Here is a 144,179-nt window from a genome sequence, read left to right as displayed (position 1 = left end):
TGGCGGAGAGGACAGACACAGGTGCCTAATGCACTAAGCCGCGCATTCGGGGTACACTACTCAGTACTACTGACTAAGACAACAGGCCAAGAGACGTCAAACGCGCACATGGGAGATGCTGGACCTTCAATGGCTGTACTTGTCACCCTACAGAGGTGGGGGCCGGGGGCACAGGGCCATGCCTAAGTGAGGGGACTACACTACAGAAAGCGCCCTGGCCTAATGTCACCAACAGCCCTCCTCCCCCACCCAGACGCCTCCACTGCGCAGAAAGATAGGAGAATGTGCTGATACTCACCCCCTTGTGTCTGCTGTGATGTCTTAAAGCGCCCATCCAATTCAGGGTAGGCCACCGCCAGGATCCGGGACATCAGGGGGGTCATGGTGCGACTGGCACCCCTCCTAGGTTGGGAGGCCATCCCCAGCAGTGTTTCTGCGGTCTTCCTTGTTCCGCGGCGGATGTCCTCCCACCTCTTGCGGCAGTGGGTGCCCCGTCTGTTGTGGACCCCCAAGGTCCGGACTTCCTTGGCGATGGCACGCCAAATCTCGATCTTCTGATGGGCGCTGACCTATTAGACATGTACAGGGTGGAAAGGAGGAAATCATCAATGGCCTGCATGTTAGATGTAATTGGCCCCCCCCCACCCACTTTGCCATATGGCACATGCTCTCATCTGTCGGGCGTTGCACTCCTCATTCGCCCCCCACCCCACCAACTTACATCCACCCCAATCCACACAGGCATAGCCCATTCCATTAGCACCCGGGGTACTCACTTGTTGGTCTGGAGGACCGTAGAGTAGCGCATACTGGGGGAGGACCCCATCCACGAGCTTGTCCAATTCTTCAGACGTGAAGGCAGGGGCCCTTTCCCCAGTCACAGCAGCCATTGTATCTTCCAGACCGAGGTCACAGCAGCACTTGCAGTATAGGTCCTCTCCTGTGGATGATCAGGTCTCGAGTGATTAAGCAGATAGAAAATGGCGGTCACGTCCGCGGCGGTGCGTACTGCGGCGGTGCGTACCGCGACCGCCGGCGCACTTCGTTATTGGCTCCTGAAACCCATAGGCTTCAATGTTAACCAATGCGGCTTTGCGCCGCGGTCTTCGACCGCCTACCGCCACGGTGTGCCCCGCCAGCGCAGTGACCTCACATCCCATTGTTCCACTTCACAGGTCAGGCAGCCGCCATTTCAAGGGCCCACATGGCTTAATTTTGACTGCGACACACAGGCCTAGGCCTTGCATTGCCACACATACACGCCTTTCAACCCATTGCCATTCTTTAACTGTGCAAGCTGTCTGTACGTACCTGTGGTTTGGCTGACTCTGTGCTCCATGTTGTCCTTCCTAGGCACCGTCCGCTGGGACTTGGGATGAGAAGGAGGAATCCTCGCGTGTACCGACCGCTGGTGGACCTGTCGACAATGGAAGAACGCCATATAATCCTTCGATACCGACTTGACCGTGCCACTATCCATGAACTGTGTGCCCAGCTGGAGCCAGCCCTGATGTCCCCCATCCGCCAACCCACAGGGATTCCCCCTCTGGTGCAGGTTTTGTCAGTCCTCCATTTTTTGGCCAGTGGGTCATTCCAGACCACAGTGGCCATGTCATCTGGAATGTCTCAGCCTATGTTTTCAAAGATTTTGAGCAGAGTGTTGTCTGCCCTGATGAAACTCATGCGGAGCTACATCATTTTCCCCGAGGAGGGTGACTTGCCCACAGTGAAGGGTGATTTCTATGCCCTTGGACATATCCCCAACATCATTGGTGCCCTTGATGGGACCCATGTGGCTTTGGTACCCCCAAAAGACGATGAGCAGGTGTACCGAAACAGAAAGAATTATCATTCGATGAATGTCCAGGTGGTCTGTTTGGCTGACCAGTACATCTCCCATGTAAATGCCAAGTTCCCAGGGTCAGTGCATGACGCGTATGTGATGCGAAATAGCAGCATCCCCTATGTGATGGAGCAGCTACAGAGACAACGTGTGTGGCTAATAGGTGACTCTGGTTACCCCAACCTGCCGTGGCTATTGACCCCAGTAAGGAATCCCCGGACAAGGGCAGAGGAACGCTACAATGAGGCCCATGGGCGTACAAGGAGGGTGATTGAGCGAACCTTTGGCCTCCTGAAGGCCAGGTTTAGGTGCCTGCATATGACTGGTGGATCCCTAATGTACTCACCAAAGAAGGTGTGCCATATCATCGTGGCGTGCTGTATGCTTCACAACCTGGCTTTGCGACGCCAGGTGCCTTTCCTGCAGGAGGATGGTCCAGATGGTGGTGTTGTAGAAGCCGTGGAGCCTGTGGAGAGTGAAGAGGAGGAAGACTCTGAGGACGACACAGACAATAGGGACAGAGTGATACAACAGTATTTCCAGTAACACCCAGGTAAGAATCACCCACGCCAATTCACAATTGCTTCTAGCCTCCTGCATCTGTACTTTCTGTAGTTCCCCACAGATGTTTTTTATTAATTTATGCCTTTCCCTTCCCTTCTCAGTGCTGTCTGACTCAGTACCTGACTTCTGCTTGGTTCGCCCATGAAATACAGCGTATTGACATTGGTATGTTGTCATGACTAATTGACAGAACAGAAATTGAACAGTAATATGTTATCCCTTTGTTAATAATACAGCATGACTCAAAACAGGTTTGTGTGCAAAATGTGATTTATTTACAGTGCTAGATACCGGTACATGTGATTCTAAGGGTGATGGGTGGGGGTGGAGGAATATCCATGGCAGAGTCCAGTTCTCAGTCTCACAGGTGCATTGTTCTTTTGCCTGTGGAAGGATGGAGCATAGGCAGTTCATGGTTGGACAGGGTGGCAATGTGGGACAGTGGGAAGACTTGAGGGGGTATGTCCTGCTGGCGGGGGTCTTGACATCCTACTCTGTCTTTTTCTTTGGTCTCAGGCTCCTCTTACGGGGTGGTTGTTCTTCAGCAGGAGGTGGGGTTCTGGGGGGCTGTCGAGGTGTTGGGACCTCCTGTCCACTAGCGCCGGCGGAGGTGGTAGGCTGTTCCTGGTCCGGCCTAGTGACAGGGGCCCTGTGTGGTGCACCATGGTCCCGCAACGCGTCCTCTATCCTGTGGAGGGCCAGGACGATGGTCCCCATTGCGGTCCCGATGATTCTCAGCTCCTCCCTGAACCCCATGTAGCGTTCCTCCTGCTGTGCCTGGATCTCAGTGAACCTGGCCAGTACCGTCGCCATCGTTTCTTGGGAGTGGTGGTAGGCCCCCATGAGGGTGGTGAGGGCCTCTTGGAGAGTGGGTTCCCTGGGCCTCTCCTCCCCCCCCTGTCGCACAGCAGCCCTCCGAGCTGCCCGGTTTCCCCCGGCCTCTGTCCCCTGGCCGGTGTGCCCGCTCCCACTGCCCCCAGGTCCCTGTTGTTGTTGGGGTGTCGGGTTAGCCTGGGTGCCCTGTAGTGGCAGACACACCGCTGATTGAGCTGTCCTAGAGACAGAGGCATGGGCCCGCTGGGTGGGAGCTGTGCTGGTGTCGGCAGAGGGGGTCGGGTCTGGTGTGGCCTGTGTCTGGGTGAGGGGAACCGACTGCCCAGAGGTCCCCGATGGTCCGGGCTGGTCATCAGGTTCACTGTCGACAGAGCTGCTATCCTCAGTGTGGGCCTGTTCCGGTGGTGGGATGGACACTTCTGGACCCTCCTGGCTGGTGTGTTGTCGTTCGGGTCCTGCATGGGGTAAGAGAGTTTGGTTATTGTTTCTGTGTGTGCAATAGCATGCGTGTTGTGGGTGCCCTTGTCCCCCAGTGCAGGCATTCCCTGGAGGGAGGTGTTGTGAGGGTATTTAGTGGGGGGGAGGGGTTAGTGCAGTGGTCATGCTTAGGTGATGGGTGCCCATGGTTTGTGTTGGCATGCAGGAGTTGGTGTTGGGATGGGTGGGTTGTGCTGGTGAGACATTGTCAGGAAGGATGTGTGCTGGGGGGTTGGGGGTGAGGGTGGGGGTGTGGGTTGGCATGCTGGTGGGGTGTGGGGGATATAGTAGTTGAGATGGGACTTACCAGAGTCCATTCCTCCGGCTACTCCTGCGAGGCCCTGAGGATGCAGGATGGTCAAGACCTCTTGCTCCCACGATGTAAATTCGGGAGGTGTGGGTGGGGGTCCGCCGCCAGTCTTCTGGACCGCGATGTTGTGCCTGGAGACCATCGACCGGACCTTCCCCCGTAGGTCGTTCCATCTTTTGCGGATGTCCTCCCTATTCCTGGGATGCTGTCCCACCGCGTTGACCCTGTCCACGATCCGCTGCCATAGCTCCGCCTTCCTGGCTATACTGGTGTGCTGCACCTGCGAGCCGAAGAGCTGGGGTTCCACTCTTAGGATTTCCTCCACCATGACCCGGAGTTCTTGGTCCGAAAATCGTGGATGCCTTTGGGGTGCCATGGGGTGGTGTGGGGTGGTGTATGTGATGAGGAGTGTGTTGGTGAGTGGTGGTTTGTGCTACTATGTGGTGTGTGTGATGGTGTAGTGTGCCTCAGTGTGTCTTGCTTTGGATTGTCTGCTGTGTCTCTCTCTCCTTCTCTCAGTAATTGGGGTCGCAGGGGTTTGTGGGTGATGTGGGTGTGTGTTTTATAGTTGGTTGATTGTGTGGGAGTGGTGTGTGTATGTGTATCAGGTGTGTGTTTTTCAAATTGTCCAATGTGGCTGTGTTTTGGTGATGTGTGTGTATTCTGACCGCGGCGGTGTGTAGCGCCAATGGAATACCGCGTTTGAATGACCGCCGTGTGGATTCGTGGGTCGTAATGGCATGGGCGTATTTCTGTTGGCGTGACGGTGGAGGTTTGGTCATCTCCAGTTTATCGCTGCCCGCAGATGTGGCGGGCTGCAGTGGAGGACGGATTTTTGGAGGTTTGGCCGTTGTGGGTCAGAATGACCGTGGCGGTTGACCGCGGCCGCGGCGGTGTTATGGCGGTCTTCTGACCGGCGGTAAGGGCATTTTACCGCCGAGGTCAGAATCACCCCCTTGGTCCTAGAATCCGTGAAACAAACCTGGAGAGCGACTGTGGCCCGGATTTACGGCTGGGGTGACAAAAACGGTAAACTCCTACACTGGCTGGCCACGTGGCCACTTGCAACCAGAGTCATTTCGGAGGTCACTGGCAAATCTGGAGAGCTCGCTACAGCACCAGTTGACATTGCCCAAAGCTTCGCCTCCTACTATGCGCAGTTATATGCGAGACGCCCCAGACCTCTCGCCAAAAGAGAGTCCCCGCTTCTGGATGACATTGTGCTTCCCAAGATCTCGCAGGCAACCAGGGATAGCCTGGATGTACAAGTGACCCTAGTGGAAATTGCGGGATCAATAACGAACCTGTTGTCAGGTAAAACCCCCCGGCCCAGATGGTTTTCCGGCCAAACTCTATCACAAATGTGGCGATATCCTTGGACCCCACCTTCTCAACATGTACGAGGAGGTGGAGAGGAAGGGTCGTTTCGCCCCCACCGAGATCAACCAAGCCACTATCGTGTTAATCCCCAAGACCCAGCCCCTGTCGCGCAGCTGCTCAGCATACAGGCCCATTTCCCTCTTGAACATTGAAATCAAGGTGTTGTCGACTATACTCGCCACCAGACAAAGAGACGCACTCCCCATCTTGGTGCACCCAGATCAATACGGGTTTATGCCCACGCGCAGCACCAGGCACTGCATAAGACGACTGCACGTAGCTTTAGCACACCACAAGATCCTGACTCGGTCACCTCTAGCTCTTCTCCTCCTCGACTTCGAGAAGGCCTTCGACATGGTGGACTGGACCTACTTGGAACAAGTCTTCCAGAACAACGGGATTGAGCCCAAAATTCGTAGCTTTGTAAAATTACTCTACTCTAATCCAACTGCCTGTGTTCAGGTGAAGGGTGTGGTCTCGGACCCGTTCCCCATATGCAGCGGTACACGTCAGTGATGCCCATTATCCCCTTTACTGTTCGCACTTGCGATAGAATCCTTGGAAAAACTATTGAGAGAGGACCCCCTGATAGAGGGCTGGGCGTGGCCGATGGGCTCCGAGGATCGAGTGGCATTGTAGGCGGACGATGTCCTTATCTATTTCTGTAATCCAGCTACGAGTGGCCCAAGGATCCTACAAAGTTTGGACCTCTTCTCCCAGGCTTCAGGCGTGATCTTGAATCCTAGCAAGTCCCTCCTGGTCCCTCTACACCCCTCCAGAGAGTGCATCGATTGGCAGCAGAACATTCCAATCTGACACAACAACTTTAAATACCTAGGCATGCATATAGCCCTGCTGCCTGATCTAGCATGGGAGTTAAATGTCTCAGCACTCACCAAGAAAATTAAAGAAGACCTCAAAAAATGGAGGAAGCTGCTCCTTAACTTGCTGGGCAGAATAGCTCTCTACAAAAGGATGATACTCCTTAGATTTTTATACCTTTTGCAAAATTTCCCATACCTGGTCCCCCGAAAATGGTTCACGACGATGGATACGATGACACGTCAATTTTTATGGCATGGCTCACGCCCTAAATTGGCTTTTACCACTTGCCAAAGAGACACCTATGATGGAGGATTAGGGACATCTACCTCTATTACCTCGCAATGCATTTATTAGTAATCAATGATTGGCTGGGAGGAGGCTGGGCGTACACTGCCTACAGACTCGAGCTCCACATACTGGGCTGGCCTGGGGTCTTGGATGCGCTGTATGGTGGCCCCATTTCATGAGACATCCCGGACGTCACCGGAGTGGTTCTGCTCATTTGGCGTGCGGCCCAGAAAGCAACTGGCTGGTGGGACCATCTCACACAGCAGACCCCCCTGTGGCAGGTAAGACAACTGTTGGAGGTCTCAACATTAGAGGGATTCCGGAAGTGGGATAACATAGGGATATCTACCCTTGGGGATGTCTGGGGAGTGACACACATGCGGTCCTTCAGGGAGATCCAGGAGACCTACGCATGAAACCAAACCCAATTCCACATATATTTACAGCTCAGACACGCACTGCTGTTGCACGTCTGGCCAGGAACTAGTCTCCCTGAATATAGTCCCATGGAGGCAAAGGTCTTGATGGGACTTGGGCGGGAAGGGAGTCTCCCAAATTTACCGCTCCCTAAAGACCAACTCCACCACTTCTCTTGATGGTTTACGCAGGAAATGGGAGGGATGGGTGGGCCCCATAGATGAAGAAGACTGGAGGGATGTATTGATGGCCCCCAGGACCCTGACCATGGCATCCAAATTTAGAGTGCTGCAGACTCTTTACCTGCACGCGGCATACCTGACCCCTGAAAGACTTTTTAAAGCAGGCCTCTGACCATCCTCCGACTGCCCCTGATGCCCCTGTCCTAAAGCCGACTTTTTTCACATGATCTGGGCTTGCATGGAGGAGGTGTCGAGGGTCCTGCAATCGAGGTTGGAGGTGGCTCCCCTACCACTCCTCTTGGGGGCTATGGGGGAGACGGGGCTGAGAAGGGCGGACCATATCTTCTTGGGTGTGGTCTGCCTGGTGGCTAAAAGAGACATTATGGGGGAGTGGAAAACCAGGGCAGCTCCCACAATTGCCAGATGGAAACGGGGCGTGGACTGGTGCATGCAATGTGAAAAGCCTGTATATGAAGCCAGGGGATGCCTAAACAAGTATAATAAGATGTGGGGGAGGTGGGGCGATGTGTAGATTGGGTGGCCTATCATGGGGTGGGGCCCTTCACGGGTGCCTGTGTACTCGAGGGCGAGGCAGTTGGTCGTGGCCGTAGACCACCCAGTTTACCTGCCACAAAGACCCAGAGCCCGTTAGACATGATATTAATGTTAATATTAATTAGATGTTGCTCAATTGGTCAAATCCATGTTATAGCGCATATGTACTCAATGATTGTAGAGCCCCCTGGGGCCAATGGTATGTTACAGCCATCCCAAGACTCGTTTTGGTGTCCCGTTATTTACTTTGTGTTCATTATCAGTATTCCTTGATCTCAGTTTTTCTTTTATCTTTTACAAAATCAAAAAAAATCTTTATAAAAAAAAAATGGTGACACAGAATGACAGAACAACAAAGATTAGCAGAATAACTGTACCTGCTCCAGTCTGTTTGAGAGAGACATCAAAGACCTTCTCCACCTTTACATTTCATATACACCATTTACCACTAACTCAGTTCCCAAAGGCTTCTTAAGCATTCCCCAAATATCATTTATTGAAAGACCAATGTCAAACCAACCCATAGGATGGCTAACAGTATCATTTATGTTCTTAATTGTTTCCTTTATAACTGCATAACTGCAGGCCTGCAGTTATAACCTCCCTTGACCTCAACCTATTTATCTATGTGGAACCATGTCTGAATGACACATCCAAACCTATGTTAGATATATGTAGCCCCACAAATATGAATGCTTTCATCCCGTGACCAACCTACCCTTGCTACCTAAAGTTGTTGTCACTGCACTGTCAGAATTAATTGAGAGGAATTAGCCTCTTGTTAACCTATATCAGGATGTAAGGAAAGCTCTGCTGAAACTGTAATACTCCAAATCATGGAAGATGTTCTCTGTAATTTTAGTTGAAAAGAAATCCTTCCTTCTGCTCCTGAATCTGTCAGCAGCATTTGACGCAGCAAACCACTCTGCCCACCTGGACAACACAAGGTGAGAAAATGGGTCTCAGACATCGAGTTCTCTCCTGCTTTTACATGTACCCCTCTACACTCTTAAACCTTTACTTGGAACCACTTCCAATTTCTATATCATTCCATTTAAATGCAGATAGCAGACAGCTCTATTGAAAAGTTTCTCTATAGAAGACACTGGTGATCATTACAACCCTGGCGGACGGTGTTAAAGCGGCAGTAAGACCGGCAACAGGCCGGCGGTAAAAAAAATTGCAATTACGACTGTTGCGGAAACCGCCAACAAAGACAGCCACTTTAACACTTCGACCGCCACGGCGGTACAAACAACCAGCTTGGCGGTCACCGCCAACAGACAGGCGGGAGACAATGTACCGCCCACACTATTATGACAGGCCAATCCGCCACCTTTTCTGGGGCGGATTCACCGTGGATAAAAACACGGCGGAAACAGGAATTTCGAAGGGAAAACGCTCACCTCTACACACTCCACGAGGAACGAAGCCACCATGGAACCGGAACTCCAAATCCTACCTGCGATAGTCTTCCTGCTCCTCTACCAGGAGCATGAACGCCGGCGGCGAAGACCACGGTGAGTACTGCACCTACGACACAGGGGAGGGAAAAAACAGAGACACACACACGCAACACCCCCACCCTCACCCCCACCCTCACCCACCCTCACCCACTACAACACACACACTAATGCATATCAATACATCACAGTTACACCCCCCAATCCCCCCTGGAAGAATGCAAAGACCAAAGAAAATGAGTGTAACCATCGGAATATATTACAAACAAGTAGGCAGAAATATATATATTTACACCATGTACAAAATATATACCAGGCATAGTAGTCCAGGTACTGCACAAGAAAGTCAGTGGAACACTGGGACCACACGGTATGGGCGAGGCCCACACAAGATCCCCGACCATGACGGAGAGAAAACTGCAGGGGCATCAGATAGCAAGAAAACAGGCACCTCACGGGGAGGGAAAGGGGGGGCACCTCAGCCGCTTGAGTGCACGACACCAAATCCACGAGGGGGCCACATGCCCACTGTTACATCCTGGGGAGTGCAAAGCCACAGTCTCTCAAGTCTCTACAGTGGGTGGGTTGCCCACTGTTCCATCCTGGGGAGTGCAAAGCCACAGTCTCTCAAGTCTCTACAGTGGGTGGGCTGCCCACTGTTCCATCCTGGGGAGTGCAAAGCCACAGTCTCTTAAGTCTCCCAAGTGGGTGGTTTGCCCACTGTTTAATCCTGGGGAGTGCAAAGCCACAGTCTCACAAGTCTCCTAAGTGGGTGGTTTGCCCACTGTTCAATCCTGTTCAATCCTGGGGAGTGCAAAGCCACAGTCTCACAAGTCTCACAAGTGGGTGGTTTGCCCACTGTTCAATCCTGGGGAGTGCAAAGCCACAGTGTCTCAAGTGGATAACAGTCTCCACTGGTTCTGGAGGGGGCATGGTGCGCAGAGTGCTTTATCCTGTTTAGGACAGAGGTAGTGGATGGATCTCTCCACTGGTTCTGGAGGGGGACTGGTGCCCAGAGTGCTTCATCCTGTGAAGGACAGAGGTAGTGGATGACAGTCTCCACTGGTTCTGGAGGGGGACTGGTGCCCAGAGTGCTTCATCCTGTGAAGGACAGAGGTAGTGGATGGATCTCTCCACTGGTTCTGGAGGGGGACTGGTGCCCACAGTGCATCACTCACCCGTGACGGACCCAGTTTCGTCAGTGCCCCTGCCGCTCATGGGCTAGCGGTGCTTGAGTTGGCCGTGCCCTGTTCAGCGGTGCTTGAGTTGGCGGTGCCCTGTTCAGCTGTGCTTGAGTTGGCGGTGCCCTGTTCATCGGTGCTTGAGTTGGCGGTGCCCTGTTCAGCGGGGCTTGTGCTGGCGGTCCTTCATAGCCCAGCGGGGCTTGTGCTGGCGGTCCTTCATGGCCCAGCGGGGCTTTTGCTGGCAGTCCTTCATGGCCCAGCGGGGCTTGTGCTGGCGGTCCTTCATGGCCCAGCGGGGCTTGTGCTGGCGGTCTTTCATGGCCCAGCGGGGCTTCTGCTGGCGGTCCTTCATGGCCCAGCGGGGCTTTTGCTGGTGGTCCTTCATGGCCCAGCGGGGCTTGTGCTGGCGGTCCTTCATGGCCCAGCGGGGCTTTTGCTGGCGGTCCTTCATGGCCCAGCGGGGCTTTTGCTGGCGGTCCTTCATGGCCCAGCGGGGCTTGTGCTGGCGGTCCTTCATGGCCCAGTGGGGCTTGTGCTGGCGGTCCTTCATGGCCCAGCGGGGCTTTTGCTGGCGGTCCTTCATGGCCCAGCGGGGCTGGTGCTGGCAGTGGCCTCCTGGGGCTGGCGGTGGCCTCCTGGGCAGCTGTGCTGGGGCTGGCGGTGGCCTCCTGGGCAGCTGGGCTGGGGATGGCAGTGGCCTCCTGGGCAGCTGGGCTGGGACTGGCGGTGGCCTCCTGGGCAGCTGTGCTGGGGCTGGGGGTGGCCTCCTGGGCAGCTTGGCTGGGGCTGGTGGTGGCCTCCTGGGCAGCTGAGCTGGGGCTGGCAGTGGCATCCTGGGCAGCTGGGCTAGGTCTGGGGTTGGCCTCCTGGGCAGTGGGGATGATGGAGGTCTTCCCCGCCGTGAAGCTCTTCCCAGACTTGTCGGGTTTCTTATGGCCCTTCCCCACCTTGGAAGGTGTCACAGCTGACTCCACACTCCCAACGGGACCCCTGGAAGTGGCTTTGATGGCTGGAGTCTTCCCCCTCTCCCGCCGGGCACTAGCCAACTTCTGATGCTTCACAGGTGGGGGACTGTCTGTGCTGTGGCTCCGTGCCACACTGGCTGTACTGGTGGCCGGTGCACTCCACATACCGGTGACTACAGGCACCACTGGTCCCGGAGATGTTTTGGCTGAGGTGCTACTTCGGGACCTATGAGATGGACGGGGTGGGGGAGGTGTGGGAAAAAGGTCAAGGGTGGACAGGAAATGTTTTTTGGACACACTGGGACGGGTAGCTGGAGGGGGTTTGGCAGTGGAGGAAGAGGTCGTGGTTGTAGGAGGTGTTCGTTTGGTGACTTTGGGTGAAGGTGCATGCGCTGGAGGCTGTCGTGAGGTGGATGGCTGTTAGGTGGGTGTGTGCCTGCGTTTGTGTATCTTGGGAGGGGGCGTTACAGACACACTGGGAGAGGACATAGGAGACGTGTGAATAGTAGTGGGGGTGGTGACTGCACGTGAGCGGGGTGTGGTGGTGGGTGTGCTGGAGAGAGAAGTAGTGGATGTAGAGGTAGTGCATGCAGGTGTGAGTGTAGACGAGACTGGGAGGGATGAGGGAGACGACGAGGAGGGGGACACAGTGGAGGCAGTGGATGTTGCTTGCATGAGTGCCTGTGGGATGTGTGGTGCTTATGTTTGCCTGAGCTTCCCTTGTGTGTTGAGGTGTGTGCAGGCTGGTCTGATGGTGTGCTTGGGATAGGCTGAGGTAGAGGGGATTGGGTCTGGGTGGAGGAAGTTGGAGGGGGGAGGCTAGAGACCGGGACAATGGCTGCCATCAGTGCTGAGGCCAGAGTTTGAAAAGCTCGGTGAAGGGCCGTCTGACCAGAATGAATGCCCTCCAGGAATGCATTAGTTTGTTGCAACTGCCTTTCTACACCCTGGATGGCATTCAAAATGGTAGACTGCCCAACAGTGAGGGACCTGAGGAGGTCAATGGCCTCGTAACTGAGGGCAGCAGGGGTGAATGGGGCAGGGCCTGAGGTGCCTGGGGCGAAGGTGATGCCCACGCTCCTGGGTGAGCGGGCACGGGCGAAGGCTGAGGGGCTGCTGGGAGGGTGGTGCTGGTAGGGGGGGTGGCGGCTGTACCTGTAGATGCGGGGGGCACAGATGTTGCCACCACCACAAGGGAGCTCCCATCAGAGGACGAGTTGTGTCGCTGGTGTCAGCTCCTGTCCCCGCCGTGGAGCTCCCCTCGCCCTCCGTCCCACTGGTGAATTCCGAATCCGTAGTCTCGTCCTCCAGGGCCATGTGGGATGCAGCTCCCTCCTGCTCTGGTGCCACTGCTCCTCCGCCTGATGATGCTAATGCACACAAGAACAGGGAGACCACAAAAAGGGGGGGGTGACAGAAGAAAGACATGTTGAGTGCATGGATTACCGCTACCGTTGGCAGACACGACAGACACAGAAGCCCCCTGCACTACGCCGCGCTCTTGGGCTCCACTGTTCAATTCCTGGGAAATAGCCTACAAGGCTATGGACGACATCTGCACACATAGATGACACAGGGGCATGAATAGCTGTACTTGGCACTCTACAGAGGTGGGCTGGGGTGCCACATGGCCTGCCTTACGGAGGGGCCTTGCCTACAGAACTCGCCCTGGCCTAGGGAAACCCACAGCCCTCCTCCCCCACCCAGACACCTCCACTGCGCGCAAAGTCAGCAGAATGAGAGTGTATTCACCACCTTGTGTCTGCTGTGATGCCCTCAAGTGCCCATCCAACTCTGGGTAGGCCAGCGCCAGGATCCTGAACATCAGGGGGGTCATGGTGCGACGGGCACCCCTCCCATGTTGGGAGGCCCTCCCCAGTTGAGCCTCCGCCGTCTTCTTGCTCCAGCGGTGAATGTCCTCCCATCTTTTCCAGCAGTGGGTGCTCCGTCTTGGTAGACCCCCAGGGTCCGGACTTCCTTGGCGATGGCACGCCAAATATCTTTCTTCTGGTGGGCGCTGACCTACATGAAATATACAGGGGAAGAATAGAAGTCATTACCAACTGCACCGTCAAAGTGATTGGCCCCCATCCCTACCCTTGCCATGTGGCACATGCATTCACCGTCTTTCATGCACGCAGCACTCTGCCCCCTTCCTTCTTACATCCAGCCCTCTCCACACAGGCATAGCCCATAAAACATGCTCCCTGTGTACTTACCTGTTTGTCTGGAGGACCTTAGAGTAGTGTGTACTGGGGGAGGACCCCATCCACGAGCTTCTCCAACTCCTCCGATGTGAAGGCAGGGGCCCTTTCCCCAGACGCACAAGCCATTGTCTCTTCCAGACCGAGGTCACAGCAGCACTTGCAGTGTAGGTCCTCTCCTGTCGAAGATCAGGTATCGAGTGATTGAACAGATAGAAAATGGCGGTCACGTCCGCGGCGGTGTGTACCGTCACCGCCGGCGTACATCGTCATTGGCTCCTGGGACCCATAGGGTCCAATGTTAACCAATGCAGCATTGCGCCGCGGTCTTCTACCGCCTACCGCGACGGTGTACAACGCCAGCGCAGTTACCTCACATCCCATTGTCCCACTTTACAGGTCAGGCAGCCGCCATTTCAGGGGCCCACATGGCTTCATTTTCAACTGTGTCACACATACCTAGGCCTAGACTCAACACACATACAGGCCACCTTTTGTGTATGATTGGTGTTCTGGGTAAACTGTGGGAACGTACCTCTGAGTTGTTTGACTCTGTGCTCGCTGTTGTCCTTCATAGGCACCGTCCGCTGGGATATGTGAGGAGATGGCGGCATCCTCCGGTGTACCGACCGTTGGTGGACCTGTCGACAATGGAGGAGCAACATTTGATAATCACCTACAGGCTTGACCGTGCCACAATCCAGGAACTTTGTACCCAGTTGGAGCCAGACCTGATGTCAGCAATCCGCCATCCCACAGGAATCCCCCCTCAAGTGCAGGTGCTGTCAGTGCTCCATTCCTTTGCAAGTGGGTCATTTCAAACAACTGTTGCCATGGCATAAGGGATGTCCCAGCCTATTTTTTCCAACGTATTGTCCAGAGTGTTGTCTGCCCTTCTGAAACACATGCGGAGCTACATCGTTTTCCCTCAGGTGGAGGATTTGCCTACAGTGAAAGGGGATTACTATGGCCAGGGACATATCCCCAGCATCATAGGTGCCTTTGATGGGACCCATGTGGCTTTGGTCCCCCCCCACAGGAGTGAACAGGTGTACAGAAACCGGATGAGTTATCATTCTATGAATGTAGAGATGGTATGTTTGGCAGACCAGTACATCTCCCATGTGAATGCCAAGTTCCCTGGCTCAGTGCATGACGCCTACATCCTGCGGAATAGCAGCATCCCTTTTGTGATGGGTCAACTCCAGAAGCACTGTGTGTTGATATTTGGTGAGCACCTATAAGCAAGTCAGTGGGAATGGTGGTCTGGTTCTGGGGTTATCCCTCCAGGTTAGTGTGTGTCTAACAGTTGACCCTCGCCATTTGCAGGTGACTCTGGTTACTCCAACCTGTCATGGCTACTGACCCCAGTGAGGAATCCCAGGACAAGGGCGGAGGAATGCTACACTGAGGCCCATGGGCGAACTAGGAGGGTGATCGAGCGGACCTTCGGCCTCCTGAAGGCCAGGTTCAGGTGCCTCCATATGACAGGTGGTGTCACGGTTTCGGGCAGGGCTGATCAGGACTTTGGTTGGGACACCCCTTGAGGTCACCGAATATCCTACAGAGGTAGTGTACTGGGGCAGAAGAGCAGCTAAAGGCATACACGGAAAGGACAGCTATGGATAGGCACAGGAAACAGGAAAGTAAAAGCAGAGCAACCCTTGTGTGAACAAACAGGAAACGGATTACCAGTGGACAAACACGCTGGGGTTGTACACAGAGTAAGGCGCAGAACCTCCCACAGTGACAGGGAATCTCAATGCCTCTGTGCAGTTTGCTCTTACAGATAGTCACCCTGCCAGCCCCATAGAAAGGAGGCAGCAGAAGTGATTCTGTCTCTGGACCCTAGAGCACAAACAAGGATAGTACTTACATACACAGGACACGCTCTTGTGGGTCCAGCTGGAAACACAGTGGCGATTCCTGAGAAAACAGCAATAGCACACTGTCACTGTTAGGCACGAAATACAACGTATAACACTGGACAAGGATGGGGGCTGGAATTGCCTCCTGGAAACCAGGAGCCAACCCCAGTACACAGGAGGACACGTATACACTGGTGAAGACTGATAGAACACTTACCAGACACAAAGAACCAAGAAGAAACAGAAACAGAAGGGAACAAACAAAGAGGCAGAGGCAAGAACTAGGAACAGGCTCAGGCTGAAGCAAAGGCGGGACTAGGACTTGAAAACAGGGCGCAAACTTCTGGCTGGGACAGACAGAGACAGGACTGGGAAACTGAGAACAGGCTCTGGCTGGAACAGGCAAGGACAGGAATACAGGGAGTAGGAAATGAGCAGTAAACAGGACTGGGAAACAGAGAGAAGGTTCAGGCTGAAACAAGGCAGGAGCAGGGCAGAGAAACAGGGAGCAGGCTTTGGAAGAAACAAACAGGTACAAGGCTAAGAAGTAGGGAGCAGACTCTGGCTGGAACAATCAGGAGCAGGGCAGAGAAAAAGGAAACAGGATCAGGCTGGAACAGAACAGGAACAAAACTGGAACACCATCCGACAAGGGGTCTGTAACACAAAGGAATCGAAGTCCGATGCACGACGGGGAGCTTGAGGAAATGGCTGCTTATAAGCAGTTCCAAGCTGGGCTGCACAGGAGAGGTTTCAGGTGTGTGTGGTTTCGGACACTTGCAAGTCCTGGAGGAGAGGATCCAGTGAAAAGGAGCAACTGGACTTCTCCCATTGAAAACAATGGGAAACAGAATCCGGGTTTTCCGGACTACCAAGCTGTGCATTATGGGATTTGCAGTCCCAAGAAGCAAATGTAGTCCTACACAAGTGTACCATGGAGAAAAGAGAAACAAACAGGAGTCAGCAAGGGACTCTAGATAGGTGTTCAAGGTGATTCCCAGGCTTCTGACAGTCCCCTTACAGCGCCCCCTGGAAATGGGACGACCGAGTCGTAACAGTATACCCCCTCCCACCAGTCTGCTCAAGAAGAGAAGGCGATCCTTTGGCTGAAAAAAGTTGAAGAGGAAAAGCCACAACAAGAAAATCCAACACCAACCTTGGTTGATAAGTTTACAGTCCTGCCACAGATGAATCATCCAATGAGCAAAGCATGTATTAATACCCATATGGGCTCCGATGTCTTTCCTCTTTATTGTTCGATTGATATGGGAGAAGTGCATGGAGTTGGTTTCTGGTGAAGTAGATTCAGGAGCAAGGAGATCTGGAATGGCATTACGGGCAGTTATCTTTATGACATTAGTTTCCTGTTCAATACTTTCCTCTTTGGAGGAGCTGATTGGTGTATTAGTAACTGTCAGGTCTGTAACACCTTCTGACAAGCAGGATTTGTCTGTTTCTGCAGCAGTATTTGCATCGATTGTGGTCTGAGGCTTGCAAAGCATAGAGACTTGGGAGGCATGGGTAACTGGTGTTCTCAAGGTAAACATGAAAAAGTCAGAATTTTCTTTCATCTTGGATGACTTCGGAGTATCAAATTCAGGAGGAACAAGAGTTTTCATGTCTTTAGAAACTGGATTAACATCTGAAAATGTAGAAGTTTCACAAGCTAATTCTTTAGGGTGATCTTCAGACAAGACTGAGATTTCATCATTGCAAGTGCTCTGTGGTGTATTCATGGTATCAGAAATGGTTTCTTTGCAAGGTGTTTCTACTACAGGTAGTTGATCTTCAACTCTGTTAACATTGAAAGGTTGTTCTTTGGAAAGAAATAGAACTGGAGTCTCTTCAGAAATCACCTTTACACTGTTACCTACATTTTCAGCTCTAGCCTTTGAATTGATGATGGTTTCTTGCAATAAAACACTAAGAACAGTACTTATCATCAGATCTTCGAATACAAGATTCAAATTCAAGTCTTTAGTTTCAGTGGGAAATATTACATCTTTCAGTACTTGAGCTTCGTTTTCAGTTTGCTGGTTTTTAGGAGTCTTTAGTTTCAGGGACACAGCAGGTGACATTGGTGTGGCTGGTTTCACATCAAGATCAGATACCGGTAGCTCAGAGATCTTGTCTTCACTAATCGTGGAGCTGGAAACAGGATACACATTGGCAGGGATCAGCAGGTCAGGATCAGTGGTTGAGGCTGCAACTGTGTCCAGTTCTAGGAGAAGGCTCTCATTTCTTATGACAGGCTGTTTAGTTTCAGATTGCTGGCTTTCTTCCTTGTCTGAATTCTCCACAGTTTGCTTTGACACAGAAGAGATTTTTAAACTTTCTGAGAAGTCCATTACATTCTTAGTAATTGCGGGTATTTCTTCACGGTTAGAAAAATCCATTAGTTCACTTGAAACAGGAACTGTCTCTTCATTATCTGAAAATTCTATGATATTGTTTGAAAGGGCAGGAGTCTCCCCACAATCTGAAAATTTTGGTATGTGCGCCATTTGAACAGCACTATCTGCAGGCTTGTTCACGGCAAGGCAGGAACCACTGTCATCACTAGATTCAGATTCTTCAACACTGTTACACAACTTGCCATAAATCTCCAGTAAAGTCATATCTTGGTTTCTTAAGGTGCAGCTATTGGAGTCTGCATCAGAACTCTCTTCTTCCTTTGGCTTTATTTGTTCTGATAGAGGGGCTGAGACACTTCCTTCTGAAGACTCTGATCTATCCTTTGAATCAAGAGGTGTCAAATCTCTCAGAGATGTCAGAGATTCAGTCAACTGCACAGGGATATTCTCTGGAAAACTACAAGCTGAGAGAGAGTCTGAAGAAGAGGCTGATATATTTATAACTGGAGCAGTCTCTTGACATTCATTCATAGCAGGGAAAATCTGCTTTATAGAAGTCTTTGGAGAGGCGCACAAAGTAGCATACTGTTCTTTAAGCCAAAGCTGGTGATCATTTTCTTTTTTCAGGTTTTCAAATTGCCTTGCAGTAGTTTCCATCAGCTGCTCTGTTACTTCTTCTACCTTACAGATAAACAGAATGTCTGGTTCTGGCAACAGTGAAATATGCATTGATGAAAAGAGCCCACAGGCAAGATTTCTAGTGTATGTTATAACATATTCATCATAGAAGTCCAATATCTGCCTTTTAATCTGCCAAAACTGCTCTTTTAGTGTGTGTATGTCCATATTGTTATCAAACCCACTCAGAATAGAAAAGGGTTTAGCAGAGCTTTTAGGGATTGAGACTGGTGTATTATCATCTAGTTTGGGAAGAGCACAAGCCTTATGAGTGGAACTAAGGAATCCCACAGTCTTTACTGATCCATTTGATACAGGGTCTAGCCTGCTAACTTGAAAGCTCTGAGGGACTGAAAGGTCTTTATAAGAGTCAGCACTGCACTTTGAATTCTGAGAAACTGGCCTAGATGGGCTGAAGCACTCAACAGAAAACAAGGGAATCCCTAGTGTGGCTTCTTGAACAGTGTCAGGGTTCTTTGTTTTGGCAGAGTGCTGGAAGTGAATTTGGGATGCGCTAGCATGAGGCAAGGAATTAACCAGTTTTTCTTGAGTGTGAGTGTCTTGTGCAGAGGTAGCAAAAGCACTTCCACGGTTACGAACATTCTTACTGGCTTCAGCTAATAGATATTGCAAAAACTCATTACGTCCTTGTAATTCTTCTACAGACAGGGACTGGGGGTCATAGCCACAAATAACATAATAGTCTATCATTGAAAGATTAGCAAGCCACTCAGTATAGTACTGAACTTGCAAGTTATGGTTTTCTTTAACAAGTCTATCCTTTAAACTAAGGTCTTTTTTAGAGGATTTCAGAGAATGTTTAGGCTTAGAAAGGGGTGTCTTAACATGATAGGAAAGCCCTTTAGGTTTGTGTGTGCCTTTACTGCCAGGGGAGCTTGAAATGTTTGGGTCGTGCATTCTGTCACGGTTTCGGGCAGGGCTGATCAGGACTTTGGTTGGGACACCCCTTGAGGTCACCGAATATCCTACAGAGGTAGTGTACTGGGGCAGAAGAGCAGCTAAAGGCATACACGGAAAGGACAGCTATGGATAGGCACAGGAAACAGGAAAGTAAAAGCAGAGCAACCCTTGTGTGAACAAACAGGAAACGGATTACCAGTGGACAAACACGCTGGGGTTGTACACAGAGTAAGGCGCAGAACCTCCCACAGTGACAGGGAATCTCAATGCCTCTGTGCAGTTTGCTCTTACAGATAGTCACCCTGCCAGCCCCATAGAAAGGAGGCAGCAGAAGTGATTCTGTCTCTGGACCCTAGAGCACAAACAAGGATAGTACTTACATACACAGGACACGCTCTTGTGGGTCCAGCTGGAAACACAGTGGCGATTCCTGAGAAAACAGCAATAGCACACTGTCACTGTTAGGCACGAAATACAACGTATAACACTGGACAAGGATGGGGGCTGGAATTGCCTCCTGGAAACCAGGAGCCAACCCCAGTACACAGGAGGACACGTATACACTGGTGAAGACTGATAGAACACTTACCAGACACAAAGAACCAAGAAGAAACAGAAACAGAAGGGAACAAACAAAGAGGCAGAGGCAAGAACTAGGAACAGGCTCAGGCTGAAGCAAAGGCGGGACTAGGACTTGAAAACAGGGCGCAAACTTCTGGCTGGGACAGACAGAGACAGGACTGGGAAACTGAGAACAGGCTCTGGCTGGAACAGGCAAGGACAGGACTGGAATACAGGGAGTAGGAAATGAGCAGTAAACAGGACTGGGAAACAGAGAGAAGGTTCAGGCTGAAACAAGGCAGGAGCAGGGCAGAGAAACAGGGAGCAGGCTTTGGAAGAAACAAACAGGTACAAGGCTAAGAAGTAGGGAGCAGACTCTGGCTGGAACAATCAGGAGCAGGGCAGAGAAAAAGGAAACAGGATCAGGCTGGAACAGAACAGGAACAAAACTGGAACACCATCCGACAAGGGGTCTGTAACACAAAGGAATCGAAGTCCGATGCACAACGGGGAGCTTGAGGAAATGGCTGCTTATAAGCAGTTCCAAGCTGGGCTGCACAGGAGAGGTTTCAGGTGTGTGTGGTTTCGGACACTTGCAAGTCCTGGAGGAGAGGATCCAGTGAAAAGGAGCAACTGGACTTCTCCCATTGAAAACAATGGGAAACAGAATCCGGGTTTTCCGGACTACCAAGCTGTGCATTATGGGATTTGCAGTCCCAAGAAGCAAATGTAGTCCTACACAAGTGTACCATGGAGAAAAGAGAAACAAACAGGAGTCAGCAAGGGACTCTAGATAGGTGTTCAAGGTGATTCCCAGGCTTCTGACAGTCCCCTTACAGCGCCCCCTGGAAATGGGACGACCGAGTCGTAACAGGTGGATCCCTATTCTACTCACCAAAGAAGGTATGCCAGATAATCGTCGTGGCCTGCTGTATGCTTCACAACTTAGCTTTGCGACGCCAGGTGCCTTTTCTGCAGGAGGATGGTCCAGATGGCGGTGTTGTTGCAGCTGTGGAGCCTGTGGACAGTGATGAGGAGGGAGCAGAGGAAGAAGACATGCACAACAGGGACTCAGTGATCCTGCAATATTTCCAGTGAGACACAGGTAGGAATAGAAACCTGCCTACTACATGTACTTTGACACTACTACCTCTCTCCTGTCTGTCGTTTTCACCCAGTGTATGGTCACTGAGTTGTCACTTTCCCTTACGATTTCACAGATGTGGGTCCCACTGTGTGACATCTGCTTAGATTCCTCATGGACTAGAGCTGTGTGACATAGGTATGTTGACATTACTCTTTAAAAAACATTTTGTCACTGTAATTGCTAATACACTATTTCGAAATCACAGACAGACTCCAGATCATTTTGTGCTTTAGGTGTGTTTATTTAAATGCTCAATATTGGAGGGGGTAGTGAAATGGTAAGGGGTGATGGCGGAGGAGTGTCCATGGCAGAGTCCAGTCTATTAGTCTCACAGGTGCATTGCCCATATGGACATAGGAAGTGGAGCTGGGGCAGTTTAATTATGGACAGGGTGACAAAGTGGGACAGTAGGATGACAATCAGGGTGGTCTCATTTCTTGGCGGGGGTCTTTGCATCGTGCTCTGTCTTTGTTCTGGATCTCAGGGACCGTTTGTGGGGTGGTTCTCCCTCTGCAGGGGGTGGGGTGCTGGTGTGGTGGTCCTGTGGTGGTGCCTCCTGTCCACTAGCGCCGGCAGAGGTGGTGGGCAGTTCATCGTCCATGCTAGTGTCATGGGCCCCTTGTAGTGCCACAGTGCCCCTCCTGGTGTTCAGTAGTTCCTTCAGCACCCCTACGATGGTGCCCAGGGTGGAGCTGATGGTTCTGAGTTCCTCCCTGAAGCCCATATACTGTTTCTCGCGGGGCCTCTATCAAGAGGTGCCTTAGAGATCTACACTGGCTTCCGGTAATCCAGCGGCTCTCTTTTAAGGCTCTCTGCATCACCCACAAGGCTGTCCATGGGATTGGGCCTAAGGCTTTAACCACCAAGCTGCAATGGTACAGGCCTAATCGGTTGTTGCGATCGGCCTTTTCCTATCGAATTCAAACATCCCGCACTAAGAAAGTGAAGTGGGGAGATAGAGCATTTACCATCGCGGCTGCTAAAATCTGGAACTCTTTACCATTGGACATGAGGCAAGAACATAACTATCTAATATTCAGGAGACTGGTCAAGACTTGGCTTTCTCCGCAATAAGTCTGGTAGTCCCCTTGTTAAGACGACTCACCTCACCCAGTTAGCGCTTCGATGCCCTCGGGCCGGAATGCGCTTTATAAATACTCTATACAATACATATACTGTTCCTCCTGCATGCGCTGGGTATCCTGAAACTTGGCCAGTACCGTTGCCATCGTCTCCTGGGAGTGGTGGCAGGCTCCCATAATGGAGGAGAGGGCCTCGTGGAGAGTGGGTTCCCTTGGCCTGTCCGCCCCCTGTCGCACAGCAGCCCTCCCAGTTCCCCTGTGTTCCTGGGCCTCCATCCCCTGGACCGTGTACCCACTACCACTGACTTCAGGTCCCTGTTGTTGTTGGGGTGGTGGGTTAGCCTGGGTTCCCTGTAGTGGTGGACACACAGCTGATTGACGTGTCCTGGGGACGGAGGTATGGGCCCGCTGGGTGGGTGCTGTGCTGGTGTTTCCAGAGGGGGGAAGGTCTGTGGTGGCCTGTGCCTGTGTGAGGGGAACCGACTGTCCAGAGGTCCCCAATGGTCCGGGCTGGTCATCTAGATCCAGTTGGACAGAGCTGCTGTTATCTCCGTGGGCCTCTTCTGTTGGTGGTGTGGACTCTCCTGTCTGGTGACGTTGGGTAGGCATCCTGCAGGGGTATAAAAGGATGTTTATTAAATCTGTGTGTGTAATGGTGTGCAATGGGTGGGTGACCGTGTACCCCAATGCTAGCATTCCCGTGTGGGACCTTGTGTGATGATAGTTTAGGGGGGGTGTATGGGTATGTGCAGTGGGCATGCTTTGGTGATGGGTGTCCATGCTTTGTTGTTGCATGCAGGGCTTGGTGTTGGGATATGTGGTTTGTGATGTTGGGACATATGTGAGGAGTTGGGGTGCTGGGGGTGAGGGTGGGGGGTTTGTGATAGCATGCCGGCAGGGTGGGGATCTAATAGTAAAGCTTTGTCTTACCAGAGTCCATTTCTCCAGCTACTTCTGCGAGGCCCTCAGGATGCAGAATCGCCAAGACCTGCTCCTCCCATGTTGTTAGTTGTGGGGGAGGAGGAGGGGGTCCGCCGCCAGTCCGCTGAACCGCCAGGTGGTGTCTTGAGACCACAGAACGCACCTTCCCCCGTAGGTCGTTTCACCTCTTCCTGATGTCCTCCCGATTTCTTGGATGCTGTCCCACTGCGTTGACCCTGTCCACTATTCTTCGCCATAGCTCCATCTTCCTAACTATGGAGGTGTGCTGCACCTGTTATCCGAATAGCTGTGGCTCTACCCGGACGATTTCCTCCACCATGACCCTGAGCTCCTCCTCCGAGAACCTGGGGTGTCTTTGCCGTGCCATGGGGTGGTGTAGGTGATGTGTGGGGTGGAGTGTGTGGTGATAAATGTGGTGATATGTATTGGTGTGTTGTGTGAGGTGCGTGGAAGTTGTGTGGATGATGGTGTTGTGTGCCTGTGGATGCTGTTGTTCTTGCTGGTGGTGTCTCTCTCTGGCCTTCTTTCTGAATTTTTGGTAGTAGGGGTTTGTGGGTGATGTGGGTGTGTGTTTTATATTGTAATGAGTGTGTGAGAGTGGGGTGTGTATGTGTATCAGGTGTGTGTATTTCAAATTGTCCAATGTGGATGTGTTTTGTAAGTGTGTGTGTATTTTGAGCGTGGCGGTATGTACAGCCAATGGAATACCGTGGTTGAAAGACCGCCACGTGGATTCGTGTGTCGTGATAGTGTGGGCGTATTTCTGTTGGTGTGACGGTGGAGGATTTGTTTTCGCCAGTTTATCACTGACCTTTGGTGTGGCAGACTTATGTGGGTGTCTGACTTTTGGCGGATTCCGAGATGTGGGTCATAATAGCTGTGGCGGAATTACGCGGCTGCGGCGGTGTGTTGGCAGTCTTCTGCACGGCGGTAAGCGCTTTTACCGCCAATGTTGTAATGACCGCCACTGTCTCCCTGTTCTTTATCCTGGGCTATATAGTCATTTTCAGATTCCCATGCACCATATGAAACCCAATCCTCAGCAAAACAGAATTCTTTCCTATAAAGCCACCAAGATGTAACATTACCATCCAATCCTGTCTGACCTTTCAGAAAAACAGGGCTGCGTCCTACATGTAATTAATAGATCAAAATCTCTCTGCTTCATGCTGGGCAAAAACCCCAAACTGCAAGTCGATCATTGACAGATTCCAGGGAGCACTTGTGATACTTCCCACCTGGGTATTTAGAATTACAAATAACATTTGGTCAGTTGGCTACTTCTTTAGGATATAGTTGTGTCCATTTGTACCGATAAATGAGGCCCAGGTCTTAGGCTGTAGGATATCTTTGGTGTTAATGTTTAATTTAGGGAGATAGTATCCTAGATAGGAACTCCTGGAAGTAATCTTTGGCTCTATTATGTAACTTGGCCAAATAAACATGTTGTAAATAGGAGTTTAAATATGAATATTCTGGCTCACATTGGTAACCACCCAAGCTTGCTTTGTCTCTGGTGCATCACTGATGTATAATAAAACTATCCACTATTCACCATTGCTTAATAGAACATTGCACTAGTGCAAATAACTCTGCCACCAGTTTGATTTATGCTCACACTTTATAAAACCATCAATAATATAAATAAATGAAAACAGCATAAAGTAAAATAAAAACAACAACTGGATGCTTGATTACCAAGGCTACCTTTGGGGGTGTTCTGTGCCTGATAATAAAATTAGACCTCAGCCTAAGGGGCTGAATCCAACAACATTTTGCAGCATCTCCAAGTAAATGAAAGAGTGGATCTTCTGAGGAGGGATGTTTTCATATCTGTTGTTTGAAACTAATACTGAGATCCTCCAATAGGAGGATTCTTGTCAAGAGGAAGATTACATGTTTAATTCTAAGCGGCATAGATGAGGTGAGTGCTGTAAAATACATGAATCCTCTTAAGACATAAGGGTAAAGCAGACCCGGCCATAGACCTATGGCAGTATTTCATTTATCACACTGATGTCCAGCGAGGGGCCCATTGGAACCGAACCATGCCAGAGTGTCAAGCAATCTACATAAGGTTCTTTTGCGATACAGTGAGTATAAATGGAGCCCGTTTATATACTCAGCGATTATCCTGAAGGTCTGGCATCCAGCCCTCCTGGCCTAAATTGGTTACCTTTACTCTGCATGTATGAAGGCCCACAAAAGACTAAAGAAGGCCTTAAGTAAACCACTTTGAAGCAATAATGAGGTCTTTGCACTTAGGCAAGAGAAAAAGAGGGCAGTGAAAAAAAAGAAAAAGAATGCTTAAAAGAAGAGACTTGGGAACTATTGCATGAAGCGAGTCTCAAAAACAACAATACACCATTTTGGAAGGTAGTCAATACACTACCGCTGGGGGAGATGGAATTCCCCAGAATGGAGATTGCCATAACGCAGGGAGAGTGGATTGACCACTTCTCCGACATATATACTTCTTCCCCTACCAAATCAGAAACAGATCGGCAGGCTCCCCTAGCGGTTGTACCCAACCACATAGATAATTTTCCTATTATCACACCCCCTTTCAGATTGGAGAAAGTTGTTGGGGCCAATAATGCAAGTAAAAGTGGGAAAGCCCCAGGCCCGAATGGAGTCCCAGTAGATGTATATAAGACCAACATCGCACTATGGGGCCTTTTCCTGACCTTGGTCTTGAGGGCATGTTGCACCTAAGGGATTATATCAATTTGGACAGAATCCATCATCGTTCCCACACTTCAAAAGGGTGACCGGCTTTTCCCCGCTTGCTACAAACCCATTTCGCCCTTTGACTCATTACCTTAAATAGCCGGATGGATTATCCTGAATAGACTACAGGTTTGGGTGGAAACGAACGACATCCTACCGGACCTGCAATACAGCTTTCGCCTTGGGGTAGGGACGATGGAACAGGGTCTGAACCTGAGAATCCTTATTGGAAAGTATACTAAGATTAGGAAAGGGAATTTATATCTAGCCTTTGTAGACTTGTCATCAGCATTCGATTGTGTTGTTCATGACAAATGACTATGAAGTATCTTGGAAGATCTGGGGGTAGACCTGACATCAATTCATTTCATAAGGGGGTTGTATTCTGGATGTAGAGGTAAGGTTAGATATGGGGCAAGTGGGGATTGTACTAGATGATTTAGTGTGGAGAGAGAGTGGTACGACAAGGCTGTGTATTAGCACCCTTCCTATTCTCACTATGCATAAATGGTCTAGAGACAGATTTAGCAAACAGGTGTAAGGATCTCCACCAAATTGGCACCACGCAATCCCAGCTCTCCTCTACGCAGACAATGCCGTTCTTATGGCACAGACTCCAATGGCCCTCCAGCAACCTCCTACAGGCTTTGTTAGCCACATGCTGAATCTAGGTCTTAGAGTTAACCCATCCAAAACTTATATAATGAAATGTGGTAGCAAGACAGCTAAGTGCTGTGATATAACAATAAGCAGTGAAAAAATTGAACCACAGCAACTTCCTCATACTTGGGAATTTCGTTTGATAGAGAAGACACTTGGTCACAGTGTGTTAATGCCAGAAAATTACAGTTTACAAAGGCTAACATGGCTGTAAATAATTTTTCTAAGTGGTTGGGGACAAATTCCCCCAAAGATATGCTAAAAATCTATGAAGCCACATTGCCACATACAGGGCGGGAGTCTGGGGATACACCATGGGCAATGCACTGCAAATAGTGGAAAATGACTTTCTGAAATGTCTTTTATCTGTACCAAAAAGCATCTCATCACTTGTTTGTCACACAGAAACCGGGGTTACCTTTTTAACTGGCTTAATAATGGTACAGCCAGTTCTTTTATGGCAGAAAGTTTGGATATCGGAGCACACAGGTTTAAACCGTGCCATTTTGAGGCACTGTTTAGATTCAAGACTTTCTTTGAGAATCCCCTGGCTGATGTACAATAAGAATTTCTTTAATGACTTGGGTCACTCAGATTACTATGAGATGCCAGAATCACTGGCTGCAATCAGTAGAAAAGATCTGAAAACTGAGTGTCTCACTCATCTAGCAATTCTTCGGTGGTCTGTAGAAGTACAGAAACCCAGTGTCTTAAAGAATCAACTTATGTTGACTATGGATGGCATGCAGCCCTACTTACAGCATGTAATGAATACTAAGCACTGGTTCGTTCTTACTCGCCTAAGAGTGGACATCGCTTGATTAGCTTCAATGTTATGAATGACTGGAGTGCGACATAAATAAACTGTCCCTGTGATACTGTTTCACCACAAAGTACAATGCATGTTGCCTTATTTTGCAAACTGTATGTCAGTCAGAGGAAGCGATTTGTTATGCCATTATTAAGATCCTTCCACTTAAACCAATGCTGACCAGCTTATTTATACTTACAAACTCTCTTTACAATCGAAGTATGCGGTGGTCTCTCAAATTTCCTATGTACTGTACTCAACGCTAGAAAGAGATTAAAATAATAGAAGGTGGACATGATTGGAAAAGATTAAACTGTAAGATGAAGAATGGATAATCTGTAAACAATATGTGTTTGTTCTGTTTTTTTATGACTTATTTTATTGGCATATATAACCAGTTTTATGTAACTCTCTTAACAACTGTGGTTTTATGATTTTTATCTGAAAGAATCAAATAAAACTTTGCACTACTAACATTGCTTTAACATGAGATCTTGATTCAAAAACAATACTTTTGTGACCTCACAAATGCAGCAGTACTTTAGAACCAAGATGTATGTGAATTGCCAAAAATATAGACCGGGTAGCTTATTTTTCAAAACCTAAGAAACAGTATAGGGTCAATGTGCCAACGACCATTTCTCCAACCTAAAACAGCTTTTTTGTGTTTCCAGTTCAAACCTTATCAGTATTATAAAATCAGGATTTTAAGGTCACAAGCAGGACCTGGGTGTACAGATGAATTAAGCATTCCAATCATGCCTCATGTTTCCCTGAGTAATCAATTCACTTCTGAGGTAGGATTCATCAGTGGAACTGACAACACCTCCCTTTCAAATGCAAGCATTGTCGTCGCTCTTCTGTACCCTTGTTTGGAGGTTCTTGTTCCATCCTGTTCGAAGGTTCTAACAGGGAACTTGCCCTTAAGAATGATAAACCTGTCCATGGTCCTCTAATTCAAGACTTGCTGGGTAATTCTAGGCCTTCTCTCACAGATTTCCTCTTCCAACTGAAGACCAGAGCTATTGTCACACAGATAATACACTTGAGCATTGCAGAGCAAAACACTAAGGGGCATATTTTGATGCCCCTAGTGCCACCTTGAGCCAAATTTGATTAATTTTTTTAGGCAAATGTGGCGTTAAGGTGGCATTTCCTATGTCCCATGTTCACAAAGAAGTGCAAGGCAGGCATTGTCACCTTGCATATATTATATCTGCCTGCATCAGCCATAATTATGCAAGGGGGGCGTTCCAATGTAGGGAGGCCCAGAAAAACGATGCAGTGAAATTTACCAGATTTCACTGTGCCATTTTTAGCGTCATTATTAACGCCTTTCTAAGGCAGGCATTAAGATGACCCTCCCATTGAAAACAATAGGCCTCGCTCTTCTTTGGTGCATTAGCACCATAATGTATGGCACTAATCCAGCAAAGCTCCACATTAGTGCCATAAATTATGACACTAATGTGGACACAACTGCCATGGTGTGCTGTATTGTACAAATGGTGTCATTAGGGGGACGCAATGGGGCACTAGAAAAGTAGCAAATATGCCCCTAAGGGCCAGATATACAAGGCACTATTGCCACTGGACTGTCACTTTTTGTGACCCCCCGCTGTGCAGTGTGCCACATTTACAAGGCAGCGATAAGCCACTTTTGTGGCTTAATGTCACCTTGTAAATATGGGCCCCTCCGATGCAGTTTTCTGTGTCAGAGGGGCGTGCAATTGGTGCTGTGGGCATTCCACTAAAACACCAATTGCTTTTGACACTGCTCCAGATTTACAAGAAGGTGGGGTGGCATTAGCATGGCACAATGAGGAGGAATACTTTTATTCCTCCTTGTTTTTGCTTTTTCCATGTATGCTGCATTTTGCAGCACACATAGAAAGAGCAAAAGTCCATGAATGATTGTTTATGTGCAGGAAGGTGTCCCTCATGCCTGATGCATTGCTGATCGATGATGACCTGAAGACGAAGAGTGACTTTGTTGCTGATCCATTCCGTGGATAGGTAGCTATGACAAAGTGACTGATTAACTTTGTGCCTTTCTTTCTAGGTACCAACTGCGCTGTCTAATTAGGTTTTTCTCTAAGCTAGATTTTTCCAAATTCATGTTCCAAATTGTTTTCGCATGAAGTCCCACATGCTAGCTAATGCTAATCTGGCTTAGGTAAGGTTCCTTTGGGTGACGCTGACAGTGATGAAAGATTGACGGACTGATTTGATGAACTCTGCTATTGATGTTGAAATATACTTCTTTGTTCGCTTATGTGGAAGCGTTAGAGCATATGTCCAAGTTCTGATAAGATTATGTTTTTGGTGGTCACTAATGAACTAAATTCTAAGCTGATTGAATAAAGTTTGAATTGATTACATGATTTAGGCCCTCATTACAACCCTGGCGGTAAATGCCGCCTACCGCCGTGCTGACGGCCGCCAATATACAGTGACAGTGGCAGTATTCTGCTATGGGTATTATGACCCACACAGATACCCACACAAGTCCGCCAGACCAAAGGTCAGTGATAAATTGGCAGTAGTAAAACCCACACTGTTCTGCCAACAGGAATACACCCACAGTATCAGGACCCACGAATCATTGCGGCGGTCGTAAACCATTGGCGGTACACACTGACGCACTAAAAATACACACACTAACAAAACTACACCACATTGGACAATTCAAATTACACACACCTGACACACATACACACACCACACCCACACACCCAATTCAATATAAAACACACACCCACATTACCCACAACCCTTTCTCCAAAAAAAGAGAGCAAACACAGAGACAAGCCAGGAGCACCCACTCAATCAGAGTCACAAAACACCATCACCCATCCACCATCCACGCACCTCACACCACACATCCCAACACATCACCTCACACACCCTCACCCCAGGTTTTCAGAGGAGGAGCTAAGTGTCATGGTGGAGGAAATCATCCGGGTAGAGCCACAGCTATTCGGATCACAGGTGCAGCAGACGTCCATTACAAGGAAGATGGAGCTATGGAGGAGAATCGTGGACAGGGTCAATGCTGAGGGACAGCACCCCAGAACAAGGAATGACATCAGGAACAGAACAGGTGGAACAACGTACGGGGAAAGGTACGTTCCATGGTTGCAAGACATCAGGTAGCAGTACAGAGGACTGGCGGTGGACCCCTACCTCCTCCCCCACAACGAACAACATGGGAAGAGCAAGTCTTGACGATCATGCATCCTGAGGGCCTTGCAAGAATAGCAGGAGCACTGGAATCTGGTAAGTCAAATCTTTACTACTATCACCCCCCAACCTGCATGCCATCACATACCACCACCCTCACTCCCATCACTCCACCACCTCACACATACCCCACTATCACAACCCACCCATCCCAATACCAAGCCCGGCATGCCACAACAGTCCATGGACCCCCATCACAGACCTGCATGGACACCCATCTCCACAGCATGCCTAGTAGAGAGAATCAACTAGCCCACAAAATCACCACGCACACAAGGCAAAGCTGACAGGGAAATCACAACCATACAGGACAACACACCCATGCACAAGATGACACAATAACACTGCCTTTGCATCCCCTCAGGACCCCTACTCAACGTCACTGGACAGGACATGCCAGCAACATCCAGTCCCCCCAGAAGAGGCCCACACTGACGACAGCTGCTCTGCATGCCTGGACCACAATGACCAACATGGCCCATCAGGGACCTCTGGACAGTCGGTTCCCTGCCACAGTTCCAACCCACCACAGAGCCTCCCCCCTCAGGAAACACCACCACAGCACCCACCCAGGGGCCCCATGCCACTGTCCCCTGGACACGTCAATCAACAGTGTGTCCACCACTACAGGGACCCCAGGCAACCCCACAAACCCAGGACGATCAGGGAACTGGGGTCAGTGGCAGTGGGTACAAGGTTCACGGGACAGAGGCACAGGACAACACGGAAGCTGGGAGGACTACTGTGCCACAGGGGGAGGACAGGCCAAGGGAACCCACCAACATCCTGGGAGCATACCACCTTTACCAGGCGACCATGGGCTAGATACTGGCCAAGTTGTAGGAGACCCAGCGGCTGCAGGAGGGACAGTACCTGGGGATCAGGGAGGACCTCAGACACATCTACACCATCCTGGTCACCATTGCAGGGGTGCTGGCAGACATGGCCAACACCATGAGGGACGCAGTGGCACACCAACGGGCCCCTGACACTAGCCACACTGATGAACAGCCCTCCACCTCCGCCGGCGCTAGTGGACAGGAGGCCCCGCCACTGGAACAACAGTCCACCAGCACCCACCCCCACCCCCTGCAGAAGGAGAACCACCCCACAAACGGTCCCTGCAATCCAGGCAGAAGCCAGAGAATATTGCCAAGACCCCTGCCAGGAAATAAGACTCCCCTGATTGTCACCCTTCTGTCCCACTCTGTCACCCTGTCCACCTTGAACTGCCATTTCCCCCCTTCCTATGTCCCCTTGGACAATGCACCTGTGATACCAAAAGACTGGACTCTAACTGGACATTCCTCCACTATCACCCCAGCCCATTGCACATCCCCCTCTACTTATGAGCACTTAAATAAACACCCTTTGAACAAATACAAATCTAGAGTCTGTGAAATATGTATTAGTACAACATTATCAAAGCAATGCAAGTCAAATGTACAGTTAAATGTACATTGGAATGACCTTTATTGGGCAGCAGCAAACATACCAGGAGCCAGAGTGGACCACGGAAATCTGAAAATAGAGATGCCAAAGGGTACAGTAAGTGGCCATACACATAGGGAAATCAGGCTGCCATGTACAATGTCCAACAGAAAACTGAAATGTAAAGTGAAATTACAGTGTCTTACCTGTGCGTCAGTGGAAGTACTGCTGTATTATATTACTTCTGTTGTCCACATCTTCTTCCTCTGCCTCCTCCTCCTCACTGTCCACAGGCTCCACCGCTGCCACAAGACCATCTCCAGGCTCATCCTCCTGCAGAAAAGGGACCTGGTGTCTCAAAACCAGGTTGTGCAACATGCAACATGCAACGATGATCTGGCACACCTTCTTGGGTGAGTAGTACAGGGATCCACCTGTCAGATGGAGGCACCGGAACCTGGCCTTCAGGAGGCCAAAGGTTCTTTCAATTATCCTCCTTGTTCACCCATGTGCCTCATTGTAACGTTCCTCTGCCCTTGCCCTAGGATTCCTCGCTGGGGTCAGTAGCCATGAGAGGTTGTGATAACCAGAGTCACCTGCAAATATCGAGTGATACCTGTTAGACACACACTAACCCTTAAGGACAACCCCATACCCAGACACCAACGTATACTGGCTGGGGACCTTGGGCTCACCTATTAGCCAGATCCGGTGCCTCTGGAGTTGGCTCATCACATATGGGATGCTGCTATTCCTCACAATAAATGCGTCATGCACAGAGCCAGGATACTTGGCATTCACATGGGAGATGTACTGGTCCGCCAAACACACCATCTACAGATTCATAGAGTGATAGCTTTTTCTATTACTGAACACCTGTTCATTTCTCCGGGGGGTGGGGCAAATGCCACATATCTACCATCAATGGCACCAATGATGTTTGGGATATGTCGCAGGGCATAAAGGTCAGCTCATAATTATCCTCAGCGGTTGAAGCCTGCAGAGGAAAACGGCAAATGATTGTGCATCTTTTCCTTTACAGAACCTGTATGTGAATCCGAGAGTCAGTTGCTGTGCCAATGTCTGCTGTGACGCAGTTAGGTGCCAAGGCATCACAGCAGACACAAGGGGGTGAGTACAGATTCAGAATCATGACTGTGCGTGCGTTAAAGTTTACCTGGGTGGGGGATGTGGACTGTGGGTGCCCTGGGCCAGGGCAAACATGGCAGGGTAGGTCCCTTGTTGGGCAGGCTCTGAAGCAATCCAACCCCAATAGTGTTAGTGGGCACCTACTACTGGGCAGGGTCCTGTGGGTTTCAGGTGTGCAGCTAATGGCGTTAGGCATTGTACCCCATGGGCTGGTGACCATCTTAGTAACTGGTAGTGCATCGCCTAGTGTATAGGGCTGCTCCCTGTGTGTTGTGTACGCCAACGGTAGTGGTGTTGCTGGCATTGACCCAGTGTATCCTCTGTCTCTCCCCCCCTTTTTATTTTGTCACCCTGTCCATGCGTGCATTAGCATCATCTGGCGGAGGAGCAGAGGCACCGGCGACTAAGGGAGCTGCATACCACATGGGCCTGGAGGCCGAATCCACCGACGGTGAGGGCACCGGTGGGATGGAGGGTGAGGGGAGCACCACGATGGGGACAGGAGGGGAGACCACAGACAGCGACTCCTCCTCCGATGGAAGCTCCCTTGTGGTGGCGGACACCTCTGTGCCCGCCCCAACAGCAGGTACAGTCGCCACTCCCCCTACCAGCACCGCCCTCCCAGCAGCCCCTCAGCGTGTTTCCCATACCCGCTCACCCAGGAGGGTGGGCATCTCCTTCGCCCCAGGCACCTCAGGCCCTGCCCCAGTCAGCCCTGCTGCCCTCAGTGAGGAGGCTATTGACCTCCTGAGATCCCTCACTGTTGGGCAGTCAACCATTCTGAATGCCATCCAGGGTGTCGAGAGGCATTTGCAACAAACAAATGCATACCTGGAGGGCATTCACTCTGGCGTGGCGGCCCAACAGAGAGCATTTCAGGGTCTGGTCTGGCCTCCGCACTGACACTGATGGCAGTCATTGTCCCTGTATCCAGCCTCCCCCCTCCAACTTCCTCTACCCACTCTCAATCCCCTCAACCCCAGCCTATCCCAAGCACACCTTCAGACCAGCATTAACCCAAATCACCACACAAAAGTGGCTCAGGTAAACACAAGCACCACACTTCATCTCACAGGCACTCACACAAGCACCATCCCCATGCAGACACAACAACATCCACTGCCTCCACTCTGTCCCCCTCTTCCTCCTCATCCACCTCCCTCCCAGTAGCATCTCCACTCACACCTGCATGTACTACATCCTCATCCACTACCTCCATCACCAGTACGTCCATCACAACACACCCCTCACTGGCAGACACCATCCTCATATCCATACACATGTCCCCTGTGTCCTCTCCCACTGTGTCTGTGACCCCTCCTCCCAAAGTACACAAACGCAAGCACCTACCCACCCAACAGCCATCCACCTCACAGCAGCTTCCAGCCCATGCACCTGTACCCAAACTCAGCAGACAGACACCTCCTACAACCACTCCCTCTTCCTCCACTCCCAAACCCTCTCTCTCTTCCCACCCCAGTGTCCATAAGAAGCTTTTCCTGGCAAACATTGACCTCTTCCCTACACCTCTCCCCCGTCCTTCCCCTCGGGTCACCCTAGCCAGAACCCAGCCCAGCACTTCAGCCACCAAGCCGACGTCCGCTATCAAAGGCTCAAAGGGGGCACCCGTCAGCCCAGCCAGTGTGCCACCAATCCCTGCCAAGGCAAAAACCATTCCGCCACCTGGCAAGGTGAAGAGGGGGACAGCATCCAGCAAGGGAAGGAGCCACAGCCACCCAGCAAGGCCACCTCAAAGACTGCATCTGCCAGACCCAAGGTCACACCACCATCTGCCAAGGTGAGGAAGGGGCACAAATCACCAGCCAAGGCACTTCAGCCGTCCGAGGCTGCAGTTAAAGGGCTGGTGGCTACCAGCACAACTGCCAGCACCGCCACCTGCACCTCGGCTAGCACCGCCAGTAGCCCCGCCGCTAGCACCGCCACAAGCACCACCACCTGCACCACCGCAAGCACCACTACTGTCAGCAGCAACAGCTCCAATGGGAAGCCGTCCAAGGCTGCAGGAGAAGGCCTGGATCCTCCTTCCACCACTGGCAGCACCGGCACCTGCACAACAGGCAGCACCGCCACCTGCACCTTCGCTAGCACGGCCGCATCACCACCGCAAGCACCGCCACCTGCACCGCTGACAGTAGCACCACTACCAGCAGCAGCAGCCCCAGTGGGCAGCTGTTCGAGGCTGCAGGAGAAGGGCTAGAGCCTCCCTCCACCAATGGCAGCACCTCCACCAGCACCGGCACTACCACTAGTTTGCAGCCGTAGCCGCCGCTGGATGGAGCCTAGCCCTGCCTCCATGGACTATCATGCAACCTGGTCCCTGCAAATCACGTGCCTCAAACACCCAAGTGACGGACTATGTGAACTGCCACACCCCAAGTGTTGCATCACTGGGCACAAAGTCCCCACCAGAACCAGTGGAGCTATGCATCCACTCATCCTATCCTTAGCAGGATGAAGCACACTGGGCACCAAGCCCCCTCCAGAACCAGTGGAGATATGCATCCACTCACCCTATCCTTGGCAGGATGAAGCACACTGAGCACAAAGCCCCCTCCAGAACCAGTGGAGATATGCATCCACTTAGGAGACTGTGGCCTTCACTCCCCAGGACGACTCAGTGGGCAAACCACCCACTTGAGAGACTGTGGCTTTGCACTCCCCAGGACCAAGCTGTGGGCAAGCCACCAGCTAGAGAGACTGTGGCCTTGCTTTTCCCATGGAGCAAGCAGTGGGCAAACCACCCACTTGAGAGACTGTGGCCTTGCACTCCCCAGGACCAAGCAGTGGGCAAACCCCCCACTTGAGAGACTGTGGCCTTGCACTCCCCAAGACCAAGCAGTGAGCAAACCACCCACTAGAGAGACTCTGGCCTTGCACTCCCTAGGACATCGCTGTGGGCATGGAGCCCCCTCCAGGAGCAGTGGCGTTATTGCATCTTCCAGCTGAGGTGCCGCCCCTTCCCCATCCCCCTGAGGTGCCTGTGTGTTTTTGACCTGATGCCCCTGCAGTGTTCTCTCCGTCTTGAGGCAGGAGTCAAGTGTGGGCTTGGCCTATGACTTTTGGCCAGTGGCCCACAGACATTTTGAGTGGACAATGTACAGCCTTATGTACATATTGTATATTTTTGTAAATACTGTTTTTAAAATTATTACGTATATCTATTTCTAAAATATCACTGATTTCACTCTATTCCTTTTGTCCTTGCGTTCTTCCAGGGGGTTACGAGGTGTAAATGTAAAGTTGTTGGATCTGTTTGTATGTATGGTGTTGTGGGTGACAGTGGGGGTGTTGCATGTGTGTGTGTCACTCTCTTTTTCCTCCCCCCCTTCCCTGTGTACTAGGTGCAGTACTCACCGTGGCCGCCGCCGTTCGTACTCCTTGTAGATGAGGAGGTAGACCAGCATGGACAGGACGTGCAGCTCGGGCTCCATGGCGTCCTTGTTCTTCGTTGAGTGTCGAGAAGTAAGTGGTTCCCCTTCTGGGTACTGTTTCCACGGTGCTTTTGATGGCATTGGTACCGCCCCAGAAAAGCTGGCGGATGGGCGGGTTGTGATGGGGTGGGCGTTACACTGACTTCCACTTGTCTGTTGATGGTTACCGCTGCGGTGTTTGTTGCTACCGCTGTGGCGCTCAGAGTGTTAAAGTGGCTGTATGTGTTGCCGGTTTCCGCCGTGGTCGTGATCCCATTTGTATTACTGCCGGCCTGTTGGCAGTATTACCTCAGCTTTAACACCAACCGCCACGGTTTTAATGAGGGCCTTAGTATTGTAACTAATAGGGAATTAAAATTGTTAAAACATGTAGGCCCTCATTATAACCGTGGCGGTCAAGGACCGCCAGGGCTGTTTCGACGGAAGCACCGCCAACAAGCTGGCGGTGCTTCCCATGGGATTAGGACCCCGGCGGAAGCGCTGCGGTCGAACAGCCGGGACCAGAGGTTTCCCGCCACTTTGGTCCCGGCGGTTGTAATCCCCCAGGGCAGCGCTGCTTGCTGCGCTGCCCAGGGGATTACGAGTCCCCCTCCCGCCAGCCTTTTCATGGTGGTATGAACCGCCATGAAAAGGCTGGGGGAAAGGGGAGTCACGGAGACCCTGGGAGCCCCTGCACTGCCCATGCTTCTGGCATGGGCAGTGCAGGGGCCCCCTGCCACGGCCCCATGGAGCTTTTTGAAAAGCACGATGGGTGCAACTGCACCTGTCGCACCGCCGCAACACCGCCAGCTCCATTTGGAGCCGGCTCCCGTGTTGCGGCCCAGCGGGGATCTCCAAATGGCCACCGAGAGGGCAGGGCCGCATTGGCGCCCGTGCGGCGGATTCATCTTGGCGGGTGGCAGTTGAAATGAGGGCCATATTGAGTTGTGGTAATTCATTAAATGTTGATATAATTGTCTAATGATCAATGATTCTCTTGGTAGTTATTGATTGGTTATACTGAATATTGATAACATTGGTGACTACATGGCTAGGATACTCCATGCGATCCAAAAGGTTCATCGGCCTATAAGCGTCCCCTTGTAAGTTTAATTACTAAGGACCAGGCGCGCTAGCAAGACTATTTGGCTTCTGTCCCAGCACTAGGACTGCCAGTCTAGGTGAACTCTTTCATTATTTTTGACAAGATAAAATGATTGTTGGTTTCAGACGCAAGATGGCAAGAAAAGCCAATTCTTATTAATTATCTGCTGTAGATCATGTGGCATGAGATTGTCATCATCTTTAGCTTAAGTGTCTGGAAACAATTGTTTTCTGTTTACCTCTCACTGTGATTGTGCCCACATCTGTGAATGGATTCTTGCTTTCCACCATGACATAGCTTCGCTTCCTATTTACTTCACATATCTCCATTTCAAGGTGCCCTACACTGAATGCTGTTTCATTTTTCATACTTCATAAAAACATTAACTTTATGAAGAAAACATTATTGCTGACTACTGCACTAAACCATGCATGAAGTAAAACATGTTCCCTTAGTAATCTAATATGCTGATGGGTTTGAACACTGGGGGATGACACATCTGTCCATCCTTCCGAGGCTGATAAATGGAGCGCAACTTAACAGGCTAATGGTGCGATCTGCCATTTAAAGTGCTTAGAAATGGCACAAGTATGCTATAAAGCAATATGTGAAAGCTTCCCAAAGAGAATATTTGCTGCACTGTAATATGCTACTCATCAGGTTTCCAGAAATTTAAGGCCAGATGTACAAAATTCTCATTTTGCATTTCCTAAATAGCGACTCCTTAGAATTTGCTATTTAAAAAATGCTAAACGATATGTTTGAAATTATCAATTTCCTAATAGCGATTCCTAAGGAGTAGGAATCACTATTAGGAAATAGTAATTATGAAATCCCATGGCATTTCTTCCAATGGGCCAGTTTGGCATTTCCAAAATAGAATTTCGTATTTTTGATATGCTAAACCAAGGATGGCTATGGGCATAAGGCTCCCCATGATGCCCTCCAAAAATAGTGGTGCATATGCAGAGTACACATATGCCCTAGGGCAATTTGTGTGCTCTATTTTACATCGTTACAATAGACTTGAAGTTGATGGTAATAGCATTTTCTAAATGCCCAATTTGCATTTAGGAAATGCTTTGTACAAGTGAAAAGAAACACAAATGTGCTATTTGCGATTTCCTATTTAGGGGATCGCAATTGCGATTTCTACCCAGCTTACAGGACTTTGTACATCTGAAAAGCCCATTTAGCATTTTTTAATGGTCCAAAATAGCGATTCGGACTGTTAAGAAATGAAATGCTAAATTACTTTTTACATCTGGCCCTTAATTCGTTCAGCAAACGCTGAAACTTTGTTCCCATTTCTAGTGTCATCTTTGTTTTTGTGTGCTCTGAGTTCTTCATGCCTACCTTGCAGGATTTCAATGTGTTTCAGGAACAGGCCTCAAGAAGGAAAGGCTGATCTGATGAAGAAAAGCGGTGCCAAATGTATCAAGACAAACTAAGAGTAACTGGGATAGGAGGTTGATTGCTCTTAAATATGTCTTCTGCCTTGACTAACTCTTTCAGGTTTTATAAGTTATTTGCAAAGGCGGGATGAGCAAAGCTATTTAAAAACTATGGTTTGCACCATATGTAGGAAGCTGGCTTGTTGCATTCCTGTGTTCTCACCCATTTAGTACTATGTAACATATGCCGCTATTACGACTGTCCAACTCAAGCCACTCGGTTTCTTTAACCCCTTCTGTGCCGAGGACGTAATGGTTACGTCCTGCGGCACAGTGCTGCTGTGCCCAGGACGTAACCATTACGTCCTGGGCACCCAGCCCAGAGGGAGCGCTAGCGCTCCCTCTGTGGGGTTACCCCCCACCCCCCCAAGTCAGGGATGGAAGGGGAAGCCCTTCCCCTTCCACCCCCGAACCCCCCTGTGACATCAGCGCGCGAGTGCGCGCTGACAATCACAATGCCTCCTCCTTCGCGCTGGAAGCTGATCGGAAGATTTGCATTTCTCTTCCGATCATGGGGAGGAGACAGAGAGGCTTCAAAGGGAAGGAAATGTATTTCCTTCCCTTTGAAGTCTCTCTCTGCGTTTTGGCAGCCGGATTATAAAGCAATCCGGCTGTCAAAACGCCCACTAGACACCATGGATGTCTTTTTTATTTATGAAACTGACAAAAGGGAGCGACCCCTTGGGCAAGGGTCGGTCCCAGGGGGGGCATTTTGTTTGAAGGCCTTTTCTGCCCCCCCTGGGGGCAGATCGGCCTATTATTAAACCTCTAGGCACCAGGGATAAAAAAAAAAATAGTTTTTGTTTTTTGAGGTGGGGAGCGACCCCTTAGGCAAGGGTCGCTCCCCTAGGGGGCAAATTATATTTAGGCCATTTCTGCCCCCCTTGGGGGCAGATTGGCCTGTTTTTATGAGGCCAATCTGCCCCCAAGGGGGGCAGAAACCACTAGACACCAGGGAGTTTTTTTTGTTTGTTTGTTGTTCACGTAAGGGGAGCGACCCCTTAGGCAAGGTTCGTTCCTCTGGGGGGCAAATTAATTTTAGGCCATTTCTGCCCCCCATGGGAGCAGATCAGCCTATTTTTATTAGGCAGATCTGCCCCCACGGGCGGCAGAAACCACTAGGCACCAGGGATTTTTGTTGTTGTTGTTGTGTTTTACAGATGGGGAGCATCCCCTTAGGCAAGGGTCGCTCCCCTGGAGGGGCAAATTGTATTTGGGCCATTTCTGCCCGCTTTGGGGGCAGATCGGCCGATTTTAGGTCAATCTGCCCCCAATGGGGGTGTTGGACTTTTGCTTATGCAGGGTCATCCTGAATCTTTTTGCCTCCTGCCTCCTATTTTTTTCTGACCTGTCGCTGTTGTCTTTTGAACTCTGAGCACTTTCCCACTGCTAACCAGTGCTAAAGTGCATATGCTCTCCGTGTAAATTGTATGTAATTGGTTTATCGATGATTGGCATATTTGATTTACTAGTAAGTCCCTAGTATGGTGCACTAGAGGTGCCAGGGCCTGTAAATGAAATGCTACTAGTGGGCCTGCAGCACTGGTTGTGCCACCCACATAAGTAGCTCTGTAATCATGTCCCAGACCTGCCACTGCAGTGTCTGTAAGTGTATTTTTACACAGTAAATTCGACTTGGCAAGTGTACCCACTTGCCAGGCCTAAACCTTCCCTTTTCTTACATGTAAGGCACCCCTAAGGTAGGCCCTAGGTAGCCCCAAGGGCAGGGTGCACTGTATGGATAAGGTAGGACATATAGGGGGTCATTCCGACCCCGGCGGTCAAGGACCGCCGGGGCCGGGGTCGGCGGGAGCACTGCCAACAGGCTGGCGGTGCCCCGCAGGGCATTCTGACCGCGGCGGTTTGGCCGCGGTCAGAAGAGGAAAACCGGCGGTGTCCCGCCGGTTTTCCGCTGCCCTGGGAATCCCCCATGGCGGCGCAGCTTGCTGCGCCGCCATGGGGGATTCCGACCCCCTCACCGCCATCCTGTTCCTGGCGGTTCCGACCGCCAGGAACAGGATGGCGGTGAGGGGTGTCGTGGGGCCCCTGGGGGCCCCTGCAGTGCCCATGCCAATGGCATGGGCACTGCAGGGGCCCCCGTAAGAGGGCCCCACTTTGTATTTCAGTGTCTGCTTTGCAGACACTGAAATACGCGACGGGTGCCACTGCACCCGTCGCACATCCTCCACTCCGCCGGCTCCATTCGGAGCCGGCATCCTCATGGAGGGGTGTTTCCCACTGGGCTGGCGGGCGGCCTTTTGGCGGTCGCCCGCCAGCCCAGTGGGAAACCCAGAATACCCGCAGCGGTCTTTTGACTGCGCAGCGGTATTCTGGCGGTTCCCTCCAGGCGGGCGGCTCCCGCCGCCCGCCGGGGTCAGAATGACCCCCATAGTAATGTGGTTTATGTGTCCTGACAGTGAAATACTGCCAATTTCGTTTTTCACTGTTGCAAGGCCTGTCTCTCTCATAGGATAATATGGGGGCTACCTTTATATATGATTAAAGTGTAGATTCCCCTAGAGAGTAGATGTACATGTGGAGTTTGGGATCCCTGAAATCACAATTAAAAAATACATCTTTTAGTAAAGTTGATTTCAAGATTGTGCGTTTGAAAATGCCACTTTTAGAAAGTGAGCATTTTCTTGCTTAAACCATTCTGTGACTCTGCCTTGTTTGTGGATTCCCTGTCTGGGTCAGTTTGACAGTTGGGTTGTTTTTCACCTCGCACTAGACAGTGACACAAAGGGAGCTGGGGTGTAACCTGCATTTCCTGATTAGCCATCTCTGCTAGGAGGGAGGGGTGGAGTGGTCACTCTCATCTGAAAGGACTGTGCCTGCCTCTGACAATGCCGGCTCCAACCCCCTGCTGTGTGTCTGATGCCTTGCCTGGGCAAGGCAGGATTTCACAAGTAGGTGTGAGTCCCCTTTGAAGAAAGGTGACTTCAAAGACTAAAATGGGTATAAGAAGGGCACCCAAATCTACAGACTTCAGAAACACTTCTGGAACCAAGAGGAATCTCTGCCTGGAGAAGAGCTGATAGCTGAGGAAGAAGTGCTGCCCTGCCTGTGACTGTGCTTTGTGGAGCTTTCCTGCAGTGCTGCTTCTGCCAGAGTAAGAGGGCAAAGACTGGACTTTGTGTACCTTCCATCTTGTGAAGAAATCTCCAAGGGCTTGATTTAGAGCTTGCCTCCTGTTGTTTGAAGTCTCAGGGACAGCAAAGACTTCTCTCTGCCAGCACCTGGAGTCTCTGGAGAGACTCCTGCTCTGACAAGTGGTGCCCTATCCAGTCCCTGGGCCCTGGAAAGGAAAGCTGGTGGAAATCCAAGGAAACCGACTTCGGACGACTCCGGACCGGCGCCGCTGCTGAATCCGGTAACGCGTCTGCACCCGACGCCGTAACCCTCGCTGGAACGTAACGCTCTTCGCAGGCCCGACGCCGCTGCAGCCCCGCAGAAGTCCGCGACTCCGTGGAAGTCGCCACACCACGTCGTGACCGACACCGCTCGAAGTGCGTGGATTCAACGTTTAGCACAGACGCCGCGATCCCCGACTTCGCGCATCGGCTTGTTTTCACTCTTCACCAAAGGTACTGTACTTGGGGGTCTACACGACTCCGTGTCCGGCGCTGCTGGTGTCGGCTTGTTGGGAACGACTCCGTCACGACGCCGTGTTAACATCTCATCAAAGCATTTTCATTTCTAAGCGCTATTTTTGAGTTTAATCTTTAAAAATTCATAACTTGACTTGTGTATGTCGGATTTTTGTCATTTTGGTCTTGATTTGTTTAGATAAATATTTCCTATTTTTCTAAACCGGTGTTGTGTAATTTTGTAGTGTTTTCATTAAGTTACTGTTTGTGTTGGTACAAATACTTTACACCTAGCACTCTGAAGTTAAGCCTACTGCTCTGCCAAGCTACCAAGGGGGTAAGCAGGGGTTAGCTGAGGGTGATTCTCTTTTACTCTGACGAGAGTGAGGGTCCTTGCTTGAACAGGGGGTAACCTGTCTGTCAACCAAAGACCCCATTTCTAACAGGGGGCAGAAACCACTAGGCACCAGGGATCTTTTTGTTTGCGCCGTCACGCAAGGGGAGCGACCTTGTAGGCAAGGGTCGCCCCCATGCGGGGGGTGGGGGAGCAAATTTATTTTAGGCCATTTCTGCCCCCCTGGGGGCAGATCGGCCTATTGGTATTAGGCCGATCTGCCCCCAGGGGGGGCAGAAACCTCTAGGCGCCAGGGCAAATAGTTTTTTTGTGTTTTATTTTGTTTGTTTGTTTTTTTAGAGATGGGGAGCGACCCATTAGGCAAGGGTCGCTCCCCTGGGGGGCAAATTGTATTTAGACCATTTCTGCCCCCCTTGGGGGCAGATTGGCCGATTGTAGGTAGGGCAGAAACCTCTAGGCGCCAGGGCAAATTGTTTATTTTGTGTTTTTTTTTTGTTTGTTTGTTTTTTTAGAGATTGGGAGCGACCCATTAGGCACGCCACGTTGCGTTTTGGGGCGTTTCCTGTCACGGGCGCTAGGCCTACCCACACAAGTGAGGTATCATTTTTATCGGGAGACTTGGGGGTACATAGATTAGCAAAACAAGTGTTATTGCCCCTTGTCTTTCTCTACATTTATTCCTTCCAAATATAAGAGAGTGTGTAAAAAAGACATCTATTTGAGAAATGCCCTGTAACTCACATGCTAGTATGGTCACCCCGGAATTCAGAGATGTGCAAATAACCACTGCTCCTCAACACCTTATCTTGTGCCCTTTATGGAAATACAAAGGTTTTCTTGATAGCTATTTTTCACTCTTTATATTTCAGCAAATGAATTGCTGTATACCCGGTATAGAATGAAAACGCACTGCAGGGTGCAGCTCATTTATTGGCTCTAGGTACCTAGGGTTCTTGATGAACCTACAAGCCCTATATATCCCCGCAACCAGAGGAGTCCAGCAGACGTAACGGTATATTGCTTTCGAAAATCTGACATTGCAGGAAAAAGTTACAGAGTAAAACGTAGAGAAAAATTGATGTTTTTTTTACCTCAATTTCAAAAAATTTCTTTTTCAGTTGTTATTTTCTCTAGGAAACCCTTTAGGATCTACACAAATTACCCCTTGCTGGATTCAGAATTTTGTCTACTTTCCAGAAATGTTGCGGTTTCTGGGATCCAGCATTGGTTTCATGCCCATTTCTGTCACTGACTGGAAGGAGGCTGAAAGCACAAAAAATCTTAAAAATGGGGTATGTCCCAGTAAAATGCCAAAATTGTGTGAAAAATTGGGTTTTCTGATTCAAGTCTGCCTGTTCCTGAAAGCTGGGAAGCTGGTGATTTTAGCACCGCAAACCCTTTGTTGATGCCATTTTCAGGGAAAAAACCACAAGCCTTCTTCTGCAGCCCCTTTTTCCCATTTGTTTGAAAAAAACGAAATTTTCACTGTATTTTGGCTAATTTCGTGGCCTCCTTCTGGGGAACCCACAAAGTCTGGGTACCTCTAGAATCCCTAGGATGTTGGAAAAAAAGGATGCAAATTTGGCGTGGGTAGCTTATGTGAACAAAAAGTTATGAGGGCCTAAGCGCGAACTGCACCAAATAGCCAAAAAAAGGCTTGGCACAGGAGGGGGAAAAGGCCTGGCAGCGAAGGGGTTAAAAAGTCTCTAGATCATATCCTTGTTTACTACACTGCCTAAATGCTGGCCACAACAATAAGTTCTTATTTTTGTGAGTATGTTCTAGAGGTCGGTTTGGGCTTGTCCCTGTGTTTGAGGCATGTATGCGACTGGTCCAGAGGACCTCGATAAGCGCTGTATTCCATATCTCAGAGTGCCCTTGCATTTCATCTCGAATATCTTCATTGTGGCCACTGTCCTCAGAAGAGACTGAACAACAAAATGGTACCTTCAGAAATAGTCATGATTATGCCACAGACTACTTACACATAGCCTGATGCCCTGCCCTCTAGCATCTTCAAGATTAAAGTCCACAGTCAAGTCTAGTAATGGACCACCTGAGCATTCTAAAAAGGAGGCCTATGGCTCTTCCATCCACTTCCCCACTGTCTCCTGAACTATTGAAAGTAACATTCTGCAATGAGGTGCTTTCCTTTTGATTTCTGCCAAACTCTCATCACAAATCTGCAGCTCCTTCACTAACACGTGAAAGAGAAATCATGCCCTCAGTTGAAGCCAACCACAGCCTTCTGCCAGATGACTGAGTGCCGGTTAAGCACTACCTACAAAAGACAGGGCTGGCACCTGCCTTCCAAATAGGGCCCCTTTTGCCATAGCAACTTCTGCAGGTGATGATGGTAGGGCCCACGCTCTTGCTTAAGAAAAAAAGAAAACTGACCACTTTGTACTTCCTTAGACTCTGCTGGTCCTCTTTGGTGGAATCTGGCAGGATGGTTCTATTTCTTTGTGTAGGCGGAAGGGAGTTGGTGTTGGTTCAAAAAGATTGTAATGATACTGTGCAAGCTGCCTACCCTTGAATAGTATATAGCTGAAGCTCATTAATTAATAAATATATGCACCACTACATCCTTTTACATACATTTTCATGATTATAACGTTTCAGGCTGTGATTGTCTAGATCATGCTGTGTTTGCCTGAATTTCCGGTGGCCAATCCAAATTAAAAAGGGATTCCTTTGCTGTGCACCTGGTTACAATGGCTATTGGTCTCCTGTGTCAAAAGAATAACTATTCGATACCTAAAGAAAAATTCTGCCATTTAAACGATGGCTATGGAAACAAAGCAAACTCCTGGGTTTTGGAGAACTGAACTGGCACCTGCTGTTGTGGTAAAATGTGCCTGCCGTTTGGCACACCCATGTCTTTACTGTTACACAATTACAAGAGGGATATCACAGAAAATTACATACACTGTGTTTTGGAGTTCCTGAGCTATGGGGTGAGTCTCTCAATTTAAGAAGTGTGACAATGGCTAACCTCTTGATGGACTTAAGTAATATTAATGCCATCATGAAAATGTATATTGCACTGATGGCCCATAGAAATGTGACTCTGCAGCATAAACTGTTCCCTGGACTGTACTGGCATCCAAAGAACGTACCTGTACTCTCATTGGCTGAGAGTGTTCCATGTAGATGTCTGGACAATATTAAGCAGTTCTTTGAACAAGTCACTGTCTGTTGCATGAAACATCTTGAAGTGTGCATTGCACTGTTGATTATAATTATCCTCTCTTTTGTGAATGGTTTGTTTGGAAAATGAATTATAAAATGTTCAAATGTTTTGACCCATCATACTTGATGTTCTATCTTCTGCTTATGTTCTCATTAACCTGTTGTGTTTAATATTTTGCGTAGAAACGGGAAGCCAGAGGGACCTCGAGCAGGAACCATTAAATGAAAGTTGAAAGTATATATCTAGAAACGCTGAAGAAGGATAACAAGGATGTTGAAGAAGTTGAAGTGAGAGGACTGGTGAGTATCAAGTTGTAGTGTTAGTCAGCACTAACAAAGCAACAGAAAACGTTTTAAAGGTCATCACTAACAGCAACATAGCTCCTGGTAGAACAGTTGTTTCTATCAAGAGTTTGGCTAACTGAAACGTTTTCTCTCTTTGCTACACCTACTATATAGCGTATGCATTTGGAACAGTCCAAGTCTCAGGGAGCTCCATTTTTGGCAACTGCCAGGGGAACCTCTGTCCCTGTGTTTCCAATGGATTGTTCTAGTACATCGTAGGTGCAGTTTACAGCCCTATGCCCAATCTACATGTAACATCAATGGAAGCCCAGTTGCCGAAATTGTCTGCATCATATCTTCTAAGTGTGTTGTCTATCCTTATTGTGTCTTGACAGCCTCTTACCTTGTTCTACCCTCCCTTTGCATCCATTTGCATAGTGTTGCACTGCCATGTGTGTTGCTGTGTACATGCCACAGTACCCCACGTGGCAATTTTCACCTGTCCCAGTCTTATATGTTTCACATACACCCAGGCTGTGCTGAGACCTTGCACCACCCCAGGGAAGGCATAGTTGTGACACTGTGCTCTTGTTGCCATTGATGTCTCCTCATCTTGTGATTTGTGTTTGTGTGCTACTTTGCATAGCACTCATGGACCTGGCAGAGGACTGTTTCTACTCCTGTCGGAGTATGTTGTTTACCTTACTGAACACCTATGTTGCTCCCTCTCAGTGCAACCCTCCTTGCACTATGATACATGAGTGCAGCATGGTGACAGTACAGCTCGTGTGACAAAAGCACAGGTTTGAACCCAGAGATTGCCAAAATGGGTATGGAATTTCTGCTGTGTACATCATTCTGTATGTGACAGTGCTTGATGGTAAATAGGTCTATGGACATTGACAATTCTGAGGAGTTTTACTCAGGTCAGGGCCTGAGGCAGGTTCATATTTCATGTGAAACAGTCCAAAGGGCACCTGACTGCCACTGTGTAATTGTTCACCCTCTACAGAACAGGTGGTGGTGGCAACTGTTGTCAATGGTAATGCCCCATGGGCCAATGGCCTGGACATGGCAGGTTACCAGCAGCTGACAGACTGGCTATGGCATCAGTCCTGTGACACCAGACCAGTGATACGTTCAACCCTACCATCCAGGTATATTTTCAAATTTCCTCCAGCCTTTACATGGCGGTGTGACCCCCATGAAATGCTTGTTGGAGAGTGTGAGAAAACAGGGCTGATTGCAGAGGCCCCATAACTTTTTGCCCCCATTTTCCTCTTTTTGCTGGTGTTTTCCTGACTTTGATGGTGCCCTGGGTACTGCTAACCAGTCCCAGGGCCTGTGCTCTGTGTAAAATGGATATGCAAATTAGGCTAATTATAATTGGCTAAGTTAACCTACCTATAAGTCCCTAGTATATGGTAGGGCATGTAGGTTTAGGGACCACAGCATAGGTGGTGCACACCTAGGTGCACTGCTGAGGTGCCCAGTGTCATTTTAAAAGCAAGCCTGCCTTGCTGGCTGCTTTTAAATTAAAGTTATATGCAAATTCGACTTTGGAATTAAAGGTACTTCCAAAGTCTTAAACTACCTTATTTTTACATATAAGTCACCCCTAAGGTGTGCCCTATGTGCCCCTAGGGCTGGGTGCCATGTAACTATAAGCAGGGACTTTATAAAAATAGATTTATAAGCCCTGGTGAGGTAAAAACAGCCAAATTCGTTTTTCCCTCATTGAAGTAAATGGCCTTCATAGGCTAGAATGGGCAGACTTTATTTTAAATTTTAAAGTCTCCTTAAATGTTACATACCAAGAATTTGGTATCAAATTGATTGTTATAATAAATCCCACAACTTCCAGTTGTTGGATTTAATATAACTAGTTCAGGTAAAAAGTTTAGACTTTACCTAAAAAGTTGCCAATTTCAGCTCTGCATTGTTTTTGCTGCTGTGCTCTGATTGGCCAGCCTGCAGCAGCTTCTGCCAGGCTACCTTGATGAGGTGTGAAGTGGCCTGACTTCACACAAAGGAATGTGCTTGGGGGAGAGAATCTCCCCTCAGCAGATGGTGAGGCAGGAAGGGGGAGGGCTGCCAAACTGGTCTTCAAAGGCAGAGAAGGACATTTGCAGCACCCAACAACACCCCCACATCCTGCAACCCCAGACAATTAGGTGCCCCCTTGATTAGATTAGGAGAGGGCAGGAGAGGGGTGTGTTTATGATTTTTAGCCACACCAGTGGGTGGGCTCAGCCAGATGTAACCTCCAAAAATCAGATTCATCCATGTTGGATTTTTGGAGACTGTTGCCTTCTGGGATGGATTTTTGCCACACTTCCCAGGAAGTGGTCATCACAGGGGGACGACCCTGTACCTGATTGGAGGATCAGGACCCCCCTGCTTTTCACCCAGGAGCAAGGATAAAACTGGCAGACCTGCACCCACACCTCAGATCCCCTCCAGAATTCAACAAGAAAGGAACTAAAGAAGAAGAAGGACTGCCCTGCTGGACCCCTGGCCTGCACCTGGACCCTGCACTCAGAAGGACTGCACCAGCTGCACACTTGGGCTTCACCACAAGAAGGACTTTGCCTGGCTTCAACTGGTTCAAGGAGGGACTCCCTGTTTGCTACAGGTGAAAAATTGCTAACCAGAGTCCCCTGCACCAACTCCTGAAGAAAGCGACCAGCTGACCACTGTCGAGTGGCCAAAAAGGAGTTTGCGCCAGGTGCATTCTGGGAGTTGAAGTCCGCACCCCCCAAGGACCATCACAGAACTTCTGGACCCTTGGGGTGAGCTGTGGACCCCAAAAGAACCTTAAAAGAACATCTGGGTGAAGCCCCAGAAGTTTGGAAAAGATTTGAGAATTTTTGGAAAAAAGCTCCAGAGAGGGACCGACCCGCCGCGGAAATTCTAGCCGGCTTGCCTCAACCGCGACCCGGCCTGACTTCGTGGTTCGTCCCGGTAAAGAAAAACATCCAAAAAAGAGACTAAGTCCGAAGGTAAAAAGTTGACCGGGACCTCCCAGCCATCGTATCCGAGAAGGGCTCCATGGACGTCGGATCAAGATCCAGGTTTACCCCGGTCGAAGGATTTTCATCTCGAAAAAACGACTAAGTCCGAAGGTAAAAGTCTCCACCGAGGAAACCCACATCGCGTATCCGGACAAGGGCTCCATGAGGTCGGATTCAACTGGCAGGTTCGTCCCGGTGAAGAAAAACTTCAAAATAAAGACTAAGTCAGAAGGTAACTTTTTAACCGAGGCCTCCCGCGACCTGTAGCCGAGCAGGGCTCCATCGCGGTCGGCCTGAAAGTTTGACTTTGCCCCGGTCGAGGTGCAACCAGATGACCCGATTGGCGCTTTTTGTTTCTAAGCGCTAGAAAAGTAATAATTCTTAAAAAATTCATATCTCCGGTTCCCCTGAACCGATTTTAATCGTTTTTGTGTCATTTTAAAGATAAAAATATAAACTATTTTTATAAATTGGTTTTGGATTTTTAAACTGTTTCCTGTGTTTTATTAAATTACTGTTTTGTGATATTTGAATGCTTTACACTTTGTCTCCTAAGTTAAGCCTTGACGCTCGTTGCCAAGCTACCAAGGGTTGAGCTGGGATTAATTTACTGAGACCTAACTGTACCTATGTGGAGGTTAGTGGCTTGTTGCTAGGTGTAGGTACCTACCTGCCCTACCAATAACCCATTTTCCAACAGAGAGGGGGTGTGGTGTCCCCTTGGGTAGCCCTGCACAGCCCATATACTTGGCATGGGTAGTGCAGGATGTCCCATACCTTGGCCCTTTGCCCTTTCCACTGCTTGATTTGCAGGGTTGGGTGCAGCGTGTCCTGTTACACCCAATGCAGGCCACAACTGGCACTGACTCTATTTGATCCATCTATATTGTCTAGTGTGTGCCCCACAGAGCTACCATGTGCAGACATATTACCAGCCGCCATCCCAACGTGTGACTCATACTGCCAAGTGCAGTGGGTACACTGCACTGGCAGTCTTACCAACACCGGGCTAGCCCATGCACCATCCCCCGCCCGATGATGTGGAATTAACCGCCATTTTGCCGGTTTGCCGTTGCAGTGTTGCCTTCCTGCTCCGTGTCATTTTTTACTTGGTCCTTCTCTTGCAGTCATGCCAGTGTTTCTTGCACTTAGTCACAGTTCTCCTTACCTCTGCCACACTGTTGATCTTATCCACAATCTGCTTCCAGATTGCCTCTCTCCTTCCAATTGGCAATTTGGAAGTGACAAAGAGTTGATTTTGATGCTCCATCACCTCCCTCACCAGTATTTCATGCTCTTCTGCGCTGAAACAACACTTCCTCTTTTTCTTCTCCCTCCCCTTGGGCTTGTCTTTGTTATGCTGGCTGGTTCCTGGTTGATTGCGGACTCCCTGGGGTCTCTCCTGGCTTCTGGGATCCATTTTGGGGCTCCTTTTCACTGTTTGCTCCATTAGCGTCTGTTTTTGACTCTATTGCGGTCAAAAATGGTGCATTTCCGCTTTGCAACGTGTTTCACATGTCGTAAACCAGATTAGAGTCATTTTTCCTCCGTTAACGTCATTTTGCCTTACGACAAGGCACAATGTTAAATATAGGAAAAAATGACTCTAAACAATTTTTAGCGCCACCCAGCGTCAAAGAATAAATTTGACACCCGAGTGGCATTAAAAAATGGCGCTAGACAGCGCTAACCTTTTTGTCGCAAAACTGCGTTAGCTCAGTTTTGCGTAAAAAAGTAAAAATCAAGGCAATAATTGTCGTTTGTAAGTTTACGCTGCTTTTGTGTAAAAAAATAACGCAAATGCGGGGCTAAAAAGTATAAATATGAGATGTAAGAGTGTCATTGTGATTGTGAATTAATAGTTTGGACACGGTGCCGTTGACTGCCGGCTGCCAGAGTGGTGCTCCTCTTCAGAAATGGTATGAACTGCAGATCAGTGAAACACAGGATGGTGAGTAGTAAGGGACAGTGGTGATATTGGGCAGGGGAGTGTTGTGCACCAGGCTAACACAAGATTATATGCACCAAGGGAGCACTGGTGGGCGCACTGCAGTAGAGCACAGAGTGATATGCCTCAGGGGAGCCCTGGATATAAAACTCATGCCACCACTGGGTGAAGTGTGCCACAGGAGCACAGGGTTGTTCATTAAAGGATGTCAAGACCCCTACATGAGTAGAACCAAATGGTTCCACTTCTTGAAACAGCAGCTGCGAGGTGGACAAAATAAAGTGGGAGAGAGAAACCAATAGAGAGTAGGAGGACAATCATTTCCTTTTCACATAGCAGCACACCGTCTAAAATATCAAATATCATGAAAATGCGGAAACTGTTTCAACAAGCGCTCAGTCTGCTTCATATTCACTTTCATTTCTAAAAGCAGGGGCTGGCTAAATGGCTCAGTGAGTTAACTACCAGCATCCAACATCTGGGTGACCTACAACTTCGGACATCCCAAACTGACCCTCTGACAGGGCCACCCTCGACTTTCTAATGTGTGTATGTTGAATTTCAATACACACGATTACGTGATCTATAATAAGTGCTTTATTATAATGATGTCAATTTGTATTCTGCATTAAAGTGTGACATAACCCCCATTTTTATGGCCCACACAAATACACTTGTTTGACTTAAAGTTAAATGCCTCACATATGCACGTAAACGAATACAGGGAGCGCGGACAAAACAGTCATATTAAAATGTCTCACCCGGTATACGCCTTTTATAGGAGCGCAGCACACGTCAGAGCCCAGGCTCGCCGCCCTCGTTCTGGGACGTGTCCAGACGCCCACACCCGGGATGAATAAAGCATGTGCAGCCTGTCCGCAGTCTCGGCGTGAGGGTAATCAGGCCTGAAGAGCGCACAGCCAGTCAGATATCGATCGCTGCCCACTGCGAGCGGACGGAGCGCCTATTCCACTGGTATATCTTTCTTTGACGAGCGAGTGAAAATATCTCAACAGAAAAGTGTAAGAAACAACATCAAGTCAAGGAGCGTAACAGAAAGAAAATGAGGAGCCACGGGAATCAAATGGCGGCTGAGATTCATATTTATTTCACTTCTGCCCTGGGGTGCAGTATATTTTTTCCTGATTTGTGTTTGGGCATTTGTTTAAGTGGATGACCTCACAACAAACGGTCTTGGGAGTGTTTGGTGCAGAGTTCGATACTTTAAAAAGTAATGCAACCTTTAATAAGTATTGACAAAGACAATAGTTTTGGCATACATATAGTGAACATGCGTTTCTGATTGCACAGAACATTATCCAGAATAGTACAGGCGGGAAAGGCATTGGGCATTTCCCCGTTGGAGAGAGGGAGTGAGATGTAGAGGAGGGAGAGGAAGAAGGAGAGCGAGAGAGAGAGAGACAAACAAGCATTTGCAGTGCAATAGGTCGTGCATTTGCTTGAGTTAGAGGTATTGGCATTGTAAATTCATAACTGGGGTTTTCTTGCCATATAAATTGGTCAACTCTGCATCATAATTTCTTCTTTTCCAGCCATATAATTCCAGTGGCCCTGCATATAACTAAAGCACTTTCATTTTCCTTTTCCCTCTATCTGCACCAAAAAATGACAATGTTGCCAGCATCCTAATTGAAATTTGTCATGCTAATTCCAATAGAATACCACTTTCACCACCCCACCATCATAGTTGCTGGCTGTCTAACACAATTCCCCCCAAAAAGGCACAAGACAGCCACAGAGGAGAAATAAACTATAAGGGTCACACAAACATATCAAGAGTGTTCAAATAGTCATAGTATAATAAGGTTGTTAAATTGACCTGAATCATAGGCATAAACGTAATAAGGATAGATTATTAAAACTAGTGATGGATGCTGAGCTCTGCTCCGCTGGTAGAGTTGACAGAGTTTTTGGCACTCTGCGCTCTGCTTGGAGCGCAGAATTAGGCCAAAAACTCCGCTAGCCCCGGCAGCGGAGCTCACCGCATGCACACTGCAACCCAGTAATGATTCACACAGTGCAAGCACAGACATTCAGCTCTTGCGTTGTGTGGCCCCTAACTGGGATGCATTGCACACTCGGCACAAAGAAGACATTGGCAGCGGCTGGGCATGGCCATGCAGCTGCTACAAGCTACTGCTGAGGGGCTGCACCAGCGCCAGCTCTGGATCCAGGCGTCCCTCCTTTCACTGTCCTCAGCAGCCCGGGAGCAAGGGGCAGAGGGAGGCAGAGAGCCAGGCCGCTGGCAATGAGGACCCAGGTAAGTCCTGTTTTTTTCTTTCTCTTCTATGTGCACACGAGGGGCCAGCACTGGGCATGGACAGTATTTGCTCATGAGAGGGGTCTGTTTGCTTGGAAAAAAGGAAACTTGCAATCAAAACTCCACTTGAAAAGAACCTGTCTCCCAGTCCCCAGAGTCCCTTGGAAAGGAAGTGGCTTTATGGGGTATGGTGCTGAGGCCAGCAGGGAGATCTGAAGACTGGGCAAGTAGCATCAGCTGCTGAGTGGTAGTCCAGCAGCCCCCACTAGATAGAGAAGTGTGTGACCTGAGAGAGGGCCTTAGAACCCAATGGCAAGCAAGACAAGGCACTTTGTGAAAATACCAGGCTGCTGGTGGTGAGCTGGTTTGCTGCTGCTAGTGCTGAGCCCTACAGAAAGTGTGGTCTGAGGCTGTGTATAAGTGCAGAGGAAGTGATTGCAAGGCGTGTGCAGACAGTGGGTGTGCTTGGCCCTTCAAAGCAAGTTTGTGAAGGAGGGCAGTTGGTGAAGGGAAGTGTGCAGGTGTGGCTCTAGGTTGGTGGGCTGTGTCAGCAGAAGAGGCCTGAAACTGCAGCTTTTGCAGACATTTTGGCATACCCTGGCCTAAAGATGCCCATTTTCCGACGGCCCGACCCTGCTTAGTACTTCTGAGATTGGGTGCATTCAGAACTAGGGTGGTAGGGCAGGTGGAACTCTGCTGAATTCCACAGAGTTTTTACCCAAAGCCAAAGAATTCTGCAGAGAAGAACTCTGTGTGCTCCGCCACTAATTAAAACATATACAATTATCATATTGACTTTTATCAGAAATAAACTTTTGGCATTAGACTGTAATTCTGAAAAAGAAACATTGTCATGGAACCATACTGTTAGCCCCTAGAGGGCATAACCCCATGGGAAAAAAACAGGAGAAAGTAATGCAGCATAACCGTATACTTAGCCCCTAGAGGGCATTTGTAGGGCTAGCAAGCCCACTACAATGCTATTACAAACAAGGCGTTTAAAACAAAACTTCTCCCAGAGGTAAAACAAAAGTCATGAGCAAGCTTAAAAGACATTGACTGGTGGAAGGCCTTATTATTTTGGGGCACCCACTAACTGTGTGGTGACCCAGAGATGTTGTAGTCTAGTGGTTTCCAACCTTTTGACTTCTGTGAACCCCCACTTTATTATTACTGGAACCCGGGGCCCCCACTAAATCATTATTGGTTCTGGGGACCCCCACTGAGTCATTACTGAAAGCCAGCGACCCCAACCTAAACATTGTTGGTGATTTGTAACACAAAATAATAACCAAAAAAGACAGAAACAAACATTCATCAAATATATACACAAATAACACGTTTTATTTAATTTACACACAAATATGAATTGAACAAATACATTATTAAGAAGGTTGGAGCTTGTCTAAATTCAACTGAAGCCACTTTTCATCCATACCACATTTAGTTTGATGCACCTGCAGAGCTCCCACAAATCAATCTGAGGATATTTCCAGAATGCCCGCCTGACAGCACCTTTGGGTTGTTATTAATACTTAAGGAAGCACTTCCTAGGCTGCCCAGCCCCAAACTGTTAAATGTTTGTTTAATGTGCACCAACCAGGGGATTTTGTATGAATTTTTTAGGACTATGGTCTTGCTTAGTTCTTCCCAGTACTGCTTTAAAGCTTCTGTTTACCATACCAAAAGCCAATACATTAGATGTAGCTATCTCGCCTTTCTGTTATAGGCTTAAGGGCAAGGTCATGTTGAAGCGGCAAGAGTAAGGCCCTGCGCCCCAAGCAGGGAACAGCCCTTAAGAAGTTATTTTTGCCCACACCAAGTGAACAGTTACGGTAGCCTCACAGTTTAGCACCATACAATGAGCTGCTTTTGACCTAGGTGTTATAAATCTGGATTACGGGAGTGATAAGGTGAAAAGTTTTTTTTTTAGCTAACCTTACAATGGCAAATGCTCTGTGGCTGATTAGTGAACAACTCTTTTGAATTTGGGGTCTCCATGTCTTGTTACTCGACAATCTGATTCCCAAATAGTCGAATTTAGATACTCTCGCTAGTGGTACACCAGCTAAGCCAATGATACTGCCCAATCTCTTCTTTTTAGAGCACAACATAAATTTGGCCTTTAGAGCATTTATCTCTAACTAATAGGCCTTACAAAAAATGCAAGAACCTGTCCATACGTGTTTTTGAGAGCAGCAAGGTGCCACTGGAAAAAAACAAAGCTAGCACCTTTTTACCTGCCAAGGATGGGGAGTTGTTAACACAACTTACCAAATAGTCTATAAATTTGTTTATAAACAAAAGAAAAAGGGTAGGAGCTCAAAAGCAGCTTTTAGCTACATCTATCCTGTTTGTCTATTTCCCATTTGGTCCCCTCCAGATTCTTCCATAGTTCCCCTTCTGCAATCACACAATAATATTCAACAGATTACCCGGGAGGTTCGTGTCTACTAGCACCTCCCAAAATGTTGCCCTTGGGACCAGATCAAAAACCGCTTGTGAATCAATAAAGGCATCTAAAAGTATACCACCTTCAACATCTACCATCTTCCATTTGGCGATAAGTAGCCTAAAGCCCTGGTCAATGGTACCAGTTTTGGACCTAAATCCAGCTTGGAGGGAGGAGATGACATTATTATCCTCTATCCAAGATGTTAGTTGCCGCAAGACTTGCTTGCAAAAGATTTTTTGCAAGTTGTCTAATAGACTAATAGGGTAATAGTTGCTCAAAAGGTTTTGGCACCTTTTATTGTGGATAGGGATGGTTTGCACTTCTTTCCACAAAGATGGGATCAGTGCATGCAGCTATAGCATTTGAATTTGTTTTTAATATTTGGCACCCAGATTGATATATTGGAGCGAAACATATCAAAAGGAATTTTATCTAGCCCTGGGAGCTTCCTCTGCTTTTGGGAGCAAATTGCAACCGTAGATTCCTCAAGGGAAAAACGAAATGATGGACTGTCTATGTGGGGTACAGCTATGTGTTCATCGGCAAAGGCCGGCCAATTGTTGGACAACTGGACAGGATTATCATGTAGAGATTTATTATTTTCTTCCCAGTCCCTAGGCTGAATAGAGGACTCAGTTGGTTGAACCTGGTCTTTAGCTCCTTAGTTCACTATCTGCCAGAATGTTTTCAAGTCCTTCTTGAGTGAGGCCTCTAAGCGATCTCTCCAAATTAACTCCCCCCATTGCCTTGGCCAATTTGCTAGATTCCCTATATGCCGCTCTTGTCTCCATAATGGCAGTCCTATTGTCTAGCTTTAAGGTGATTACTTGCCTCCGTACAGGTAGTGGAAAACCACTCCTGGGATTTCGGGTTCCAAGTGTCCTGTTTGAAGTCATTTGTAAAATGGTCTTTAAGATTCGGGTAGTAGTCTATGTTAATTAAGAACAGGATCTGTGCAACCCCAGTTCTCAAGCATCTTTTTCATGTGAATAGCCAGTTTACCATAGATGTCATCCTCAGTGGAACAAAGTGTGTTTTACTTGACGTACTTTCTGTTGTTGGCCACTGCTAAGGAACTCCCCTTGGCGTTGGGCCCTCCATCGGTCTATGAGACAGGAGATTGCATACTATTAGTGCAAGAGGATCATGGTCGCTCTCGGGTCTGTGGCTGACCACCATTTCTGCCATGGTAACCCAAATACGGAAGTCTAAGAGAATATACTTTAGGAAGCTGGTATAATGCCTCTGTGGAATGTTGGAGCAGGCTTTAGAGCCGAAATAGAATGATTATTGCAGGGACGTAGCCCAAGAGTAATAAAAAGATCCACCAGCTGCAAAGCAGCCCTAGACTGATTGCCTTTTAAAGGAGATATTGACTCAGGAATGTTCCATGATGTATCCTCCTTGGCACACAGATCTTGTGCTATGTTATTGGACTCAAGGATTAAGTTTAGGTTGCCTACAAAAATTACGTAAAAAAATAATATTGTATTCAGTAAAGTAATGGTTCTCGATTCTTCCTGCTTGCCCGTGCTTCTGTTATAAACATTGATTAACATAATGGGATTCAGAATGGATTGCTTTAGGACAAGCCCCTGAAAATCAGGGGAGGGGAAGGACAACTCACTGATAGAACACTTCAATGTGATTGTTAGAAATGGGGTTCCTGGTTGGCTAGTTTATGCACCTAAGCCAGGCAGAACGCACCACTCTAGTCAGGGTAAGACAGTTACACACCAAAGATGACCTGTGCTCACCCTCTGGAACAGAGAATTATCCCCAGGGGCAATGTGTAAAGCGTTTACGCAACACAATCAAACCAGTGATAAAATGAATACACCACAAAAGAAACTCCACACAAGACTACATAGTAAATTATTGGTTGGTTAAAAAAGGGGAAGGCAGCAGGTCTATATGGCATACCAAGTGAGTTTTACAAGGCATTAAAAGACAAGCTCAATCCTGTCTTGATGAACCTAATACATGTGTTGCTCATAGAAGCCTCTCTCATTCCAGCTTCATGGAGTGAAGCCACTATAACCTTAATTTTAAAGCGGAATAAAGATCCCAAAAGGTGTGAGTCGTATAGACCTATATCCCTGCTTAACAATGAATATAACATTTTTGCACAGATATTGCCCAGAAGATTAGATAAAGTAATGGAAAAGTTGGTTCCTGACAACCAAAAAGGTTTCATGAGAGATAGGCATTTACATGAAATGACCCACAATTTGGTTTCCGTGATTCATATGGCAGCAGATACAAACTCTCTGCTGTCCATAATGACCATTGACACCAACAAGGTGTTTGACAGAGTGAGCTGGCCCTTTTTATAGGCAGTGATTAAGCAGAATGAGTTAGGAGGCAATTTCCTTAAGGCAATAAACACGATCTACAAAGCCCCTTTCCCGATGATCCTAGTTAATGGCAATCTCACATCACAATTTCAAATTGGAAGAGGCACCCAGCAATCTGCCAATTGCCCCCTTACTGTTCAACCTTTATATTGAACCACTTGCTAGGAGGATTAGGCAAGGTAAGAGGATCCTACCTTTTCAACATCATGACTGGGTCAAAATGGGGCTCTTTATGCAGGTGGTTAAATGATCCACACACAAGATTTCCAAAGCTCTTTTCTGGCAATATTAGACATCTTAAATGACTTTAAGAAACGTTCAGGCTATCTAATTAATGCTGACAAGACAGAATTGATGACCTGGAATGGACCTGTCGATAACCTCCTAGATAAGGAGTAAATCTGATACTTAGGAGAAACATGGCACAAGTAAACTTCACTAGACTGATGTCAGAACCTAAGAGACTCCTACATTTATGGGCCTATATCTCATTTATCTCCCACTTTCCATCCTAGAAAGAACTAACTTAATCAAAATGATGATTCTGCCTACATTTACTTTCATCTTTAAAGCCCCACCGTTATATTTTAGGACTGAGTGGCTGCAAAATCTACAGGGGGTACTCTCCAGTTTCATCTGGGCAAATAAAAAACTGTGAATTGCCTGGAATAAATTATGAAAAAAAAATATAGACGGTGATATTGCCCTTCCAAACTTACAGTTGTGCTAGTGGGCCTTCCAATTGAAAAATTTCAGTTTACTACTTTCTAAGGGTTATCAGCAGGAGTCCCCCACCTTCACGCACTAACAGAAGACTTGATGGAAAAAAGCAACTATTTTCTCTTGAAATTTGGCCATCGAAGTACTTTAAAAAGATCAGACTTAGAGTGTTAAATGCGAACTGCAGAGTATGATTCCAACTGAGAAGAATCCTAGAGATTCCATACTACAGTGAGATGGCTCCCAATATTGAGCTCCCCCTAGACCCTACAGTGCCTCCAAGAAGCGTTGGCCATTCCATTAATGGATGTGGTAATAATAAGATATGCACAGCTGGTCGACGGGACTTCTTTGAATTCACGGCACTTCTTAGACAGGTGTACAAACGACAGGCTATCTAGATTTAAATACCTCCAAACAGTGAGTTATCTCCATGGGGCTCAGAACAGAATGGGAAGAGGATCTACAAAGTACTCGGGTACTAAAGAAGGAGGTATCTAAATGGTACTGGATCTTAGTACAGGCAGAGGGTGGCTCCCCGCACTGCTGAAAGCTGTTTGGAAGGTACACCTGCTGCTGTCCAACAACTTGCACCTTTGGCAAGAATCAATGTGCATGCTTTGGCCTGCTGTGAAGTCTGCACCCTTCAAAAGAAACCATTTGTTTACCTCGTAGAGGACCTACTGGTCTCCAAAATCAGGCAAAACTAAGAGGGCAGAAGACGAGGTCCTGTCTGAAGTGTGCCTTGGAGAATGTAGATGCTTTGCACCTACTGCGGCAGTGTCCGGACATCCAAACCTTCTGGCAAGATGTGGGTAAGAGTATTCAGCAATAATGAGAAGAGAAATAAAGGTAAACCTGGCACTGGTTATATTTGGTATGCTGGAAGGGTAAGGGCCAACAAGCAAAGCGGGAAAGCTTCAGTCTTATCTTATTTTTAATTTGGTACTAATATCCGCAGACAAATTTGTGTTAACTGATTATCTAAGTTCCCACCTACATAAAAGTACATAACAAATATATAGCTTAATATCCATATAACATAGACCAAAATGACATGAATCAGAACTACTATGTATACTATGCAAATCCCTTGCACTACTCATTAGTGCAAGGTACAAAACAACATATAATAATCTTTAGGGCATGTCACAGCCTACCTGCACTCATATAAGACGTAATATGTTAATCAGGCTGAAACTGTATGCCACAGGAACCCCTGCATGCATACTATACATATTACAGTAGATCTTGCAGCACCTTCCTAAATGCAGCAAAGAATTTGAGAAGTGATCATGACTTCCATTTAGGTTTCTCCCCATCACCCCATCACAAAAGTAAGACAGATGCTCCTGCATTAGGTCTACTTCAGTGGGGGGGGCTTCTGCAAGGAAGGTTGAAGCAGTGAAAACCTCCTTGGGCCCTTGTGTGCAAAGAAAAAAACAGAAATGGCCCAGGGCAGCTGCCATAAACATGCAGTACACCCTCAATAACATTGGCTGTCCCCAGTACCTCGAGTCCACTCCTGCGACTACCAAGGAGCGGCTGTTATGCTCCTCGAACCATGCTACAGGGATTCCTCCCAGCGATTCGGGCAGTATGGTGTCTTCTTCTGGTGGCTAGGGCCCGTCCATCACCTGTCATCGGTGGAGATTCCCTTGCGGCTACGGCGTCTTGCTGCGACTGGAGTGGGCGACGATGAGGAATCTGAGAAAGAACACAGGGGTTCACCCTGCTCCTGGGTTAAAGGGTGCACATCAGTCCCAAGACACAGCTCTCATTGTGTGCTGTGGCACTTCACCTGGGGAAGCTCTCATATCCTGAGTATTCCTTCAGCACTCAGGGAAGGGTTCCTTCTGAGGTTGGGCACCTTGTACATTAGCCCCTAGTGGGACACAGCAAGCCTGGGCACGGCGGCGGACCAAGGCTGCAAGTGTGGTAGAGACAGGCAGGTCCCTTGGCCATGAAGCACCCACATGCACTGACACATGCACTGACATAGGGTACCAGAGGATTAATCACAATTCCTTGAGTAGAGCACATGGCTGCCGGACTCACTGGAATGTGAGTCCATGGCAGGGGTGCTCAAAGGAAAACTTTTGGGGCCCTAAACTGTGGGGAACAGGGGAAGGCAGACCAACATGCCCTTGTGGAACACTTGGATACACAGTGGGAAGCAGTAGGCAGCCAGACCTGCATAACAGAACCCGCAGTCCTAATGGCGATCTCTCCTGCCAGCACCACAGTGCTTTGGCAGAACAGAGTCAGAGAGCAGCTGACAGCAGGCGCATCCAAATGAGTCCTTTTGTGCAGTGTAGCAGTCCTTCTGACAGAGGTTCAGTCCCAGTTCAAAAAGTGCTCTACATTTCACTCCAAAATGTATTTGTTCAGGGGGTGACTTCAAAGAAACCCTTTCAAATGTAACACTACCCCTTTTAACCCAGCCCTGGCTCCAGTCATCAATATGGGGTAAATCAGTCCATTGTGTGAGGCTGGGACATAGCCTATAAAAATGTAAGTGCACCCGTCTCCCTCTCTCTCAGCCCAGGAAGACTATCAATATGCAGATGGATGCAAATGCCTCTCTTGTCACACCTAGCCCTTCCTGTGTTGTGGCTGTCTGGAGAGTATGCAAAATTTTTAGCTGTCACTCTGCCCTAAACATGAATTGGAGTCAGGCTGCAAAACTCTAGTTATAAGCACACAGAAATGCCTACTTTCTAAAAGTGGCATTTTCAAAAATAGTAATGTAAAAACGACACCAATAAGCAGCATTTCTCACTACCATTCCAAACATACCAAACATGCTCATGCTACCCCTTCCAGATCAGAAATTAATGCTTAAAAATAGATAAGGGAATTTCCAATGCTAACCTATGAGAGGAGCAGCCCTCACAGTAGGAAAAAATGAAATTGACTGTCATTACTAGGACATGTAAAACATATAAGTATATGTCCTAACTTTTACATACATAGCGCCCTGCCCATTATGCTGTTTAGGACCTACAATAGGGGTGACTTAGGGGTAGTAAAAAGGGGGTTTAGACCTTGGCAAGTAGTTTGAATTGTCAAGTCAATGTGACAGTGAACAGTGCATGCAGGCACTGCAGTGGCAGGCCTGAGACAAGTTTGAAAGGCCACTCCCGTGAGTGGCGCAATCACTGCTGCAGGTGCACTACTAGCATTTAATTTACAGGCCCTGGATTTATGGTTTACCACTTTACAAGGTACTTACAGGTACAATCAATATGCCAAACAGGTGTAAGCCAATCATGCCACGTTTTAGGGGAGAGAACACATGCAATTTAGCACTCTTGAGCAATGGTAAAGTGCCCAGAGTCCTAGAGCCAAGAAAAAGAGTGTAAGAAAAAATACGAGGAAAAAGGCAAAACATTTAGGGATAACCCTGCTAAAAGGGCCATTTCCAACAGTGATGTATACTCAAATTAGTAGAGTTCCTGAGGGCCTTCATGCAGAGGAGCTATTTGCAGGGACAAAAAACGTTTATTGCCATTCCTATAGATGTTTTCCAGTGCCCATATCTCTTGAAAGAGGCAGGCCCCATAATCATCAATAAACGTCCCCTACTCTATATCCACTAGTTTTGTCCTAATCCTTGCCACATTCCAGCTAAGCAATGATATTGGTGTTGTTGTTTGCTGATTAGCATAAAGATCCTGGGATTGGGTGGGGACATGTTTAATAGATCTAGTAGGATTAGGAGAGGCAGCTACTAGCCTTAAAGTGTTCTGTGCGAATGAAAAAGGAAAGGTATACTTGATCTTAGTGGCAGCAGAAGTGGCTCTTGCAGGTTGAAATCTAGAGTCCTAGTCATCTGATTCCCACATAGCATGAATAGAAGTATTTACACCCTTTCTGTGAATGCCAGTCCTTCCTCGATTGTGTTGATGTCTGCAGCCAATGTACGTTTTGAGTGTGCACCAGCACACTCAACAGGATCGAACTGGCCAATTCGAATGAAAGCAATATCTATAACATGATTATTATGCTCTAATAAGAAGGGCAATCTTTTAGTTACATTAATGGAATGATGGTCAGTTGGGTCCATTTGATTGTGCCAAACCTAGGAAGGAGTGGATCCTAGTGTAGACTCTCAAAGAAAAGTCAGTCATTCTCACTTAATTGTTCAAGGGGGATTAACCAATTGGCAGTGGAAATGTAAAACTGGATTGGTGTGGTGTCTTTACTATGAAAATTCTTCACAGGCATATTTTGGGTGTGGCTATAGCCTAATTCTAATAACTTTGTGCCATGCTTCTGCATGTCAGTTTGGTCATGGTTTAAGAAAAGGATCTTTACTAACCTTGGAAACCTGAAGTTAGTTATCATGCAATCTTCTTCTAGGTTTTTCTCTAACAGGCTCACCCATCCTACCATACGAACTATTAAGATGTCCTGAGCATTTGAAAAGGGGAAATCTTATTTTGAATGGAGCCAATGCAAAACCTTGTTGTAGGAGGCTGACCTGGTACAAGGTGTAAGTACCATAGGTACCCACTATAAGCCAGGCCAGCCTCCTACATTGGTGGTGCAGCGGTGAGATAAGTACTTGTAACTGCTTTACCACTTTGTCATTGGTGCTTTTCATAAGAAAAACATATTCCAAATACTTAAATATATACACAGTTAACCTAAACAGTTTAACTCTCTTTCTAAAAAGTTTCTGAAAAGTTTTCAAAAGTTTTTTAAAAGTTTGAGAACTTTTTCTCTTTTCTTTAAAATTGTCTAAAACTTTTTTCTCTATATCTTAAACTCTTTCTCACAACTATGTCTGTAGTAGAGGCCACTGCTACAGTTGTCCAGGCAACTTATGGTAGTTTAAACTTTAAACGTTTGAGGGGTCTCTGAATAGAAAGAGGTTTAAGCATTGGGAAGAACCCTACCAAAGATCTTCTCCTTAGCCTTCTCCTAGAAAGTGACAAGAACCAGTCTGGCCCATCCCAGGATCATGTGGCTATCTTTCACTGGCAAAGGTAGGGACAGACTCATTACTGTCAGGGAGAGTGATGCCAACAACTACAAAGTTTTGAAAGATGCTCTCTTAGATGGATTTGGCTTAACCACTGAACAATACAGGATATAGTTCAGAGACACCAGAAAGGAGTCCTCTCAAGACTGGACAGACTTTGTAGACTGTTCAGTGAAGGCCTTAGAGGGATGGTTACATGGCAATAAGGTGACTGACTATGAAAGCCTATATAATCTTATTCTGAGAGAGCATACTTTGAATAATTGTGTGTATGATTCGTTACATCAGTACTTGGTAGACTCAGATCTGACCTCTCCCCAAACATTGGGAAAGAAGGCAGACAAAGGGGTCAGAACAAGAGTGAACAGAAAAGTTCATACAGGTGGTGACAATGATGGCAAGAAGAAGGATGGTAAGTCTTCTGACACGGGTGGGAGCAAAGATAAAAAGCATTCTGGATCTTCATCAAGCCCACAAAAATCCTCTGGGGGAGGTGGGTCCAAATCCTCTTCTAACAATCCAAATAAGCCATAGTGTTATTTATGTAAGAGTAAAGGCCATTGGGCAAGTGATCCCACCTGCCCAAAGAAAATCACCAAGGCTCCCACTACCACAACCCCAACTGCGTTCTCTAGTGCCCCTAGTAATAGCAGTGGTGGTGGTAAGTCTACTACAAATAGCCAATCAAAGTGTGTAGCTGGGCTCACCATTGGTAATGTAGTTGGGGTTGGTCTTGTTAGGGAGACCACAGAGGCTGTTTTAGTCTCTGATGGTGGTATTGACTTTGCCACCTTGGTGGCGTGTCCCCTTAATATGGGTAAGTACCAGCAACTTCCCCTAATAATTGGTGTTGAGGTTGAGGCCTACAGGGATACAGGAGCCAGTATCACTATGGTGATTGAGAAACTGGTTCACTCTGACCAACACCTACTTGGTCAGCAGTACCAAGTGACTGATGCTCATAACAACACTCTTAGCCACCCCATGGCTGTTGTGAATCTCAACTGGGAGGGGGGTTACTGGTCCAAAGAAAGTTGTAGTAGCCAGTGATCTACCCGTAGCCTGCTTACTAGGAAATGATTTGTAGACATCAGCTTGGGCTGAAGTGGAGTTGGAGGCTCATGCAGCAATTCTGGGCATTCCAGGGCATATATTTGTTCTCACAAAGGCTCAAGCCAGGAAGCAAAGAGGGCAGGGAAGCTTGGATCCTGGAAACATAGACCAAGTGCTCCCAAATGCTAGGGGTAGAAAGGTTGAATCCTTGCCTACTATCCATCCCTCTCCAGAAGATTCTCCTTTTGAGGAAGAGGAATCCTCTCCCTGTGCAGAACCTACACCAGATGTGCTGGCAGCAGACACTGCTGAGCTTTTTGGTGCAGGGGGCCTGCTAGGAAGAGCTGAGTATGGCACAGCAAACCTGTCCCACACTAGTAAAACTTGGGACATGCTTGTTCCATTATTTCACTAGCCTCACATGTCAGAGGACACTAAGGAGTTTTGTCGCTCCTGTGTGACCTGCCAAGCCAATGGCAAGACTGATGGCACAACAAAGGCCCCCTTAATTCCACTGCCAGTGGTTGGGGTGCCCTTTGAATGGGTAGGGGTTGACATAGTTGGCCCCCTTGGCCCTCCAACAGCTTCAGGCAATAGGTTTATCCTTCTGGTAGTGGACCATGCTACTAGGTATCCTGAAGCTATTCCCTTGAGGACCACTACAGCTCCTGCAGTGGCAAAAGCCCTCCTGGGAATCTTTTCCAGAGTGGGTTTCCCTAAGGAAGTGGTGTCAGAAAGAGTTAGTAACTTCATGTCTGCATACCTCAAAGCTATGTGGAAGGAGTGTGGTGTAACTTATAAGTTCACTACTCCTTATCATCCACAGACAAATGGTCTGGTTGAGAGGTTTAATAAAACACTCAAAGGTATGATTATGGGACTCCCTGAAAAACTCAGAAGGAGATGGGATGTCCTGTTGACATGCCTCCTTTTTGCTTACAGGGAGGTACCCTAAAAAGGAGTGGGCTTTAGCCCCCTTGAACTTCTCTTTGGACACCCTGTAAGAGGTCCCCTTGCTCTTGTGAAGGAAGGTTGGGAACAACCTTTAAAAGCTCCCAAGCAAGACACTGTGGATTATGTACTTGGCCTGAGATCTAGAATGGCTGAGTAGATGAAAAAGGCAAGTAAAAACCTTCAGGCCAGCCAAGAGCTCCAAAAGCAATGGCATGACCAGAAGGCTGTCCTGACCCAGGACAGAAGGTGTGGGTATTGGAGCCTGTGGCCACAAGAGCACTCCAGGACAAATGGAGTGGACCCCATCTCATTGTGGAGAAAAAAGGTGAGGTCACCTATTTGGTAGACCTGGGCACTGCCAGAATCCCCCTTAGGTTGTTTCATGAAGTTGATGTCTTATTGGAGGGAGTTGTGTTAGCAGATTGCCTTACTGCTGAGCAGAAGAACAACTGCAAAAATCTCCTAGAACAGTTCTCTGACCTCTTCTCACTGATTCCAGGTACAAATACCTTGTGTGAGCACACAATTGATACTGGAGACAGTTTACCTATCCCAAGTCTTACTTTGGCCCAAATGCCCAGCCAAATGAATATCATGAGCCAAAGTCAGAAGAAACTGCCTATACTGAAAAGGGATGACCAATCTCCTGGCAGCTCCAGGTTTGGGGTCCCTGGACTCAGTATGGAGCAGGTTGTCTTCCCAATAGACTTTATGGCTATCAGTGATATCCCAATTCTGCTGTTTGACAGCTTGCTGTCAAGAGTTGACTGGCTGCTGTTAGCAGAGAGGCCAGAGAAATGTTCTCTGTAGGCCAGAGATTGCACTGTGAATGCCCTCCAGGAACGCTTTGCTTCTCTGGATCTGGCTTGTCAGTCCCTGGATGGCATTCACAATTGACGTCTGACCCACAGAGATTGACTTCAGGAGGTCAATAGCCTCCTCACTGAGGGCAACAGGGCTAACAGGGGCTGGGGCGTAGGTGCCTGCGGCAAAGGAGACTCTTGGGTGAGCGGCACGGCCAACTGGGTGGGGAGCAATTGGGAGGGCCATGATAGAATGGGGGGTGGCGGACAAAGATGGTACAGGGGTGGTCCCCGATGGGTCCGCCAGCACTTGGGAGTGGCCACCGTAGGAGGAATCCTATGATGTAGAGCCAGATCCAGTCTCCCTTGTGGCACTCCCCTTGCCCTCTGGGCCACTGGGTCCCTCACTATCGGTGGTCTCTTGACCAGAGGTCCTATGGCCAGATGCTTCCCAACTTAGCTTGGCCACGTCTTCTTCGCCTTCCGGTGCTGTCAAAAGAATGTGAAGTAGGGTCATAACATGACACATCGAGCACAACCCTGAGAGACAAAACACACCATCATGTCAAGTGGCCCACCAAATGAAGTGACAGCAAAATGGCACTATCATGTGCCAATACAAAACCATGCATGCCATCTGGAATCACAAAGGTAACTCATGAGCAAATCTTGGTCTCAGATAACTACAATAGCATGGATGAGTCTAGCTACCACTCTAACCATAACACAACTACGTGACCACTCCACATCAAACTTGGGCCACATGCAGCCCACCACCTGGAACCAGTAGCCAACAACTGGATACCATTGTAAGGTACCCTACCACTTACACTGACACAAGCCTATACGCACATCTAACATGCACCAGTATGATGTCTCAACAATAAGTGATGTTGGCAAGGAATGGCAGACAACACTGGTTCAAACATGTCATACCTGGATTAGGTGACATGGAAACATCCGTGTCACTATGGACACCTCACAACAATGTACAGCTCCCCAAGACACATCTTTCCAAAATGAGTCAAGGAGGTAGTAGCAAGGTCACCCAGATGTGCAACACGTGTGTTTTTGCATGGAAGAACAATGAAGTCAGGTCCCCAACCTCACGGAGAGAAGTCTCCAGAATACACAATTGAAAGGTCCTTTTAGGCCCAGCATATCCCCCACCAATGTCTCGCACCCATCTCCATGTACACTTTTGAGTGTGGTTGTAGTACTGTGCAGGAAGGAGGGACACATACATTGCAATCACTAACAGGAGGATACCAAATTGTTGTACAATGCGAAGCAACATCACTACCCACATTTCAGACATGACAAGCATGGTATCTGTCAGTGGATGAATCTCTGACCACAAACACGTCATGCAAACATTACTGCAAATCAATCCATGATGCATCCATACAGTCAGGGCACACTTTCCAAACAACACGCAGGTGGTGTTGACCTAAAATCATCATACCACATCAAGGGTATAAATCATAATTAAGTGGGTCAACACCCTGCCCCTACCTGTCCTGTCATGTCCATCAAAGCTACTGCAGTTTCACATGACTAATGACATACTATGAGGCATGAATGTTTCTGTCTGACTACATATGATGGTGACACAGTCCTCTCTGGGGCATCACAGTAACTGGACAACCATTGCAGATGCATCATAATGAAAACAGGACCCCATGAACATATATGTAAGAGTTTTTTTTTACATCATTCCATATGCACGGCTAGTACATGCCAGACATATCCTGCATATATATGTATCCTAGTGGGAATGGAGCACATGCTGACACCATGATACAAGTTATGTTGATCACACTGATGGCACATCACAAATGACAATGCACATTTTCCACTAACCAAGGGGAGGTGGGATGCTACAGCTGCCAATATTTTACCATGTAAGTCATGCCACATGTATGATGGACACCCATGCATCACAAGCTGCTGTGAGGCACCAGCACCTGATTTACATTGGAGAAAAGCTGCATCTGGTTTGCAGATGTCAACCTACACATATCCCCAGAAACATGACAGAGGACATTGACCCACATCCTACTTACCTTTGGGCTGTAACATTTGTCAAAAGTGATCTGTTGTTAGAAACTAACAACCACCAGGGCAGTTAAAACAGAATTTCTGAACAAGAAACACAGTCATACCTGCTCCATGCTGGGCATTTCGACTGAGGGTTCACCATAGTATAGTCTTAGGTCCCAGCTCCAAAAGGATGAGTACACCAGATGGAAACACATGTCCCGTCTACACCAATCTGATCCCAGAAGATATGTGACACTTGTCTACATTATCAAGGGAGCAGTCTGTCCCTCACCCAATCACCTGCTAAAGGTTCAACCATGATTTTTCCATGTACTCATCCCCTTGTGGCTGCTGTGCTGGCCTCAAATGCACATCCAAGGCCGGATAGGCAACCACCAAAATGCGAGCCATTTGTGGGGGTCATGGTCCGATGGGAACCCCGTCCCCATTGGGAGGATATCTCTAGGTGGGCCTCTGCGGTGTTCCGGGCCCAGCGTCTCAGGTACTCCTACCTCGTCTGACAGTGGGCACTCTGCTGGCTGTGGACCCCCAGGGTCCCCACTTTCTTGGCGATGGCTCTCTAAATCCCCTTGTTCTGATGGGTGTTGACCTGCATAGATGCAAATGACAAGACAGAATATTATGCCCACAAGTCCCATACAGAATGACTGAGTCACACACATGTCAGTGCACCTAGATAATGACTTCCTGACTATCCTGTTCACTGGTGGCACATAGCACGCATTGGACTCAGGGGCATTACTCCAAACACTCCCCATTAGAGTGCACTGCACATTCCCCAGCTCAGGCCCTGCACTTACAAAGTAGAAAAGCAATGACTTCGGTTGGGGCATGTACCAGAAACACGATGGAAAACATCTCACAAAGTGGCAGTAGACAGGTAAAGCACACTGCAAATAATACACAAAAACATCCACTACCTCTATATGTCACCCGCTGCATACAATCCTGACATGTCTCAGCAAGCCTTCATACAGAACCATTGTGCTTCGACCACATTGAAGGAAGTGACATGTTAAGCATACACAGAGGCAAACATGTTCATGTGTGGAAATGTGCAGATACAGATGCAGAGACCTGCTACTTCTAGTGGTGGTGGTCTGTGTGTTACAGCAACATTAAGGTATACACATCCACACGTGTGTTCACAAAACCCATAGTACTGAAAGAGAAACCTGGCCCTTCAATGTATATGTTCTGCTTCATAACCTTAACCGCAGAGTCCAATACCATGGCACATCACTCAACAGCACAGTGCCTGCAGATGTGAAATGTCCAAAATAAAAGGTGTCTGTACTGGACACATCAGAGATGGATGAAAGAGACAACAGGGCTGTGGGATCAAGGGATCTGTCAAGGCTATGTGACACACATTGTCAGAAGTGACACGAGCACATCAGTCACAGATTATGACCCTGCCCCAATGCAATTCCGATAGTAATCAGTGGACATGGCCTCAAGAAGCTGCATATTGGCAGTGAAGCATTATTTGCCCCCATCACATGCTGTCCAGGGACACAGGGAGTAGGAACAGTGTCACACTCATTATGGAAAACAGAATCAATACCAGCCCAGATGTCCAGTTATGCTGTGAGTGACAATATACAGGCTCCCTTCTTTGCAGGCTAAGCAGACATGCCTGCACAATACACCATGTCCAAAAACTCACTTGCATCACACTACATCATGTAGCCTACAGCCAATATACAGTGGCTTCCTATGTGTAGAGCTCAGGGGCACAGTGAGTCATTACCTGGCTTCAGAACAACAGTCCAACAAGGCCAGATGTGGCCAGAGATCACTGTGCAAGCACAGAAAGAGCTCAAATGGTGGGCAACCAACACATACAACATGCATTCAACCCTCCTGCTGTCATGCAACCATGTGTCGCTACACATTACAAACATCTTGTGGCCAGATTATACTGGGGATGGCTGTCGTAACACCTCACCTAGCCATGTGCATCAAACCCAAGTTGGTTCTGGAAACACTCAATGCACACTCACCACATTTTCTTAGGACTACAAACCTGTCACTCGACATAGATTCATGCCCATTGACTCAACCATTAATGCACACTGGCAGTACCTACAGGGTTTTGCAGACGCAATCATACAAACTGGTTTTAATCCTAGGATGACATGGTGCACTTATTTGCTCCTCTGGTGCCCCAAAGAGCTGTCCATACAGGGTTAGGACCTCCTCCACAAGCTTCTCTAGCTATCACCTGTAGGAAGCGGCATGATTGCTCCTAGAGGTGGTACACAGCAGCTCAGGTCATGGAGGTCTTGCTGGCAGCAGTGTCAGGAGTCAAGTGAGATAATCAGTAGAAAATAGTGGTCACGTCTGCCAGGTACGTGACTGTAACCACCGGCGGACGCTGCAACTGGCCCAAAACCGCCACAGGCAGCAATGTTATCCTATTGCAGTGTCCACTGTGGTAGCATCCACTTACAGCCATGACAACTTCCACCAGCGGTTAGGGGAAGTTCCCAATGTCCAGTGGTGTTGGTCAGACAGCCGTCACTTTGGAAGCATACAATGCACTTACACAATAGATTTTGATGCGTCAAAATGAGGTCCTGGTGATTATTGAGTGCTGACCTTGTCCTGTCATGTAGGTCAATCATTTCCATTATCATGTAGGTATGTGGTCATGCAGACGTGACAACATTATTGGGGGTACAGCCACTACTCTCTCCCTGATATATAATCCAGGATTTGGGGCATTGAATCACAGGCATTTTATGGAATAATTTGGATGTGAGGTTGCTGTCCAGATAGAGGTTTTGTACACATATGTAGATAAGCAAGGAATTAACGTTTCACAAATGTGCAAGTGTTAGCCCTGGTGTGTGTTGTGTATCATGTTTACAGTGGCTCACATGACATGATACATTTCATATCTGACATATATTATGTAAATTGCTAGGGACACATTGAGTGACTGCCTATTTTTCTTTTTGGCCAACATAGTTGCCCTGGGAGGAGAAGGATCAGACACCCTCCCATGTACTGTCCACTAGCAGACATGCAAACATATCATACAGATCTACCACCTGGATAGACAAACAGTCATGGATCTCTGTTGTCAGTTGAAGCCAGATCTGATGCCAGCCATCCCTCATCCAAATATCATACCACCCATAGAACAGATCATGTCAGTGTTGCACTTCCTGGCCACATGGTGCTTCCAAAACACAGTGGCCCTATCTGCTGGGATGTTCCAGGCTATGTTCAGTTTGGAGTTGAAGGATGTTCTCTCAGAAATGTTGAAACACCCGGACAGCTACATTTGTTTTCCCCAACGTGAGGATCTTGCTCATGTGAAAGCAGAGTTCTATGGTTTGGCACACATCCCACATGCTGTGGGAGCCATTGAGGGCACCCATGTAGCCCTTGTTCCGCCCCATGGCAATGAACATGTCTATCAGAACCGGAAGAACTTCCATTCCATAAATGTCCAAGTAGTGTGTTTGGCGGACCTCTACATTTCTCAAGTATGTGCCCGGTACCCGGGCTCAGTCCATGATGCATTCATCATGTGAAACAGCACAGTTCCTCAGCTGATGACTCAACTTTACCCAGAGAGAGCCTGGCTGGTTGGTAAGTAACATATGTCATGTATGTTTGTATGCTATGTCTGCTGTTAGTGAGACGTTGCTCTGGACTGATAGTTGCACACATGTTGCATTTTGTTATTGGGGATTCCGCCTACTCGGTCCGTCCTTGGTTGTTGACACCAGTGAGGAACCCAACTATGCCAAGGGAAGTCCGCTTCAATGAGGCACACGCTGTGTCGTGGAGCGGACTTTTGGGCTCCTGAAGGCAAGATTCCAGAGCACAGACAAATCAGGTGGAGCGCTCCTCAATTCGCCCCCACAAATGTTTGTAAGATCACTGCGGCCTGCTGCATGCTTCACAGATTTGCCTTGAGGTGAAACATACCATACATCCCTGATGAGGGGGAGCTGGCAGTGCTACCGGGTGAGCCTCCTGAAATGGCAAGTGAGGATGACAGTGATGAGGATGAAGGTGGAGACATGTGGGCAAATCTCATCAATCTATACTTCACTTGAGTGCAAGTATGTGATGTTCTTTGATTACTGTGACTGCAAAGGGTACTGCAGGGTTCAGGATTTGTCTCTGTCACCATGAGACAGGGCATCTCATGCTATGCATCATAAAGACCAGGTTTGCTGGCTACATCAGACTTGAAGATGTGCCTCTCTTGAGGATCTCCTTTGTTTGGGCCAGCGAAATTGCACTGTGAGAGAAACAACAGAAGTTTAAAATGACTTTTGTGTTTCATATATGCCTTTGCCTGCCTAAATTCCTTGTATGCCACTTTTTGCTTCCAGGTCTGTTCATCATGCCATCTTCACGTGGGCATGTCAGAGGTTTGTCATTGGCAGTTGGCTGTAGCTGGTTTGACATGAGAAGGGGTCATGGAATTAATCCAGGTACTGTTTGTTCCAAATTTGAGTTGTGTGAGTTCCATGCCCAGGCTGCGTGGACAGTGTGAGGGCAGTTATCTGAGCTGCAGAATAGACCTGTTTGCCCTGGTATGTTGGTCCAATGGTTTCATGTGTGTGATCATGTGGCCTTGTAACAAATATCATACTGCGTAATCCATCCATTCTCTATTCTCATTGTGTTGATAATGATCATGTACGCCCTGCATGTAGATGTTGATGTGTTCCTCATTGCAGGCCATAATGCCTGTTCACCAATACTGACACAGGTGTGTAACATGCCACTGGATGCCTAACTATTATAATAGGATGGGCCTTTGACTAGGACTGCTGTACTGTCTTTTGTCTGTGTCATATATGTAAGTTGGATAGACCTGTTTTTGGTATGTGATAAGGGTCAAGTTGGTGGCAACATACACTAATCTGTTTGCCTATACTACAGGACATGGTCTGACATAGCCCTTTCTTCTGTGGCCAGAGAGATGGTACTTTGAGATATCTGGACAAAAACAACAATGTTTACTTATTCTTGGCAATGACAGTTCAGACATATTTGCAGCCAATGGGCTGTACAGTGTAAATAACAATTTTGGTGTGAGTGACCACTTCTGTTGTGTTGCTAGTAATCCTCAGCCTGACTCTGCCTGTGGCATAACCCTCCTTACATTACCATCTTAAGAGTACCTCATTTGTATCACATGAATTTCACATTGTACATCCCACAATGATGAAACATCACTATTAGGCATTTATGGTGTGCTAGTTGTGTTTATTCACATGTGCTCTGAACATATAGGTGGAAAAAAGTCAACTAGTGAAGGCATCAGTCATGGTAGATATAATAATTGGAGCAGCTGCTACAACATTTGAAGTCCAAAGTCCAGTGTTCTACTGTCCTGGAAAATGGATAGTGCTTGAAGAACAGTCAAAAGAGTAATTCTGTGGCACACAAAGGGGCTCTATCAGGATGAGGTCACTTCTTGTCAGTGGTTGAGGCCTTGGCATTTGCACCTCCTGGATGTTTGGGTGGATGTCCCCGTTTGCGGGGTGGGGGTTTCTTCAGCTACAGAGGCAGGTGTGTCCGAGGCAGGTCCTTCCCCTGGCAGGGCCTCCCTTCCACTGGCTGCCACAGAGGCCGAAGGGACGTATTTTACTAGGCCAGGGCAAGGGATCTGGTGTTGTTCTCGATCCCTGCTCAGGGTGATGTTCATGTCCCTCAGCACCCCTGTTAGAGAGGCCAAGGAGACATTGTGGGCCTCCTACTGTTGCAATATTACATGGTGGTAATCCATCCGCAGATACTTAGGGGGTCATTCTGACCCTGGTGGCCGGTGACCGCCAGGGTCACCGACCACGGGAGCACCGCCAACAGGCTGGCGGTGCTCCCTCGAGCATTCTGACCGCGGCGGTTCAGCCGCGGTCAGAAAAGGAAAGTCGGCGGTCTCCCGCCGACTTTCCGCTGCTCGGGGAATCCTCCATGGCGGCGGAGCGCGCTCCGCCGCCATGGGGATTCTGACACCCCCTACCGCCATCCTGTTCCTGGCGGGTCTCCCGCCAGGAACAGGATGGCGGTAGGGGGTGCCGCGGGGCCCCTGCAGTGCCCATGCCAATGGCATGGGCACTGCAGGGGCCCCCGTAAGAGGGCCCCACGTAGTATTTCAGTGTCTGCAAAGCAGACACTGAAATACGCGACTGGTACAACAGCACCCGTCGCACCTTCCCACTACGCCGGCTCAATTCTGAGCCGGCGTCCTCGTGGGAAGGTAGATTTGCCCTGGGCTGGCGGGCGGCCTTTTGGCGGCCGCCCGCCAGCCCAGGGCAAATCTCAAAATACCCTCAGCGGTCTTGTGACCGCGGAGCGGTATTTTGTCCGGGGAACATTGGCGGGCGGCCTCCGCCGCCCGCCAATGCTAGAATCACCCCCTTAATCTCCCTGAGTTTGGTGAGTATCTGGCCCCTCATGCATTGGAATTGTTGGTAGGCTCCCAAAACTTGGGTGATGGTGTCCTCGCCTGGCCCATCCAAAGCAGCCTCCTGCCACTGGCCCACACCATCAATCCCATGCACCCTACCCCCATATGGCTGCACCGTTGGCACATTTTGGCCCCTACCACTGGTTCCAGGTCCATCATTGTCAGAGGTGTCTAGATGTAACTCGGATACCTGGACTGGGGGGGCACAAGATTGTTGATTCTGTCCTCGGGAAAAAGGTTTGGGGGCGACTGGTTGCCTGAGATGTTGATGCAAAAGGGCTAGGAGGAATCAATGTGGTCAGGGTGAGGCTGAAAGGTGTCATCTGACCAGGTTCCCCTGATGGGCCAGAGCCGTCTGCTAGTGCACATGTCCAGGAGTGGTATCCTCACAGAGGGCTTTACCATGGGGGGAGCGGCAGTCTCTTGATTGTTGTCTGTGTACCCAGTGTCAGGTAGACCTGTTTAAGTGAGGGCCAGAATGTTACAGGTTGTATTGTGACATGTACCTCCAACAATTTACAGCGACATTTGATTAAGGCCATGTACACAATGGATTTGCATTTTTCCCTTATGTGAGAGGCACAAATGCTATCAAATGTATAGACCTGACATTTTGGGACCAGACAATTCTATTTCAAGTCATTTGCTACAGGATGTCTGAGTATCTTGACACTTGGATGTCTGTTCCTAGACTCCTATTTTTCCAGGACTGCAGTCAAAACAGTGACTGGGCATGATGTGGCTTCGGTCATCTTAAGACCTAGTAGACTGTTATCCTTGTTTTTGTATATGTTAGTTGTCATCATGTGGTCAGTGCATTGTGAGTATGTGTTCTGCCACAAGCATTTAGATGATGCATCTTGGTACCTTTGAGTTGTCTTAAATACATTGGGCACATAGGTTGGGCCGTCCTTCCTGTCCGCATTATTTTCATCTTGGATCATCTGCTCATGATGGATCTAGTTAATTAGGCACATCACAGAGTGTATCATGATCTGTATGTTGGTCCCCCCAGGTAGGTAACCTGTATTTGTGAATTAACAGACAGCAGCACAATGTCATTTTGGACAGTGTCCCGATTATTGGAGTCAGAGGGACTGTTCCTCCTGGGATTTTACAGTCGTGTTACACCAGGTGCTACACACAGCATACATAAGTCATCCTCTTGGGTGAGTAGACTTTCATTGCGAGTTGATGTACAAGGATGTTAGGAAAGATGCACTATGAGCAGATGTTTTGCATTGAGTAGACAGTGCCTGCTGACCTTGGCATTGCTGTCTTTGCCTGTCCTAGACACACCCTATACAGTTGATATCCCCATAGGTGAGTACACAGCAATGGCTTAGTAGAGGGAGAATTGTCCTAGTAGCAGAGAACACAGTATTGGCTGAGTGGAGTGACATTGCCAGTGCCTGCTGACCTTGGCATTGCTGTCTTTGTCTGTCCTTCCAACACACTATACAGTTGATATCCCCATAGGTGAGTACATGGCAAAGGCTGAGTAGAGGGAGAGCAGCAGAGAAAAACAAATTACAGAGTGGCTGAGTGGAGTGACATTACCAGTGCCTGCTGACCTATCATTTTTGTCATTCCCTGTCCCACCCACACACTGTACAGTTTAAATCCACACAGGTGGGTACAGTCCAATGTGGAATTGACAAAGGAGGTAATTTGGATTGGGCTAAACTGTTCTGGTATTAGTGATAGTAGAACAGTGTCTGCTGGGAGTTGTAGTGCTGTCAATCCCTATACTACACCCACTATAAAGAGATGCTGTTCCTCCCAGGTGGGTGTGATTGGAATGTTGGAGGTCAGACAGGGGCTTATGGACAGGTGGACACTGGACTGTTGAGTGGTGTGACATTGTAGGTGGGGAAAGGTGATCATTGAGCATACATGCCAATACATTTTGCTGGGCAACTTTTGTTGATGTGATATACCTGATTTGACTCTCCCAGGTATTCTTGTTAAGCCCTCAGGATGCAGCATGGCCAAGACTTCTCAGCTGGTGCCTGGCAGACATGGAACTGACTTTCCCCCTGAGGTGTTTCCACTTCTTCCTGAGGTCGTTCCTTGTGCGCAGGTTGTTACCTACAGAATTCACTCTGTCAACTATTCTTTGCCACATTTCCATTTTCCTAGCGATAGTAGTCTGCTAGACTTGGGCTTCAGATAGATGTGGCTCTACTCTAATGATTTCTTCCACCATGACTCTTAACTCGTCATCTGTGAAACGGGGATGTTTTTGTGGTGACATGCAGTGGTTAAGAAGGGATGAAAATAAAATTGTGGGTGCTGTGTGATGAGGGGGTGACAGAGAGTTAATAGTGTGATAGTGTGCAAATATGTTTGTTGGGGGTGTTATGAGGATGTGTGCTATGTGCTTTGTGAGAGATAGTGGGGTGCCTATCCATGGTATTGCTTCTATTTGGCGTGCGAGATGCAAAGGATTGTGGTGTGTGGAGGGGTGTGTTTTATAGTGTGGTTGGTAGGTGTATCAAGTGTATGTATGTGTATCAGCTGTGTTGTTTTTAAATCTATCCAATATGGTGTGGTGCATTACTGTGGTGGCCACCGACAGCTGTGGTTCACACTGCATTTGGAGGATCGCCATGGCAAGACCACCATGGTGATTTTTGACTTGTAATAGGTCCGGTGGTTGGTTGATGGGCTGGTGGTGGTGGTGATCAGACTGTCTCTTTCCCTCTCTCTAGGGTCCTTGCGGTGTCTGGATTTGGGCTGTCTTTTGGCAGGCCTGGCTGTGTAACTCGTAATACAGGGTCTGTATGACAACAAGAATGGCGCTCTTTTGGCGTCCGCTACTGCGGAGGTCTGACAGTCAGACTGCCAAACTTGCAATGAGGCCCTTAGTCCCAATTTACTCACTGGCCTAGCCCACCACCACAAATTATTTCCAACAAATTCATTTGCTGGACAGTAAGGAAAGGAAACTTGACTTACTCTACTGAATTCTAAGGTAGCGGGGTTATGCGGATAGGTAAAGCTTTTGCTATAGAATAGAGGGCTGTCACTGATCACGTGCCTAAGCTTTGGCTTGTTCAGTCACTGTAATAGATGAAAGTCTACAGGAAAAAATCTGAACAGAGGTAAAATAAATCTTTTATGGGAAACCATTAAATATATTTTGGAATCACTTCACATGGCCATAAAAAAGTGGCACATGCCAAGAATGGATTTTTCTATTTTTTGGTAGTCTAGGACAGAAGGACTTAGGAAAGAATGAATGAGTGAAGTACTAAGAGGTGCCTGAGTGGCCGAAGGAAAACACACCTTCTGTGGTTGGTTTGCAATGCATTGAAAACTTTGTAAATGCTGCATTAACTGAATCAGACTCGCATTGTACTGCCAACACTGCAGTCATGAATTGGACCATACTGCATTTCGGTCATGGGTGGTGAAATGCTGTGGGCAGGGAGGGGGTTGATCATTGATGATGAGTGGGATACATATCTGCCTTCCCTATCAAATACAGTGAGTCAAGGGATTAGAACACAAATTAAAATACCCCTACTTTGAACCATAGCTTTGATAACCATAAAACAAAGAAAGTGGAGTAAGTGAGCAGAATGCCCCTTTCAAGAATAGCTCCCTTGTTTATTCATCCAAGCAATTACTCAGTCATCCTTTTATTCTTCCAACTATATTCACCAATAGTTGCCATGATTTAAGTTTACTTTCTCTTATCTAGTCTTTCACCAACATTTCCAATCCATTATCCATCCATTCATTATCTACCCTTTGTTTCAATGATCCTTTTACCCATCCATCCATTTACCCAATACTCATCCATGTATCCCTTCACCCACCAATGCACCCTTTCTTTTTACTTTTTTCACCCATCCTTTCTTTTTACCTTCCATTTTTCCCCGTTTCCATCAAGCGATCATTTTTAGTGTACATTATGTGAGAGTTGCAGATAGAAGAGGCCATGACACAGCCACTGCTGCAGTTGGTAAAGTGTGGGGGGGGGTCCCAATCACAAGTCACGACAATGCCTTTGTAGCTAGTGAGTATAATAATAATTGTCAATAAGCAAGCAATGTGATTTAGCACTTCCCATCCCTGCCGCCGCTTCCCCCCCTCCAACTGACTCCCCTACACCAATGGCACTTGAGCCGGGGGCAGTGGTGAACATTATACATTTTTTAGATGCCAGATACACCTCCCCTTAATTTTTTTAATGAATAAAATACAACCGCAATACATTACTACAGTTTGGATAGCACTGCAGTATCTTCTATCAAAAATATCACTCTGGGCATTTTGTTGGTTCACAATGTTAGAAAAGCCAAGTAGTCCAGCCAACTTTTCATTATGGAGGAGAAGAGCAATAGCCTATGATGATGATGACTCTGAATAATTGAAGATCAGTGAAGGGGTGGCATAACAATGGTCAGTGAAAGACATATGGTGTTGGTTTGCAAATGCAGTGGAACCTCATACTTTCTAGCTATGCTGCATTGTCAAGGGAACTGCTGGCATGCGGTATAAATGAATTAAACAGCACAACATTTGGGGTTGGAGGGGTTGGTCCATGACCATGGCCACTATCTTATTAACTGTTAGAGCATGAGCAAAGAAAAGAAAGCCTTCTCAACAAACATACATGGGGAATACGATGTATAATACTAGCTTACTTGGGCCTGCAATCTTCATAGTAGGCAGAAGAGTACCAAAAACCTGTTCTTAGTCTTGCAGTACTAAAATATATATAGGGGAGAGGGAAGATTACCAGCAAAGGAGAAGGAATCTACAGACTACTACAGACCGGAAAAAGTCAGTTACCAAAAAGAAAACATAAAATAAGGGGAAAAATACAATGCAGGGATAACAGGAATTAATCAAAAATTGGATAGGGCAGTCAGAAAAAAAGAAGACAGTATAAAAAAAACAAAAAAGGCAAAATTAAAAGTAGTATATATAAGTGGGCAGAGGTAAAAGTTAGGGAAATAATAATATTAAATAATAGGATTTACTGGGATGAGCAAAGCTTTCAGCAGTGGTGATGGTGGTTTGTGCCTCCTCCCCAGCTCCTCCCGAGCCTGCCTCTGTGCTGCCCCTCTTCTTGCCCTTGGGTGCTGATGTAAGAAATAAAGAAGATAAGGACATAGATTAGTGGTACAGTTAAACTCCACAAAATTATTATAACAGGCAAATGCAGTAACACTGTACTTATCTAAATCAGATCGCCTATGGCACCAGTATCGACTATCGTTGAGTTGGCCATACTCATCCTAAAAGCCCTATTTCAAATTTCCTTAAGAAAAAACACATTTCAAACTAATGCATTACAATGAATGATCTTTAATTCTATTCCAGTTTCTCAACCCCCTTGATAGACCAACTGAGACTCCCTTTTTTGCAATGCATAGATGCATATTAGTACTACTGATCACTGTGAAAATGCTAGGGACTGTATGAGCTACATAAGAAAGTCACAGAGAATGCTAATTCACTGATATCCCTCATTCAATATGGTGACGGGAGGGCAGAGGAGTCTTCAATGGCTTCCTAAATAATCAGCCAAAGTGAGTGCCGATGAGTACGATTAGGTAGCGCCGATCACCTGGTTAGCTCAAACTGGATCACAATCACACAATGATATTCTTAACGAAAACTAAACGTAACTTACCTCTGAGTGTGAGCAGCATGCTATTTGGGAAAAAAAGTTAGCACTGTAGAACACAAACACAACACATAATTAATAATCACTGAACCCCGGAATCTTGATGCCTAGAGGTCGAGCAGGTCCTGTTCCCGGTCTAGCATATCCACCCAGCGGTGCATCAGCTGATGGGTGGTGCGCTGGACAACTGGCTTACTCTCCCCTTTTGTAGCTGATGCTCCTGCCGGTGGTATCCACTGCCAGTCCTGCTGCCTGCTACCAGCATGGAGGGAAGGTGGCGCTGCATAAAAAAACAGTGCTGCCACCTCCACCTCACAAAAGATTGCCCGGCACTGTACTTCTTGGCAGCACCACCGTGCACATGGTAGATGGTGCTATTGGCTGTTCAGGGGGGCCTGGTGCTGCCATTCCCCTGGGGACCCTTCTCTGGCATGGCCCTTGGTGGGGTAAAGAAAAGAAACAGGACAAAGAAGAAAGGAAGGACGAAATAAGGAAGTAAAGGGAAAAATAAACACAAATACAAAAAGTCATGAAAAACATTTAAAAAAAAACAAAAACACACACTAATTCAATAAATGAAATGAGGGGTAGAATAATTAGGAGGCCCAGCACCATGAACAGAATAAGCAAACAAGATGGTCGCACCCATGTGAACTGCGTGGTGCCGTATGTGCTCGCATTTGAATGCAAGTACGTACTCTGTGTTGGTTTTGACGTAAAATGCAATGCGAACGGGCATGCTGGGAAGCTCTACCCACTCAGGGAACTCCGCTCAGCGTGCCAGAGTTTTTTGGCCACTCTTCCATCTCTGCAAACTCTACCCAGGCCTAATGAAAACCCCTAAAAGTCATCAAGTTATAATTAGCATTTCCATAAATTCAGAAAGTCTTGGTATACCGGACATAAAAATCCAATCATTCTTCTATTTGGGGCCATTCTCTTCCCTTTGCTCTTCCCTTTGCTAATGATTTTTAAAATCATTTTTGAGAATATTTAAAACAAATAGATAGGGATGGATGTAAAATTGGAGAAATAGAGAGGCATGCAAAGACAGAGTTGTATTAATTGTGTTGCATTGATAGAAACAAAGACAGTATTACATACATAGGGGGTCATTCCGACGCCCGCCGGACGGAAACCGCCCAAACACCGCCCCGCGGTCAAATGACCGCGGGGAGCATTCTAACTTTCCCGCTGGGCCAGCGGGCGATCTTTAAAAGATCGCCCGCCGGCCCAGCGGGAAAGCCCCAGCAAAGATGAAGCCGGCTCTGAATGGAGCCGGCGGATTTGCTGGGGTGCGACGGGTGCAGACACTGAAAATCTTAATATAGGCCGGATGTAGCACCGCCAACAGGCTGGCGGTGCTGCATCAGGTATTCCGACCGCGGCTGTGAAGCGGCGGTCGCCCAGCCGGGTCCGGCCATGCAAGCAGCGCCGCCATGGGGATTCCGACCCCCTTCCCGCCAGGAAGAGGCTGGCGGGAACGGGAGTCGTGGGGCCCCCGGAGGCCCCTGCACTGCCCATGCCATTGGCATGGGCAGTGCAGGGGCCCCCTAACAGGGCCCCATTAAGATTTTCAGTGTCTGCTTGGCAGACACTGAAAATCGCGACGGGTGCAACTGCACCCGTCGCACCCCAGCAAATCCGCCGGCTCCATTCGAAGCCGGCTTCATCTTTGCTGGGGCTTTCCCGCTGGGCCGGCGGGCAATCTTTTGAAGATCGCCCGCCGGCCCAGAGGGATAGTTAGAATGCTCCCCGCGGTCATTTGACCGCGGGGCAGTGTTTGGGCGGTTTCCGCCCGGCGGGCGGCGCCCGCCGCCCGCCGGGGTCGGAATGACCCCCATAGACTTAATTAGTTTACAAGTATAAATGTAGTCCTTAATTAAAAAATTTACCAGCATGACATACAAATGTAAAGTTACAAATGCACTTCAAGAAGTGCATACTTAAAAATAGATAACTTTGTAAAGAACAGTTTCAAACGGACACAATCTGGTATTCTGTGCAGCAATCAGATATACAAAGGCTACTCCAAAACAGATTTACAACAGCATTATCAAGAGGCAGGAACTGCTAAAGTTTGAATGAGCACAGTGCTCACATAAAGAGCTAGTAGACAGCCTCCTCTTACCACAAAATAATAAACTAATAACAGTAACAACTAAAGTAATAATTCAAGCACTGAAGGGACCTGCCTTTGGTGTGGAGGTCCTCCTTGTGAAAGAGCAAAACACAGCCATTCAAAGTGAAGTTAGCCAATGGCTGAATTTGGCTCAACCTTTGCCTCATTGGTATAGTGTAGTGGAAGGAAGCAAAATGTGAATTACATAACAAAAAACCAGTGGATGAAGAGAGATGTCTTAAAGCTCCTTTACGTAAATATATTAGATATATAGTTTTAGTAAAATTGAACTCTTTGCTAACAACAGACCTAAAATGAAACTATATGTGAAGCTCACATCTTTAATTTATGTCCAGTGCCATAAGCAGCTTAATCAACATTTAAAATAATGTCCACTTATAAAATCGCATAGGTATTTATGGTTTTCTAGGTTTTTCATCCAGCTTCTGGTGACACTTAGTGGTGTTTCCATGTAAGCCACCTCATAAGACATACCCTTCAATTGAAAAGTTGGATTTATTGTTACAATTTTGAAAATGCCACTTTTAGAAAGTTGGAATTTTCTTGCTCTTAGCGCTGGGTGCCTGTCCCCAATACACTTCTGAGATTGGGTGACAGCTGGGCTTCTGCATCCCCTCTAGACAGCCACACACAAAGGGAGGTTAGGTGTGACTGATGGGCCATCATGATCCTGATGGGCCATCATGATCCTGATGGGCCACCCTGGCAGAATGGGAGGGAGGAGGTGGGTACAGCCCCACACTTACACCTGAAAAGTCAGTGCCCTGTCCCTACACAAAGGGCTGCATAGCCCTCTGTAGTACGTCTGGAGCCAGGGCAGGAAGAAAGGACCTCAGTGCACTTCAAATACCTTTTTTTAAGTCACGCCCACTTCGAAGGCACAACTGGGTATAAGGTGGACTTCTGATCCTACCAACTCAGTATACTACAGGACCTGTGAAGAGCTCTGTAGAACTGCTGTGCTGCTACAAGGACTGCCACTCCGGACTGCTGCTCTGGAGGAACTGTGCTTATCCTGCGCTGCTTGCTACTGTCTGCCCTGCTAAGGAAGGGCTGGACCCATCTCACTTGAACCCAGAGTGACTCCAAGGGCATATTGGCTTGCCCCTTGTTGTAAGTCTCAGGAACATCAAAGACTTCTCATCATCCTGCAACAGCAAATGGACTTTGCGTGCTGCAAGTCTTGCCAGGCTAAGTGGTGCCAGTCCAGCCCAGGACTTGCAAGTAGATATAAAGTGCTGAAAATACCAGAACCTGTGCATCAATGCTGTTGTGCCAATCAGAACTGGCACATCTTTTGATGTCGATGCATTGCTGCTGCCAAAAGGATCGTGGACGCCCCATCGCCGACTGTGCGGCGCATCGTCTCCAGCTTCTGATGTATCTCCGAGTTTACACAGCTCAGAGCTGATGTCTCTACATTCGAAGGATCAACGACAATGCATTGCTTCCACTGCTTCCACTGCTCCCCACATCTTGGCATGCACTTCACTCATCCAAGGACCCAGGTACTTTTTCAGCTGGCCAAGGCTGGTTCCTCTATCCAACCCGTGCTCCATCGCTTTCAGGCTGAACCTTTCGATGTGTCTCGCTACAGCTTGAGCAGATAGTCCCAGTTGGCACTTTTCAATTTCTTGTAATATTTAAAAGTTCATATTTCAAGCTCTACTTATTGTATTTTTATTGTTTTGGTCTTGTTTTGTTTATAAAAATCTAATCTATTTTAATAACCTGGTGTGGATCCTTTTTATGGTGTTCACACTGTGTTACCAGTTGTATTGTTGCACAAATACTTAGCCTGTTAGGTTAAGCCTGCCTGCTCTGGGGAAAGCTAAAAGAGAGTGAGCACAGGTTAATTTAAGGAGAGTATCTGAGTTACCCTGACTAGAATTGTGGTTCCTGATTGGACACGGTGCATACCTCTGCCAAACAAAAATCCAATTTCTAACACAATTCTATCTCCAGCAAAGGAATGATGCCATTACACTGCTCTATATACCACCCCCTCTATTACCTATTCTTCCTATCCTCTCACTCTACCTCTCACCCTCACCCACCTCTACAACCCCCCCTCCCCTATCTTCACAATCCTACTCCTATCTCTCTTCCTAATCTCCCAAACCTCCTAACACTCTCTCCCCTCCACCCTTAAACCTCCCTCCCCCAGCTCTTCTCACTCTACCTGTCCCCCCCTCCCTCGCACTTTCCCGGCGCAACCTCCTGCACGCCCCCGCCCCCCCAGCTCCCATTCGCCTCCAGCTGACCCCTCCCCCCCCCACCTCATATGGCGGCCGCTGCGCGACAGTGGTAGCGACCCTTGACCCAAGGGTAGGTCGCTCCCCCTGCCGCTGCAGCTCCTCCAGGTTCCTGAGACCCACCTCACAGTAAGTACCCCCCACCTCCCAGCCCCTCGCCCTGCCCTGCGCTACTCACCCTCTCTCCTGCTTCTTTTCTTCTTTTCTTCTTCTCTGTTCTTCCTCCTCGCCTGTAATCTTCTTCTGTACTCTTCTTCTCCCCGTCTTCTCTCTTCTTCTGTGTGCTTCTCTGCCTCTCCCGTCGCCTCTCTTCTTTTTCTTCTTCTTCTGAGGTCTTCTGCCTGTCTTCTGCCTTCTGTTCTTCGTATCTTCATCTGTGATCTTCTGCTCTTCTGTGAAATTCTGCTCTTCTGAGTTCTTCTGGACTCCTGTTCTTCTGTTCTTCTGTTCTTCTGTTCTTCTGTTCTTCTGTTCTTCCGGTCTTCTGTTCTTCTGTTCTTCTGTTCTTCTGTTCTTCTGTTCTTCCGGTCTTCTGTTCTTCCATTCTTCCGGTCTTCTGTTCTTCCGTCTTCTGTTCTTCTGTCTTCTGTTCTTCTGTCTTCTATCTTCTGTCTTCGGCTCCTCTGCCCCCTCCGTCTTCTTCTCCCCGCGCCTGCCCTCCTGCTCCTGCCTCATCCCCCTCCCTCACTCGCCTCCCCCTCTCTATCACCCCTATCTAACCCATTCGCTATCTACCTCCCTCTCTCCTCCTATCCACCTAGCTCTCTATCTCTCTATCTCACTATCTAACTCCTTCACTCTCCACCTCCTCTTATCTACCTATCAATCTATTTCTCTATCTATCGATTTCTCTATCTATCCATTTTCTCTATCTATTTCTCTATCTCTCCCCCCTTCCCGCCACCCCCTCTATTACCTATTCTTCCTATCCTCTCACTCTACCTCCCACCCTCACCCACCTCTACAACCCCCCCTCCCCTATCTTCACAACCCTACTCCTATCTCTCTTCCTAATCTCCCAAACCTCCTAACACTCTCCCCCCTCCACCCTTAAACCCCCCTCCCCAGCTCTTCTCACTCTACCTGTCCCCCCTCCCTCGCGCTTTCCCGCCGCGACCTCCTGCCCGCCCCTGCCCCCCCAGCTCCCATTCGCCCCCAGCTGACCCCTCCCCCCACTCCTACCTCATATGGCGGCCGCTGCGCGACAGTGGTAGCGACCCTTGACCCAAGGGTAGGTCGCTCCCCCTGCCGCTGCAGCTCCTCCAGCTCCTCCAGGTTCCTGAGACCCACCTCACAGTAAGTACCCCCCACCTCCCAGCCCCTCGCCCTGCCCCGCGCTACTCACCCTCTCTCCTGCTCCTGCTTCTTTTCTTCTTTTCTTCTTCTCTGTTCTTCCTCCTCGCTCCTCGCCTGTAATCTTCTTCTGTACTCTTCTTCTCCCCGTCTTCTCTCTTCTTCTGTGTGCTTCTCTGCCTCTCCCGTCGCCTCTCTTCTTCTTCTTCTTCTTCTGAGGTCTTCTGCCTGTCTTCTGCCTTCTGTTCTTCGTATCTTCATCTGTGATCTTCTGCTCTTCTGTGAACTTCTGCTCTTCTGAGTTCTTCTGGACTCCTGTTCTTCTGTTCTTCTGTTCTTCTGGTCTTCTGTTCTTCCGGTCTTCTGTTTTTCTGTTCTTCTGTTCTTCCGGTCTTCTGTTCTTCCGTCTTCTGTTCTTCTGTCTTCTGTTCTTCTGTCTTCTATCTTCTGTATTCGGCTCCTCTGCCCCCTCCGTCTTCTTCTCCCCGCGCCTGCCCTCCTGCTCCTGCCTCATCCCCCTCCCTCACTCGCCTCCCCCTCTCTATCACCCCTATCTAACCCATTCGCTATCTACCTCCCTCTCTCCTCCTATCCACCTATCTCTCTATCTCTCTATCTCACTATCTAACTCCCTCACTCTCCACCTCCTCCTATCTACCTATCTCTCTATCTATCTATTTCTCTATCTATCGATTTCTCTATCTATCCATTTTCTCTATCTATTTCTCTATCTCTCTCACCCTTCTCGCCACCCCCTCTATTACCTATTCTTCCTATCCTCTCACTCTACCTCTCACCCTCACCCACCTCTACAACCCCCCCTCCCCTATCTTCACAACCCTATTCCTATCTCTCTTCCTAATCTCCCAAACCTCCTAACACTCTCATTCCCTCCTCCCTTAAACCCCCCTCCCCCAGCTCTTCTCACTCTACCTGTCCCCCTCACGCTTTCCCACCGCGACCTCCTGCACGCCCCCACCCCCCCAGCTCCCATTCGCCCCCAGCTGCCCCTCCCCCCCCCTACCTCATATGGCGGCCGCTGGCGCGCCTGAGGCAAGCCCGTCTGCGCCCGTCTGCGCCCGTCCGCGCCTGGCCTGCGCCCAGCGCCACGACCCCTGGTCCCCAGCTCTCCCAAACCCCGCTGATCCGCTACGACCCCACCACCCTCCTCGCCCTCAACCCAGGACGCTCCAACACCTGCTTCCAAGCTCACCCCAAATGCACCCATGGACCCTTCGCCTGCAACTCCTGCAAACGCATCTTCCACCACGCAACTACCACGACCACAAGCCCTCGCGCCATCAACCACCTCAAGTGCATCCTGGTCAACGCTCGATCCGTCCACAAGCACGCCGTTGAACTCTGGGACCTCCTGGACTCCACAGCACCGGACGTCGCCTTCATCACGGAGACCTGGATGAACGCCTCCTCTGCTCCAGACATCGCCACCGCCATCCCCGAAGGCTACAAGATCTCCAGAAAAGACCGCACCAACCAAGTAGGAGGAGGTATCGCCATCGTCTTCAAAGACTCCATCAGCGTCACCACCTCCACCTAAGACACCCCTCTCGCCGCTGAATACCTGTATTTTCAGATTCGCACCGACCCGAGGACCACCCTCAGAGGATCCCTCGTCTACCGTCCTCCCGGACCGCGCGCCCCCTTCAGCGACGCCATAGCCGACTTCATCTCCCCGCACGCCCTCGCCTCACCGGACTACATCCTCCTAGGCGACCTCAACTTCCATCTGGAACAAAACAACGACCCCAACACCACCACCCTGCTCGACAACCTCGCCAACCTCGGCCTCAAACAACTGCTGAACACTGCCACCCACATCGCCGGACACACGCTTGACCCTATCTTCTCCGCCAACAAACACGTCTTCTTCAGCCACACCTCCGCTCTACACTGGACCAACCACAGCTGTGTCCACTTCACATTCCGACGCGAGACCCGCCACCTCCGCACTCAACCCATCCCTCGTCGACAGTGGAACAAGATCCCCGAAGAGCAACTCTTCTCAGCACTCGCCGCCAACCAACCCACCCTCACCACCGACCCCAACGACGCAGCCCTCAGCCTCACAAACTGGATCTTCAACTGCGTAGACAACCTTGCTCCCCTCAAACGCACGCATCGACAGACCAACACCAAAAAACCTCTCTGGTTCTCTGACACCCTCAAAGAATCAAAGAAAACTTGTCGCGCCCTCGAGAAGGCCTGGCGCAAGGACCACACCGCTGAAAACATGACCGCCCTCAAGAACGCTACCCGCGAACACCACCGCCTGATCCGCGCTGCTAAAAAGCACTTTTTCACCGACAGACTGGACAAAAACAGCCTCAACAGCAGAGAACTCTTCAGCATCTTCAAGGAGTTCTCCAGCCCCAACGCCAACGCCAACGCCGTCACGCCCTCACAGGATTTGTGCGAATCCCTCGCCACTTTCTTCCATCGCAAGATTAGCGACCTCCACGACAGCTTCGGACACCAGACCCAACATAACACCACCGAACCCGCACCTCCGGCCATTACCCTAAAAAACTGGACCCACATCAACACTGAAGAAACCAAATCCATCATGAACTCTATCCACTCCGGCGCCCCTTCGGACCCCTGCCCTCACTTCATCTTTAACAAAGCCGACGACATCATCGCCCCGCACCTCCAGACCATCTTCTGCTACCTTCCCCGAATGCTGGAAACACGCCGAAGTCAACGCCCTACTAAAGAAACCTACGGCTGACCCGAGCGACCTGAAAAACTTCCGCCCCATCTCTCTTCTGCCTTTCCAAGCCAAGGTAATAGAGAAGACCGTCAACAAACAGCTGACCACCTTCCTGGAAAACAACAACCTGCTCGACCCTTCACAAACCGGATTCCGAACCAACCACAGCACGGAAACCGCCCTCATCTCAGTCACTGACGACATCAGAACCCTGATGGACAACGGTGAAACAGTCGCCCTCATTCTCCTCGACCTCTTGGCTGCCTTCGACACCGTCTGTCACTGCACCCTAATCACCCACCTCCGCTCCACCGGGATCCAAGGCCAGGCCCTGGACTGGATCGCCTCCTTCCTCTCAAACCGTTCCCAAAGAGTTTACCTCCCTCCGTTTCGCTCAGAACCCACCGAGATCATCTGCGGCGTACCTCAAGGCTCATCGCTCAGCCCGACACTCTTCAATGTCTACATGAGCCCCCTCGCCAACATCGTTCGCAAGCACGACATCATCATCACCTCCTACGCCGACGACACCCAACTTATACTCTCCCTCACCAAGGACCCCGCCAGCGACAAGACCAACCTACAAGAGGGTATGAAGGACGTTGCAGATTGGATGAGGCTCAGCCGCCTTAAGCTGAACTCTGAAAAAACGGAAGTCCTCATCCTCGGCAACACCCCGTCCGCCTGGGACGACTCCTGGTGGCCCACGGCCCTCGGCACCGCACCGACCCCCACAGACCACGCCAGCAACCTCGGCTTCATCTTGGACCCTCTTCTCACCATGACCAAGACCAAGCAAGTCAACGCCGTGTCCTCCGCCTGCTTCCTCACCCTCAGCATGCTCCGCAAGATCTTCCTCTGGATCCCTGCCGACACTAGAAAAACCGTGACCCACGCCCTCGTCACGAGCCGCCTGGACTACGGCAACACCCTCTACGCCGGGACCACAGCCAAACTCCAAAATCGCCTGCAACGCATTCAAAACGCATCGGCACGCCTCATCCTCGACGTACCCCGCAACAGCCACATCTCCGCACACCTGAGACACCTGCATTGGCTCCCAGTCAGCAAAAGGATCACCTTCCGACTTCTCACCCACGCACACAAAGCCCTCCACAACAAGGGACCGGAATATCTCAACCGACGCCTCAGCTTCTACGTCCCCACCCGCCTCCTCCGTTCCTCTGGTCTCGCACTCGCTGCCGTCCCTCGCATCCGCCGCTCCACGGCGGGTGGGAGATCTTTTTCCTTCCTGGCGGCCAAGACCTGGAACTCCCTCCCCACCAGCCTCAGGACCACCCAGGACCACCCCGCTTTCCGGAGACTCCTAAAAAACTGGCTATTCGAGCAGCAGTAACCCCCCCTTTCCCCTAGCGCCTTGAGACCCACAGGGGTGAGTAGCGCGCTTTATAAATGTTAATGATTTGATTTATATATGATGCTCTCATGCGCATTGCTGTTAGGAATTAGGAATGCACAGTGATTCTTTTTATGTATGCAAATGGGTAAAGAAATTATCAAAGCATTGGCTTCTTTGAACAATACATTCAGCTATCAATTGGCTTCTCTAGCTCACTTTTCCCTGAGCTGTCTTTCACAGACAAAATTTGGTGTAGCATTCATGACTGCTAACCCTGGCTTAGATAGGAGATAAGCCAGATAGTCTATTTAAATAATGTAACTAAATCCCCAAAGTCCTTGCAGTTCTTTGGTCACACTAGACCTCAAGAGAATCATATCTTCAAGTAGATCTCAAAGGGTTTAACAGGGAGCCATTGCCCTAATATTTGACTGCCCAAAAATTCAACCAGCGGAGACAAAAATAAACAACAAAAGTGTTCAATTGATTGATTATTCCAAATATTTTATTGATTACTAAAAGTTATGATTGTTGTAAGATAGCTTTAATGATAATGTAAAAAAAATTCATATGGCTGCTATGAACTAAAAATAAATTAAATGCAAAATATGCAGTATCGTAACAGAAATATGAGCCGACAGCATCCTGAATATTAAAGCCATAAAGTATGTTTTTGCATAATGAGCGAACGGCTTGGCCTCGTTTTTTTTCTCGTTTTTTTAAATGTTAATATTACTTTTATATGGTGCAAACCTATACTTTCTGAGTGCTGGAGCGATTTAAAGAGATTGGATTTTGGAGCCTGAAAAATAAGTTACGCAAAAGTGTGTGAGCAGTAGGTAAGCAGAGTCATAACAATCCTTAATGATGAAATACAGTATATAAAAACGTACATTGGAAAAAGACGATTCAGGAGCATAGGTTGGTCGGTAAAATTTGGGGGGATGGGAGGGAGGGTAGTGTAAACTTCAGATTTCTCAACAATCAGGCTGGCATCGCTTGTTTAAATACATTCAGAGAAGCCTGGGAGGCTTAAGTGACAGTGGGAAGAGAGGACTGTGAATAGTTAGGGGTACTTAAAAGATAATAGTTTTCAAACTAACTACATTTTAAGACTAAGGGGGTCATTCTGACCCTGGCGGTCGGTGACCGCCAGGGTCACCGACCACGGGAGCACCGCCAACAGGCTGGCGGTGCCCCGTCGAGCATTCTGACCGCGGCGGTTCAGCCGCGGTCAGAAACGGAAAGTCGGCGGTCTCCCGCCGACTTTCCGCTGCTCGGGAGAATCCTCCATGGCGGCGGAGCGCGCTCCGCCGCCATGGGGATTCTGACACCCCCTACCGCCATCCTGTTCCTGGCGGGTCTCCCGCCAGGAACAGGATGGCGGTAGGGGGTGCCGCGGGGCCCCTGGGGGCCCCTGCAGTGCCCATGCCAATGGCATGGGCACTGCAGGGGCCCCCGTAAGAGGGCCCCACAAAGTATTTCAGTGTCTGCCATGCAGACACTGAAATACGCGACGGGTGCCACTGCACCCGTCGCACCCCTGCAACTCCGCCGGCTCCATTCGGAGCCGGCATCCTCGTTGCAGGGGCATTTCCGCTGGGCCGGCGGGCGCTCTTTTGGAGAGCGCCCGCCGGCCCAGCGGAAATGTAAGAATGGCCGCCGCGGGCTTTTGACCGCGGTGCGGTCATTTGTCGGCGGGACTATGGCGGGCGGCCTCCGCCGCCCGCCATACTCAGAATCAGGCCCCAAGAGTGTGTGTGTGTGTGTGTGTGTTTGTCAATGTAGGCATGTTAGAATCCAGGGTGAAATTGGACAGACACCTCACAATACCTGACTGAAAGCACCTGTACCCTACTATTTACTACAGAATATATTTTCAAGGGGTTGTAACACCCCAAACACCCCCTTGCCGCTACACCCCTGAGAAGATTGTGGAAGTAAAGTGCTCTTAGTGGGTAAATGATGAGAAAGAGGGAATCAAAAGGGTCTCTATTTCTTCCACAAAAGAGTTCTGTTCCAAGTTTGGCCAGAGCCCAGGTGGAATGAAGTTCCAGAACTTTGAGCGTTCCTAGTGAACTATGGCTAAACCAGTGCCCTGCCTAAGCACAGGTTAGGCTCTCCTTGTTAATGTGATCACTTGCCCACATTCTACTTCTACCTCTTTAAATCATTACTCTCTAAGGAGCACACCCTTGTGCTGTCTGTGCAGGGTAGGGCTTGGGAACCTACCTTCGTCTCCTCGTGCAGCGGCTCTCTTTCCATCCATCAATTTCTCTCTCTCCTTCTCTTCTGCCTCTCTGATCTCTCTCTCTATCATCTTGCCCCCCCTCTCTCTGTCTGTCTCTCTTTCTCTCTCAGTATTTCTCCCTCTCTTTCAAAACTCCTTCTGCCTGCTGCAATTATTCTTATGAAGGTGGGGAAGGCATCAGAAGCAGCCTCAAATGACTCCAGCCCCAGAGACTTTTTAAGTTATGAATAAAATGGGCAGTTCCCCAGAGACCCCACTTTTTTAAAAGGGCCCAATTGGAAAGTGATTGTTCTCTGTGTCACCTCAGTTCATTTTTAAATCTCAACCGCTTTCCATCTCCTATTTTCGGCCCCAGGAAAAACGCCTTTCTTAAGTTTATGTATGAGTATCATAGCTGCTATGCTTCCCAGGTCCATGTGTGATGTACTGTGCCAATAAAGGTTCTTTCCTTTGAATTCTGGAACTTGTAGTCCTGTTTTATACTGAAATAAACAAGACTACAAGTCCCAGCATTCAAATTAAAAACCTGGACTGGAGCAGGACATCACGCATGGACCTGGGAAACTTGTCAGGGCTGAATTATTGGACGCACAGGCAAAAAGGTGTTACACTTTTGGTGCTCATCCTCCTCTAGAAAAATAGAAATGTTTTATTACTTTAGTTGCAATTGAACGCCATCTTGTGGTGGTTTGCTAGGATGGCTGCCTAGTATCACCATAAAGTAATGCATAGCCTTGAATGACTGTTTTAATGCAGCTTCCTTAGGAGAGCCATTTGCCTTTTGGGGGAATCTTGCACTACTTACACCTAAGCTGTGCCACTTCTGTGTGAGGGAATGGACATAACAAAAGATTCACTCATACAAAATCCTAAACAATAGATGGTTTCAAATTGAAACTTCAATGTAGATTAGGACCTGGGAGATATGCTCTGTCAGCCAACTAAAACTGCATTCCAATGTACAGTCTAGGTCATTCTAGGCTACAACATTCCAGACAACACTTGAATCCTAGAATTATAATTCCACCTTATCTGACAAGCCAACGTTACACATGCATTGCCAGGATACTGTTCCAGGTGAGTTGTGCACTATACAAATACATTTAACATAAGATAGCACTCAAATGAAATTAGCTGAATACCATGAAGTATCATGTAGTACAGAAAATAAATAACAAGTTACAACTTTGAAAAATGTATGGTTAGAGTCCTTGAATTTTAAGAAAAAATACGAACAATTAAAAGAAATACAAAAATAGACTCCTGCCTTGTTGCAAACAAAATCATTGAGCCACATAGGTGATTTAGAAATCTTTTTACATTCCTTTTTGCCACTTCCAAACCAAACATCTACACAAATACCAACACAGACCGCACCATTAACACTACCATCAGCACAAATAGTCTACATCTTCACACCCTCATTGCCCTTAATAAAATCAGTAGGACACACCAGAACTACCTCAACAACATCACATGGTACCACAACATCTTCATCCAAGCAGGCAATCTGATTTAGTCCAATGTCCATGCCCTTATTTTGCCACATCTCCTCATTAGCCACAACAATATGAACAAGATGTCAACAGATGCTATCAGTTAACTGAGCTGCATTGCACATAACACATACGACTTCCATGAGTTCAAAGTACTTGCTCTCTCCTTTCAATCAATCAATAAATCAATCAGTAGTTGTATAGCGCAGCTTACCACCCTTGAGGTGTCAAAGCGCTGTTGCGGGAGTGCTGCTCAATTGAATAGCCAGGTCTTGAGGTCCTTCCCGAACTGCTTAAGTGATGTGGGCTGTCTGAGTTTGAGAGGCAGTGTGTTCCATGTCCGGGCTGCGAGGTAGGAGAAGAATCTTCCCCCTGCTGTGCTTTTTTGGATCTTGGAAATGGCTGCGAGGGCCAGCTGGGAAGAAAGGAGTTGTCTGTTGGTGCATAGAAGGTGACATGGTGGTTGAGTTAGGCCGGTCCTATGTTGTGTAGTGCCTTGTAGGTGTGTGTCAGATGTTTGTAGGTGATGCGCTTGTTGATTGGGAGCCAGCGTAGGTCTCTGAGGTGGGAGGAGATGTGGCTGTGCTGTGTCCTTTTATGACCTTTCCCGCCTTTCTCACTGTGACCAATTGCTCAACACACAACTGATTACTAGTACAATCCTACTTTCACATTTCTTCCAATTTGTACTGTTACCACTGGTTTTCTCTGCCTGACAATGTGTGATTCCAGAGTCACATAACCAACCAGGATTGTACTTCGATCTGGGATATCTACCCTCATCACATCAAACTGAGTCAGTCCAGAAGCATCAGTGGTGGTCACATCCATACCACCTTGGCAATTTGTTCCCAATCCAAATTACTCATAACAGCTAGTCCAATGTCTTCCAGAACACAGCTAAACCATTTGATCATATCGGTCCCACTAGAATTATACATGGAAGTGGTCCTATGAACAATGCCAAACTTGCTAAAATATGTTTCAGTCACACTAGAAGTTGACATTATTATCAATCAGCAATTCTATTGGAAAATCTCAGTTCAAAAACACTTCAAGCACAACGTTTAAAAACACTATCAGTCTCTGCTCTATTAACAATATGGACCAGTGTGAAAATATGTCAGATATATGCCAGAACATATTAATCAAATGGACCAATCATCCCAATTTCATCAATCGCAATACTTTCCAATGGATTCTGGAATTACCTTCAAACACAATGGAGGTCTAAGAACCTTCAGGGATTTGTCAGCCTTGAAACATTGGGTACATTCTCTTACAGTTCCTCCAATTAAATTAATTATCTGCACTTAGTACAATCTCTTCACAGCCTGCATGGATTTCATTATATCAAGATGTCCTTTATGACTTAGTTCAACTACGGTTGTTCTAAAATCTTTTGGAGGAAGCATTTTGTCACCGCTCAACAATATGTTGTCGCTCACTGATAATTCATTCTTTATCTCAAGTTAAGTCCTGATTTATTTTTCCAGTAAGTTCTTCTGGGGCCAACCCTCCATCATAAACACCTTCGCACTTGGTAAAATGTCATCCTTCTTATGCATCCATTCCTGTTGCTTCAAAGCGGGTAATCCATCATCATACACCAAAGCAACCTGGTTTTAATTTCAATCTTCATCTACACTTTTCCACTTGGTGCAGTATCCTAGACAAAAGAACAGTGATATCATTGTATTTCCCTGATATATATACACCACCTTGTAAATCTTGCACATGCATAGACAACCTTGTGTATCTCACCAAAGCACTAACAGTTAGTTCCTTCAGTGGTTAATATTTTTACCAACATTTTATGGTTATAATATACCAGTAATTGTTTTCCCTAGACAAATGCTCTTAAATGATCCACACCTCAAACACAAGCTAATGTGTCTTGCTCAATGAATGAGTATCTATCTTCTGATTGACATAAGGAGTGAGAAACATAAGCAATGATAACTTCACTACCATTTTTCTCTACCTGAGTTAAAAAGGACCTATACCAATACTATGTGTGTGAGTGGAGATGAAACTATCAAATTTGTGATCAAATCCTTTTAAAGCCGATGCATTGATAACTGCATTCTTAATAGTGTAAAAATCCTTTCTACAAGCATCTGTCCATTCAAAGTTTTAGCTAGGTTTAAAAAACATCATGATATTAAATGTCTAGTCTGCAAATTGTGGGTCAGATTTTATATAAAATTCAGCAAATCCAAGAAATGACAGAACATCACCCTTATTCAGTGAAGCAGAGGCATTTCTAACTGTGTCAACCAGTGACGGTTTGGGTTTTACACTGTCTTCACTGATTAAGTGCACTAAGTATGTCATACTCATCTACACAAACGTACACTTACTGTACTCCTCAATAAGTAGTAAATAGCCACCTTTCCAAAATGCTCAAGCTTTTACTTTCATCATGCTACCTTGTATCATTACTGAAAATGAAGATGTTGTCCTGGAAAAATTGAATACCCCTCTTCCCACCAAACAACTGAAACATAATTCTCTGAAAAATGGCTTTGGCAGATGCTGGTCTAAATGGCTTCCGCTTGAACTGAAAACAGACAAAAGGAGTATTTAATGCCTTCTACTTCATATTGTCAGGATATAGCGAGGTTTTGTGGTAGGCTGAAGACAAATCCACAGCTGAAAACGTCAACATTTCAGCAATCCACAGTAAGAGGAATTTGTCCACTATAATGTTGTTAATAAGACATCACAAGTTGACACACAACATGATCTTACCAATGCTGAGGTGTGCTAGTATTAAAGGGAGAAGTCCATTCAGATGTTTCAAAAGGCTAGATAATGTCATCATCTACCAATTTAGTTAATGCATTTAAAACCTTATCTTGTGGCAGCATTTGTATTTTTACTAGCCTTGTGGAAGTTCAGGCAAGCATCACCCTCCAACAGGATTTTGTGCTCCATCTCTATCACACTGGTAAAAGCATTAGCACAATTCTTAAAAATATCCTTAACAGCAATCTCAGCAACATCACCAAGGAAAACATTCACCTCGCTGTTCAGAACTAAAACTTTGTGTACATTTTGATGGTTGTTCTATCCCAATATATATGGACCCTATCTTGCCACATAATATTTTCATACTGTTTCACTATTTTTCAACTGAAAACTCAAATTATGATAATGTAACACTGTATTCTTCAGGGTGAATGTCTGAAGCCAAACATTTTCCATCAATATTCCCTATAAAATGTTTCTTCTAACTGTCCCCATCAACAATAGTGTATGAATATCCTGAATCTGCATACACTTGAACCTGAAGCCCCACTATAGTCATGCTGTAGGCTGGTCTATTATTTTTCCTCACAATTCAGAATTTTAAGTACAACATTTTCTTTTAATCTCCCCTTTGTCAAACTCTTCTTCAGTGACGTTAGTTCTTTGTCTTCCTCTAAACATGTTCTAAACATCTATTTTATGCTTCAATTTTCTGCACAAATTGGTGTAAAGGCCACACGCCCCACACAAGCCGCACTTTTCTTTAATGGCAGGACACAACTTGTTATGCTACATGCTATTTTCTATCACATTACACCTTGTCATAGCATTCATTTTTGTTCTTTTTGATTAGATTTGCTATTAGTAGAAAATTATTTCCCTTTCACTTTGCCAATCACTTCACACCCCACACTATAAACACCACTCTCTATGGTTTTAACACACCTTCCTGACATCTCAGTCTTGTGTAAAAATAGATAAAACCTCATTCAACTGTGATTAACCAATGATTCACAACTTCTCCTGAATAGATAAGTTACCAGGGGCGTAGATTGGTCTGTAAGTTTGGGCGGGTGGTGAGCTTCAGATTTCCCAAAAATCACACTGGCACATAATGTTGAAATACATTATACGACCAGCTGCCTCACAAGAGGGGCTTAGGGGCAGCATAAAGGGAGAGAAATGCAGATTGGTAGGTGCACTAATTAAGAGAAACCACTTTATTTTGTGAAATAACCAATATTTTTGAAGTATTTTCAAACAGATTGAGGGAAAGAATGTGTGCGTTTTTGTTAGTGTGTGTAAAATTCCTGATGAAATCCAACCTGACACTTCACCAAACCTGACTAAAATCCCCTGTACTAAGCTATTTATTGCAAGATACATTTGTTAAGGGGGTGTAATACCCTACAACTCCCCACTCACGAAACTACGCCCCTGTAAGATACATGAATTCATTACTAATTGGTCTCTAATCAGTTCATCCAGATAGTTTATAAATCTACTCACCATTGCTAAATTTTTAAGAGCATGGCATAAATCATCAATTGATTCTTGCTATATTTGTTTCCTTTGAAAGAACATGTATCTTATGATATCTATGCACACTTTCCAAATTGCTGAAGCATAAACATTATTAATAAAATTGTGTGGCTAAAACTACATGAAAATAACATGTGCGTTTAAAATGAAATACTGAAAACGTGTGTTTTGGAAAATATGACCTTTCTGGTGGTAACCATAATCTAGTTCAACATAATAATAATAATAATTACCTGACTAATGAAAAGTATTTTGTATGTTTATAATTAAAAGATGAATAGTGTTATGTTATAAAGTGTTGTACATTGAACATTTGAATATTGCTTTAAAAAGGCCCACTTTAAACAGAATGCAGCAGTGTTTAAACTGCTAACATTGTGAAATGTTTTTCTAAGCATCCTCTTACATGTTCTTTGCTCACAGTGGAAGGTTATGTTCTTATGTTGCAACATTTGTCTGGCATCTTAAATATAACATGTACTCGGAGAACAAAAGCGTACTTAGTTTATGAATAGGGTTGTGTCTAATTTGCAACGTTTGTATTCTGCTTCAGAAACTGGTGACTGCATGGAGAAAGGATGAACTAATGGTGAACGCCGAAAAATGAAAAGGCTTCAGCAGAGAACGTGGAGGGAATTTAATTGGCTTTTGACCCAAACCACCCCATAGGCTGACCAGTAGACGTTTAGCTAGTTGTTTTCTAGGAGTTTAATAACAGAATGAGGTGATGTAGAGTTCAGAGTTCTGATGCTCCTGTCTGTGCCTAGGTAGTTCTGCTAAGATCCTTGCTGTGTTCAGATGTCCTTTATTGCTAGTGTAATAATGTGCTATGTGTGTTGGCTTTTTGCCACTGACAGTTCAGATGCATTTAGGCCAAACATTACTGAACTGTTTGGTATATTGTCACTGACCAATGAAGATGACCAGAAGGTGCTCCACTGACGAAGACTTTGCTGCTTGCTGATCTATTTAGGAGAGGTGTAACCAAATTGTGCAATTGTCTTTCTTGCTGAGTTTTATGTCCTTTCTTTTAGAAACCCAATTACTATTTTTGGTTAGTGTCAGAGTCAGATGTTTCCCAAAATAATTTTTGTCTTCTTTTCTTTTTGCATGAAGTCCAAGAATGCTTATATGATTGGAGTAATAGTTAGGGATGCCACATTCTAAATCTGACTGTTTTATAAATTGATTGTAAACAATTCATCTGCAATAACTAAATGTATTTTGTATCAATCATTTATTTGCTATTGTTGTTATTCTGCATGGTGGTTCTTTAATGCCAAATGATAACTATTTTGTCCAGACTGAGATTCTTCCAAAGGTTTGGTCAGCCTGTGTTATTCATGTACTTTTATAATTTGGTCTTGCATTTGGTTTACGTGATCTCAGCATTGTTAATCTAAAGTGTAATAGATGTTTGAACTTTGCTAAACTGGTGTGGTGATCCATGGCCACATGGGTCATAGTTTCTATAAGTTGCTGACTCCAATATGAAAGGTGATGTTTATTGATTTGATTTCATTGTTGTTAACCATCTTACTTCTATCTGATTCCAAAGATCATGTCGACCTCTAAGGGTATTGATGGTTCCCCTATACGTGTCACCTTATAAATAAAATCTCAAAAGAAATATAAGGCTAGACACACCCACAAAATCAAGCGAGGCATTTTTACATGGTCAGCTTCTCATTTAATTTGTTTTGTCCTTATGCTTTACTATGTGGCGATCTCCCGAATCAGGGTGGAGATCTCTATATATGGTAAGGTATATGGACATTTTCCCTATATAACCACACCGAATATATGCAAATTTCACACATGAACTGAATAATTAGCTTGTATGGTATGATATACTTGTCCTTATGAAAGTACCAGGAAGAAAAATGAAGCCTTTTTGTGGTCATTGTGTGGTCAGGGTGTGATGTGCTTAAAGAAGTAGGATACTATGAGTAATCATTTTCTCAATTATAGTGTCTTTTTTCTCACTGTAATGAATCAATCTGACAACTCAAGTCTCCATCTTTAGAGGCTGCTTGGTGAGGACCCTGCTATTTGTCAGTCTTTACAGTCACCCTCATTGCATGATAAATACGAGCTAATAACTGATCCCCTAAGCCTCTCTCCATCAAAGAGCAAGCATCAGCAAAGCCAAAAGGTCTTGCTTTTGAGACCTAGAGGCTCAACTATAGGATCATGCTAGACAGCATTGCTGATGCCTAAGCTGTACAGCAATAAACAAAAAGAAAAAATAACATGAAGATGCAGCTACGGTAGCTGCATTAATTTGCATGTAAGCACATCGGTCATGATGCATGCACATGAAAAATGCTCATGATCGATGCACAAGATGCAGCCATTTTTTTAAATAAAAAAGAGTGAACTTTTTTTACTCCTAAAGTGGAGGTGCCAGCAGCAATTTACTGCCTGGCTCTCCAAAAAACACTTGAATTAAGTTTAAAATACGACTCAGGGCAACAGAGAAGTGGGTAGTTGTAGCGGATGAGAGAGAGTGAGGAAAAGATGCAGACTCAGAGGGAGCAACACACTTGAAAGGGGGAACACACATGAGGGAGAGAACAACATGGGATTAGAGGGAGAAGCATATGGGCAAGAGCACCATGGAGCGTAGGGAAGAGAAACACACTATTGAAAGATATTAATATGGAGCATGGGGGAAAGTAGTACACGAAGGGGACAGCTGAAAAAAACATGCACTCTAATTGAGTGCTTATGCTAAAAAAAATAGTTTATTAAGAGTGAGCAGTGGAAAGAAACAAGTAGAGAAGCTATGACCCAGAGCAAAGACAAAATGACTAAGAATGCAAATTACAATAGAGCCAATCAATGATAAGCAAGCTCTTGGTAAGCTCATAATAGGCCTTTTAAAGTAATACCACTTTGTGGTCTGATAGGCTCGACCTAAAAATGGCCTTATAATACGGGGCAAGGTTTGAGGAATCACCGGAGACTCCTGCGACACTGCAGCGTGGCAGGGCGCTGTTGCAGAGGATCACACTTCACTGCTCGTCATTCTGCTGCCACCATGGTGGTCTCTTCTACAATATTGGGCCGGGCTCATGAACACTTGAACCACGCCCAATTCAACCATCTGGCCAAGCCCATGATTTGAAGGTGCCTCCACGGCCTGTGTGTTTTTCTGTAAAGTGGCCTGGAGAGTACTAAATAATATTGTGCAAAACTCACAAGACAGAGATGTCCAAAATACACTTTACTGTGTGTCAGGACCGGTGTTCCCTTTTGCAGTTGCACCACAATGACAGAAGTGTCGCCTGGACGCTGGGTGTGCTGCTTCTCTATCAGCAGCAAATTAGCATGATTTGTGCTCCCATAATCGTTAGAGACACAGTGGAATGTAAACAAACCCTGTGTGAGCCCGCATTAGCTATGCTTCCCTAGCGCAGGGCGACCACAGACGAGACAGGCGGACAATTTAGCATGAGACAGAGTCTTACTGGGATGAGTGACCAAGCATTTGCGCACTTCATTCTAACACAGAAGAAAAATTAAAATTTCAGCACTCCTTCATCTCCTGAAGCATGTAATAGAATCTTACTACTTTATATTCCTTTCCATATTGCTCTATTTCATTTGACTTGTTTTTCTTCTTTTTTGTGATTGGGCAGTTAGTCTTCTTCTTTTACAAACAAAAATGTTAAAAGTGCGTGTCCACAGCCCCACAAACATGTGAAATTTAAATGGGATAGGGTGGGACCTCGGAGTGTTCTTAAGAAATTGGGTCTGAAGGTAGGAGTCGCTTGCTTTGTTTCCTTTCACTGCTAGAGAAGGACAGCTGTCCTTTCAGGGAAAGAAGGATGTTACAAACGGTTTAATTTAATGGAATCTATTGACAGCTCATCAAAACACATATTGTGGGGGGCGGAGCTTTGGCAGGTTTAGAAATGGCGGTTTGATAAAGAACTCTTGCATCCAGGGACCTGTGAGGCCGTTCACTGCACTCTGGTGAAGCAGTATGTTTTGCTCGCAGGGAGATGAGGGACCTGGCCCGTGACTCAACTGAGGTGACCTTTAAACCCTGTATCTCACACAGTCAGTCCGGTGCCACCTTATCCTTTCCCTCCTCCCACTGTCAGAGGCCTGCCTACCAGTTGCACCCACACGACCTGTCTCCTGACTCTGGAACCTATGCTTCACTAGGCGGCGGGAACAGCTGGCTGCGGCCCTCGCTCCTGCATTCACCCCGGGTGTGGCAGAGTTGACTGGGCTCTGCTGCCTGAAAGAAGCAGCAGACCACACACCTTGAGATGACCCGTCCTTACCCTCCTGTACCAGGCCGGCTTGCTGTGTGTGAGTCTGTGCAACTCAGGGACCTGATAGTGGCCCCATATATAAGGACACAGCCTGCCTCATTCTCTACTTGTGTAGCCATCTGGCTATGGATGGCCTGTCAGTGTGCTGACTAGTGAGGGTGCTGGGAGACCAGGATGCCCGTTTTCGCCTGCTGAGCGGGTAGGGCCTAAACACAGTTGGATTGTCTTTGATACACTACCTAATGGCATCTCTCCCTACCTCATTCCTGGTGCTGCTGGAGCTCTATCTTGTGTTGATCTTTGTTTATCGCTGTGGGCAGTGCACACCATTTGAGGAGGGGGAAGAATGGTCTCAATCTCTTTGCCCGAGAGCACCTAAATATGCCCGCTCTGTGGCATCCTAAATGACACTCCTCTTCTCCCAGGCACCTTGGTCTCTGTGGAGCCATAAGTTCCCGGGAGTTCCTGCACTGATTAATACCCAGGGTCATCTGGACCTCTCTCATGTGTGTTCTTGATGCCAGACCACATCAACAGTAGGGAACACCACCATTATCCCTTGGTACTGTTGTTACTGTCCACGGGGACTCATCCATTTGATATCTGCTACCTACTGGCCCCTGCCGCACTTGTTGATGAGTCAGCCTACAGCACTTTCTGTGTGACTTCTCCCATATTTGCCAACACATTCACCTCCACTAGGGGTTTGCCATCTCCCTTTTCCATGTCAGGCTTAAAGACGAACCAGCAACTATTCTTCATCGAGGATTTGTCTAGTGGAGCCTCTCACAGTCCACTAAACTTGATTCCATGGCCTAGATTACTCTAGCAGCTATGCCCAAGGAGTAACTACCATTAGCGTTAAGATGACTGCCTTCAACACCATCATCACAGCTGATAGCAAAGCTCTGAGGGCTGACCTCGCACACCTCCATCTATGTCCTGATCCGATGGATAAAAAAGTGGTGATGATAAGGACTCAATCTGAAGTTTGCAGCCAGAATAGGGTAAAAAAGTACTGAGACTTTATAAGAAGACCTCAGATTTGGAGAACCGCTCTCCACCTCGGAAGGCTTATAAAGGGATTACATGATAGTATTTCTCTGCATCTTTCTTCCTACTTTGCTCCACCTGTCCTTTATGGAACAACTGGAGTTACAGGGGGCGCATAGGATGAGGTCATGATAAGCACGCTCTCCAGTGCCCCAGTTCTATCATTGCCTGCCTTCTATGCCTTTAGCACACCAGAGCTATCCTACAGACTGCAGAGCAGAACAGAGAACCGTTTCAGTAAAAGGGGTCACTAATACACAGCAGATTTCTCCCAAGAGATGGCAATCAAGTGGAATAAATTATTAGCCCTTCAAACCCATCTGCATAAGGAAGGTTTCAGATTTGGTCTCCTGGACCCTGCAGCAATGATTGTAATGCTTCAAGGTTGCACCTCAGAATTCAATAGCTCAGAACTGCTCTCAGCCTATCTGGGCAACCTGGAAGGACTACAACCCCTGACTCTGATGCTACAGGTGTTTCTGGCACCCATCAAACTCACAACAAGAGAGATGGCGCACACCACGACCCACATCAATTAACTCCACACTGACTCTCTGACAGGGAGAGCCTGGTTTGGGTGGGCGACATCTTATCCCAAGAATGATACAGGGAAAAATTCAGGTTCCGGGTGAAAGACTGCTCGATTGTACCCCTTCAGGCTAATCATTCACCCACTCTATATATAAGGATGCTGGCACCATTTTCTTTGATACTGCCCGAGGTAACTGATCATGACGCTTGAAACTCATGCTGGCTCTGTCGTATAGACTTATATATTAGCTCTGGGATTGCCCTCTTCGAGTAGTAGCTATATCTGGGACTGTTATATCCTTTTTATGTTCAGCCTAGACCAAGCGACCTGTTGTAGATGGTTTGTGAGGTGCAGCTCCACCCAGTCATTGTAATTTGTTTATGCCAGTGTCCTTCAAAAATCCTTGCTTGCTACTGGGTAATCTTACTCTTTGTCTCACCTTTTTTCTATTTTGTCTCCTTCCAGGAGATCAGACCAACTACTATCTAAATATACTGATCACCATTTTAAGATGTATTTAGGGACTACTTTGATCTTTTATGTGGAGCACTGCAGATGAGTGCTCATCTTTCTGAGCTCTGCTATAAACAGGCTTGTAAATCTTATCTGGTCACATCTGCTGTGCATTACAAGACTTTCCTCCCTTCTCCATGCTGTCTTACTCATTTCTGCTTGTAAAGGCTTTTGTGCTCGTAAAGCACCCAGTGCGCAGCTAACATTACACAAGGGCAGTTAATGTTCTAGTTGTTATGTAGGGCCTGTGGTCCATCATGAATAATATCTTCCGCTAGGTCAAGGTTTGCATCAGGCCACTGGGGTCACGGACTTTATAAAATGAAATTAAACCCTGAAGCATATTTTTTCCTAATGGAGCATAGTTTGACTATACTGAAACATTTTCTGAACAGTACGTTAACCATGTCAAATATATTTGATGTATTTAAAAAAAAAATGTATAGCTGGACGTCAATTTAGATTCATATCACTCTGCCAAGAGAAAAGTCATTTGTTTAATTTTCAATCAAACTTAAGCCGTTTTCGCACTTTTGGGGAATAGGTTGCCAAAGAAAGAATAATATTATATTGTCCTGTCCTTTGCAGCAAAGGTGGTTGCGTCTGTGTCATTAATGGGCATATTGAAAGTGGATTGCTAAGCACTTCCTTTTCCTTCTGTGGCCGCCATCGAGGAAGCAGTGTGTAGCTGTCACACCTAAGGCACCGGGGTAGAAAATGGTGTGCAGAGAAGGATGATATTAGGAGGTAGATTTAGGGGGAAAGGGTTGGATAGAAGATGGTGCAGGCAGAATCCTGGGGGATAAGTTGGGGGCAGACATCATTTATGACATGGCGCTCGTTTGTCATGCATTGACGGAAGACTTAAGCCACCTTAGGCTGCAGGTAGGCGAAGTCCACATGCCACCGACCAAGGTTGAATGGCGCCCTCTATATAAATTACCAAGTTTGACGAAAAAGGCGCTCTGGTTCATGGTTTTTCCAGGTTGTACGAATTCGAACAAGTGGTCGAATGTTACTTTGTATGTAGGGTCTTATAACTAGGCTTACATGCAAGAATTGGTCGCATTTAACTAAGATCTGGGGATGTGGTTGCTGAAGTGTTAGACCTGACAACCTTAGGGTGGTCACCCCTAACTTTTTGCCTGCCTCCCTCCACTTTTTGGACACTGTTTTTGCTGGTTTTTAGACTCTGCACACTTTACCACTGCTAACCAGTGCTAAAGTGCATATGCTCTCTCCCTTTAAACATGGTAACATTGGATCATACCCAATTGGACTATTTAACTTACCTATAAGTCCCTATTAATGTGCACTGTAGATGCCCAGTGCCTGTAGATTAAATGCTACTAGTGGGCCTGCAGCACTAGTTGTGCCAGCCACGTAAGTAGCCCCTTAACCTTGTCTCAGGCCTGCCATTGCAAGGCCTGTGTGTGCAGTTTCACTGCCACTTCGACCTGGCATTTAAAAGTATTTGCCAAGCCTAAAACTCCCCTTTTTCCACATATAGGTCACCCCTAAGGTGTGCCCTAGGTAACCCCTAGAGCAGGGTGCTGTGTGGGTAAAAGGCAGGACATGTACCTGTGTAGTTTACATGTCCTGGTAGGGTAAAACTCCTACATTCGTTTTTACACTACTGTGCGGCCTGCTCCCTTCATAGGCTAACATTGGGGCTGCCCTCATACATTATTGAAGTGGTAGCTGCTGATCTGAAAGGAGTAGGAAAGTCATATTTAGTATTGCCAGAATGGTAATACAAAATCCTGCTGACCGGTGAAGTTGGATTTAATATTACTATTTTAGAAATGGCACTTTTAGAAAGTGAGCATTTATCTGCACTTAAATCTTTCTGTGCCTTACAATCCACGTCTGGCTGGGTTTAGTTGACAGCTCCTTGTGCATTCACTCAGACACACCCCAAACACAGGGTACTCAGCCTCACTTGCATACATCTGCATTTTGAATGGGTCTTCCTGGGCTCGGAGGGTGGAGGGCCTGCTCTCACACAAAGGACTGTCACATCCCCTACTGGGACCCGGCAGACAGGATTGAACTGAAAGGGGTCCTGGTGCACTTTTAAGCCACTCTTTGAAGTCTCCCCCACTTCAAAGGCACATTTGGGTATAAAACAGGGCCTCTGCCCTACCACCTCAGACACTTCCTGGAGAAGAAACTTGTAACCAGAACATGCATCCTGCCAAGAAGAAATGCCTGGCTGCCCAAAGGACTCACCTGACTGCTTTCTGTGAAGGACTGCTGCCTTGCTGTTGCCCTGCTGCCTTGCTGCTCCCTGGCTGTGGTGAAGAAGTGCTCTCCTAGGGCTTGGAGAGAGCTTGCCTCCTGTTCTCTGAAGTCTCAGGACCAAAAAGACTTCTCTCTTGCAACTGGACTCCTTGTGCGGCGAAAATTCGACACACAGCTTGCTAAAAACGACGCAGAGCCTGTTCCGCGGTGAAAAATTCACTTTATGCCGAACCGGGACGACAGCGCTCGACTTCGCGAGGAAAAGATTGACGCGGCACCTGCTGTGCGACCGGAACTTCGATGCACGGTCCACCAGATCGACACACAGCCGACCTGGGATGACAACGCCTGACTTCCAGAGGGGAAATCGATGCAGCGCCTGCCGTGAGGGAGAAATTTCCCCGCAACGCCCACCGTAACGACGCAGAGCTTGTCAACAAGCCCAGGATTCCACGCACAGACCCCGGGGCATCTAAAAACCCCACAACCCGAAGAGGATCTACGACCGAGCGCTGGAAATCGACGTCCAGTCGTCCCTGCGTGGAAACTAAACAACGCATCGACCTTGTGCGGCCTGAGAAATCGACGCACACCCCTTTGTTTCCACACTTCTCCTCCTCTGCGGCCCTTTGCGGAGATTTTTCACTCAGACCATGTACTTTGTGCTTGAAAGATATTTTATTTGCTTTTAAAAGACTTAAGACACTTTATATCACTTTTCAGTGATATCTTTACATTTTCTTATTGCATCTATTTGACCTGCAAATATCCAGATAAATATTATATATTTTTCTAAACACTGTGTGGTGAATTTTTGTGTTGCTATATGGTGTTATTGTATGATTTATTGCACAAATACTTTACACATTGCCTTCTAAGTTAAGCCTGACTGCTCAGTGCCAAGCTGGCAGAGGGTGGGCACAGGATAATTTGGATTGTGTGTGACTTACCCTGACTAGAGTGAGGGTCCTTGCTTGGACGGGGCTAACCTGACTGCCAACCAAAGACCCCATTTCTAACATGAAGGCTGATTTCTTGGCAGCTAAAAACGTGGCAACTGGGCAGACATCTTAACAGTTAGCCGCCTCAACTTGTGGCAGGCATGGAAGCATATCTCGTACATACTTATCAGACTAACAACAAGCTCTGCTCCTTTAGTAGTCATTCTTGATTCGCTAGTGCGCAACGTTTATTTTTAAAATGTGCTTTTCTGCGGCGGAGTTCTTTCAGTGCATGCTTTATTTTGCTGACGCTTCCCTAGTTTAATGCCAGTTTATTTCAGTTTCTTAAAATCGACTTGGCAGCCTCATTCTCGTTAATCCATTTGCGGTAAGTTTGAGGTGTTCCAGATGGTTCCCCAGTTTCTCACTATATCCTCATCCGCCACTTCCAACTCCTGTTGAAGTTCGCAACGCAGCTTAACAAGCAGTTTTATGGTAATAATAAATAGACCTTTAAAGGGTCATGCGTTCCCTTAGTGTCAAATGAATCCTCTGTACCCCAGATTTTATTGGGGGGGGGTGAAAATGTATGTAAACTGAATTCAACCACTGCCTCAGATAACTCGATGTACCCTAGCACATTGTGCATTTATATTGCATTTCTCATTTTAAGTTGGTCTTAACGGTGCCTCAAATTTAAAGAAAAACTATTGCATACAATATGCAGGCAAGGACAAGGGCAATTGGTCTATAGCATTGTTTTGTAATAGATAGGATATGGATATGCAAGCTTCACGGCATGGTCATTGCTTTTTATTTTTCAGATGCTAATTAGTTATTTTTCATTGTTGGCGCTGGCAGTATCTTTAAGAAAAAAAAGCAACGTTGAGTTAGACACTTATTGAAGTAGCTACGTGGTCCATGTCACTATGGGGGTCATTCTGACCCCCGCCGGCGGCGGAAGCCGCCCGCCTGGCGGCAACCGCCAGAAGACCGCACCGCGGTCAAAAGACCGCGGCGGTCATTCTGACTTTCACGCTGGGCTGGCGGGCGACCGCCAAAAGGCCGCCCGCCCGCCCAGCGGGAAAGCACCAGCAACGAGGAAGCCGGCTCCGAATGGAGCCGGCGGAGTTGCTGGTGTGCGACGGGTGCAGTTGCACCCGTCGCGATTTTCAGTGTCTGCTAGGCAGACACTGAAAATCAATGTGGGGCCCTGTTAGGGGGCCCCTGCAGTGCCCATGCCAGGGGCCCCACGACACCCGTACCCGCCAGCCTGGTTCTGGCGGTGAAAACCGCCAGAACCAGGCTGGCGGGAAGGGGGTCGGAATCCCCATGGCGGCGATGCTTGCAGCGCCGCCGTGGAGGATTCACAGGGGTAGGGGAAAACCGGCGGGAAACCGCTGGTTTCCCTTTTCTGACCGCGGCTTTACCGCCGCGGTCAGAATTGCCCTTGATGCACCGCCAGCCTGTTGGCGGTGCATCCTCCAACCCCGGCCCTGGCGGTCCATGACCGCCAGGGTCGGAATGACCCCCTATATCTGGCAGATATTGTTAACTCCATCGATTTCACAGAAAGGTTCTGTTTGTTACACTTTTTTGCCACTAGTGATTATTTGTTTACATCTAGTGGTCAGCAAGTAGAAAAGCAGATAGCTAAACAGGGTAAGAGAATGAACAACCTTTTACTATTTTCTGTTGCCAAATAGCAAAACTACTTCAGATGGGAGCAGGAAAATGAAACGAAAACTTCATAAAAGTTAAGGTGTGTGAGGGAAGCTTGCATTGTACCTTCTGTGTTAGGAAAGCTTGTATTTTCCCTTCTGGATAAGGGAAGCTTGCATTGTACCTTCCGTGTGAAGGAAGCTTGCATTGTACCTTCCCTGTGAGGGAAGCATGCATTGTATCTTCCGTGTGAGGGAAGCTCGCATTGTACCTTCTGTGTGAGGGAAGCTGGCATTATACCGTGTGAGGGAGGCTTCCATATACCTTCTATGTGAGAGAAGCTTGCATTGTACCTTCTCTGAGGGGCAAACTTGCATCATATCTTCTCGGAGAGAGACCCTTGATCTGTACCTTCTCTGTGAGGGCAGCTTGCATTGTATCTTCTCCGTGAGTGAAGCTTGTACTGTACCTTCTGTGTGAGGGAAGCTTGCACCAGCTCCTAAATAAACTACCTATCCTTCTTTATCTTCCGTTCTAACTATTCTATGCAGCTCTCACCCATATATGTTCATCATGCCACACAATTCCACTACACAAATACACTCCATTCCACACAATTCCACACTGCACAATTTCACAAGTAACACTTAAAATACAGTGGGACCTGGAAACAGGAAATGGGTGGAGTCTTTTTGGGATCTGTGGGATACTGGACAGGTGGTTGAGACTTGCACCTTCTCTCCAAATTCCCCCTCATCCAACAACCTGTATAGGGACTACCTCTGACACTTACCTCTACTATATTTCAGGCCGACTGGGACCACTGGTGGCCAAGTGACAGAGTTTGCACCACAGATTACAGATTTGAAGGTTCTTTTCAATGCGAAAACCTCTCTTGTTTCAGTTAACTTGCTTTAGACTGCCTTGCCCACCTGCTCTTGAGACTAGGAAGCTTTCTCTCGCCATCATACAGCACACACGCTACACCCTTGTGTGGGACCCCTCATGGGGATGCTTTTGCTGGGGATTCCCCCATGTTTGATGATGCCCTTTCCATCACACTAAGCTGGATCCATTCTGGTCCTGTCCTTCGACTTCAATGGCTTGTCCAACCTTATCAAATGACAGAAGATCTTGACTGATCTCCACCATCATGGAGCTGATGTGTCATTCCACCAGTTGCCCACTGGGAACATTAATAAGTTATAGCGTCACTTGGTGAGACGGGTGGTGGGAAGCAGCCCTACTGCCCCTTGAGACATTGGCACTTTAGGAATACAAACCTCTTCCTCACCTCGCAGAAAGTGCGGTTTGGCCATCTTGATACCTAAACATTCTCCCCTACAGGCTCCTTTAATCCTGGACTGACCCTAACGGTAGATATGCATTTGTAAAGTTGAAACTGGCAAATCAGGCCCTCATTTTGGGCTCGGTGTATGTGCTGTGAGGGAGCAAACTCCTTTGACTGTCAATATGCTAATGTTAGGGCACAACTCTTCGGGGATAGTGACCTACTAGATGTCTAGCGGTTAGGCCATCCCACGGTTAAAGATTATACCAACATATCGTTGGTCAACTTCACTGCATCTAGGCTGGATCTGTTCATGTTATGCCACTCCCTCCTATGCATTCCATTCCACACTTGTTTACTACACATTGGTCTCTCAGACCATAACCTCGTTCTTCTTGACTTAACCATTGGACACAGGTGTCCCCAATTGGTTTATGGAGCACACAGGCATCTGAGCTCCATCTCCCAGATGAAAAAAGGACAATGAACCCACACGTCTGAGTGTCCTGTCGGGAGAATTAGCTCTCAGTAGCCTCCCCACAGATAGTCTGGGCAGCCATAACAGGTGGCGAGGCCTTTTGATGCGAGACAGTGCCATAGCCAAGCCACAGTGTGCTACTAACTGGAGGCTTTTGGAGTCCTCCATAACCTCACTCACAGCAACCTATATTGCCTCACATATACTTGACAATCAATGCCACTTGGAGACTGAAAACTGGAATACAATGCACTATGAACTTCAGTGGCGGAGAAGTGGGATGCCAACCCAAGGACCAGCCATTAGTGCTGGCTATACACACCCACTCCGGCTACTTAGTTACACGCCCTATTGGCATCCGTGATGACTTTGCCTCTATGAAAGGCTGATTCTTCCAGAGGCGAGACTACACAGATGGAAGAGCAATTCATGGCTTCCATACACCTCCCTGTTTGATGGATGAAGGGAGGGACCACCAACAGGGAGATATTTCACTGGAAGAAATCAGCAATGCCATAGCTAGCTTACCCACATTTAAGTCATCAGGTGAAGATAGATTCCCCAGGGAATTCCACAAGACACGTAAGCCCTGCAAATGTTACATCATGTTTTTCAGGAGGATACTGAAATGGGGAGTCTGGGCCCAACAAAGCCATTTTAACAGTCCTCCCCAAGGAGGGGAAAGATCCGCTAGATTGCTTATCATATAGGCCTATTTCCCTCCTTAACACTGATGTCAAGGTCCTAGCCAAGGGTCTGACTAACAGGCTCCTGAAGATGGTTTCCTCCCTGATTCACCTCCCCAGGTTAGATTTATGCTGGAATGCTCACTAAATCATATGCAAACTCTGCTTCACCTCCTCTGGGAACTGGTCACCCTGTCCCTGGACTCAGAGAAGTTCTTCACCTGAGTCAAATGGACTTACTTCTTTCGGGTTATGGACTGATGCAGAATCGTTCAAAACTTCATAGACAAGGTGAGGTGGCTTTTTTAGGGACCAACAGCACAGGTCAACTGTGGATGGTATTTCCCCTGCATGATCCAGGTTAAATGATGCACCTGAATGGGATGCACGCTGTCTCCCTTGCCTTTTCTTCTCACGCAAGAACCACTGGCAGCCGCAATCAGGACATCTCAGCATGTACAAGGAATCACTACTTCTGAGGGACCCATAGTATTTTTCTCTACATGGATGACATCCTGATGACTGCCTCCCATTGGCAGACATCCATTCTGACCCTGATGGCCTTACAGGATAATTTTCAGAATTCTTGAGATCCCAGGTTAATTGGAGGAAAGTGCAAAACAATGCGGATGTCCATTGAGACGACTGATCAACCCCATAATATTGAACGTGATCAGAGTCTGGAAGCAGGCACATGTAACCTTTAAAGGTGGACCCTTGGCTTCATGAGGCGGTCCCGATTTGGAATAATGTGAGGATCTGAATTTGGGGAAAATGTCCGGCTGGCTGCTATGGGAGCAAGGGATTCGTTCATGTGACCAGCTGCTGTCTGGGCCCTCATATAAATCCTTCACAGATCTTGATGCAGAATTCGGTCTTCCATCAATAGCTCAATGACAATATCTGCATCTCTGCCATAGACTTTGCCCCTCTTGGGAAGGGACCCAATTTTGCTCTCGCCATCACCAATGCGCTCCTATTTTGACAAACACTATATAGCTCAGGGAGAGATATCTGGATTGCATAGTCTGTTGATAGACACCGCCTTATTGCAGCTCACACTGAAATCATCTCAACTTTACTGGAAGGGGACTGTAGGGCACACTTATTCTCCTGAAAACTGGGCCTCATCGCTTGGCTCCCACGACTCCCTTCTGCAAGAGGTGTGACTAATATTTGCATATTTTAAATTGTTGCACATCTGGTACTGGTCACCAGCCAAACTAAACAGAGCTGGTCATTCCTTGCACCACATCTGTTGGAGGTAGGGGATTGGTGGGGGTAATATGATGCATAATCTATGAAGCTGCCCCAAACTCACTGACCCCGGGCAGAGGTGTGGTCTACTCTTAGTAAATTGGAGGAGGCCGGAATAGTCCCTTCGGCCAGATGACCTCTCCTAAACAATATGGCTGATTGTGAGATACCCTACAAACATAGAAGCTGGTGGTTGGTGACAGGACTAGCAGCTTTCAAAATTTGAGTCCTGTGCTACAGGAGCAAACCGTCTGTCCTGATGCGGAGCCAAATGGCTTTTGGAACTGGCAAGAATGTGCGAACAGATTATATACTGAATGATCAAGTGGATGTATACTGTATGGTTTGGGAGCCATTTCCACTGCTGTGTGGGGATCGGGATAAGGATCTATTGTGGCCTTCCTTGAAGGGTTATGGATGCCTGTAATCCCCCATAGTTTTTCTCATGTTGCCCATTCACTGTTTGCAATTTGAAGGGAGACAGAGGTCCAAACTTTTTCTCCTTCATGTCCTTGTTGAACACCCACGAATGTCGGTTGGTGTTATATACTATGTTCGATGGCAGAGTCTATATGTGATCTGAGAACACAGGTTTGCTTGTCTGTTTCTGACATTGGAGCAATATATTGCCGTCCCCTTATGTTCCCATGCCTTCTGTAAACTCTTCTTTAAATTCTGTGTTGATTTTGTGCATTGCGCTCCAAATGCCAATAAAGAATTGTTGCAAAGGAAAATAACACATTGCTCAGGGCAGCTCGGGCCTCTAATCACAGGTTGGCTCAGTCGATCAGTGGATTGATTGGGGGTAATATTAACAGATGTTGTTTACAGTGTTAACAGGAGTGGGAGGCATTAGGACATTGTGAAGCTGTGAAGTTTGCATCTTCAGGGATTTAAACAACAGTCTGCCAAATTTGCTAAGAGAAAAGCTGAACATATGAGTACTACTATGTCTAGCTGATTGAAAATCCACCTTGTCTGAGGAGAAAATTGTATTTAATAGAACAAGGGGCCTCATTTAATATGCCTTTGCGCCACATTTGCATCATTTTTTTACCCAGCAGTGGTGCTAAGCAGTGCTTTACACTGCTCCACATTTACAACCAATGCATTGGGCCCAATGCCTCAGTTTGTAAACCCTTGTATGACATTATACCTGTACTGTATATAATATGTGCAAGGTAGGCGTTCCCACAGGAAAATCCATGCAGAATTGATGCAGTGAAATTTGCAGCATTCACTGCATCATTCTGCGACTTCTCTTCATCAGAATTGTACGGCCTGCTCAGAGCATGCGTAAAATTGACCCAGGACATTTCCCTATGGGGGCCTTCCTGCACTGCTGGAATAGCATCATTTTATTATGCTAGTCCAGCAATGCATGAGTTTAGCGCCACAGATGCATCAGAATTTCTAATGCAGTTGTGAAAACATGGGCCATGGAGCTCTTTATAGTACATACAGTGCATCCATGGCATTTTTAGGGAATTGTTGGGCAGCACAAGAAATGTGACGAATCGAGGCAGATGTGTCAGATTCTTGTAAATGAGGCCCAAGGTATTTCTGTGCTATTGATAACGTTGCACTGTTTGATGCTCTATGTAGTGCCCACTTTTAGTCTAGATAGTATGAATTACCTTTAATTTCTTTCTGACTCTCTCTTAGGTTTTCAGTCCTCTTTATCTCTTGAACATTTCCCAAGTAAAACCATCTCTCATTAGCAAAATACTAGTACCAGTTATTCTCCATTCATTGTCCCACACAAGTAATTTCTGTCTTGGGGAGGTTACACTTCCTTGGCTATTGCCTCTAAGGGCAAGTGAAAGGACTAGAATTTACATTTTGTGTTTACATTAACTAGCCTCAGGCTCATTTCTTGACAACTTCTTTGAAGACATACTCTGCTGGTTTAGATCTTACTTGATATCACAGCAATATCACTGTTTTAATTTTACACAGATTCCACACTACCTTAACATTTGTAGCTCCTCGACGAGGCTTGACACCACCTCATCACTTCCACACTTCCTGTCTCAAGTCAGCTCCTTTATTATCTGCCCCCCCCCCCTCGGTGTTCTTTCAGAACTGCTGCTAGAACGATGGGTCAGCGAGTTAGAATCTCTCAAATTCTAGTTCTGGCACAGATGGCTCAACAATCCTAGGATGAGAAATCGAGTGCCAGTAACACCAGTCCTGTATGGAAATAAACGTATTGTTAATATTATTATTATTACTACTGTTATTTCAGACCATGCAGACTCCCCTCTCTCATCATACCCATATCTACTGACACTCTTTGTCACGAACAGCACCCTGTAAAAGTGATAACTTGCCAACAACTGTCAGGCTTACAAGCTCCTACGTTTTCACTTGAAAACATAAACAGCAAAAATATATTTTTCAAAAACAAAGATTCCATAAATAGACAGCCAAAATCTCGACTTTGCACTAAAAATCCTCTTTCTAAAATGTTGACCTGTCTTTCGTTCCTAGTACACACTCATTCCCCACACATATTACGATCTGGTTAATTCACTGTTTTGGGGCAATTGTGGCATATACATTTTTGGTGTAGGTCAGATTTTTTGCATGGACATTTTTTACATGGACATTTTTTACCCCAGTAAAAGTCCATATTTTCACTTACTATCCAGTGAACACATCATTCCAGCCATGAAATTGCTCAAATGTACTTTAATTTTGCAAAGACAGGAGATCCTGGTGTTACTGAAAATATGGAAAAAGGAGAAGGCAGACTCTTGCTAATGTATGAATTAGGAGGAAAATGTGCAGAATCATACATAGTTAGAGAAGAGTACAGGTCTAAAATGCTTATGATGTCTAAATAGAGAGCCAAGGATAGAGAGGATGCTGGGGGTGCAAGGATAGAGACGAGCAGAAACATAATGCAGCTGAAAGTAGAAGGCCACAACATGAAAGCTTGAGCCATAACCTGATAACACGCTCACAGGGAGGGCGTACATCCTTATATACATTCACAATGGAAAGTGTACATCATGGTGGTTTTGGAAAATGAACACGATAGGCTTTGATGCTTGAAGGCCAGCAGCTGTGCAGGGAGCAGAGACAGAAACATTTCCAAGCGGGGAGCTAGCTTAGGAAGGACGTACTGATAGGCTTCAGAACGTGTGATCAAAAGCACCGTGATTATTACCAAATGTATCCATGACAGATGTGCAACCTTCATCTTCCTGTAAACGCGTAATTAGATGCTGTCCCAAGGAGAAAAATTGCTTTGTGGTAAAATAAGTAGAGATAACAATGTACCAAGTAAGCGCTTAAATCAATTTGCATGACAAATGATAAGATGCATACAAGGTATTCTTAGACTGTAAAATATGTTGTTTGTGATGACGAAGTTGAGTGCAGTATCAGTCACTAAGCTGAGCTGCCCTCCGGCCATAATTCATAAAAGCCCCTATTATATTGCCAAACAGAGTTGTGTCGTTTCTTCATTTGTTGACTCAGCAACATCTGGCGTATCCAGCCAGGAGCCGTCTTCTCTTCCCAGGACTGCGGCTGAAGGAGGCACTGTCTGTACTGCTTGAATCGAATACTGCACGCAAATCAGATGAGCATATACACCTGCCTATTCAAACAGGCAGCCTGGGTTCCAGATGTTGCTGTCCTAAAGGGTGAGGAGAGGTTGGGCTTTGTACCTTATTATTTTTAATTGCATGATTCTTTTGGCAACTATAATATGAGGGAATGCATGCATGAAATAGGTTGGGTTTAAATGCAATGTCATGTTGTTATGCTATAAATGAATTGTGATTTCCCAGTCAGACCGGAAGTCTAGCTAGTACAAATCCCCTTTTGTGATAAATGGGAGGGATGACAGGTAGCAATGCATTACCCAGGGGGGGCAGCCTAAGGAAGGGACATTCATTTGGGAATGCACAGCAGGTATTCTGGTTAGATCCAGAGGGTCAGAGTAGAAGTAGTGAGGTAGACCGGGTAACAAGTGTGAAGTCTGGCGTGGTAACAGACAGTTACTTTACTGGTACTGGCAGGCCTTGCTCCGAATGAGTCAGACACCCGGCTCACCAATTCCCAGATTTAACACATCTGGAAGGTGTCTTTGTGGGTGAGCGACCGAGGTTGAGGCATCAGTGGGGAGTCTGATGTTTAGGTAAGGGGACAACCAGATGGTTGGTGTCAGTTGACTTTGCCCTGAGCACGGTCAGACCCTTGGTTGCAAACCTGAAAAGCAATAACAAGTGGATGCATTTATGAGTAATGAGTGAGAAAGGATGACAAAAAGAGTACAGTGTTTTATAATCATAATGGTCAAGTTATAGAGAAATGGCAGGAGTCCCCACCAATTGTCATGCAGTCAGATATAAGTGAGGAGGAAAAGGTGCAAGATCTCTGTCATATTTTTGACATCCCAATAGACACCCTCAAATGTCCCGTAATTGGGGAATAATTATTATAAATAAAAAACATGGGAACCAGAATAAGATGCCCCAAAGTAAGGGAAGATTGATAATAAATCCCTATGACTGAGACTGATGATTCTTTGTGGGGGAAAACAGATACCATTGAGTTAAAATTAGTATTCAAATGGGCTCACAGGCAACCCCCATGCCCATGCAACATCCCGTGGTTTGAAATAATAACATAGTCACCCATCATATTAGATGGTCTTCTTGATGCATTTCTCACAGCTATTCGTAATTTCACAACCTTAAACAATGAATGGGTCAACAAATCCCTGAGCACCACAAGTAGTTATTTACATATGTGACAATGTTATAACAAGCATTGCGTCAAGTACCAATCCACTCAGACCCCCAATAAACTCACCCGTCCCAGATATCACCTTAGAAGACGTTCACCAATTTGGTCTCACAACAATATATGTAAAGTCAGGTAATACTGAGTAAGATTACCCCTGCATATCACTGCTATAGGTCAGCAACAGTGTTAAAGGCAATATACATTAAAGAGGGAGCCAGGGCTGAAAACGGACACACAGTGCAGCGGTCGATTGCAAGAGGTACGCATAAGAAACACACATCCTGTGGGGACCATGGACACCCCTCTGGACCATATGGTAAAAAAATTCCCTCGAGATAAAAAAAGGATACTAAAATACTGTAAGCAGTGGCATAAAGGCACTGAGGATCATGCCCAGTCATGGCCAAAGGAAGGGACATTTGACGAGGACATAGCTGAACACACATTGACTTACACTTGCTTAACATATAAGAAAAAGAAGACACAGAAAAGGAAAGCTATTCTGTTACTATGGTGGGTATTCTATCATGAGAAGGCAAATGTGAAGTCAACTGCACCCGAAGAGGTAGTGGCGCAAACACAACCAAAACCCTCAGGAAAGTCTCTAGGGGAACCCCCACCTTATGGTGTCTACCCTATCCTGCAAGCTGCAGGGTACCAGGATCTAGTTCGGGTTGAGACTAAGGAGGTGAGACTAGAGGCACAGGGAGCTGAGGCGACCCTCACTCCCGTCCTATCAGCTCCTTGAGCTAACCCAGAACAGAGTGGGAGAGACAGGCTAATAAGTGAGTTGCAGCATAAAGTGAGACAGGAAGAGCGGTCTAGGAGCCTTGCCCCCCTCTGGGGGCAATAGGCTAAAGGGCATGTCTTTCTTAGGCTTGGAGATACATCTGCCGACACTCTGAGAGAGGCAGCAGAGGAATGGATAGAAGAGGAAGAGGAATGGGAGAGAGATGCAGAGACACCACAATATTAGGAGCCCCCGGATGAGTTAGAGGGTGCAACAGAGGCAGAAGATGATGAGGACTGGGACGGTGGGTTTAATAGGAGTGCGCACGAACAAGGGGTTAACAGAAGGCTATATAATTTTCGTCCATGCCCTACATGAGAGCTATTAATGACAGCAAGAGGTACCACAGATACAAAAAGGAGGTCAGTTCTAAAAACAAGTAGGACAGATTCGACACCAATAGAGACAATAGAAAGAAAGGAGGGTTGCTATTTTTGTCAAACCTTCTCAGACGAATTGGCGAGGTGAATCAAAAAGGAAGGAAGAAAGCCATGGCCCCGACAAGGGTCTTTTCAACCCTTTGACTTAGCGACTGCAGGAGATCGCATACGACAGGAATGGGGTGACCCAGGTTGGAACTACCCCTACATGCAAGAATGCCTTGCCGTCTAGGAGCAGTATGCTATAGACAAACCAACTAAAGTGATATGCGGTACTAGACCAGATCCAAGGTTAAGCCTCAGGTCAGTAAGCCCTCGACCACTAACTCAGTTATCCCTTATTTTTAAGGGAGGGCAGGTACGTAGATATGTACCATGGCCTCAGATGGACAAAGAGAATTTAAAAAGAGCACTGCCCCCGCTGTCTGAAGGAGCGGTAAAATGGATAGGATGCTTTGAAAAACACACTGCCGGGGTCAAACTCGACTTAGGTGATGTTAAAAGCTTGCTCAGTTCATTAGTGGGAGTCAAAGTAAACACTATTTTTGTTAGTGCAGAGTTCCCTCAAGTGACACTGATAAATACACAGTTTGATGGATCATGTTTTAACAATGTCTGCAACATGTTTGGGATGCACTTCAATTGATGTATCCAGATAGACCAGACATTGGAGCCCGTATGGCAGAAAGTATAAAGGCGACTGAGGATATTGCAGAATTTATTACTAGAATGAAAAAACGATGGGTGTAGGAAGTAGGATGCAAGTGGGAAAACACAGGAGGAAATGCAATTTTATTTTTTAATGTATGAAAGCATGGTCTTCCCATCGACATACAAGCAAGCTTAGATGGAGTAGTGGGAATAGAGGCTAAACCATGGCCCAAAATACAGGCACATATAATACATTATTTTAATTGAAAACAAGAAAAAGACAAGGAAAGAACAGAACAGGCAGAAAGGGCCATAACTAAGTTGGTTCAACAAAAGCTTAAGAAACCAAGTACAGAAGGGGCACTTGTGACTGCGCCACCAACAACTGTAGAAACGCCAGTGCAGGAACAGGCACCAGGAGGACAGCCAGTAAGTGATACGAGGAAGGGGCAGGGACGTTTTTCATGAGAGCAAGGATCAACACAAGGGAGAAGACCAGGAGGCTATAGGGCAGGACAACAATGGTATTATTGCAGTAAGATGGGCCATTTTGCAAGGGAATGCAGGGCCAGGAAAAACTATGAGAGAGCACAAGGTTGGACTACTCCGCAAGGGCAGGTGAGGCCTCAACAAGTGCAATGGGAGCCCCAGCAGCAAGCAATACAGGGACCCCCGCCGGCCCCTCAAGTACAGTGGGTTGCACCACAGGGGCCGATGTCCCAGGGTCTGCCCCAAGGTGTCAGAAACACTACAGGAGGACAAGCACAGGCTCAGTTGGAGGGGTAACAGTTGAAGGAGGCAACCCCTTTTATGTACTAATATCTGGGGGAACACTAAACACCCAACTCTACCCAATGACAGAGCCCACAGATGGCCACTATGGGGGTCATCCTAACCCTGGCGGTCATCGACCGCCAGGGCTAAAATGACGGGGGCACCGCCAACAGGCTGGCGGTGCCCCGCAGGGCATTCTGACCGCGGCGGTTCGGCCGCGGTCAGAAGTGGAAAACCGGCGGTCTCCCGCCGGTTTTCCGCTGCCCTTCTGAATCCTCCATGGCGGCGCAGCTCGCTGCGCCGCCATGGGGATTCAGACACCCCATACCGCCATCCTGTTCCTGGCGGTTCGCCCGCCAGGAACAGGATGGCGGTATGGGGTGTCGTGGGGCCCCTGGGGGCCCCTGCAGTGCCCATGCCAATGGCATGGGCACTGCAGGGGCCCCCATAAGAGGGCCCCACAATGAATTTCACTGTCTGCATTGCAGACAGTGAAATTCGCGACGGGTGCCACTGCACCCGCCGCACCTTCCCACTCCGCCGGCTCCATTCGGAGCCGGCGTCCTCGTGGGAAGGTTGTTTTACACTGGGCTGGCGGGCGGCCTTTTGGCGGTCGCCCGCCAGCCCAGTGTAAAACCCAGAATACCCGCAGCGGTCTAATGACCGCGGTGCGGTATTCTGGAGGGGGGAACTCTGGCGGGCGGGGTGAGAATCACCCCCTATGTGTCCAATACTATCGGTAACCCACAGGTCAGATGAGAAATCCACTGTGACGGTAGACGTAAAAGGTCGGCCCTACAGGTTTTTAATCGACACTGAGGCCACCAAAGCATGTATAAAGGAAGGAACACTACCACTTTCTTGTAACTCAATGGACACACAGGGGCTTTCTGGGGCTGTGAGGAGGGTTCCATTCACCAAATCAGTGAGTATTATTGTGGGAGATACACAAATTGAAGGGCCGCTATTATATTCCCCAGAGTCACCAGTCAATCTTCTTGGGAAAGACCTAATGAGCAGGTTGAACATGACCATCTCCTTCCTGGAGGATGGGTCAATGGTATGTTACACAGCAGGTGTCACACCGAGCAGAATACTGCCACTTATAGCTCATGAGGAGTTAGGACAGGAGGTTAGGGCAGTTCCTGTAGACACAGAGGCTTTTTTGTTCGGCATGTATGCCTTGATAAAGCACACACCAGTGCTTCGAGGAAAAACAGTGCAATTACCAAAGGAACTGTTGTTCAGACCTTATGAGCCTGTGGATCCCATAATAGAACCTGAAATGATATTGGAAATATCCGCCCTTGAAATGAGATCAACATATGCCGTGCTAATGCCAGTTGACAGGAGACAGGAAATGTGGGCATCAATAGTGTTCACAGATCCCGGGGTTAAATTAAGAGGTATATCAGATGAAGAAGTATTTGATGGTTGGCCACAAATTGAGACAGTTGTATTTGAGATGGACATTGCCATTAGAGTGCAGTTACAATACAGGACAGTGTCCAGACACACACAAGACAGAACAGTAATAGAAAAAGATTTGGCAAAAGTACCAGAAGTGTTGTGGACAAAGGGGTCACATGATATGGAACTGATCAAAGGGGCTGAGCCTGTGAAACTTACATTGAAACCTGGAGCAATACTGCCCAGGATACATTAATACCCCTTGTCCAAAGAGGCAGAAGAAGGCATTCTACCTACCATCCAAGCGTTACTTGAGCAAGGAGTAATATATGAGAGGTCAACACCGTGCAATACGTGGATATTCCCGATATGCAAGGCCAAGGGCGGAACTCGGAGGATGATTCAGGACTTGCGCTCCCTAAACGATGTAATAGTACCAGAATTTCCAGTGATAGCCGACCCATTGGTTAAACTGACAAACATTCCCAAAGATGCCACTTATTTTTCCGTGGGCGATTTGAAAAATGCATTTTTTAGCATCCCATTGCATACTGACAGTCAATATTTGACGGGATTTACATTAAAAAATACTCAATACTGCTACAGAAGGCTCCCACAAGGATTGTGTGAGTCCCCGAGCATTTTTAACAGGACAGTGAAAAAGGATTTTGCAAACATAAAATGCAAGAGTACTCTTTTACAATACGCGGGTGATATCATGGTTTGTAGTGCTATTGAAGACATATGTAGAGATGACACAATTGGTCTCTTCTGCATGCCTGCAGAAAAAGGTTACAAAGTGGACAAAAATAAATTGTAATACGTGCAGTCAGAGGTTCACTATTTGGGACAGATAATATCCAAAGATGGGAGGAGAGTGGTGCCGGATGGAGTAGAGAGCATCAGGAACATGCCTAAGCCCACAACCACAAAACAAATGCAGCAGTATTTAGGACTCTGCAATTGTGTGAGGCAGTGGGTATTCATCATGGCAGTCCCACACAAACGCAAACAAAGTCGACAGGACTGATGAAAGAGAGATAGCCTTTCAGGAGCTAAAGAGAGCAACCACAAAAGCTCCAGTATTAGGTACACCTGATTATAATAAAACATTCCACCTCTTCTGTCATTGTAAAGGAATGATAATGACAGCTGTACTAAGTCAAAAGACATCCATGGGACACAAAACAATTGCCTTCTACAGCAGGCTGCTAGATCCCGTCATGAAAGGGCATTATCCATGTGAGCAAGCACTGGCTACAGCAGCATTTGCAGTCCAGAAAAGCCCCACCATAGTGATGGGATCACCTTTAACACTGTATGTAGAGAATGTGGTATTCACGATCCTGCAAAAAAGTAAGAGCACCCTTGCAACTCAAAGGGTATCTGGATATGAGGTAATACTTTCAATACCATTATTGCAAGTGGTTTGATGTCACACAGTTAATCCAGCAACGTCCTTTGCACACCCAGTTATGAACGATGAACAAGTACATGATTGTGCTAATTACACACCAGAAGACAAGAGTAAGGTGGGAGAAGACCCCATCCCTGGGAACATATTGCTCTGTGTTTATGGCTCCTCTTTAATAGACCAGGAGACTGGGATTAGATTAGGCACTCTGGAGGAGCTGTTGTAAGAACTGAACAGCAGGGATCATCTGATACCTTACTGATAGTAAGTCAAATACCACTCCCATCCCATTTTTCAGCACAGGCTGCAGAACTAGTGCCCATTATTGAAACATTACAGCAATCAGAGGGCTTAGAGGTCACCATTTACTCAGATTCAGCGTAAGTGACTACCACTGTACATCCAGTATCCATAAGTGGGAAAGGAGTGGATTTCTTAAAACTGATGGATCCCCTGTAATGCATAAAGATTTATTGGCACACTTGATACAGGCTTTAACTCTACCATCTAAGGTAGCAGTTATAAAATGTGCAGCACACACTAATCAGCAAGATCTTGTCTCCAGGCGTAATGCTTTGGCAAACTGGGCAGCAAAAGAGGCAGCTAAAAAGTCCCCAAACTATAATGAACAAGATGAACACACATTAGGGATGATGACAAGTAGGCAACAGAATCCTACTGAATTACCACCTCCATACACGGAAATAGCACAGTTACTTTTACGTGAACTAAAAGAGCAAGCACCATCACATGATAGAGAACTGTGGGAACAGCGAGGGTGTACACAGTCACCAACAGACTTCATTTATAGGCAAAAGAGTACAGATAAACCAGTGATGCCACAAGCCCTATTGTACACAGCTTTAGAACAATTACACCTCTCTGCACACTCTGCTAAGCAATATCTTCTCATTAAATTTTAGATGATTACTATGTACATTGCAGAATGTCCCGTATGCCAACAATGTAGTCCTAGACCCACACTGAAAGTGATCACTTCAACAATACCTCGCTTGACAGGCCCATTTAAATATCTACGTATAGATTTTGTTGACATGATAGAGAGATGTAACAATTACAAATTCCTTATTGTGGTGGTCTGTCCCTTCTCAAGGTGGATCGAGGCAGGACCATGTGTACATAATGATGCTAAAGCAGCAGCCAATTTTCTGATAAGAGAAGTGATACCTAGGTGGGGAATCGCAGAAGCGATCCGCTCCGATAACGGCACACACTTTGTTCATGCAATGTTTCAGCACATCTGCACCTCTCTAGGAATAAAACATAAATTGTCATATGTTTGTCACCTCCAAAGTAATGGAATAGTGGAACGCCTTAACGGCCTTTTAAAAAATAAAATCAGTAAACTATGTGCTACACTGCAGAAAAACTGGCTATATTGCCTTCCACTAGCTTTATATGCCCTCAGAAATCAACCAGGAAGTGATCATCACTTGACCCCTCACCCGATAGTGACAGGGTATCCTATGCCGACTCCCTTAACAATAGCTCGAGAGAAGACAGACACCCAAAAGACAGCTGAGGTTTTGGGAAATTAGATGAGTTGTTATTTATTTCAGTTATTGAAGTCTGCCAAGTTCTTCTCTAAATAGGTGTTGCAACAGGAGAAATGCGCCACCGCAGCCCAGCAGACCAATCCAATTTCCATGGGCCAACAAGTATACATCTGCAATTTTGTATGACGATGGAGGGACAGCAAGTTTGAGGGCACCTACTCAGTTACCCGTAGAACACCCGCAGCAGAAGGAAAGTGGAAGACAGGAAGCCATGGATACATCTGTCAGATGTTCGATTGGCCCCTGCTTCATGTCACGCATCGGCGTCTTCACAGGAACATTTGGAGGAGAGCAAAGAGAAAGACTAAGGACAACATCCCGTTTAAAAATGCCAACAGAGTTCCTATTTGACACTGCTAGCGGACAGTTATGTATTTCAATGTTGTTCTTCTGTTCATGTCCTGTTATGTTAGCAATTGCATTGCAATGGTATTCTAGCCCATGTAAGGCAATATGACAGTATACTAAGCGCTTGCAGAGAGAAGTATATAAATATGAAAATTTATTTCATAATATTCATGCTAGCTTATTAGATAATACGTGGTACCAGCATATGGCAGGGATAGGGATGCAGACTACTAATAAGTCATGTTTTGTTTGTTCCCTGATTCCACATGCTAGTGACGCAGACAGGCTGCAGTCGCCAAAAGAGGTACCCCGAACATGAGGAAGAGTTAGCTGACATAATGAATGTCCTGGCATACCACACAGAGTTAATTGTGAAGTTAGAAACAATGGCTGAGACAGGTGTCATGAGGTATGAGACTAAGAAATGGAAAACTAGAAAATTAGAGCGGGGATTCCTGGAACTATCATGACCTACACTTTTCTGTAAAAATTACTCAGCCACACCTAGGCCCCATGATTGTTGAGAGGCCATGTTTTCAAGTAAATTGATCAGTATACCTCCATAGTCAGTGGCACCATGGCACAACATTTGGATGCCGAGCTCTCTCCTTATGGAAGTGGAATCAGAGTGATAATAGCACGCAACAAAAATGTCAGGCTATATGGGCTGAAAATATATCTAGATTAACATGGGTAGAAACACCATTGTTAGAAATGGGGTTTCTGGTTGGCTAGGGTATGCACCTAAGCCAGGCAGAACCCACCCACTCTAGTCAGGGCAAGGGAGTTACACGTCTAAGATAACCCCTGCTCACTCCCTTGGTAGCTTGGTGTGAGCAGTCAGGCCTAACCCGGAGGCAATGTGTAAAGCATTTGCACAACACACACAACACATGTGACGCAATATATACTCCACAAAATAAACACAACACTGAGCTATGCAAAAATAAAGTGTATTGCACAAAACATAATTAGACCAAACATTACATGTCAGTTATACCCTGCTACCTTATCAATTGTCAGAACGTTACACAGGTTACAATACCCTGCAAGAATAAGCAGTTGTCACATTAGAACATGTAAGTACTCAGGATTCTGCAACATAAGCAGTAGTCAGGAATCACAATCTAGAAGAAATGCACTTGTCATAAACACCTCATAAATATCCATAAAAAGGAACATGAGGGAAGATATGGCAAGTCATAAAAAAATATCTGCAGAGCAGGTCCATAAAAGACACCTCAGCAAAACATATATGGTACATCTTAAAACCAACAGGTTAGCATAAAAACTTGTAAAGTCCATTTAGGAACATCTAAATTATGTATGCCCAAGGAAAAGTACCTGCATTTAAGATGAAGGGCACTCCAAGTGCCACGAGTTATCCATAAGGGGCCCCCGGGGCTCCACTGTGCGAAAACAGGGGCCTCGCAATGCTGTGGTGGGAGAGGGGTGGCATGCACCCCCTCTGATTTTTATACAAGGCCTCTTCTGGGGCCCGCGATCTCTGGGGGTCTCCCCGGGCCTTCACTAGCCCTCCAACCAGGGGGGGCAAGCCCCAAACAAACAACCAGAGCCGTAGAAGGGGACCTGCGGTGCTGGCGGCCTCCGTTGAGGCTTCCGCCCCGCCCGCCATCTCCTCAACCAAAATTAGGGCTTCAAGGGGGGAGAGGGAGCCTCCAATGAGGCTTCCTTTCCTCCTGCCCATGCACAACACCACAGGGGCTCTGGTGGGGCAGAGAGCCTCGGACGAGGCATCCTTCCCCGCAAAACGTCTCCTTCCTCTCGATCGGCCCGCCTGGGCCGCGGCGGTGTGCAGGCACCAAAGCAGGTGTCTGCTTGTGCCCCAGGGGCACTCCTTAGAGTGCGCTTCACCCCGGCACGGCATGGTTGGAACATAATCGCTCCTTTCTTTCCTTTGCTGGTACCTTTGAGGCACTTGAGGAAACGCAAGGACGACGCGCTTGTCAAAAGCAACACCCGTGCTATGGTGTTGATTTTGGCACTCCTAAAGACGCGCTTCACACAGCGTCCAGCTCAGCAGGAGTAGGTGCTTCCCAGGCCCTCAGGGCAAATTAATGAGCCCGGGTCGCAGCGGTAAACTTCCTGTCGGTTCATGAACACATCGCTGCACTCACGCTAGGCAGAACAGAAAAATGAAGCAATCCTCATGCTTGAAATAGTTACAGGGGCCAGGGGCCAGAGCACCCTGCCCCTGGAGACAGAAGGGAGGGTAGCACAGGGCTACCGGGCCCCAACAATAGGCCAGCACAAGGGGTGCATATGGTGGCAGTTCCTCCGAGGACCAGGTAGGTCACAGGTCAGCACAGAAGCAACAGTCCAAGGTGGGTCCTGGTGAGTGCATTCAGCAACGTCCTGTGTCCAGTTCCAGAAGAGTCTCTGGAGTCCCAAGAATGTCTACATTGTGGGGAAAAATCCCCTGTACTTTTACTCAGTTCTGCAAAGCATTTTCAAGGAGTGTTCCCTCTCTCCTCCAGCACAGGCTCCAAACATCAGTTGGGGGTAAACAACTCTATTGTATGAGGCCATGGCACAGCCTTTACCAATTCCGGTGTGCCCTGCCTCTCCCTTCTCTCAGCCCAGTAAGACTATTCAGTATGAAGATGTACCTCTGTGGCACCTCCACCCTCCCTGTGTACCGGCTGTCTGAAAAGTATGCACAAAGCCCAACTGTCACTCTGCCCAGATGTGGATTGGAGTCAAGCTGCAAAACACCAGAGTCATAAGCGTAGAGAAATGCTTACTTTCTAGAAGTGGCATTTCTGTAATGATAATAAAGCAATCCACCAGTAAGCAGCATTTCTCACTACCATTACAACCATCCAAGCATGCCTACGCTACCCCTCATAATACAGGCAATACCCCTTACACATAAGGCAGGGCATTTCCATTGCAATTCTATGGGAAGACAGCACTCACAGCAGTGAGACACCAAGTTAGGCTGTTTGTCACTAGCAGGACAGGCTACGCTACCTGGCACATGTCCTGCCTTCTACATACATAGCACCCTGCCCATAGGCCTAGCTAGGGCCTATCTTAGGGGTGACTTACATGTAGTAAAAGGGGATATCTGGGCCTGGCAAGTAAATTTAGATGCCAAGTCCCTGTGGCAGAAAACTGCGCACACAGGCCTGAGACAGGTTTGAAAGGCTTCTTCAGTGGGTGGCGCAAGCAGCGCTACAGGCCCACTAGTAGAATTTAATTTGCAGGCCCTGGGTATAGGGATACCACTTTACAAGGGACTTATAGGTACATTAAATATGCCAATTAGGTATAAGCCAACCATACCAAGTTTACAAGGGAGAGCACATGCACTTTAGCACTGAGTAGCAGTGAAAAAGTGCTCAGAGTCATAACATCAGCCAACAAGGGTCAGAAAAATAAGGAGGAAAAAGGCAAAAACGTTTGGGCAATGCCCCTTTAAAAGGGCTAGGTCCAACAACTATCCACTCTTCGGCCAGGTAAAACACCAATTGTTTTCCTTTATGTTTCATGTGGAATGGAATGGTCCCGGTGGGGAGGAACATCAATTGCATCACCAAAAGGTATAATGCTGACATGCAATGGGGCACCTCAAGTCTGATGGACTACTATTGGCAGTGTGGAGAATGGCTGTATACACGACTTCCTCCCGGATGGAGAGGTCTCTGTTCTTTGGTTATTGTGCACACACCCTCCTTGGTGATTCCAGGGGTGGGCATTTCAAAGTTACATGACCATCCCATGAGCCGTCCAACTACCTTGCCACACCTTTATCGGAAGAAGAGATCTGCAGATTATTTAGGCACTACAACCTGGAAAGACATTCCGCAAGAACACAGGTAGTTCACTGATGCCCAGTTGTTCTTCGGAAGCATCTTCCCATTCGTCCAAGCAAAGGTGACTGCCCGCTGGCTGCAAATAACCTGATGAGAACTGATGAAGACCATCAACGTGACTGAAGATGCTTTCAATTTAGTCAAAGAAGAATTGTGGGCTGTAGGGGTAATGCTGCTACAGCATAGGCATGTACTAGACTTGATGACAGCCATGAAGGGTGGGGTTTGTGCTAAAATCAAACTGCCTGTTGTATGTACATGCCAGCTAATGATGCAGACAACGGAACAATAACGGAGGCCATACAGACTCTAAATAACCTGCAGAAGAAGATGGCAGACGAAGGGCGTGCCCCTGTCGAATGCTTTTTGGGGTGGTTTGCATGGATGCCATCCTGGTTGTCAGGACTGTTTAAAGGGTTATTCCAGATCCTTGTGGTGATACTCTTGATGTACTGTATCTTCCAGGTAGTAGTAGGATTCTGTAAGAGTGTTAGCCAGAAGTTGGGTGGGATGTTCACTATTAAAGCGGTCAGGAAAGTGCAGGCGGATGGGGACAACATATATACACTAATGAATGTATGTAGCAGGGAAGGAGAGGAAGTAGTTGAAAGTTCAAATAAAGGGGGAAATGTTACTGAAAATATGGAAGAAGGAGAAGGCCCACTCTTGCTAATGTATGAATTAGGAGGAAGATGTGTAGAATCGTACCTAGTTAGAAAAGAGTACAGGCCTAAAATGCTTATGAAGTCCAAATAGAGAGCCAAGGATAGAGAGGACACTGGGGGTGCTAGGATAGGGGCGAGCAGAAACAGTTATTCATAATGCAGCTGGAAGTAAAAGGCCACAGCATGAAAGCTTAAGCATAACCCGATAACACGCTCACAAGGAGGGCGTACATCCTGATACACATTCAAAAGGGGAAAATGTACATCATAGTGGTTTTGGAAAAGGAACACAATAAGCTTTGATGTTTGAAGGCCAGCAGCTGTGCATGGAGGAGAGACAGAACTATTTCCAAGTGTGGAGCTAGCTTAGGAAGGACATACTGATAGGCTCCAGAACGTGAGATCAAAAGCACCTTCATTATTAGCAAATGTATCCATGACAGATGTGTAACCTTCGCATTCCTGTAAACGTGTAATTAGATGCTTTCCCAAGGAGAATAATTGCTTTGTCCTAAAATAAGTAGAGATAACAATGTACCATTTAAGTGCTTAAATTAATATGCATGACAAGTGATAAGACCCATAAAAGGTATTCTGAAACTATAAAAGATGTAGTTTGTGATGACGAAGTAGAGTGCGGTATCAGTCACTGAGCTGAGATGTCCCCTCGGCCGTAATTCATAAAAGCCCATATTATATTGCCAAACAAAGTTGTGTCGTTTCTTCATTTCTTGACTCCTCAACACTGGTTTTAGTGCTTTCCCTGTTCAGTGGGTAACTGTGCTGCTTTCTCTCATTGATGTGTTATATAATGTTGAATGTGGCTCCTTGTGTGCTGGACCCTTTTGCATTCAAGAACAGAGGTAGCTCTCAATCAAGGAGGCAGCAGAACACGGAGTATAGCTGACTCTTCTCAGAGGCGGCCCGCAATACGTTACCACAGTAAACTACAGATGCAATAAGATGCGAACAGACAAGTAGTCCGGACAAAATTGTGGACCAGTGGATATCTGTGAAGGATATTTCCCTGGTGTAAAAGCAGCCTTAATTAAGTGTACAAGGCTGTTATGTACTGATGTAGGATCCAGTAATAGGTTCAGACTACTTCTTCACGCCTGCTGCTTTGATCATATTAATTTTGGGCAAACAAATTTTGTCCTTGAGGGAAGGGCATAAATATTATGTCTGACCAGTCCATCTGCATCCCAAAGCAAACGGTTGGGCCTGTGGTTCAAAACTGCCTTCTATGAATTCTTTGCAGTGAAATGTGCTTTTATGTACTATAAAATGTTCAAGACAATCTCAACATTTGCTAAGCCATTCACTACGTCACTTCAATACATGACCTAGTATCTGGCACCTAGATGTTGCTAACTGGAGCAGCTGCTATTCATAGCATGTCTTTCGTCACTCCTGGCATTGCCATTACAAGCTCTGGTCTCGAAGGACAAAAGGGCAGAGGTAGGTACAAAAATTAAACAAGTCTATAGGAGCCCTATTTACCCCCTCTAATTTCCTGTCCTTGCCTTCCCCTAGATCTTCACTGAGGGTCTTTTATCGAGACAAGGAGTCAAAGTTTTCATGTATCCAGGCCCAAAGAATGTGTGATGTCACTTCTATTACTCACAGCAATTTTATGAAAGCACCTCTATGGCTAAAATCATACATCATTGCAGCTCACCTGCAGTGCAGAGATGGTTCATCAATGCTACCGCTGACATACCCAACACCTGTGCCCTGCCTCTATTGAGACCCTGCTGTGGTCATGAGGGATATTAACTGTTATAATGACTTCAATTATCTTGAAATAAGCACATCTGCTCAAGAACTTGCTTGTTTCTTCTTCAATGCTGTCTTCAACAGAGGCATCGTTGGCACGCAAATCCATATATAAATTTTCAACTTGCGCACTGATACCGGACCAGGAGCAGTATAGTTCCTATTAGAACGTCTCTCTTAGTCAGTAAGTTGACAAATGTACTGAAGACAAGAGCAAAACATTTCTGATAATGAATGACAGACAAAGATCTATATTTTGAGATTTATTTAAATGAATTAAAATGCTTAAGCTAGGCCATCAAAGTTGAATCAGTAAGCATTAGATTCAGTAACAATACAGCTGCCTCAGTTGAGTTCAACACAATGTCCAGCGTAGATTAATCATCAGAGGGTGGGAAAGGGTCTTCTCCCTACAAACTGAACTTACCCCTTTATTAGGACTTTAGAAAAAAGCTTTATGCATTCACTGAATTAGTACATGGTTCACACACTTTTAACAAACAGAACTAAATGAAAGAGCAACAGTTAGTAATGAAATACATTAGATGACTTTCTCATTATTCTAATACATGGAGTTCTAGTGTTCACCGTGTTTGCTCCCTGTACATGAAATCTTACATAGTATGTTATTCAGGCTGGGACAGTTACTCTGTTTTAGACCTGGCATCCGTGGTGTGGTTATCCCTGTCTTTTTGCCTCTGCCTCCTGTGTTTTTGACAATGTGCAGGATTTTGTTTTTGCTCGTTTTGGTACTCTGGGCAATTTACCACTGTTAATCAGACCTGAAGTGCAAGTGCTCCCTGTGTATAGTTGGCTATCCATGATTGGCATATTTGATTTACTAGTAAGTCCCTAGTATAGTACACCTTGTGTGCCCAGGGGCTGCAAATCATATGCTACTAGGGTGCCTGCAGCGCGGATTGTGACACCCACATGAGTAGCCTTGTAAACATGTCTCAGACCTGCCATTGCATTGTCTGTGTGTTCAGTTTTAAACTGACATATCGACGTGGCAAATACACCCACTTGCCAGGCCTAAAACCTTCCCTTTTAGTACATGTAAGTTAGGCCCAAGGTAGGCCCATGTGCAGCGTGCAGTGTCTTTAAAAGGTAGAAAATGTACTGGTGTGTTTTACATGTCCTGATAGTGAGATACTGCTAAATTCCGTTTTCACTATTGCAAGGCTTATCTCTCCCATAGGTTAGCATGGGGATTGCCTTGCAATATCTTTTAAGTGTAATTTCCCTTTGGGAGCAGATAGAGATATGGAGTTTGGGGTCTCTAAACTCACTATTTAAAAACACATCTTTTGAGGAAGTTGGTTTTTGGATTGTAAGTTTGAAAATGCCACTTTTAGAATGTGCACATTTTCTTGCTTAGCCATTCTGTACCTCTGCCTGGCTGCTGAATACACGCCTGGGCCAAACTGACAGTTGGTCTGTTTGCGAATACACTATAGACTCACAAAGGGAGCTGAGATTAGCTAGAGAGGTGGGAGGAGCTGTCACTTGCACCTGAATAGGGCTGTGACTGTCCTTACATAATGCAGCCTCCAACACCCTATAGTATGTCTGGGATCAGAGCAGGAAAGGCAGGTTCTTGTGGACTACAAAGACTTTCCTTTGAAGTTTGCTCACTTCATAGGCAGAAATGAGTATTGGACTGCTGACCTCCACAACTTCAGAACACTTCTGGATCAAGAGGAGACTCTGCCAAAGACTGGACTTTGCTGTGTATCCTGCTTGTGAAGTTTCTCTAAGGGCCTGGACTGAGCTTGCCTCCTGTTAAGAAGTCTCAGGGACATCAAAGACCTCACCTGCTAGCTTCTGGGTTCTCTTGCTGGGGATCCTAACTCACCAGTTGGTGTTCATTCCAGTTCCTAGGCCCTTGGGAGTGAAAGGTAGCTTAAATGACTCCAGAACTGGGGCTGCTGCCCGTCTCCACACTGCTGCCTGCAATCAATCCTGTGGTCCCCGCTGAAGTGTAATGACTGCGACTTACACCGCAGGCCCAGCGCCGCTGGCCCAAAGCTGCTGCAGCACCTCTAAAGTTCCATGACATCATGAGTTCTGAGTGCAGTGTAACTGAAATCCATGACACCTGACTCTGCCGCGGCGCCTATGGCCTCGTGGTGTGACAGTGACACTGCAAAGTCACCTCATTGCATCTTGACCCGCTGAACTCATCAACCCCACTGGATTGTAAGGAACTGACGCCGCGCCACTGATGCCGTGTCACGTCCCCTGCAACTATAAGGAACCAACACCTCACTGGAACCGACACCGCACAAGCTCCAGCAACGCCTCACAAGCTCCACCTCCCTAACTCCCTGCAAAGTCTTTGTTTTCCTCGTTTCTAAGGTACTGTACCTAGAGTCCATGCAACTCTGTGACCAGCACTGCACTCATAGCCCCAGTTGTAGCTATTGTGTTTCTAAGCACTTTATTGGGATCTAATCTTTAAAAAATCATATCTATGCTTTTGTATGTTGGATTTTTGTTCTTTTGGTCTTGTTTTACTCAGATAAATGTTGGATATTTTTCTAAACTGGTGTGGTGTCCATTTCTAGTGTTTTCATGGTGTTACTGTGTGTGCGGGTACAAAGTCTTAACACGTTGCCTCTGAGATAAGCCTTACTGCTCATGCCAAGCAACCACAGGTGTGAGCAGGGGTTATCTTGGGAGCGTGACTCCTTTACCCTGACTATAATGAGGCCCCATTTCTAACACTCTGTCCATTAGAAGGTACACTCTGCTTATATAGTCATGGGCAATCATTTTTCAGCTGACAATATTCTATGATTCCTTTTGTGAAACAGAATAAAAAGTAGCTACAGTTACATGTTAGACTGCAATGTCACAGTAAAATGAATGACAAGGCCTAAATTGTCCTTACTTTATCTAAAGCCTACATTCTTACTCTCTAAACATTACATGACAACCAATCTGCTCTCACAACATCAAGACTTGGCCCCACTACTTCTCCCTCACTTTCTGAAGCATGTCCCAATTCTAATAACACTTTTGTATGTCAGAATATCAATTAAACAATTTAATTTGAATTAAGTGTTGGAGGCTAAAAACTGTTTACAAAAATATCGATTCACTGGGCTTATTATCTCCAATGAAGCAATATTTTTGTAAACTTTAGGACACTTTATTTATGTCACATTGTATTTAAGACATGATATTATGAAGCCGTACTAATCTCAATCTCTGCTTTCTGGCCAATTGCGAACAAACAAAGAAAAAAACATATATGCCTGATGGCTTGCTCTACATGGATATAAACAATGATACAAGATAAAAGATAAAGTTTATATCAGAGATGCTGAGCGTATGGCTCTATTGCACTGTTAGGGGATGGTATTCTGTAAAAATATTGTGTAAGATATCTCATGAAACACAAATATTGTGTGAAAATATTGTGATGCAAAAAATAATGAGGGATAGAATATGAAAGTAAGAGTATTGTTTTTATACATCTATTATATCTTTTTTTAAATAATGTAGTTGTACATAATATCTTTTTTAACTAGTTTAGTTTTAAACGCTTGCTTGATTTTGTAATACTCTTTAAGTCTTTTAATTTTATGTCAATTTAAATATTTTTGGGTGAGTCGTGAGGGCAAAAAGTTCAAGAAGGTAGGCACCTATATTCAAACCTGGGATGACGTATCATCACTCGACCTCTGTCTCAACCCTCCTGCACAGCATTTTAGGACATATCAAAATGGTGACTTAAATTGGTCTGTTAAAAAACCTCCCTGAGATTCTGAAACCACACCAACGCCTGCAACAGCTCCCTGGCTCTTTTCACCCAAACCTTCAAAGGAGATCCCCTCTGTGATTGACTCCAGAGTTCTGTCTGCTCTCCCTAGTTCTACTGGGGATGAGCTCCCCGAGACTTGGTGCCATGTTATGTTATGTTATTTAAAGATATCCAATTTGTAGAGCACATGGCTACCCCAAAGCTTCCCAGCGCTAGCGGACTGTGACCAGATCTCGGCATTGCACACGCCAGTTCTAAAACAGCCAAGTTTTCAAAGCCTTCCAAAAATTGTATTCATGGCTTATCAGTCGCAATCTGGGAGGCAGAGAGTTCCACAACTTGGCACCCAGGTATGCCATTGTGGCACCGCCCCACCTAACTTTGTTTACTCTGGGTAGAGTAGCCAATGCTGCTGAGGACGATCTAAGGTCTCTATTCGGTTTGTAGAAAGAGGCAGGGTTCTTTAAGAGTGGAGGACCTCAATTATGAAGGGACCTGTGTATACAGCACAGAGCCTTGAATTTTATGCGCTGTTCAATGGGTAGCCAATGTAAAGAGACTAAACCCCCTTTTACCGAGGTCCATCTAGGAATATCCAATAGCAAGCCGGCAGCTGCATTTTGTACCCACTGCAGTTTCTTCTTTACATAGGATGGAGAGCCAAAAAATAGGCCATTGCAATAATCTAATTGGAAAGAATGGTAGCCTGGACGATGAGCCTTCTGGCCAAGGCGGGCAGAATTGCAAAGACCTTCCTCAGGAGTCTCAGTAGGCCGAAGCAGGTAGACAATATGTGCCTAGCATGCTTTTCCAGTGTTAACAAGGGATCCAGCCATGTGAAAGGTGGATCTGTCTAGAAGCTCCTCCTAATTCAAAGCTATCCCCAAGAATAAATTGCGGACTGGGCAGAACCATCCGACAGCTTTGCAACCTGATATTTCAAGCCAAAAATTTACATGTGGTTCACAAACATAATATTGTTTAGGGGGATCAAGTTTATTTTGGCAAAATGAAAAGATTGTATTTGATAGCAAAAATGGCCACCAGGGATACTCCTCTATGTCTGTAAAAATACCAATAACAAGACATAGAAATACCTGGATATTGAACAAAGACACATAATGAAGAACCTTTTCTTTTATATGAAAACCTGACAACAGAACATTGACAAATAAATCCTAATATTCTCTACATAAAATAGTTTACAAAGAGTAAGCCATTGTCAAATCTGTACGATAAATAGAAACATCAAAATGTGTCCCAAACTATTCTCTCAGATATATATCATATGTGGTTAATATCAAAAACACAAATATCATTTTTATACATGCCCGAATACCAGATAAACAAAGCAGCAAAAACAAAACTAAGCACTCCAGGGAACCTAAAAGAAAAAGGAAACCAGAGTCAAAAGTATTGCTACATTATAAAACAAAATTGAATTCCTTTAAAAATAAACCTGAAACTCTCAGTGCCCATAGGACATGCTTGTAGACAAACACCTGTAAAATAGGAAACCCCACCTGCAAAATACATTACATTTCCAAAAATACATATACATCACACTTTGATCCTCATTGCGAGTTTGGCGATCCGTGGTTGGCCACGGCGGCATTAGTGGTCGGACCACCACGTTACGAGACATGGGGCCTATGGAGCAAAGCCCACCGCTGTCCCATTGGCGCCATGGTTGTAATAAGGCAGATTGTACTGCCAACCTGTTGTAATGAGGCCCCTAATAGTTTGCACATTCCTCTTAACCCCTTCTGTGCCGCGGACGTAATGGTTACGTCCTGCGGCACAGTGCTCGTGTGCCCAGGACGTAACCATTACGTCCTGGGCACAGAGCCCAGAGGGAGCGCTAGCGCTCCCTCTGAGGGGTTTCCCCTCACCCCCCCAACACAGGGATGGAAGGGGAAGCCCTTCCCCTTCCACCCCGACCCCCCTACACCCCTGTGATGTCACGCGCTGATTGTCACAGAGTGCCTCCTCTCAGAGTGCTCAGCTTACAGCGCGATCAGAAGAGAAATGCAAAAGCATTTCTCTTCCAATCATGTGGAGGAGGCAGAGAGACTTCAAAGGGAAGGAAAGTTATTTTGCAAGCAATCTGGCTGTCAAAACGCCACTAGACACCAGGGATTTTATTTTTTTTAATTAAATTGGCATGAGGGAGCGACCCCTTGGCCAAGGCCAAGGTGGGACTTTTTTTTTTTAAAGGCCTTTTCTGCCCCCCCTGGGCCTATAATTAGGCCTTTTCTGCCCCCAGGGGGGCAAAAATGGTCTAAATAAAATTTTCCCCCCAGGGGAGCGACCCTTGCCTGCTGGGTCGCTCCCCATCTCTAAAAAAACAAACGAACAAAAAAAAAACACAAAAAAAATTTGCCCTGGCGCCTAGAGGTTTCTGCCCCCCCCTGGGGCAGATTGGCCAAATAACAATAGGCCGATCGGCAGAAATGGCCTAAAATAAATTTGCCCCCCGCCACCCCACCGCCCCGGGGAGCGACCCTTGGGGGGGCAGAAACCTCTAGGCACCAGGGAGCATTTTTTTTTGTTTGTTCATTTTTGTTTTGTTTTTTATTTTTGAAGTGGGGAGCGACCCCTTAGGCAAGGGTCGCTCCCGTAGGGGGCAAATTATATTTAGGCCATTAGAATGGCCTATTTTTATGAGGCCAGTCTGCCCCCAAGGGGGACAGAAACCACTAGACACCAGGGATTTTTTTTTTCCGCAAATTTCACGCAAGGGGAGCGACCCCTTGGGCAAGGGTCGCTCACAGGGGGGGCATTTGTTTTAAAGGCCTTTTCTGCCCCCAGGGGTGTAGAAACCTCTAGGCACCAGGAATCATATTTTTCTTTTTTTGTTTTTGTTTTGTATTTTTGAGGTGGGGAGCGACCCCTTAGGCAAGGGTCGCTCCCCTAGGGGGCAAATTATATTTAGGCCATTTCTGCCCCCCTTGGTGGCAGGTTGGCCTATTTTTATGAGGCCAATCTGTCCCCAGGGGGGACAGAAACCACTAGACACCAGGAAGTTTTTTTTTTTTTGCAAATTTCACGCAAGGGGAGCGACCTCTTAGGCAAGGGTCGTTCCCCTGGGGGGCAAATTTATTTTAGACCATTTCTGCCCACCTGGGGGGCAGATCAGCCTATTTTAATTAGGCTGATCTGCCCCCCTTGCCACTAGGCACCGGGGATTTTTTGTTGTTGTTGTTATACAGATGGGGAGCGACCCCTTAGGCAAGGGTCGCTCCCCTGGAAGGGGCAAATTGTATTTATGCCATTTCTGCCCCCTTTGGGGGCAGATCGGCCGTTTTTAGGTCAATCTGCCCCCAAGGGGGGCAGAAACCACTAGGCACCGGGGATCTTTTTTTTTGCACCAACGTCAAGCAAGGGGAGCGACCCCATAGGCAAGGGTCGCTCCCCGGGGCGGTGGGGTGGCGGGGGCAAATTTATTTTAGGCCATTTCTGCCGATCGGCCTATTGTTATTCGGCCAATCTGCCCCAGGGGGGGCAGAAACCTCTAGGCGCCAGGGCACATTTTTTTTGTGTTTTTTTTTTGTTTGTTTGTTTTTTTAGAGATGGGGAGCGACCCAGCAGGCAAGGGTCGCTCCCCTGGGGGGAAAATTTTATTTAGACCATTTTTGCCCCCCTTGAGGGAAGATCGGCGGATTTTGGGTCAATCTGCCCCCAAGGGGGGCAGAAACCACGAGGCACCAGGGATCTTTTTTTTTGTGCCAATGTCACGCAGGGGGAGCGACCCCGTAGGCAAGGGTCGCTCCGGGGGGGGGGGTTAGGGTGGTGGGTGGACACATTTATTTTAGGCCATTTCTACCCCCCCGGAGGAAGATCAGTCTATTGTTATTAGGCCGATCTGCCCCGGGGGGCAGAAATCTCTAGGCGCCAGGGCTAATTTTGTTTTTGTGTTTTTTTTGTTTGTTTGTTTTTTTAGAGATGGTGAGCGATCCATTAAGCAAGGGTCACTCCCCTGGGGGGCAAATTGTATTTATTCCATTTCTGCCCTCCTTGGGGGCAAATCGGCAGATTTTAGATCAATCTGCACCCAAGGGGGGCAGAAACAACTAGGCACCGGGAATCTTTTATTTTGCGCCAATGTCACGCAGGCGGAGCGACCCCGAAGGCAAGGGTCGCTGCCCGGGGGGGTTGGAGGGCATATTTATTTTAGGCCATTTCAGCACCCCCTGGGGCCGGCTGAGCTAGAGGCCAAAATCTACAGGTAGGCACTTTGCAAAAAACACCTCTGTTTTCTGTCAAAAAATGGGATGTGTCCACGTTGTATTTTGGGGCATTTCCTATCGCGGGCGCTAGGCCTACCCACACAAGTGAGGTATCATTTTTATTGGGAGACTTGGGGGAGTGCCGGGTGGTAGGAAATTTGTGGCTCCTCTCAGATTCCAGAACTTTCTGTCACCGAAATGTGAGGAAAGCGTGTTTTTGTGGCCAAAGTTTGAGGTTTGCAAAGGATTCTGGGTAAGAGAACCTGGTCAGAGCCCCACAAGTCACCCCATCTTGGATTCCCCTAGGTGTCTAGTTTTTAAAAATGCACTGGTTTGCTAGGTTTCCCCAGGTGCCGGCTGAGCTAGAGGCCAAAATCCACAGGTAGGCACTTTGCAAAAAACACCTCTGTTTTCTGTGAAAAAATGTGATGTGTCCACGTTGTGTTTTGAGCCATTTCCTTTCGTGGGCGCTAGGCCTACCCACATGAGTGAGGTATCATTTTTATCAGGAGACTTGGGGGAACGCTGGGTGGAAGAAAATTTGTGGCTCCTCTCAGATTCCAGAACTTTCTGTCACCGAAATGTGAGGAAAATGTGTTTTTTTAGCCAAATTTTGAGTTTTGCAAAGGATCCTGGGTAACAGAACCTGGTCAGATCCCCACAAGTCACCCCATCTTGGATTCCCCTAGGTGTCTAGTTTTTAAAAATGCACAGGTTTGGTAGGGTTCCGTAGGGGCCGGCTTAGCTAGAGGCCAAAATCTACAGGTAGGCACTTTGCAAAAAACACCTCTGTTTTCTGTCAAAAAATGTGATGTGTCCACGTTGTGTTTTGGGCATTTCCTGTTGTGGGCGCTAGGCCTACCCACACAAGTGAGGTATAATTTTTATCAGGAGACTTGGGGGAACACAGAATAGCAAAACAAGTGTTATTGCCCCTTGTCTTTCTCAACATTTTTTCATTCCAAATGTGAGGCAGTGTGTAAAAAAGACATCTATTTGAGAAATGCCCTGTAATTCACATGCTAGTATGGGCACCCCGGAATTCAGAGATGTGCAAATAACCACTGCTTCTCAACACCTTATCTTGTGGCCATTTTGGAAATACAAAGGTTTTCTTGATACCTATTTTTCACTTTTTATATTTCAGCAAATGAATTGCTGTGTACCCGGTATAGAATAAAAACCCATTGCAAGGTGCAGCTCATTTATTGGCTCTGGGTACCTAGAGTTCTTGATGAACCTACAAGCCCTATATATCCCGCAACCAGAAGTGGCCAGCTGACGTAATGGTATATTGCTTTAAAAAATCTGACATCGCAGGAAAAAGTTAAAGAGTAAAACTTGGAGAAAAATGGCTGTTTTTTTACCTCAATTTCAATATTTTTTTAATTCAGCTGTTATTTTTTGTAGGAAACACTTGTAGGATGTACACAAATTACCCCTTGCTGAATTCAGAATTTTGTCTACTTTTTAGAAATGTTTAGGTTTCTGGGATCCAGCATTGGTTTCTCACCGATTGTGGTCACTAACTGGAAGGAGGCTGAAAGCACAAAAAATCTTAAAAATGGGGTATGTCCCAGTAAAATGCCAAACTTTTGTTGAAAAATTGGGTGTTCTGATTCAAGTCTGCCTGTTCCTGAAGGCTGGGAAGCTGGTGATGTTAGCACCGCAAACCCTTTGTTGATGCCATTTTCAGGGAAAAAACCACAAGCCTTCTTCTGCAGCCCCTTTTTCCCATTTTTTTAAGACAAACAACATTTTCACTGGATTTTGGCTAATTTCTTGGCCTCCTTCTGGGGAACTCACAAAGTCTGGGTACCTCTAGAATCCCTAGGATGCTAGAAAAAAGGACGCAAATTTGGCATGGGTAGCTAATGTGGACAAAAAGTTATGAGGACCTAAGCGCAAACTGCCCCAAATAGCCAAAAAAAGGCTCGGCACAGGAGGGGGAAAAGGCCTGGCAGTGAAGGGGTTATAAAACATTTGCACAGCAACTGGCCCTTTAAATCCTAGGGACAAACAATACTATACTCAAGTGACATGACAATCTACACAATGTGTAAGTGCAAGTCAACAACGCAAATACAACTCCAACTGTATGGGACATCCATCTACATGAAATAACAGCAAGGTACACACAGTTAAATGGACACATGAGCTTGCAAATGCAAACAAAGGTAGCACTATTCAACACACTACATGTCTGCACAAACAAAACTCATACTGCCACTCATCAGATGAATCAATATCTGAGGGACAAGTTCAACCCCATACATGCCCACATTGGACAACCCAAGATGAAATACTTACCATATCAAACAGAATACAATGGTATGACACCACAATTGTATTACCAAACACGTATCCATACAGTCAACAGATACCTTTGTCTAGAGGGACACCAGCACTGCCCACAAAGCTAGATACTGCAAACAACAGCAAATGGATGAGCAATTATGGCCAAACACACACAACTGTAGGCAGATAGCACAGGTTACTTAGGGACTACATTAAGGTAGAAAAGGAATTGCAGTACAAATGTGTACCCTAAACAACAACAACTTGGGTTTATTTGATACAAAATGTGAAAAGTCCAAGGCCATTGGCCAGTCCATACAGCGTATATTAGCACATAATTTTGTCATCACTTGACTCCTAGCTGCCAGGGTGCCTTCACAGGAAGGGGCATCAAGTGGGCAGGCAAGCACCTCTGGGATTATCCTTGGAAGGGGTGTCAGGTTTGGGTGGGGTAGGTTTGGGTTGCGGAGGGGTGGGCAGCTTCTTAGGAGGGGTGGGCTTCTTCCTGGGGGGGAGAGGGATGGGTGCGTCAGGGAAGGACTTGAAGTGAAAGGGACGGGTTGAGAGGTGGATGGGCACCTTTTGCATTTGGGATAGGGGAGGGAACAGGGGAAAGGGCAAGGTCAAACAAAAAAAGTTTCTTAGGAACATGGGGACTGTCAGCAGAAGGGGGTGGGGATTTGGAGGTCGATGGAGTTGGTGTTGGCTGTGTTGGTGTGGATGTCTTGAGTGTGCTTATGTGTGGGTGGTGTCTGTTATATGGTTGAGTGTGTGCATTTGCCTGAGTGGGGTCTTGGAGGTGGAGGTGATGTGGGAGTAGTAGATGTGTGTGTAGCTGTGGGGTGGTGTCTGCGGGTATACTTGAAGTGGTGGATGTCTGTGTGTCTGTTGGGGTGATGTTTGCGGGTCTGGTGGATGTGGTAGATGTATCTGTGTGTGTTAGAGTGATGTCTGAGGGCATGGTGGATGCGGTGGATGTCTGAGTGTCTGTTGGCGTGGTACCTGTAGGTATGGTGGGTGTGTCACTGAATGTTGTGGTGGTGCCTGTGGGTATGCCAGATGTGGTGAGTGGGATAGTGGAGGTGGTGGGGGTGCCTGAAGAAGTAGTGGCTGATGGTATGTGTATGGTGTCTGTTGAGGGCTTGTGTGTTTTGTTGTGTTTGTGTGCTGCTCTTGTGTGTTGACATGGGTGTGTGCAGATCGGTCTGTGTGCTTGGGATATGTTGGTGAATGGGGGATTTTGGTTGGGAAGAGAGAGGTGGACGGGGGACTGAAGGTGGAGGGTGACTGTCTGCCAACAGTGTAGACGCCAGAGTCTGAAAAAATCTCCATAGGCCAGGCATTGCTTTATGAATGCCTTTCAGGAATGAATTTGTTTGATGGACCTGGGTGGCCAACCCCTTGATGGCGTTCACAATGGCTGTCTGACCCACAGAGATACTCCTCAGGAGGTCAATGTCCTCCTCACTGAGGGCAGCAAGGGTAACAGGGGCTGAGGCAGGGG

This window comes from Pleurodeles waltl, chromosome 9 (genome assembly GCF_031143425.1).
Source record: "Pleurodeles waltl isolate 20211129_DDA chromosome 9, aPleWal1.hap1.20221129, whole genome shotgun sequence".
Taxonomy (NCBI): Eukaryota; Metazoa; Chordata; class Amphibia; order Caudata; family Salamandridae; genus Pleurodeles; species Pleurodeles waltl.
Note: the sequence above shows the minus strand (reverse complement) of the source record.